Raw genomic sequence first — 121,896 nt, 5'->3', positions numbered from 1 at the left:
TCTATAGATAACATTTTTCAACCATCTAATAGGAAAAGGCCGGTTATACACATATTGACAACTGTTTATATTAATTACATCACCATTAAATGGTACCACTAGCCAGACCGACTAGGCTACCACCGAATATGTTCATGAATCGCTGAAGTCCCTGATAATTACAGACATAACCAACAATTATTTTGAATAAATATATTTTTTTAAAAGATATCGAATACAATGCCAAATTAAATTTAGCCTAAAAATAAGTACTAATAATATATGTTTAAAGTAAACTCTGTTTTTAAATTGAATGTTACATCTTGATGCGATATATATCTTTTTTACAATCGAAGTAATTGTCGCAAAATCTTTTTTTTACTTTTGTTAATATATAATACAGTCAGATAAAATGAAGTAAACGTTTAATATCTTAAAAATAACTCCTTAAAATATTTGACTAAGTTACTTTAATGTGCTTTTTTTTTAATTACTATAAATGCAATGGAATGTAATCGGTCAAATGTATTAAAAAGTTTCCCGCCAAAAAAACATACTATGCATTTTAGAAACATAGTGAAATATAATTAAAAAATTAAAGAAAAAAAATTGTTTTGTTTTAAAAGGCACTTGAAATCACACAATGAAATTAATATCACTTATGCAAAATGTAAATATTATGAAAAAAAAAAAATGTAAAATACTCTTTTATAGTAGTATGAATATAATTGATATTATAAAAAAATAACTATATTTTTCTTTATTACTTCGACCGAAGGAACATATGATACAGCCAAAATTCTTAACCAGTAAAAATCCTATTTAACTGACTTTACGGTCAAAAGTACTTATAACCGTTGACATGAGTTAGGTTAGTTTTTCTTTTATTTCTGTCATAATAATCATTGTGTGTCAAAATATATAATATGTCCACAAATTATTTGATAGCACACTTGCAGAAATAAAAATAAGTCTCTTGTCTTATAGTCGATAGTACTTTTAAGCTAATTCTGTCAGTCCAAAGAATTTTTAACCAAGAGTTATGACAATAACACATATCTGATCAGTTTAACAATAATCGTACATACATGGACCCTAAGACCTGAATATGACGACAAAACAGTCAAAGTAAATAAAGATAATCTTTAAAATCTGCTGTACAGCGGCAAACAAGCAAAAACTAACCAGATTTAATAAGTCCAAATAATCATTTAAGATAAAATATTGTCGTATTTAAGTACATACAAAACATATCAAAGATTATTATAATATTATTTGAACAAATAAAAAATAATTTAGACTAACTTCTAGTTTCAAATCTGCCTCAGTGTTGCCAGTATTCCGAACATTATAAATTAGTTTTTAGAATGATCAATTGCAAAATTAGAAATATTATGTTTAGCACTTTGGCCCACATATAGTCTTAGGCCCCTGATGGGCATAATAAAAATGAATAAATAAATACATATATATCTACCTCAATCTATACTTGTTAATTGGACTGTTTTGTGCAGAAATGTGCGAACCCACAGAAGTACTAAAGTTGAAATAAACAAAAGTATCAAAGAAAAAAAAGCATTACATTTTTAATTAATTACATATATACTCGTAATGTATTGTCACTATAAAAGTATTTTTTCTCTTACAAATCAAATATCTTTTATTATCTGTGGTTTCGGAGGTACCTGCACAATGCGGCCCAATTGTAAAAATTCCATATTACTATGTATTTTTCCCTTTAAACAGTTTCAATTGATACTTATATCATAACAAATCAAGTACCAATAAAAAAAAAATGCAAATTTAAATACAAACGCTGATTTTTTGGAATGTTCAATAGTGACCAACTTATGTCATAGTTTCTATAAATTGTCAAGAAAACAAAAGATGCACGCTTTTAATTGAAAAGTTAAAATTGCGGCGAATATTTAGAATAGATAAATAAACATTATCCTTTCAGAAATAATGGACTTTAAAACAGTAAATGTGAATATAAGAAAATCTATTTTAATAAAAATATAATAACTATTTCTTAAATATACGAATAAAACGTAGAAAATACGAAGGAATCAAGTAACACGACGTAAAAAATTGTGGCAAAATTAGACAAAATACAGAAACTAGTGAAGTTTAAGTTCACTTCTTCCCGCCAAGTGATTCGAAGAAGTTCACGAATTTGTTGACTCCGATGTTCTTGGGTAAATCGTCTTCCGGTGGATCGTTGGCTCTGATAACGTCTTTAGGATTCACGTTATTGCTTGGCACCATTTTAATTTCATTAGACGGCCTCGGTTTCTTTTCTGAATTACCGTTGAATTTGATTTCTTCGACGCCATTCTGTGGCGTTTCGAATTTCTGTTGAATCTCAACGATATTTATGCCGAAGTCTTCTGGTTGTTCAACAACTTGAACTTCAGTGGGTTCAACTTCTTCCTGTACTAGATTGTCGAGTGTGTGTGAATCAACTACATTGTCTGGTACCGCGATTTCTTCAGTAGGAACATCGACTACATTATTTTGATGAACAGCTTCATTATCGTCGATTATTAAACCTTTTATTTCTTCGTTTAATTCAACAGTCTCTTGCACGTTAACTAAAACTTGTGTCTCTGTAGTTTCAACATTGTTAACAACTGTCGATGTCGTTATAATCGTTTCTTCGACGATTACTGGAGCCGTTGAATATTCAATTCTTTCGCTAATTGGAACAATACTTTCATTTGTTGCGGGATGATCCCAGATTTTGTAGTACTTTCCGTATAATTTGTCCCAAAATTCCATTTTCTCTTGGTCTGGATTCGTAGCCAATGACAATTCATTGCCAATATTAAGATAACAAAGATTGTCTTTGGTGACTGGCAACCATGTTACTGGAAGGTAGTGGTTTTCATCTGGTGTGGGGTTACTGAAAATTAAAAAAAATATATTCATTAAGTTTTACGTCTAGATCTATAGCCTACTCAAATCACAGAAGGAGAAGAGACAAATAAAAAACTTCGACACTGAATCAGAGTGGTATAACTGGATGTTGTCTAACTAACTGTTGTGGAACTAGGTTTATGGTATTGAATATTGAAACATATCTTGTAAGAGTAATCAACACGACATAAACGTTCAAGACGTCGCTCAAAACAGTATTTTTTTCACGTGCGTTTTATAATTATAATTGAAAATATTGTTGGATGTTCTGAATTAATAAATAAACTCATAAGCATTTAAGTCTGTGTTTTTCCCGTATCTAAATAAAAAAGTTAAAAAAATTAGCCCGTAAGGCTGTTAATATCCCACTCCTGGGCTTAATCCCCCACTTGTTCTCTACAAGTTTGGTGCTTATTTTACGACGCGCGTTCTAACGCTAATAGTTTTCCTCACAATGTTACTTCACCACCGAGACATGAATTATACTGTCAAATTAAGCCCATTAAAATTGAAAATTGAGTGATGCGTCTATCATGTATTCTAACCACTGGACCTGGCATTATATTTTATCTAAAATTTATAAAATCTGAGATCGTATCAACTCACCCGCCCTTAGCGAAGTTCGTCCACAGCCTCAGCAAGCGTTCCCTCATCTTAACATCCTGTGGCTCAACTTCCTTCTCGAGGTCATTCTTGAATAGATACCCCACTTCATCCACATGTCCTGCGCGTTTCAGGTCCAAACTCTTCAAGAAGTGGTTGCTCCAGTCCAATTCACTATTGTAATCAAATTTGTAGAAATAAATCGGCTTATTTGTGTTATTAAGGAGGTACTTGATATAACGGTGCATATTGATATTGTATAGACAATCAGATAATAAATGAGCTCTATCGTTAAAGCTTTCATCGCTCGAAACATCACCTTTGAAGTATAATGCCTTTATTTTCTCAGCAATAGCTAAAGCTTCATCTGAATTCCTTTCAATGTTCAAGTCCTTTGGAATGTACGATTGTAAATCGTCTGTGTCGTGAACTAAAGCGACTTCTACAGCAGTCGAACCGATCATAACTGGTATATCAGCTACTCGACCAGATGTTAGTACATCTACGAATGGTTCAGTTAGGAAAGCTTCGACACCTGGAAATTCTTTTTCGACGACCGGTGCGAATGGATTCAACGTCTTATCCATTGTACCGACTAAAGGTGACATCCTCTCGTACGCCTCTACAATGTCTTTGACTGGTGTTGTCGATAGAAACTCATAAATTTCATCGATAGCTATCGATTCGCAGCCCAGCTCTTTGGCTAAAGCTGTTGCATTTTCTATTGGACTTCTTTGAATCGCCCAAGTATTCAACGCTGTACCGGATTGAATAATAGCTTTGTTTATTAAATTCTTCGTCAATGGACTCGCTGTGAGGAGCGTGACCAAAGCACTACCACAACTTTTACCGAATACAGTTAGATTGCCGGAGTTACCTCCGAAATTATTTATGTTCTCTTTTACCCATCGAAGAGCCTGTACGATATCTTTAGCGCCTGCATTTCCGGGTACGTCGGGAGTGTTCAGACACAGGAAACCTAGAGGTCCGCATCTATAGTTAATAGTAACAATAACTACATCTTTTTCTACTAAATAATCTGCACCAAATAAGCTAGTACTGCTCGATCCCATACGAAAACCGCCACCGTGAATGAAAACCATAACGGGCAGGAATTCCCCGTCCACACTTGGCGTGTAAACATTTAGGAAGAGACAATTTTCATCCCCCAAGTACTCTTTGTGGAAGAATGGTTCAATTTGAGCGCAGCTGTTTCCTTCTGAAGTGGCCTCGCGTACACCGTCCCATGGTTCTGGTGGCTGTGGGGCCTAGAAGTAAAAAATATTGCAAAATTAAATATCAAATTTAACTACAAGTATAATATAAATAAATGTTACTACTTCTACCAAATTTTAATCATGTTAGAAGGCATTGAAGGTGTAATCCTGAAAATAATTTTATTATTACGTAAAATACATACTAAAACAATAAATAAATCCAAACAGATATAATCAAAATTAGGAACATCACGCCTTCCTAAAGATTTACATGGCTTTGTACCCTGGTAAAAAGCTCGTGCTACTACCTATTTGTACTAAGCCCGAGTTCGTCTACTGGCTGCAAATACATCTTCAAATTCAGTCTTGGGTCCAAACCTCAGCTCAGGCCAATAAAAAGTTATTGGGTTTTCTAAAGAAAATTTCTCGCTAAGCACTCTGAATTTTCGGAAAGCATGCAAAGCCAATCAGGATCAACGGCTTTCCTGAACTTTTCCGGTAGTGTCGGATTCGCCGTCCCATCGGATTATGAGAACGAGGTCCAAAATCAGTCAGAACATCATCATCAACTAATCGCAAGCTCCTAGGTCATTAGAGTGTGAAAATATCCCTGATATTTGTTTAATTATATCGTGTCAAATTCGGAATTATTTTGATATAAGTTATCAAAATATTATCACAGCTCAAATGATAGCGAGATAAATAAGATCGATGACGGAATATACTCTCAAGTGGTGTAAATTTAGTCACTTTAAAAGTCATGAACAAAGGTACTTTAACTGCAAGCTTTGTATATCGTCCATAATATAATTTCATAGTGTATACTATATTTTATTTATAAATTTAATACTTTAATTAATTAATTCAATTCCAGTAATTAATATAAATATTAAATTACCTAATTGAATTAAAGAAACCCGGTGACCGTCTTGACTTCAGAGGAATTAACAATTTTATTAACTTATCGCAGCGTCCCCTACAGAATCTAATCTAAGACACCCATCATATATTACATATAAGAAATTTCGTCGAAATCAGTCCAATCGTTTAAGAAGAGTTCGGTTACATATACACGTCCAAAAGATAATAATATGTATACATAGAAATAAATTCTTACAAATTTACAGACTTTTTACATACGAAAAATTGTATTAGAAATAGAGAATTATTCTTCAAAAACTAGTTGTAATAGGAAAAAATAACAGTCTGTAAATGTTCTACGGATGGGCTAAGAGTTCCTTTTCTTTTGAGGACATATTTGTGAGCCCATTCCACAAAGGCGGGTTACTTTCTCAAGCTACTTCCCTTTAACGCAAATATAAACATGCATTAAGCATACAAAAGTTCAGCGTTGCTTGTTAAAAGAAATACTCTACAAAAAGGAAAAATTAAACAGCATATCTATATATGACTAAGAAGTTATCAAATTTTTTGGGCAATTTTCTAATTTCACAGCGAAACTTATATAAGAGATGAGTTACGTCTTCACGGGAGATTTTATCGCTTATCACCGGCCGCGTTATCTTGTTTGTAGAGATCAATCCATATCTAGCATTTCACACACAGTTCTGCAGTTGTTTTTGAACTCTCTTTCAGATTAACTTTATCAAAATAAAATATATTCTTACGCTATCTCTTGGAGTAACTTTAAATGTTATAAAACTAAACAGCGGAACGTATGTTATCTATGTACAACTGAATCTACATTACGAACCGGTTTACGCTTTACGTTTAATACGGATCTGTAAAATGACGTTTCAAAAATAAAAAGCCTACTTGAATAAAGTACATTTTCCCATCAAATAGTATAATTGAACTATGAAGACATGTTTTACCACAGAAGCATGCCGAACGCACGAGTAGCCTCGAAGACCAATCCGTAAGGGAGATAAGATTATATTTCTTGATAATTCAAGAATCTAAATTGCAGCGTGCTCCTTCAACGTACACTTTCTATCAACCAGCCAAATTCCAAATATTTATTAGTAATTTATCTTATGAACTCACCTTAAACCTCAAAGAACCAATGGGCGGTTTCGCGTATGGAATTCCTTGGAAACTGTAGAAGGCTTTGCCGCTGGGCGAGTTGACGAGCTTCCCTTGCAGTTCTCCCTCTTCCACCCTCACGATCGGTGACTCAGTCATTCTGCCGCCACTGTAATTTGAAATTGTAAAATTAATCAATGTAACAAAACAGCTGACAAAGTCAAAAAATACACAGACTACAGAACTTCCCAATGCCGGCAAAGAACTTCTCTAATATTAAGGAATATATTTTGAGTTTATTCAAGCACCCCAGCTTCTGTGCGTGTTGGTTAGATTAGTTGTCACCGAGCATGGCATGAATTAGGTTTAAACAAATAAGCAAGCAAAACTTTAGCGTTGCCGGAATGTATCCACAGAATATAATATAAACACCATAAGAGTTCAATATTGGGAACATATACATCACACTTCAAACAATATCGCTGTATGAAAAACTGACATTTCCAAAGTTTGAATGAAATGTGAGGCGGTTCGGGAAGTAAATTCTACCGAGAAGAACCAGCAAGAAACTCAGTAGCTAATCTTGTCCACCATTCTAATTACAGAGTACGTCAATAACTGTTTATATATTAGTCTTTACTGCCGAACTGTTTTTATAAAGTCACTTAGTAACGAAAACAATTGAATTTAAAACACACAAATTCATTACACGAACAAATATTTGAGTCCACTCAACCGTTAGATAATAAATTATTTGTTTATCTGTAGAGGCAAACTAACAACTGTCCAGCCAGTAATCTCTGAGGACTATTTAAATATTTATCCAAGCCGAAATTACGGTAGTTAACGACCACGCCATTACTTATTTCTAGCAATACTAATAAAAGAGGATAAACTCTTAGTAATACCAAACTGAATACATTACTAAAATCAAAATGTATTTTATTCAAGTAGAACTTTAAAGCACTTTTTACAAACTATATTAAGAGAAGCTACCACCGGTTCGGAATGTAGATTCTACCAAGAAGAACCGGCAAGAACTCGGTACATAGTTACTCTTTATCAACACTTAAAATACAAAGATATGTTAGTTTAATACAATTATATATGTACATTATAAATCCTGTCTGGAAGTCAAAAAGTATTAGCTCTACGCTTCTTTATCATCTTTTTTAATCTTGTATCTTGTACGTTTTTTTTACGTGATGATTTCTGCTAATACTCTACTTTAAGCCGCGTTAAAAACCTTCGTTCCAATTAGACATCCATGATTATATTGATGATAATACAGCGTGGACAAAGTATGTGATGAATTCATAAAACAATGTAATTGTACATTTCTTGTTGTGATCTCTTAAAAATGTTTTTGGAAAGTTAGGAGATCGGCAGAACACTTTGCTGCGGGCTCTTCCTGTACTTAAGAAGACGCCTCCAAAGTATCTCACATTTAGAGGATGTCTGTACCCAATAGTGGCATATTACCGAGCTCTTGTATAGTGGCTCGTTTATAAAGAATTTACGTGGCATTATGTTTTTATTGATAAAAAAAATTAACGATAATTCGCAACGAGACTTATCTAAAAAATTTAAACATAATTTCGTCTTATCTGTTCGATTAGAAGATATTAAAAATACATTACACTATATTAATTTGGTTTAATTTCATAAATATTGACTTGTATCGTTTGAAATAAAATACTGTCTTTATCTCTGTGCTACTATGTACATTATTATTAACTAATTGTATTAAAATAAACACGTAGGCACGTGATATGTGGCCATCACGATACATGTGGAACATCGAAATTAATACTTAGAATAAGAATAAAACAAAAAATCTTTATTCAAATGGGCTCATAAAAAATTACATAATTGTATTAAACGTTAAGCTACCACCGGTTCAGAGTGTAGATTCTGACGAGACGAACCGGTGTGAAACTCAGCAGTTACTCTTATCCAAAATATTTAATATATCCTGTCTGTAAGTCAACAGGTATTAGCTCCATGCTTTTTTATCGTCTAAGTAGATTAATTTTACTTGGTATGACATCAATTTAGTTTCTTGAGATCATTTTAAGTATTCTATAACTTTGTACAGTATCCCAAAGATTGCCTGGAAGACATATCCTACTGAGATAAGTCTGTGTACATTTTTAATGTTTTCATATTTATTTATTATTTATCTGATCATTTGTACACAATACAGCAATAAACAATAACAACAAACATACGTATACAACAGTTACTATAAACATATCTTTAAATTTCTTTGGTTTATAACATCAACAATTATTAAGTTCGGCTTTCCGCTTGCATACGGTACAGAGAACGATTTTGGACAATGATGGATATATATTAAGATACCAAAAATTTTATTAATAAATATTATTCATGAAAAGAACACTTTTTTGATAGAGGCCTGGGTTATTTGGATCAGGCTCAGGTTTAAAACACAGGACTTATTAAGAGAACAATAATTTTGGATTACCATTGTAAATCCGAAATTATCTTGCCGTGTTTTATTGGTATTTTTGGCTTTCCGAAACGGTGGTAGTGTTGAAATATTGACGATTCAAAAATGCTTCATTGTAAAGTTTACTTGTAATACGTTTGATTTGATTTAAATTACAAAATTAAACTGTTTGAACTTCTAGTGTTTTCGTTATAAAAGCCAAGGGTCAATTCCACTAACGAATTGTCACTTTAGCGAAATCGAATCGAAACGTGTTCATCGCTGTCTAGTCGTTTTCCTATTCTATTGAAACAATGTTCGATTTGCGATTCGGTTGAAGTTTGATCGGATTAGAATCGGGATCGTATTATGAATCAACTGGGTTCACTTTTGTGATGAATTGAATTAGGAATATATCGTGATCGTTACAAATTAGTAGAATTATCCTCAGCCTCGATTCTGTAAGAACAAACTTCGAATCTCAATCAAAAATGTTTTAATTTGACTTACATAGTTGTGATACACTATTTTGATACTTGTATCCGTTAAGTGCTTTAATTATTATAGTCGTGACATACGACAATTTTTTTGACAATTCACAATATGCACAGCGATTCAGTAGCTCACCTCGCATCTCACTCTTAAAATGATGACAACAGAGTAACAGTAATAAATTTTGATATGTGTATTCTTATAATTTTATAGTATATTCGATATCCTCCTTAGAGAATAGCTAACCTAACCTAATAGGTGAGTATCCAGTTTGTTCCTTGAGAAAATCTCTACAGTATTTTCTCTATGGTTAACATTACTTATTATATCTATTGATATAATTATCCGCTTTTCCTTTTACCACCACTTACCATCTATTAAGTTGATCAGACGGTAAAGATAAAATTGCTATTTTTATATAAAAATAATTAAACCAGAATAATTTTATCGATGACCAATCTCAATAAATGGTCTAAAGATTGTCTCGAAAGCCTTTAATAGATCAAGCGATAACCGCATTCAAACAATCAAACAAGCTTTACTTATTAATATAGAACAACTAGTCGTCGCCTGTGGCTTCGACCGCGTTTGAGGGCGTTGGTCGTCAGAAGTTAGGCATAAAAAGCCTATGTACTTCTTTGGAGTTCAAACTTGCTCTGTTACAAATTTCATCAAATTCGGTTCAAAAAAATAGACCGTGAAAAAGCAACAGATACACAGACAGACAGATCCTCCGAGTTTCATCAAAATCGGTTCAGAGCTTTAAGTCTAGAGGTAATGGACTGAGTTACTTTCCCATTTATAATATTAGCATAGAAGTAAAGTTATTGCTACTGTTATAACAGAGCCAAACTATTACCCCTTTAATTCTGTCGATGCCAATAGTAATCCTTGACATTGACACTGCGCCTCGGCCTCTATTGCCAGTGCTCTGCCAACCGTGAAAGCTTTGACGTAACTTGTATCAAGTCTCAATCATCCAATGAGGCGTAACATAACATACTTACATACTAGTTAATGTTATCTATACATACTAGTTAATACACGCTTATCTGATAAGATTTCATACAAAGGTACCCCTCGCCCTTAAGTCGAAATTTTCAAAAAACTATACGGAGTAACGATGCTAAATTACAAAATAAATTGTTCCTATAGTTTCGAAGACCTCGTGACGATTCAGTCAATGACTTTTCGCTTATATTATAAACTATATCTATAAATAAATTATATATTAGATAGATATGAAGTAATATTAGTCGCGTCCGATAATTAATTGTTCAAAGATAATTTGAAGAGAAATTGTTAGAGACATTAAAAAATGCTAAACAAATATACTCTACGGGTTCGATTCCCGGCCGAGTCGATGTAGAAAAAGTTCATTAGTTTTCCATGTTGACTCGGGTCTGGGTGTTTGTGGTGCCGTCGTTACTTCTGATTTTCCATAACACAAGTCCTTTAGCTACTTACGTTGGGATCAGAGTAATGTATGCTATGTTGTCCGATATAAATATTAATTTTAATATACATAAAACTTATATCAGACAATGCAGCGTAATCTGGACATAGTTCAAGTATATAATATATTTATGTAAGTAGCTATATTTCGCGGTTTCACTCGTTTTCAATTGAGACTATTGACGTAAAAATCATACAGTTAATGATCTATATTGCTAACATGTCTCGAAATCGTAATTACTTTAAAAACGATTATTGTTTCGAGATGTAGACTATATTCTAACACGTCTAACAGTTTTAAGGATAAATGTGTTCTAGCATTATTATTGATAAGTTGTCTATTTAATTTTTTCGTTGTTTCATTTGATACGGACATTTGTTATCTAAAATAAATATACATTACTATTGTATATTGACTAAGTATTTTATATCTATATATGTGTATATAAAAGCGAAATTCCACTCACTGACAAATCTCAGAAACTAGTAAACTGTAGATGATATGGTAAAAAGAGATTTTACGAAACTTTACTCTCTTCACGAAACTTGGAAGATTGTGTTTTATAAATTTCGCGCGGATAAAGTCACAGGTTCAGCTAGTATACTTATAAAGTCATATATCCTGACTGACTATCAACGCACAGCTAAACCTATTGAGTGTAGAAATCTGAAATTTGGAATATAGGTTTATTAAACATAAGCATTCAGATATTGGAATCCGTATAATGGAAATATCAACTTTAAAAGTTGGGAAGCCTAACTTTAAAAGCAGCTAGTTTAAGACGAATAGTAACAATTCTGTTTCTTGTCGGTTCTTCTGGGTAGAATCTATATTCTGAACCGGTGCTAGCTTTAAATTTAATTCAACACTGTAACCTAACAATCCTTCTTGGTGAGGAAAATATGTCTCTTTATAACAACGTGCAAAAGTGTACGGTTTGTTACACAATTACGCCGAAACAATGAACCGATTTTGGCAAACGTCTTAAAATAGAACCTTTTCATAATAAAACTCACTTAAGTCGAACGCGAAAGGTTATTTTATATAACAAAAAATTATTCTCCGTGTATTGAAACGTGTCTCGAAAAACAGATTTCAACAAAACTCTACACAATTGTAATTATGAATGAATGAAAAAAAAAATCTTGGGATACTCCCAAGATTTTCGGAAAAACAATATCGATGACAAATTTCTCTTAAATGACTCACCAAATTTTAGGAGATACAACAAACACACAATTCGCAACAAGCACACACTCGACACTGAGTCGAATCACGAGTCGATACAGCGATAAGATTACCAAGTGTATAAAATTTCGTGGCGCAACCTCTCATTGCTATCACATTTAAGTAAATACTTGTATTTTGGAATTGGAATTTATTTGGATTCCATATTTTATTCTTGGACCGAACGTAATCCGTTGAATCATTCATAAAAGGTAAAGATTCAATGCAGATTACATATCAATCCATACTTAAAAAATAACATATCCTGACTGACTGACTGATTCATCATCGCCGAGCGTAATCTATTGAAGTGAGGGTCATGAACATATTCAACTATATTCAACTTCCACGCAAGCAAAGCCGCAGCCAACGGCTAGTTAGGTACAAAATTTGACGGCAAAAATTCTGTCAAAATCAAAATATATTTTATTCGAAAAGACTTTTTAGACTCTTAAATCGTTTTACAGAAATGTATTAAACGTAAGCTAACAGCTTCGGAATGTAGATTGTACCGGAAGAAACGGCAAGAAACTGAGTAATTTTACTTTGAAATACAAAGTAATTTCAATTAAATTATATCAAAAACCTTGCCCTAGTATGGATTTATTTGATTTGACTAGTTACTCTTTACCACCAAAAACTAGACAAAACACATAAACTGTATAACTTGTCGGCTATACTAATATTATAATATTATAAAGGGATAAAATTTCATACAATCGAAAAAAAATCAATTGTAGAAAGTTATATTATTGCTGAATGCCTAAACCCGATAAACTCAAAACCCACCGACTAGGAACAGTGATTCAAGGGGAAGGTTTTGTTGTACAATCTATTAATAAGCTCAGGAAGTCGGATCTTGGGGGTGAGAACACTAGAAACCGTTTTGTAATACTATCTCGATATCTATATTACCTTGCATTAATTCAGTATATTTTAAGACACAAGAGACATAACTTCTTAGTGTCAGGATTGGAAGCGCTTTGGTGATGTAACAAACGGTACCCAATAACCATCAGATGACCCTTTTACTAGTCCGCCCACTTATTTAAAACTACTAAAAAAAAATGTTTCTTTTTTTCTGAATTGGTAAGAGAGTTATATTATACAGCCAAAAAAATATAAAAAAAATATATTTATTCTCACCAATATATCATTGTAAACCTCGCCATCGTGGCTGTAGAATCAGATCTTTGCTTTTATTATATAATAATAAATTTACCGCAATAATTACACAAATGTTTTATTTTCCGTTACATAAAAAAAAACAGTTTTAATTATTTAAAAAGGAAGCTCTTCTTTCTTGTCGCTTGAAAACTATACCTAATCACGTGTCTACATGTAATGTAACTCTTATGTAATTTAAATACAACAACATATTATCCTTAAATCTTAGCTCAGGCCACAAAACTATCGATTAAGAAAAAAAAACGTCAAATCAAAACAGCGCGTACACTGAAATTCCAAAACGAGCTACACTTTTTGAAAATGGAACACAATTCGTAATGGCGTCTTACTTTTACGAGGTAAAAATGACACTGTCAACGTACTGAGATTATATCATGAAGATTCAAGTTTAATTATCACTATAACAACCGTGACAAGATGGATGGTGTAAATTAGTTTTAAAATATTATATAGGCTCAATAAATAACAAACGTTTAATAAATAGACGACCTTATCGCATACAAAATAGAACTCAAATTTGTGCACAAATGTTTGGGATGTATTTTTTTCAGATATTACTTAGTAAGTATTTTTATATAAAATTATATTTAATACTTGAAGTTAAGTAAATAGACGCAATTGATAAGTGACGGCACGTGGTCACTATAACTTGCTTCGATTGTAACGGTTCTGGGGTTTGATGATCACGTACGTCTCGTTTGTTGAAGAATAACCAAATTAGTTTATTATTTTGTTAGAAGTATGGCTACATACTAAATTTATAAAAGTTACGAATATTGTATTTCTTGTAACGACCAATCAAAACGAAGCATTTGCCTCGAACGGGGTCGAGGCGCCATCTGGTTGACAGAGGTGTCAAATCAAACAAAATATCTCCAGTTTTGACAGACACATTTTGTTTGATTAGAAAAAGGGATAGATCGAGTTGGATCTTGAAAAGTATAAAAGACTGCCTATAAAGGTCAGATCGGTGCCCTGAACACGCTGCTCGATTTTGTTACTTGTTAAAGTGTTAATTTGTTGATTTTATTTTAATTAAAATACTGCAAAAACGTGGTAGTCGTGTTATGTGCTTGTTCTTTACCCTACTCACTAAGCCCGTAACCATTGACGACGGTGTCAACAAGAACGATGTTTCTCCGACATAAATATACATTGATTAATAATAATGACGGTTTGTATATTCGTTTCAGATTGATAGACTTCGACTACGTAAAAAGTAGGGGGGGTTCTTGGCGTGGAAGTCGGGGCGTGTTCGCGTTGTTAGTATAATGCTACGTGCTGCACAATTTTCTGCTTGGTGGTAGGGCCTTATGCAAGCCCGTCTGGATAGCTACCACCCACTGATCATATTCTACCGCCAAATAACAGTACTCTGTATTATTGTTACCCGGTTAGAAGGGTGAGTGAGCCAGAGTAATCACAGGCACAAGGGACACGACATCTTAGTTCCCAAGGTTGGTGGCGCATAGGTGATGTAAGGAATGGTTAATATTTGTTACAGCGCCTTTGTCTGGGCGGTGGTGACCACTTACCATCAGGCAGCCCATATGCTCGTCCTCCAACCAATGCCATAAAAAAATCTGTCTAGTTTTACTATATGCTTACGCAATGGTCCATACAATTTAAGGTGACAAATATATTTTTAAAATGATTCACTGTTTTGTCTCGTTTGCGTTGCTGAACCATCATCCGTCAAGTCGAAACTATAAACAGCAGTGTGATTCTGTACGAATTTATTTCGTATCTCACTCGTCAAATGTTGACAAATTACTTTTAGTAATACGCTATTTTGTTACGCGAATCCTATACATTTTATAATAGGCTATTTGACAATGCGAAAAATAAAGTTTCAATTATTGCAATCAGTATATATTATGAATTTAAAAATGGTTATTTATTAACGAAAGTTGAAAATAATAATTAATTTATTCAAATATCCATAAACAAAATGCATTTTTTTAAACGTTTGGCACGTGAAACAAAACGCTCCTGATTGGTCGGGCTTATGATGACGTCACTTGCTTTTTAACCTGGTTTGCCTACTGTATGTGGATTATATGTGCCACAGATTACAATACAGGCAAGTGACGACACCGACCCCATTGCAGCGCCATATTGTCAAAGTAGCGTTTTCGCGCGCTATTTAAATATGGAATTTTTAATTTGATATTTTTCAGCAAATATGTACTAGAATTAAAAAAAAACAACTTTTACTGGGTTCCTGAACCTCTACTAAATAATATAAAATGGATTTTAAAAACCAGTCAAATAGCCTATTATTAAATTCACTGTCGCATATGAAATTCTGATATTTCACGATCGTTTTGGGATGACTTTCGAGTTTCTTGTTAGGTAATAGCCCCCAAACACACTACTCGACACTAGCATTTACGTTTTGCCATAGTACCATAAACGCACAATTAAAAAACAAAAGCCACCGCAAGGCACGTCATTACGTTGTTAAAAAAAAAATAGCGTCCTGAAAGCGAGGTTAGTAAAGTGCATCCAACATTCCAATGTGCAATATTAGTTCAAAATTATTATGGGTTAGATCACTATGTATCCAAACTCACCGTAGGTCGTCTAAGAATTCGTTGACCACGCTTATCATTTTGATATTTCTTACTGAAAATAATAAACAAATTAACAAAAGTTATATAAGAACAATTTATCTTATCATATTTTACGATATGATGTCATTTTGATTTCGCAAACCCGTCTGGGTAGGTACCACCCACTCATCGTAAATTCTACCGTCAAACAGGAATACTTAGTATCACTGTGATCCGGTTTGAAGAATAATTGGACCAGTGCAACCACAGGCACAAGGGATATAACATCTTAGTTCGCAAGGTCGTATTGGTGATGTAAGGAATGATAAATTTTTATGGCGCCAATATCTATGAGCAGTTGTGACTCGTCAGGTGGTCAATTTGCCAGCGCGTAACTACGCTATAAAAATAAATATATACGTAGGTACTGATAAGAAATGAATTATTTTTTTACAGGTATTTCTTAACTATTTTTGACTCAGCAGCTGATCGAGGTAAAGGTGTGAATCATCATTAAAGTATTCCAATTCCATGATCTCATACTTGGCAATCTTTATATGTATTTGCTTGTAAACAATTTAGGTATTGCTGTTTGACGGTGGAATACATGATCAGTGGGTGGTACCTACCCAGGCGGACTTGCACAGCACCAAGTTAACCGTATACGTTATTCTGTCAATATAATTTAGCTCTTCAAATCTTTAACATTACTAGCTGTACTATGCCGTTTCATCTGCGATAAATTTTAATCAAACAAGTTGTAGCCCGTGGCTTCGGTCATTTTAGAGGTCGGTCGACAGAGATAAGTCATTAAAGCTAGTCTATGTCTTTCCTAGGAGTTCAAGTTTTCCATACCAAATTCCAGAAAAAGAATTGTCCTCGTGTGGTTCGGCGGTGGTAAGATCGGGTTCCATCACAGGACACTAATTATTGTAAAACTGTTTATTCGAAAAGAGCAACTATGCGAGTTTCTTGCCGTTTCTTCTCGCTGGAGGCTGCTTTCCGAAATGGTGGTAGTAGTTAAATATTGACGATTCATAAACGCTTCATTGTGATGTTTACTTGAATAAAATTTATTTGATTTGATTTGATTATCGATACTGTCTCAGTGAGAGTCTGTACCCTCCCTAGTCGTATCTGATCGCCGTTCTACTGGATTCAGAGTGTTCATGTATGTACGCACTAGATCAATTCGCACCAAAAAAGATTTCTTGTTTGAAGTAATTTGTAAAATTTAATTGAATATAAATGTTTTAACATCTACGTCTACCTACCTAATTAGTTTTATAAATGCGAAAGTAACTCCGTCTGTCTGTTGATCTTTCACGGACAAACTACTGAACCGAATTCGATGAAATTTGGTGTGAAGAAAGATTGAACTCCAAGGAAGAACATGGTCTACTGTTTTGTACCTTACAACCCTAAAAACCGAGCAAAACCGCGGGCGACAACTAGTACAATAATAAAAAACACTCGCACTAAAATCTATACAAAATAAAACGATCACCAACTCACTGACCTCACTCGACGTCGCTACCGAGATATAAAATATAATTTCTCATTCTCACCATAAACGAAACGGTTAATTATTCCATTTCGTTCTCACTTTTACAGTTTAAACGTCTTCGCGTCACTTCTCATAAACAGTGAAAGTTGAAAATTTCACCAGCATTAATTCTATATCTCGATTTTATTATCGTATAAAGAATATACATACTTATATTAACGGCAATGCTATTTAATAAGACCATTTTTCTTTGTTATACCAACTGAAAAAACGACTAAAGAAACATACACAAAAAATCGTGCGATTCGAAAATGATTATAATATGTATATTAGATGAAAACCTAACTTAAGCTCGGGTAAAATAAATAAAACTAAACAAATATAAACATACTAACTACAGTAACCCTGCACGAAATTATTATCTGGAACGCACTTTCCGAACGCACCCGTAAACGTCAAACATGGCCGCCCGTTGAACTGTCATGTCATTGAATATCAAGGATTTAATATCGAAATATCTTGATTATACGAATTTTGTGGATATATGTTATCGACAAAAAAATTAAGGATGTTTAATTGTGGATAGGTTTCGATCGGGTCTATCGCAGACCTGCACGATATTATTAATACAGATTTTATTATATTAATTAATACATTCTTACTGGACAGAAGGTTGTATTGCTCGCAGCTATTTCATATTTAATCATTGAATTATATAAATAAAGTCTCTATAAATATATATAAAAAAAGGATATCTTTGAAATTTACATTGAATAGGCTATTTGACTGGTTTTTAAAATCCATTTTATATTATTTAGTAGAGGTTCAGGAACCCAGTAAAAGTTGTTTTCTTTTCATTCTAGTACATATTTGCTGAAAAATATCAAATTAAAAATTCCATATTTAAATAGCGCGCGAAAACGCTACTTTGACAATATGGCGCTGCAATGGGGTCGGTGTCGTCACTTGCCTGTATTGTAATCTGTGGCACATATAATCCACATACAGTAGGCAAACCAGGTTAAAAAGCAAGTGACGTAATCATAAGCCCGACCAATCAGGAGCGTTTTGTGTCACGTGACAAACATTTAAAAAAATAATTATTATTTTTAACTTTCGTTACTAAATAACCATTTTTAAACTCATAATATATACTGATTACAATAATTGACACTTCATTTTTCGCATTGTCAAATAGCCTATCGTGAATTATAAAATAAGATGTATTGTAATGTCTGTTGAAATAATTAAAAATAAAAACATTGTGAGCTGGTCTTGTTGAAAATTATTTATTTATCCGTTTACTTGAAGCTGTGTCTTTAATATATATATAAACATACTCTATTCCAAGCACAAGAGGAGAAAAGCCAAAACAACATCTGACAGCCAATTGACGCGATATCATTGGTCGAGAGCTTGATTGATCTATGATATTCACTGTGGATTTGCGAAAAAATTGCGTTTCGAACGTCGACGAAACTGTTATCGGAATTTCGGGAGTAAAATTAAAGTAGAAATAAGTAGTTAAGCGCAATAGTATCGTATTATAAATAAAGATATATTAATCATAAACTCAAGTGCACAATTTATCTGAGTTATTAGCAAATCTCATGAAATACGTAAATCTAAGGTTTGTTTATCTTTATTCCACTCTTTAATAGTTGTTATTAAATACATAACATCATTATAATACGTTACGCAAAATTAGCATTAACAATAACCACTCCCCACTCGTGGATCGTTACACGTCGACCCCCAAAACGGAAACTAGGTCACGATCCTGACCGAGCCCTCCTTTTATCCGTTCACTTATTATTATAATATATCGTGAATTATAAAATTTTGGATATTCACTTAAAATATGCCCAGCAGTGGGAACTTTGTAATTTCAATCATTCATAATGCTTAAGACAGATTTCACTTTGATATAAGTTAATCAGTCTCAATTTGTTGACAATGTTATAACTGTGTAAACAAACACAATAAATATAAATATAACATCAAACCAGACAATGCCTTTGATACATAAAATAACACTCGTTTGAATACGAATTGAATACATACTATAAAATAATAGATCATTGTTCCTTTGCCTAAAAATAAATTAAAAAAAAAAACAAATTATGACTAATCGTTACGTCATTTCAAGCAAAGGAACAAATATGCCGTCAAATGACTAATCACCTTCTCCCATGTGATGTGGTACACCAGTTTGGAACGACGTTGCTTTCGCTATATACATATATTATGTATTAAATAACATACACGATGAAATAAATTAGCAACGTTTGATAACAATAAAATGACAATTAAAAAAATCTTATTAAAAATCCCGCATGAATTGAGCAATAACTAAATATATATATAAATAATTTTATACAAAACGGTATATGACAGAGAGAGACAGAGAGAAAGAGGGAAAAGTAACCTGGAAGGAGAGGGGAGTATAATATTTTTTCCTAACGTGACGATTTCTGCCAGTTCACTCTACTGTAACCAGCGTAAAAGAACTTCGTTCCAAAGAAAACTTAAGGCAAAGTTAATGAAATATGGGAGATCACTCTCTCGTCGATACCAGACACCAGAACTGTAAAAACGACCATCATCCCCCTACCCTTATCCAAATTTTATTTTGGGGCGGCGCAGCATGTCTTCTTTCATACTTGTCGGTCTGACGTCATCTCACAAGTAACATTCTTTCTAGATATATCGTCTTTCACACAATCCATCCATCGTTTCTTTCGTCGTCCCCTACCTCTATATCCATCCTCGTCCATGCTCAAGAGTCTAGACCTTTCTTACAACATGCTCCTCATTCCGTATAATATACGGTGAGAGCCGGTTTCCAGATAGCATTCCGGTTACCGGAGTCACTTTCAAACTTCCTCTTATGTATGTATTCAATCTGTACTCTATCCATTCGCGTGACACCACACAATCTTCTTAACATTCTCATCTCGCTACATACAGTTGTCTCTCAGTCATCCCTTTTATAGCCCAACACTCTGACGCACTGTATAGACGTATCATAAATAATATATTATCTTACTAACAAATCCTCGTGTCTGCATATGCGTTCATATGTTTTTTTTTTCAATGCAAAGGCCAACTAACCATCTGATAGCAAATTATAAACTATAGACACGTATTTTCTTAACCACAGGATCCACGGATGTTATTGTGCTTGAAATTACCATCGAAATGTTTAAAGTGGAATAATTGTCAGCCATACCAGAGTCCATCACTAATGAAGCCTTTGGGGGCACGTGTTGTATTTAACAAATTTTCAAAATCACACGTGTCGTATGGGTTTTTGGGATCTAAAAAATGATTATATATGTGTAGCACCGCCCCAAAAGGGTTAAGCTAACCATAAATAATACAATGAATTAAAAATTCGAATGTTCAGTAATGTAAATTAAAAAATATGTCATCATACAAACAAACAACGCTGGCCATTGTTTTTGTTTATGGTGTGACTACCACCCATTGTGATACACAAACAGATATGTTGAATTTTATATTAGATACTGACTATATATTTCGGGGTTCCGCGAACAAATACGGCACGTATGTAAATTATGTTCCAGACAACGGATTAAATAAATTAAAAATAAAAATACTTTTTTAAAAAAAAGCATTTATATAAATGCTCTAAAAAGAAGATTATAACATTTTCGTTTAAAATGTTAACTATCAATTTATAACCTCATTATACACAATTTCTTTAATCATAAAAGCTTGTCGCGAGGTTTTCGTAAGTACATACATAGAAGTATTTAATTAAATTGAAATTAAAAAAAATGAAACTTAGCAGATTCAATTACTAAATTACATGGTACCTACTAGTTAATTTACGCAAGGTTATTACGCATAATAATATACCAAAATCTTCTCCGAAACCTTCTGCATCTTCTCATATGAATTTCATTTATATTGATTCAGTAGATTTCTCAGTACAAAACAAACCGTCTCCTCGTTTAACAGCACAGATCTGTTGTGTATTTATGTTATATATATGTATGTAGGTACAAAAGTATATGTATTTATAATCTGTGTCTGGCTTTACGCTACAGTCTCCTTGCTTCAGTTCCTTATCATCAGAGCGTGACAAACTCATGCATTAAGAATATGTAACAATTTTCAAGGTCACGCATAATCTCACGTTCTTAGAAGAACAGACACTTATGTCTTCATTTTTATTATATTTTAAGCAATGCAATCAAAAATTACACCCAAAAAGAGACATTACACATACATTTAAAGTATATTATGATTTATGAATTTCTTGTCGAAAATACGCTATAAAAACGGTATTTTGCGGTTCAACTAGAGTGTCCAACCGTTAAATACAACAACCGGACTCGGAATTAAAGTAGTTGCAACATTTTGCCCTTAAAACCGGAAATACGTTTATAGCTTTGGTCATAACTTTTATTATATTCGCTATACAAGCGCTGTATGCGACGTTACAGTCAGTTAATACAAAGGGCCAACAAACGCCGGACAAAACGGATACCCAAATATTTATCCAGACACGATTAATAATAATACCCGTGTCATGTCTGTCCTCATATATTAATTAATAAACAATATTAATATAATGAAGCCGAGATGGCCCAGTGGTTAGAACGCGTGCATCTTAACCGATAATTTCGGGTTGAAACCCACCCAAGCACCACTGAATTTTAATGTGCTTAATTTGTGTTTATAATTCATCTCGTGCTCGGCGATGAAGGAAAACATCGTAAGGAAACCTGCATGTGTCTAATTTCAACGAAATTCTGCCACATGTTATTCCACCAAGACGCATCGGAGCGGCGTGGTGGAATATGCTTCAAACCTTCTCCTCAAAGGGAGAGGAGGCCTTAGACCAGCAGTGGGAAATATACAGGCTGTATGTAAATCAATATAATAATGAGACTAGTATTCGGTATATTTAAATAATCTTCAGCTATTTATGTTATAGTATCTACGATACGGTCAAATAGATATTGGCGATAAGAAATATTAACCATTCTCTACATGAACAATTCCACCAACCTTGGGAGCTAAGGTTTTACGTGCCTTATGCCTGTAGTTACACTACTCACCCTTCAAATCAGAACTCAACAATACTGAGTGTTCCTAATTGGCGATAGAATATCTGATAAGTGGGTAGTACCTACATAGATGGGCTTGAACAAGGCCCTACCGCCAACCTGTTACTATTTATGGTGTTTTATACAGTAATTCCATAGATGTTGGACACACCTATCCAAAATTAACAACGTCGTCAACACGACGCATGAGTTTGTTCTCATATCTTGGACCAACAACCCGGTGGGAATGAAACGATTGCCTCCTGGCTATTTCTAATCATATTCAATATATGTACTTAATTAGATCGACAAAAAAAAGACCCGTTGAGTTTCTTTCGCCGGTTCGTCTCAGGTCACGGTGTTTCCTTTTCCGAACCGGTGGTAGTGTTTAATTTGACTATCAATAAGTAAGTATGTTTAACCCTTGGTGATAGGGCTTTGTGCAAGCCCGTCTGGGTAGGTACCACCCACTCATCAGATATTCTACCGCCAAATAACAGTACACTGTATTGTTGTGTTCCGGTTAGAAGGGTGAGTGAGCCAGTCTAATCACAGGCACAAGGGACATAACATCTTAGTTTCCAAAGTTGGTGGCGCATAGGTGATGTAAGGAATGGTTAATATTTCTTACAGCGCCTTTGTCTATGGGCGGTGGTGACCACTTACCGTAAGGAGGCCCATATGCTCGACCGCCAACCAATGCCAAAAAAAAAAGTATAATGCTTCTATGTTGAATAAAAGAATTTGAGTTTGAGTTTGGTTCCGGTTTACTTGAACCGAACAAGGGTCTAAATAAAACATTTATATTGATAGACGAACGAAGTAAGTAAAATCTTGCATTTTTTTGGACCAGAAATCATTTCAGGTACATTGGAACAACTACCGTATTTTTATTTATTAAACAGACAAGGCTATGCAAGACTAACCTCCTGCTTATTGATCGTAAATAATTCGCTTGGAAAACACTTTAATATAGCCAAGAACCCTCTCAAATCCGTATAAGTGTACGATATTAATGCAACGGACATACGGCTTCTCGTCTAATGTCTTGAATTTGTTAATCAATACTTCTTACGTAGAAAGTGAAGAACCGGCATATCGAACATGACGTCATAGAAATGGCATTCGAAACAGACTTGAACTACACCATTTTGTTTACTTACATAGCACCTACTTTTTGAGTTTATTTCATAGTACTACCAGATTATTTACTTGCTTATCTATATTATATGTAAAATATTGCGTAACGCATAATGCCATTGTACCCCCATTTGAACCCCAACTCGACTAAATTAATGAGTATTTAATTTACTTTTATGTTTTTTGTGTGCAATAAAAACTTTATTTTTTTCTTTCTTGATTTTATCAATGTTTACAGGTGGTATAAAATATATATTGTAAAGTCTTGCTGCTCGTTAGGAACCGTGATATGGCAGTCTGGAGATTTTTGGTACTTGGTGCAAAACTTGCAAAACATCAAGATACATATAGGTTAATGAACACAAATTAATCACGTGAAAATTTCGGTACATGTCCGGCGAACTGAACTCCCAATGTGTAAAAGTAAACAAAAACGAAAGTAAGCATTAACGACACCGGGTCAAAACAATAAAATAAACGAAAAATAAAATTAAAGGCTGGATGATATTAAGTATTATTGTATACATTTTAATATAATTTAGAGCACAAAGTCGAGTCTGAATTAAATGAGTCAACAAGCACCAAAAAAACCTTAAAGCATAAATTCTGTTAAAGACTAGGCCATCTCCCCTCATTGGAGCAGCATGTTCGAAATTCTGAACATTTTCCTCAACAAGTGGTTTGCTCAGCAGTGGACTATTTCACAGCTAGCTATCTACAACTACGAGCTATTCCAAATATGTTTCATCGTCATTCGCAATAATAATAACACATCAATTTCAACATCAAGAAAATTCTAAATTAAAATCATAAAATCTTAGGTACCAATAAAGTTCTCTACATATATCCGTCCGTGTGAGTTAACGAAATGGCGCTGAATATTAAAATTCCAACGAGAATTAGACATCCGTTGCATTCGTGCCTCGAACTTGAGAGCGCTGGAATAAATCTCCATATTTTCACCATCTGTTTGACACTAATACGTAAAGGACGTCCGACACAGACGGTGACTCATAAGAATTTACGCAAGCAATCGGTTAAAAATCATGCGTGTGTAGGGTCACCATTGTTAGGATTATACACGAGGACATAGGGGCCAAAGACATGTTATATGTAAACGGGAAAATTGACCACCTGATGGTAAGTGTTCACCACCACCAATAGACAATGGCCCCGTAAGAAATTTTAATCATTCCTTTCATCTCCAATGCACCACCAATAATGGAAACTAAATGATTATATCTCGTGTACCTGTAGTTATACTGACTCATTCACTGTTCAAACCGGAACACAACAATACAAAGTACTGCTGCTTGGTGGTAGAATACATGAGGAGTGGGTGGTACCTACCACTAAGTAAAAAGATACATATAGGTTCGGATTGTGTATCATTGGATTAATATTCGAGAAAAAGAAGAGGAAGAGGCTTAACGTAAATATATCATATATGCCTATAAAATCAAAGACTCAACATGTATATACCTTAAAAAAAATGGTACCAATTCCAGTCATATTTCTCGCAAATAAAGTTTATAATTATAAAATTCAAGTAACAATAATAATAATAAATAATCCCTCAAAAAGACGGATACCATGCACTCGCACTGATCATGAAGACTTGGTCTATCCTTTTGAGACTAAGATTATACTAGATATTATACTAGATTCAGCTCCTGGTAATGGACAACTTACCGTTCAAGATTTGCCAACAAGACCTCGGACTAGTCCTGTAATCGCAGGTCACCTGGCAACCCTACAAGTCTGAATCATGTTGCGAACAAATTTATTTCGTTGTCATTTCCTTTGTCTACTATAGTTCTTACCCTTGGATCCGTGGCTTGAATTAATTAGTGGTTTTTGATACAGGTCGCGGTTTATTCTTCTGGTCGAGTCAGAAGATTATTTTTATTATAAGAAAGGAATTAGTTACCGTATGGAGGACCTTAATCATCGCTTTGAAAGATACATTAAGCATTCCTTGCAGTGACGCAATTGGCATTGGAATCCAAATTAGTGTGTCTACCGTTGTTGATGTTACCAGTGATTGGAATGGATACTAATTTACATAGTCACCAAGAAAAACACCGTAAGATTTATTAAAGCCTAAAAAAAATTCAAGTTGATTTTTCCAAGCCCGACATCTTGGAAATGGGAATACCATTGGAACCTGTTACGTTCAAATCAATTGACATTATCTTAATAGATTTATATCTCATTCTTTGCCTTATTTTTATATCTCATTCTTTGTTTCTGGTGCTGTGTTTTTGGGTTATCTAACTATCAAGAGTTTGATGTCAAAATATAATTTATTCAATTAGGTTTTTAAAAGCCCTTTTGATTCGCCATTTAACATCAAGCTATCACCGGTTCCGAAACCGGCAAGAAACGCAGTAGTTACTCTTTTAAAACATTTAAAAATACAAAGTAACATAGATTGACGTGCCTGAATATTTCGACTTCCAGACAGCATCACAATTAAAATTATTGGATTCGATTTTTTTTGTATAGATTTCTTTATTTAAAATTGTAGAAAAAGGTTCAATACATAATAATATTTGTTATTAGGCAACATAATCCGGTTCATCAATCTTATGCCCTGTATTCGAAGGTTGTCTGGAGGAGAACGCTTTTATCGACAAGACGGCGTTTTGTACATCATTTTCATTTGTTTTCTATTACATACGTAGGCGTAAATCAACATTGGCACCGTAAAAAAAAAAAAAAAATTATGCCTGCAGTTACACTAGTGAACCTTCAAACCGAAACTCAACAACACCAACTATTTCTGTTGAGCGATAGAATATCTGATGAGTGGGTGGGGCCTGTCCAGACGGGCGTGCACTTTGTGGTCACCAAGTAAAACAGCATAGCATTGCATTATTTAAATCTGAAGGTCTACTATTATAACGATTATTATAAAATCTTGCATACATTGTCATGAGTACAGAGAAGGACATTGGGTACTTAACATCCACCCCCTCCCTTACTCACACGTATGCTCAGTAGCGGACAGACTCTAGTAGAGCATATTCCATTCCATTGTCTATTCATAAACAATAAAAATAGATTAATGTATTTGGCGGTTCTAACAACGTCGCGTCATACCTTCACGCCGACTTAAGATAAAGCACTAAACACGGTCCACTTACGATCGCTAGTAACTACACTGGCATTTGCAGAACACAACTTTACAACATAGATATTTGTTTCGAGTAGAAGACGTGCTTTTCTATGTAAGAACTTTAGCAACTACCAGATTCTAGTACGTTTTTCTTCAAAATATAACAATGAAAATTCCAAGTCTTTTTCCGAGTTTCTCTATTATAAAGTAACATAATCTTAAATAGCCATAAATTAGTATCAAAACTAGCCCAACCAGATAACTCGTTTTCTCTTTTGGGTGTCTTTAATTGTAGTCATCATACACTAAGACAAGCTTCACTCATACTTATGAACGCCGTTAAGTAAACATGGAGGGGCGCGCCTTCGTCAATTAACAGATGTATAACGTTATAAGGAGAGTTAGTGTAACTATCCGAACGTCATTACGTCAATCTGCCAGATTGATTTTCATTCTCACTTTTGGCGGGAAATAGCGCAAAATACGGTCAGGCGTGCAATTATTATACTGTTTTGTAATAATATTCGCAATCCAGAAATTGATAAAAGTATTATCTTATTAATTAAAACATTCTTGTGATAAATTTATTAAAAATAATTTTGTTTTTATTTTTATGACGTCACATATACACTTACGAGCAAAGAAATCAAGGCAATCCTGTTTCTCACGTTGCATTGTAACATTTTTTGATAATATTAATTTTAAAACAAATATTATCATTTAAAAGCTTTTTAAAGGATTAAATAATTTATTTGCCGTAAACTGGTTGTTACGTTGCCATTGCACAAACAAACCGTTTATGTACGATACCGTTTAAACCTGCCTGTGTGGACACAGACAGACAGGCAGACATTAGTGAAGTTTAAAACTAGGTATACCATTAATTAATAATTGGTAGTACTGCCAGTGAAAGTCCCGTCAAAATCGGTCCAGCCGTTCCATAGATTAGTCAGAACAAAGAGACAGTCATACAGACAAAAAATATTTTGGTATATGTACCTTGTATACATACATCTTCATTTAGTAAAAAGCGGTTATTTTAATATTACAAACCGACACACCAATTTTATTATATGTACAGATATTATTTATATATATAGATATATAAACTATGTGTACTTAACCCCTTAAGTCAGAGATATGGGGATGCAACAAAAGGTAAATAAATAATTATTATTCTTTATACTGTACTCTATTCGATTGTACAAGTATTATACCGGATATACCGGCGAGTCACACATAACCCCCTCACCCCCCTAGCGTAATGCGTTTTTACAACGACAAAAAAAAAAGGTTTATACGGGGTTATGCTTATTATTTATCTAATTCTAATGACTGATATTGAGGACGATATGACGATATTGACAATTGTTAAACATGGCCAAAAAACATATGCCCCGGAGCTGCGTCGCGTAAACCACTAGAATCATATACATTACGATACAAACGCTTTACGTAAACCCTTACTCTATCCCTGGGAAACCGGAACGTTTGGCTTTTAATTAAATAATACGCCAGACAGTCAACGAGAGAAAAAAAAAACAGCAAAACAGGTTTCAAAAACAATACTTATCGGTATAAAATAAGTGAGCATAATTATAGTTGCTTTTAATTGTGCCGTGTGATAACTTATCAGAGAAAAGTTGACGCAGAGTTTGCATTTAATTCTCAAGGTTTCACTTTTATTATTCTCATCAACGTATATTTTGTTGAGGATTGTCCATTTCGTCATTTGTGCTTAATTTGATCTGTTCTCATGATGTCACCTTGGCTTTGAACATAGGATTGAAAAAAATAGAATATTTGGTGGTAGGGTTTCGTACCCACCCGTCTGGATAGGTGTAACCCCCTATATATTGTACCACTAAACAGAAATGGCAAGGGGAGTCTAACTATAGGCACAAGGGACAACTAGGTTCCCAAGTTTGGTGTTCTAGATGTCAGGTATGATTAATATTCTTACGGTACCAATGTCTATGGGCAGTGGTGTCCACTTACCATCAGGTGGTAAAATTGCCAGACTACCAACCAAGTTAAAAAAAAATTGTTAAATTTTTCAGAGTGTTATTTATATTTGATGCAAGTTCTTTTGCGTTTTTATTTAATATTACTATTGAAGTATTCACAAAACAAATAACAACGAATTTAGCGAAGAAAGCTTGTGTCATAACTAAAAAAAACTTGTTCTAGATACAAAGATGCCAAGTGGACTCCCCTATGACGCAACATCTAATATGTTCAATTTTACCATTTAAAGTCTAACCTACTTATCTCAAATGACATAATATATTGCGCTTTACCAAACGCTGGCATGTATCCAGGTGCAAGGGTATTACACGTTGATAGTATTAAACTTCGGCCATTCCTTTGCAGGGCAATTTCATTTGTCAAGTTATGCAATGCACTGGTGCAGTGGGAGGAAGCCTACGACCTTGATAGTTGTTTTCGATATTCGCTTGAAGTTTATGTGTAGATCTAGATTTAAACAATAAGATATTATACTGGTTTCTACGTTGTATGTCTAAGACTTATACCGATTGAACTTGGCGAACATGTGGCTTTTGAATATGTATCAGCCCAAACAAGAGTCTCTGGGCAAATGGTATAGAATAGGATTGAAAACCAGAGGACTTTATGCGTAAAATGGGATAAATTAAGAGTTTATTTTGATATACAGAGATTGTCAACGATATAAACAAAATGAGTCGAGATGACCCAGCGTTAACTGAATATTGCTTGTCAAAACCGGAGCCATTTAAGACCCATTTAATTTTCATGCACTTAATTTGGGTTATAATTCATCTCAAATTCAGCGGTGCGAGATCAATATTGCACGCATTGGTGGAATAAGCTCCAAGCCACAAACGGAGAGGAGACCTTAGCCCAGCAATGGGACATTTCAATTTTACGCCCTGGAATATCATTAACATTGAAACAGACCGTAGACTGTTTACTGGAGTTGTTTTCGACTGTCACATTGTGAAATGTCGTATAAAAGTTGATCTTGCTCGATCAAGTATTTAATATATTAACTGAACTTCCAATTACAAGGACGATGGTTTAAAAAAAAGTTGTTTTACTACACTGTGTATTGAATGCAAGTTTTATTGGACGGTTGTTCAACATATTAACATGACCTGGTTTTATGTGGTTCAGTACAGACCAAGTCAAAAACAAATATTGGATGAAGTGTTCTCAAAACCCAAAACGGTGGCAAAACTCGACTGAATGTGGAAACCTCGGCTATTCTAGTAGATAAGTCAGAAGAAATTCAAAAATAGTCAATAGTAATATTAAAAAATTATAATAATACATATTTAAGTCTGTTGAAAGGTTTTAAATTAGTCTTTTGGATAAGTTTGTTTGTTGAAGGATATAAATTATTTTCAGGATTGTAAAATACCTTAAAATTTAAAGAATCGCCAACAGTTCGATTAAAAAACGAACCCATGTAAGCTATACTTTTTGCTACCGTAGTCGACTGATTGTTCCCTTCCTGACAATATTACTGGTCAATAAATTTTACCCTAAAGTCTCTCAGACTGATATCTCTGTTGGGGTACCACAAGGACGCTTTCTATCACCTTCCTTTTTACTTATCTTTGTGAATGAAACACCCAAAACATTTTCTTCTTACTGCACCCTTACCCAGATGCTACCTGCGATTAAGGATCGAACTGATTTATTTAGTATGATAACCTAATTAAACCAATTAAACCCTCGGCTATTTATGACGTCACAGCTATAAAATTACATATAATAAAATTAAACATATTTCTCGAGGGTGATGATCGTACCATGAATATAAATTTGCATCATTATCTACATTTATAAGTTAATTTCGTTTTCTCTTTCATCGAATACTTTGACGAAATGACATTTAGACTAAAATGAAAAAAAAAATTTATAACATCTCTCTTTCTCTCTCTCTCACTCTCCAACTTTTATAGCTATTATAACATATATTTACAAGAGTTACACTTAAAACATATCGATGAAGACATTTATTATAAATATGAAAGTGAGTTTCTTTTATCTTCCCACGCCTCAATGCGTCAATTGATCGTCATGAAATACATGCATACTTAAAAAAACGGAGACGGACATACGCTACTTATAGAACACGATAGAATTATATTATTATAGATTATACACTAGTCATTAATTTGATCATGATCCAATTCTAAACTGCCTAATAAAAAAAATAACTGCTCCCTTGGTTATGCATAAATTTATTTGGTTTTTTTTTTTTAATTAGAGAATTGTATCTACTATCGAACTCGAAGACAAAAGCGTCGTATATATATTTAATTTCATCACAATCCGTCCTGTCGTTTGACATACGACAAACTTTCGCATTTCTTATCAAGTAAGATACCGGGTGAAAGAAATCGTGAGAAATTATTTGAACAAAAGTATTAAATTAAAAAAAAAAAACACAATTTGGATTGAACATATTTGATTCATTTACATCGAAAGTAAAATAAAGTGAAAGTAAAACTCAACTTAAACACGACCGCATTTATAAACATAAAATATTTAATACATTCAATATAATTAAAGATCCGTTACTATCAACTTAACAGACATTCGTATAATACATGTTTTAAACGTTCATATCGTATCATACATGTTTTAAATATTCTTCAAGACATAAACTTAAATAAATACTTTTTATTCAAAAGCATTGTTAAAATCGTAAATGACGTCAGAGAATTACGTCATTATATTTATTAGGATTTGATGTCAACTGTTTTTTTTTTTTAATAATCATAATGTTATATAGCTACTACCTAACTGCATAAAGTTTTTAAGAAACCGTAAAAATAAACTTAAAAGCGAGTATTTTAATCATGACAAAATTACGGTAAACATTCTATACGTACACATATTATTATTTACCATTTTTTTTATTTTTTTTTTCTTCAATATAACACATACGACGAAAATTTAATTTAATAAAAAAAAAAAAAACATACCTTATTATATTGTAATTTAATTTAACCTTATAAATATTAAACGACCGAGATTACAAATTTATTAAAGAATTATAATTAGATGTAGTTAATTACTAAAGATATCTGAATGTGTAATTGTTCCAATAGGAAAATAAGCGGAAATATTTGTTATTATTTGGATATTAATACAATAAATAAGGATAATGAATATCTTTCGTGTCCTGTTAATTATAGCAAAATAGATATTTTCTTAAATATAAAAACAATGACTGCCCAAAGTAATTTTTTTATGTCAAAAAAATACGTAAATACCCGCTTTACTTACTTAAAACATAAATAATATCTAGTTCATATTTATGTTTATATTATTTATCGTGAATTATAATATTAGAAATGAAAAACCATTCCTTTAAATTATTATTGACAGGATCAAAGCTTTTATAAATTACAATTATGCTTTGTCAGCAAGAAATTTCCGATTTATAGTTAAATACTATGAATGCGAAACATGGTGAACTACATTAAAAAGTTAAAAAACAAAAGCCATAGCAAACCTGTTTGCAAAAATCTCACGATTTCGCGGGGCCGGCTCCGGCGAAGCAACTTTTTTATTTTTTTTTCACAACACACAAATAACGACACAAGTAACGCAATTTACGAACTAAAAAATTATTACATTGGCGTAATATAATACTGCACTCACCTGGTTGCTATTCAATGACACAATTAAGCCGTAATTTAATTCACAGAGGTTTGAAAATGCAATTCTGTAGCGCACTCGTGACCCAGCGGGCATTAGCACTCGCAATGCAGCCAACGTGACGTAATGACGTAACCGATTTTATTTATTCTATTGGTACATTGTCCCAGTGTTGCTAAGCTAAAAATATTAGTTAATTTTCAAACGTTAACAAAATTCATTAATTTGCTTTACTATTAAAACAGTATCAAAGAATTATAATTGAAAATGTGTATAAAAATGAGTACTAACAATTTTCTTAAAAAATTAAAATAGATTGTCATTTGTTTTGGAAGTCATGTTTATGAACGCGTCTTAAACAAATTAAACTGTTTAAAATTGAATTAGAGCAGCTTTCAACCGTCAACCGTTTTACTTTTAAATTAAAAAATAAACGAAAGCGTCCTGTCTGTTATTATTGAGTTTAACTAATTGTGTTCATATTTGAATAAGTGTTTTCTTCAGATATTCGTCTTTAATGTAAGTATACTTTATATTTTATGTTAAATTATTGTTTTATCATTTTTTATTATTTATTATCGTTTGAAAACTAAGTAATTTAATCACTTGATGTTTACATTTTACAATTTTTTATATTGTACAGTAGTTTTTAATTAATACAAGTAATTATAATGTAAGCTGTTGGCCGAGGACTAATGATAATAAAAATTATTCTAACTAGATTTATGCAGATTAATTCACAAACACAGTATATCTTAGCCTTATATAATGTGTTTATTAATCTACACATACTTTAGCTTAGCTTAAAAATATACCTTAAAATATTTAATAATCTATTATGTAGACTTATTTCATAATATATTTAATATATACTTGCCTATGAAAATATAATAAAGAAGTATTATTTCAAATTTGTATCTTATAATAATAAAATGTATATTATTATTATGCCGACTCCAAGTAAAATTGGGATAAGGGCAGGGCCGGACCGTAAGTTTAGGGGGCCTTGGACTAACACTACTTAGGGGCCCATCTAAGACATATCTGAACGTAACTTGAATGGGTTTGATTAATTGCAGGGCCCACAGAGCTGCAAACCATACAAACTGCTTAATTTAATAAAGTTATGGATTTCGCATTATCGTCTATTTTTGACTTTGACTTGATTTAGCTGGGGCCCCCTTGAATCCACGGCCTTAGAAGCCTAAATAGCCTTATGGTATATCTGGTCTTGAATAAGGGCAGGAGGATGATATGATATTATGTTATGCACATAGGCTTAACTGAAAATAAATTTTAAAAGTAGTAGTACCAATCATTTTTCATTGATTCATGGACTCAACGGACTCAGTGATTAGAACTGGATGACCAAAAGTTTTAGTAAATTTTTATGCTTGGATGATGAAATCTTTCCCCAGGCTCCAAAGCTTCTTCCGATGAATAGATTTCCGTATATGAAAGTTGAGGCAATTAATACATTTTTCCTTAACATGTTCTAAGACAGATAATTATTACTTAACTAATATGTCTAGTATATTGACTCTGCAAGTCTTGAAGTTCTCTTTAACATACTAGTTGTTTAAGGTGAAGTGTTTCTATAATTCAACTTGATATAAGATTTACTTAACTCACAATTAATTTATTATTTTTCAGGATAAAAATGGCTTCAGTAGAAGAACGTCTCAATAAGCTCAGGGAAGAACGGCTCGCCAGAGAAAAAGCTAGGATTGAAAAGGTATCTTTATTTTATTGTATAGGTAGACGGATGGGCATTTAGGCCACCTGATGGTAAGTGGTTACCATACTATAGACATTGATGCTGTAAGAAATATAAGTAATTTCTTACATTGTAAAGCATCACCAACGTTGGCAACTAAGATGTTATGTTCCTTGAGCCTGAAATTACACTGACTCACTCACTCAACAAACTGGAACACAATTATACTAAGTAAAGCTGTTTGGTGGTAGAATATCTGATGAGTGGCTGATATCTACCCAGATGGGTTTGCGTAAAGCCTAAATATTTATGTAATTTATTATTTACAGCAACATATAACCATCATCAGAATTTTTAGTTCTACCTGAATTGTCAGCACCCAAAATACATTTATATATATTTTTTTGTATAAATGTTAAGGAAAAATCTTTTGTATAAAAATCAAAAAGTAATAACATCATATCTTTGTGAATATCAGCTTACTTTATAATCTCTCCATGCAAGACAATACACTCGGTATTGCATTTGTACTTTTCTATCATAAGTAAAAACTAAAAACTATTAATGTAATTATAATTTATTTTTGTGCATGAAAACTATTTAATGGTTATAAAAGTAAATTAATAAGTCTCTTGAAGATTCTTTGAATATATGGAATTTTGTTAAGATTGCTTGTTGATTTAAAGAATACATATAATTGTGCCAGTATTAAAGCTTTGTGTGAGACTATGGAGGGGTGCAAAGTTCTCATCATTTGGTCTATTGTCAAATAGTATTATTCTGGTTTGAAAGATGAGTCAACTAGTAGAATCAAAATCAAAATATACTTTATTCAAGTAGGGTTTTACAAGCACTTTTGAAACATCATTTAACAAACTATTTAAAGTAAAGCTACCCCTGGTTCGGAATGTAGATACTACTGAGAAGAACTGGCAAGAAACTCAGTTGTTACTCTTTTTCAACATCTAAAATACAGTCATGTTATGTCTATGTTATGTCTCCTGCCTGGAAGCCGAGCATTACCTCCAAGCATTAGCTCCACGCATTTTTATCATCAATTATATTCAAATCATCAAAGAATTACAGGTATAATGGACATAACATCTTACATTCTATGATGTTCTTGGTTCTGACTGTTTAAAAAGTGCTTTATACAACTTCAACCAAAGGCTGAAGGTGTCTTGTCATTAGGTGAACCACATATGTATAACATCAGCATTGTAAAAATAAATTTTAAAAAGTACATTTTAAAATTTATGTACCCCATTATGATACCTTAACTAGGTTTTTTTTACAGCTAATATTGTTGCTTAGGGTGGAATATACTAGGACTAATTTATTTTATTTACTTATTTTGTAAATTTATCAACAGTGTTCATTTACTTTTAATAAATTTCACACAAATTAATACATAATTGTAAATTTGTATTTTTTTTCAGTTGCGGGAACTCAACTTAAAGAAATATGGAAAAAATGATGTCCAACTGCCGAAAAACTCTTCGACTGTTTCTCTTCCCGTCAAGTCTAAATCGGACGCAAGTTGCGTTGCGAAAAATAATGTAAATTATGTTAAAAATAATATACAATCAAGTGGCCTCAAAAGGCCATCTTCAATACCAACTATAAAAAAGATTCCACCAAAAGAATCTAACAATAATGGTAAAAATGTTCAGAGCAACAATACCAAACTATATAATAAAATTTCTAATCAAGTAAATACCAACATTAGAAGAGATAAAATGACAAATGTATCAAAAGTTGATACTAAATGTCCAAAAGCAGTAAACATGAATGGCAAAGATGTAAATGCTGGAAAACCATTGAAGGAAATCACTCCGGAAGTAAATATTAAACGCTTTAACGAAATTTGTGATAAAAACCCAAAAATAACAATAACGGAACCAAAAGACACTAACAAGAGTGTTAACAATAAAGTTAATCTAAAAAACGATTTGAAATCTCGCAAAAGTTTAGCGGCTGTGTCGAAAAACGACAATAAATCTAGAAACTTCGATAAAAGAAAAAGTGTACAGCCAAATCAGATGGCTAATAGCAATGGTAGAAGGGAATCTGTTTTTGATAGACTTTACAAACCAAAAATGGTCGCACCAAAGGAAACTATAGACAATGCTCTCAAGCTGCGTACAGATCCTAATTATTTGAAGAAAGTTATAAATGATTCTAGATTAATCATGAACAAGAGGCATACTGTCTTCGAAGTTAAACCCACTATGCCAGTACGTAGATCGATATCAGCGGTACATTTGAAGAAAATAAGCAGGAAGGAACTGGGCAACTGCTTTCACAAATGGGCATCGATTGGAGAAAAGATAGACAAAGTACACCTCAAGGATGTCAATGAAGACGATTGTATAAAAGGTGAAAAAGTTGTATCGGCCGTTAAAAGTGAACGGAAAAAAGTTAAATTTCAAACGCCTATTCCTTACAACTTTAATACACCAAAAACGGAAGAACTACAGTCTAAACTGCGAAATTGGTTGAAGAAACGAGGGAAAGCCATCGATTCATACCATCATTTGCAATGTTTTGGCTTACATAATCTTTCAAGGGACATTAGACCTTTGAATATAGACGCACCGAGATTTGAAGAATTTGATGACGACGATAAAGAGAATGTCGCGCTGGATCATGACAGTGATAACGAATCGTATTTAGAAAACATGAACAATAAAAATGGTGACCTTAACGAAGAGAAGAGTGAGATTGGATTTCCGACTGAGAACTGGCGTAGAGCGAGCTACGTCAGCGATAGCATTGACTGTAACGAGAGCTATGAAACTACATTGACGTCCGGGGATGTGATGCATCACGTCGATGAACTGCTATTGGGTGCTTTGAATGACTTGACCGAATTATTGAGAGAGGTTAGTTGATTTGAAACAATGTTCATTATGAAATGGCTATCAATGATATAAGTAATTTCACCTGTAAATTCACGGAATATACACCTATATTATTGATACAACCTTTTCTTAGTGAGTTTTTGGGCAACTGTGCATTGCCCAGAAGCGGACACGGTAATTCCGGCATAGTAACTAGTTACGGATGCAATCTATATTAATATTCAAAATCTCTCAAAAATCACTCATAAAATTGGAGATGTGTACACATTTCTGTGTTTCTAGTGGTGTACGATAAAAGTTTTTTTATTTATATGAATACATAATAAGTAATAATGGCGTCCAGGGTTTCGACTGGGAGCAGTGCGCGCGCTGGCTGCGCGCCATCCGCGACCGCTTCCCGTCGGCGCCCGACAGCGCGCCCTACTGGGAGTGCCGCGCCGCGCTGGAGGAGCGCCGCGGGGACCTGCCCGCCTCCGTGCAGTGCTGGGAGCAGGCCATCGCCAAGGGCACCGAGGTGAGGCTCTCGAAGTGGTTACTTCGCATAGTTATGCATAGATTACAATATTTCTTTGTCCACAATGATACCAGATTTTTTAAATAACATAAATATCCCTCCTCTATAAAAAAGCCTCATTAGGGCTGAGGGCATTCTCGAGGTCAAACAGATCAAGAGAAGCAGTCTAGCCATTAGGACGAAGCAGTGATATACTCAAGTGATCTTGTGATGTACTACAATAACTTTGAAATCACCGCTGGGTTTTACTTGGTAGTATGACCTCCACATCACCCCGCCCCCTCCTCAGCTCTATGTGGGTATACACAAATCCATCGGTTATCCATATTCCATAAGATTTTGTATCCCAAACCGAATAATAATTTCCTTAATTCTTTCTTACAGCAATCCGTGGTTGAAGCGAACTTAGACCAGCTGCTGGACAAGTTCATGCAGCTCAAGATAAGTCCGAGTTCAGGGCGACGTCAGGTCGATCCTAAGCTGGTGGACGTGAAGAATATCTTTAAGAGTACGATCATACGTTTCGCTGTTCAGCAGGCTAAGTTGTGAGTATTATTTTTTAATTTAAAATTGAGACAGGAAAATTTAAGTATTGCCAAGTAATAAACAAAAGTTTTCACTTTTGTTTGGTAGAATTTTAAGCATTTTTCCAATTATTACACTCAGTAAGTGCTGTGTGAATTTGTGTTATAATACGATAACCTCTAATGTAAGCTTAATGGGTCTGTATCACTAGAATGCCAAACACGTCCAGCCTGATCATAAACATGGCATTGTAGTTGAGGTTTCCTATCATTTTGAAAGATCTTTCAGTTAATAATGATGTTAATTTTTTCATTTATCTCGTTGTTATTACTCTCATTAATAAATAGTGGTCATCCTTGACGTCGCTCGAGTTGTAAGGGTTGGTTGTGGTAGGTGGTATGGCTTTCTTTGAGTTGAAGGTTGCTTCATACCAAATTTCATCAAGTTCGGTTTAGTAGTTTGACCATGAAAGTCTAACAGGCAGTTATTTTCGCGTTGCGGCGTTTCTAATATCGCACCCCCCTCGTGCGAGATAGTGAATGACACTCACGCCATCTTATGCAAAAAATGTGTTACGGTTATTGCACCAAGTAAAGTGTTGCTTTTTTTTTATGGCATTGGTTGGCGGACGAGCATATGGGCCACCTGGTGGTAAGTGGTCACCACCGCCCATAGACAAAGGCGCCGTAAGTAATATTAACCATTCCTTACATCACCTATGCGCCACCAACCTTGGGACCTAAGATGTAATGTCCCTTGTGCCTGTGATTACACTGGCTCACTCACCCTTCCAACCGGAACACAACAATACAGAGTACTGTTATTTGGCGGTAGAATATCTGATGAGTGGGTGGTACCTACCCAGACGGGCTCGCACAAAGCCCTACCACCAAGTTCAGGACACTTATTACGCATTGAACTTATTTTTCCGATTTATGCAAGTGACGGTCTCCGGGGGTGCGATATTAATATTGAGTATACTCTTCTCTAATAAAACAAAAAATAAATATGATATAATTAAAAAAAAAATTAAATTACCCGCCGTGAAAGAAATCGGTCAAGATGATATCAACAAACATTGTCATTAAATTATTTTTTTTCTAAGATTTCGTATATTTATTGAACAAATCTATTTCAGATGTGTAAAAATATTATATATAATAATTCAGTGCCTCGGAGAGAAATTTTGCAAACTCATCTGTGCATGTGAGAGTATCATATTTAATAATTAGTTTTATTTATTTAAAAGTATTTGGTTAGTTTTAATTATTTGAAAGTATTCGGTTTGTTATTATGGTAGTTAGTACATTTTTCGACTTAAAATTGGGGGGATACGTTTTTAAATTCAATTTAGTTATTGCGTGATTATTGTTAGGCAGTATGTGATGTATGTATCTGAGTATGTCAGACATTAAAAATGAATCACATGCATACATATTCTAAGGGATGTTGTTGCGTCTATATATGTTGTGGAACAGAATGAGAACTATATATTTTTCAAGATGCCTCTTCACGCCTCGTTTGAAGGCACCCAGGTTATAAGAGGAGGGGAAACACGTGTGCTGGTAAAGAGTTCCATTTTTTGGCGGTGCGACAAAGAAAACAGTTGCCAAATTTCTTTGACATCGCGAGCCAGCGCGCGTCTATGAAGGGGAAGCAAGAATTAGAAAGAATAATTATAATAATATTAATATATTTTTAATATATTCTTATATTAATTATGGAGCGCAGAAGAATAATAAAAAAGCTAAGCGTAGTGTGTGATGTAAGGAATGCGATAATATTCGATTAATTAGATAGAGAAAGAAGGATGTATTTTTAAATTATTGTATACCACTAGTATTGCACTTTATTTGACTCTTTACTTCATACGTTTCGGTACTTTCGCCATTTCTTCGGATATAGAACTCTATGACATAATTATCCAGAACGGTTCTGGTTACATGTCACTTATACCTGTCAGTCATTTTTAACCCAAGCCTTATCTTAATGCAATGTGATCCTACTAGGATTGAGGATTGATTGAGGAATACATTAAAAACATATATACTATCATAGTATTGTAATATGCACTGCTTTCTATTATACTATCCGACAAACAGATCTTTTATTTAAATATTGTGCTGCTAACCGATCGAATGATTATATATTATAGATACTTCAAAATAGGCAATTCCAACGACGGGACGAGTGAAAATAAATAACCATTGAAAATCTCGACCAGAGACATCGACATCGCGTTAATTAAATGTCGAAGTTGTTTATTTAGGCTAACTAATTTGCTTGGAATGGACTATAGATGGATGTATATTTATTTGTGACACAATTACCATTTCTCCCGATATTCAAAACGTCATTTCCTCACGAATTCAACCAATGATGTCATGTCAATTCAAGGTCACTGTAGTTTATTTGTATATACAGTTTACTCTTCTTGCCATTGGAATAAGCTATACGTATAAGTGCGGTTGATTGGTTCTCTTTTGAGAATTAATTTAGTGATTTTAAAACTAAATTAATTATCTAAAGTTCACGAAGATTTTAATGCTAATATTATTTTTCCAGGCGCCAATCTAATGAGCCGCCGAAATACACCGTGACGCCGGTACGACGTAGTTCCAGGCTAAGTTCGCATTGGCGCCAGACACCGTTACGAGTGTGTACGACGATACACCAAGCTTCAGAACTTGGAGCCGACTTCAAACCGAATAAGGCTTTGACGAAGACCCCTTAGTAGATTACTCAAGGTACACCGGACGGTCGATGGTTCTAACCTGGCTCCTAGGGCTCTTGTTGTCTCAACGCCAAATACAAGTTTATAGGATAATAGAAAAATTGTTGTTTGTTCGCCTGACTGCCAAAAAAAGTAGTGTAATATTTTCAAGGTTCATCTATATACATTTGTGAGTTAAATTATTTCACAATAACTTTTATAACTGCCTATAAGATTTGGCTGCTTGGACTAGCGTTGAATATCGAAAGTCGATAGACTATCGATAGTTACGGTGTTAGATACAGTATCGATAGTCGATCAATAGTATTGTCACGTGTCAGTACTATCGATAGTATTGCAAAAACCATTAAATTGAACCCAGAATATCGATATTTCAAAACTATCGATACTCTCGATAGTATCAATAGTATTGCTAACGGAGAGCTAACGATAGTATCGACAGTATTTTTGATATCCTGAATAGTTTTCGAGGTCAACTATCGATAGTTCTGCAACGCTGGCTTGGACTTCCTAATTCATTGGCTATAAAATCATTCACACATTTTGGAAGTTTAAATTTCTTAAATATAAATTGTATTATTTATTTAAAAAAATAAATAAATAATGTAATAGAAAGAGCAACTCGTTCTTAAGTTGTATTTTTTTCGAATTATACTCTTTTAATGGTCTTCTTTTCTCAGCACTGTCTCTATTGGTTTATCGTATCTTTCTGTCGAGGCTTGTATTGAAACATTTTGTTTTAATAAAATCATGTATTAATATCGATATATGTACATATTATGTATAATCGTAACGTTTATATAATAGTATTACAAAGCATTGTATTTTCTTGTTAACGTGTTCACTGACCACGTGGTTCTATTTGACCTCTTTTGACCCCCTCTTGGAATAATTGAACTAGGTTTTATTTGTCATCTGCCACCTCTAGGTTAGAAAGTATTTTTTTTCCATTAAATTCAGAAGACTTTTGTCCTCTTGCACTAGTACTAGTTCACACGAAAAGAGTATGTGTGTTCATTGTATGTTCTGAATACTTCTTTGTTATTAAAAATCATTCCAGATTAACTCGAAGTTTGGTTGTCGTGTCTTTAAGACTTTAATTTTATGTGACGAAATTAAATGATACCATTTTTGTAAAAAAATAACTACCATCTACTATTACTTTTTCATGGTTTAAATATTTTATAGATGACGGCTTATTTATTTTATAATCTATTTAAACCATAATCAAAGTTCCTGTTTTATGTTTTAAATGGTGAAGAAAACACATGTAAATAAAAATTTTAATGTTATTTTATTATTAGTTGGTAATATTTGGCTGGGACAATTTTTACGACTGGTATTATTCGTAATACCAAATTGTACATCTATTATTAGTGTATGGTTGACTTTTATTATACTGATAATGTTAAATGTAAAAATCTAATGATATTTCTTTATATTGTAATTCTTAATATATGCTTTGTAAAAATATTGTGTGTTTTTATTGAAGTTTATCTTCCTTTAATTTTTTTTTTGTAAATTATAGTAGTGATACTGTGCCTGATCTTAGTTACAAAATAACAATATGCATTTGACTTGAACGGAATCAAGATAGTTTCTATACCGTTGTTAAGATAATTTAATGAATTTAACAAATAATGCCCTATAAAAAACATCAAAATTAGTAAATAAACTTTTCACACAGCCTAATGGCGTTTGGAACACATAATAAATATATTTTTTATGTATATTTTATTACTTCTATAATAGTACCGTGTTTGTTCTGGCAACACTGAGATCAAATCGTAGAGACGTTCATTCATGAATGACAGCTATTATTTTAGGTTCCAGTTTAAAAAAATATCAATCGACGGAGGTGCTGTCGCCTGTCATTGTTCAAATAATTCGGATTTTTTACGATTATTTCGTAAAACATTTTCGAGTGTTTTTACGCGAGTTATAAAACAAAAGTGATTGTTGAGTGTTTGTTTTTAAGTGGTTTTAAACTTATATTCTCCTGCAAACACCTGATATTATAATTACACTCAATGGTGAGTCTGTATTTGTTAAATTTAGTTGAATACTTTCACTATAAAAATATATATCGTGTTGAATGCAAAATATATTTAAATATTTAAAAAGTAAAAAAATACACTTTGGTTTAAAAAATAGCAACCTTATAGAGAAAAAACTAAACTTTAAAAGAAATAACCAACTTTTAGTAGTAAGGTCGTTTTATTTAATTAAAAAATCAACAGGTTTTAAGTTTGCGGTATGCACTTTTGATATGTATTACAACATTGTGCAATATCGTAAGTTTGAAACTATTTAAATAAAGTGGGCTTTCGTTTTATAATATTTATGATTAAAAATATATAAATACAATGTATTTGTTATTTGTGTTTCTAACGTCTAGATTTCTGAGAGGAAACGAATGACTGACTCATGACTATTTTTCCATGCAGGAAAAAACTTTTAATAACTGTAAGCAAAGTATAAAAAATGCAACCTTATCAATTAAAAACGATGATAAATAATTTGTTGTTTATTTTTGCATTACGATACAAGATTTTAAGACATTATTATTCGGAATATATTAAATTAGTTTGTCGTAATAAATACGTTAAAATTGCATCGTTATCTTTACATAACAATTAAAAAAAAAGGTGATTCCTATAAAAACAGTTTAATTGTATTTTAAATAAAGTATCCAACAGTTAATCAACTGCTGGTCTAAGGTCTTTTAAGAAGGTTTGGAGCCTACCCCACCATTTTTATATATAAACAATGAAACTACTATGAATCTATCGTTATTTAAACTTTAAATAAGTGATCGAATAGATCCTTCATGTCACCTTCCTATTGTTTGTTTAATAATGTACTCTAAACGCACGCAAAAAATAGAATGGAGTAATTGTATTTCATTGTAACGATGTGTTGAAAAAAACCAGGTAAACCGATCTGATGGCCACAGTTTTTTCTCTGTAACGTGATATATTGAAATTCGATTGATTTAGTTGAGTCTCACGTATTATACTAGCTCGCGGCTTCGTTCGGGTAAAATAAGGGTCTACATTAAAGTTACTATTTTATCGTAATTAATCTATTACCATGTTTTTTAACGTTGTGATAATCTATGAGAAATATTAATCAACCTATTATAGTCTATTTCAATCGAAAATAAATAAACCTTAAATTTACGTTTTCCACTTTGATAATAGTAAAAAAGTTCTCAACTAATATATCTTCATTTATTATAATACAGTACTTTTCCACTTAACATTACTTACATATATCCACTTTCATTTTACCAAAGTTCCGATAACAGTTTAATAACCGCGTTTTACTAAATGCATATGTATGTATACACGGTACATATACCTAAATAACATTATTTACAATTTTTGTGTGTCTGTTTGTTCCGGCTAATCTGTAGAACGGCTGAACCAATTTCGACGGGACTTTCACTGGCAGATAGCGGATGTAATAAGGAGTAACTTAGGCTACTTTTATTTTAGAATTATATATAGAATAAAATCACGCTACAATATCCAAATAACTTAAATTCAAACATGTCACGAAGTCGTGGGTACAGCTAGTACTGTATATATTAATAGCGTAAGCCAAATTTTGTCCCGGTGATTATGGGACGATAGCTGCCCATAAAAAAATCGGTTATGGACTCATTTTAAAGAGCTCCAGCCGTAGATGTGCAGAAAAATAAAGAGGATTCTTGATTGCAATTCACTAAATTGTTATTATTAAACTATGAATTAATTTTAGGAGGAGGAAAAAGGTACGAAAGACACACTAGATCATAATGAATGTCATAGATCATGACGTTTATTTCGCTTTTGTCCTCTTGCGGTTGGAATGGACTAGTGCCACTGTCCCAGTCATCCTTCAAACCGAAACCCATCATTACTAAGTATAGTAGAATTTGTTACAAGTGTATGTTACCTAAGACTACAAATCCCTACCACCAAGTTAAACCGGTAAATGTGTAGACCCTAACCTAAAGGTTTTTTTTTTAAATCGGACTGATGAATCTAATTGAGAGATAATAGCGTTTAAACAAACGTTTCAGTGTTATATATTATTATATAGATAAGCGGTCGTGACTAACGCTATCGTAGTGATTTTTCGTGTCACTTCTAACGCAAATCAATTGAAGTGTGTTTTATTCGAGTAGATTTTTATAATATTTCAACTCCACTCAATAAAACCTCCATGGAGTCAACGGTAAGAAACCTCCATAGCTGATCTTCGTTAAATAGTATAGAACAAAGTAGATTACCGCTGTGTGTCCTTGTATGTGCTTTGATATTTAAAATTACATAACGGATTTTGATGCGGTTTTTTTTATAGCTAGATTTTGAATGTATAATACATGCACAATATATTCTAACAAAATAAATACTGATTATTTTAGAAGTTTCTAAAGTGATGTCGTAAATAAACACATTATTATGCGCTTACATTGCAAACGCTGGCTGAACCCTACGAGATAGATAAAAATAATGTACTACAGTATTGTACACCTTAAAAAGGTCTTCAAAAAAGTCCGCGCTAGTATATGTCTATCCCTTAGAGTTAACCATTTTTTATCCTTTATTTTTTACGAGAAATAATGTCTTATTTTCGAAGCGATTTTAAGCATTAATCCTTATCCAATTAAGTACCTCAAATACATTATAGATCAATATGGTTACAGCATGTAACTTAAATGAATATTTTCGAAGATATTACAGATTTAAAATGGGGTACGGTTTGTATTGTCTCATGACAAAACAGACGTTTTTATATTTAGATATCATTCATATATTTATTATCAGCATTGCACCCGTGCGAAGCCGGGTCCGGTCGCTAGTTTCAAATAAAAACGATATACAATGATATTAGTATTCACAATCCGAGTATATTTATAGATTTGTTGATTAATTTTGTCTATATATATATATATATATATTTTAATTTGTTATGTCATCTTAAATTGTTTATATTTTCCGGTATCTTATTATATGTCCGTGTATCATTGCCCGAAAAGTGAAAACGTTCTCTAATTGGGGGTTACAAGTTTGTTTTTATTTCTAGTATTAATAATATGTTGATAAAGAAATTACTAATATCCCTATTAACCTCTCCTTGTAAGCGTATCACTTGTGTTAGGAGTGAGGGTGACAATAGCCCAAGAGGTCAGGATCGATCCTGCGACCTTTTTACATCGCTGGGCGCATAAACCATTGCGCTATAGAGGCTTCTTTATATATCCTTCCATATAATATATACACGAACTTATTTAAATTTTTCACGTTATAATGTCCTTTAAATATTGTATTGTTCGCGTTGACATTTGTCACGGTAGGTAACGAAGTAATCGTTTATCTTTTTAAAATTGGTAATGAACGTACTGGACAAAGGCGTTAACATATCTGCCCAAGGCGTTGTTTTCAAATTACACTTACTGTCCATGTTATGAGGTCTTTATTAAACTTGTATTCGATTTAATTTAAACTTGGTTCTTTTTTCGTATCTTAACATTGTATAATCTGTTATAGTTCTGGCAAAAGCCGTGTGTTTTACCTACTAATTATGAACATCGAGTACGCAAATTATACCCTTCCTCTTCTAATCACTGTGAATTATCGGTTCTCTCTGTCTCAAATATAAAAAAAAATAATGTAATTATAATAATAACCAACTTCGAAATGCTTTTGATATTAATAATAATAATAAAGCCTTTTTATTTCATTAATATACATTATCAGATGTTCTACCGCTAAACAATAGTACTCAGTATTGTCGTGTTCCGGCTTGAAGAATGAGTCGGTGTAACTACAGGCACAAGGGAGATAACATCTTAGTTCCCGAGGTTGGTGACGCATTGGCCATGTAAGGAATGGTTAATCCTATTCAAACCTGAAAACCTATACCATAAAAAAAGATTAAACAAACCTTAATCTCCCATTTAACCTCCTTAGGAAATGAAGTTTAAATTCATTTTGTTAGACCCACTTCTTAATGCAGTGTGTGATATTCGGTTATTTTAAATTTGTTATCAAGTAGAAATTTGGGAATATTTGTTAAAAGGCGAGCGACAAAAGCAGGTACCTACTAAGTTGTTTTTTATTTGCACGTTCGTGCAATGTCAACGACCGGTAGGGTGACAATACTCGGGGATAATTATAGGACAGTACGTAACAGGTCATTGTCCAAAAATTAGACACAGTTGTTAAACTGTAACCATGAATCACATGATGTACAGACAACAGGACAAAATTAACAAAACTGATAACGTTTAGATATAGCTACTCCTAACACAACATGAAGTTGACAATTTTGGAAGAGCTCGATAAATATCAAGACTTATAAAACTGAAGCGTCAGTGGCGTGCAGACTGTACCATCTGTATTGTTCTCATAGTCATGTCATTGACTGGGGTCGTACCTAAAAAGCTACAATGCAGCCTTGGTATATTAAAGCTCATCACTGTTCATTTACTCCAAAAGGCAATCATCCTCAACACGTGCTGCGTCACCTGCAAGATTCTAATGACTTCTTCCATCTCATCTGAATGGCCTGTGTTTAGGATTTAGGTATCTCATGAGAGAGAAAATAAAAAGACAGTATAATAATAATCGAGCCGAGTCGAGATGGCCCAGTGGTTAGAACGCGTGCATCTTAACCGATGATTTCGGGTTCAAACCCAGGCAGGCACCACTGAATTTTCATGTGCTTAATTTGTGTTTATAATTCATCTCGTGCTCGATGAAGAAAAACATTACGAGGAAACCTGTATGTGCCTGCATTCAATTTCAAGAAAATTCTGTCACATGTGAATCCACCAACCCGCTTTGGAGCAGCGTGGTAGAATATGCTCCAAAAACCCTCACTTCAAAAGGAGAGGAGGCCTTTAGCCCAGCAGTGGGAAAATTTACAGGCTGCTAATGCTAAAATAATAATAATCTATTCATTTGCCAATTTGTAGGTAACAAGATTACACTATGAATCTTTTGCGTCCCTTACATAAGTGATTATCACGGTGTGCAATTGTAGTATGTATTTTTAATATTAATGTCATGCCTTATCAAATAAGCAATCAAATATAACGTAAAATTGTGTAGTGGTTTCAAAATGTGAACTTAACGCCTGAAGGAATTCTGACTGGAAGAATTAGGAATAGTCTTATCACCAGTAGAATATTCAAACAAGGGTTTATAACTTTTTTTAGATCTGACTTGACTGTGGTTTCCGCAATAACCCTACTCATTAGGCAACGCACCTGTAAGCCTGTGTTGCAATCCATTAGGTGAGCCTTCTGCTCGTTTACTCCAAACTCCATAAAAAATAAATAAAGTCCCGTCCCTAATTCTCTTATTAACTCATGATATACTACATACAGTATTTGTCAATGATCCACCATTTTTTGAGTCGGTTGATCTGAAAAGAATAACCTCAAATACATCATATCAGACCCACCTCATGGCGGTAACAAATCGAATATAAAAGCGAAAGTTTGTATCTATGGATGTGTTACTATTTCACGCAAAAACTACTGAATGGATTTTAATGAAACTTTACAATAATATAGTTCATACATCAGAATAGTACATGGGCTATCATTTGTAATGAAATTGTGTGAATAATACCCCTAAATCGCGAGTGAAGCAGCTCGCGAAAACTAGTAATATATTAATGCAATTATAATCAGAGCTCATGGTTTCCAGCGCGCCGTGTGGTGACACTAATAACGTCATCGCAACCGGTACTCGAAGTAAATTAATGTCTCCATTAATTTTATCCGCTTTGAATAATCAATTGTCAAGCGAAATAGCACTAAATGTACCATAATCAATTGAAATGGCGTTGATATACAAAAAACTTAATTATACAAAAACTAGACAGACGGTTATTAAATAATAAATTTAGTTTTAATTGTTTGAGTTAATTATGAGATAGAGAATGGTAGGTTCAGCGAGGGTCACGTGAGGTGAAAGGTCGTTGGAATATGAATATAATTTTAGTAATATCTTTATTTAAGTACTTATATTATAAAGATGTATAATTTGTTTGTTTTAATGGTGGGGAAGAGGGGGATGTGTTATATGTAGGTATGTCCAGAACTAATGATCAAATTCCAAAAATGTTTTCATTGGTCAGCTATTAGCATTATCCCTGAGTGCTATAGCACCCTATCTTTGCATCACATTAATAGCCTGTATATATATTTCCTACAGCTGGGCTAAGGCCTCCTGCTCTTTTGAGCAGAAGGTTTGGAGCATATTCCACCACGCTGCTCCAAAGCGGGTAGGTGGATTCACATGTGGCAGAATTTCGTTGAAATTAGACAAATGAAGTTTTTCTCGTGATGTTTTTCTTCATCGAGCATGAGATGAATTATAAACACAAATTAAGCGCATGAAAATTCAATGGTGCTTGCCTTGGCTTGAACCCGAAATCATCCGTTAAGAGTCTTCTAACCATTGGGCCATCTCGGCACTTTATCTTTATCTTTGCATATATTTAATTAATTAAAGGAACCGTTTCGATATCTCTGGAGATCAGCTAGATTCTAAATACACTTGATCATTAAGATTCTCAAGTAATTAAAAAATAAAAAATCTGCAATAAAATAGGTACAAACAGCTTAAATATTCATAAAAACGACTAAAGGATATACTTTAATTAAGTCAAGATATACATTCTCGAGGTCTTAAGTCCAGAAAAAATGCTATCAGATCTGAATAACTGTTAATCACAGAACAATGACACAGTATATAATAATTGCAAAGTATACATATTTTAACTCACAAAGGCGTATTCATGAATAGATCTCTAAACTGTACTAATATTATAAATGCGGAAGTAACTTTGTCTGCCTGTCTGTTGCTCTTTCTCTGACCACTGGACCGAGTTGATGGCATTTGGTATGAAGTAAATTTGAACTCCAAGAATGTACATACTTTTAGATACTTTTTATGCCTAACACTTTAATAATAAATACACTATAATTGTTATGTTTTGTTAATAGTCGCCATTAAAACATTGAAATAATTTTGGATAAAGACTTAACATGGCCAGTTCTTGTGATGGCATCACATCAAAAATCGAAATAATTTCTATTAGTTTCCGACTGCGATCTCGCCTGCTTGTATGGAGGGGTGGAAGTGTTTATTGAATCCCATGAAATATGAAAAACTAATATATGTTTATTCGTGTGTCTGTTTCGATTGTAATATGCTGTACAAAAATTTGACCTTGAAAATATTAATTACTTTTATTGAACGAGACGTTTCAGGTAACTCGATTGTTAAAGCAATGATTCGTACCAAGGTCATAGCTAAGTATAATTTCGAGGTTGACCTCTATTTCACCTTTTTTTGACATTAATAAAATGTATAACGAATTTCATTGGACGTTCCTAAAATGTTAATTTTTGTGGATACCCTATGTGGTTATTACGTTTTGGCGCTTGTTTTATGCTATAAATAAAAACAAACATAACCAGACTGACGTCTGTGTTTTTTGTATGATTTTCGTACGGAAGGGTAAATGGGTCACTTGATGGTGACCTCTGGTATACATTGGCGCCGTAAGTTATATTAACCGTCCCTTATAACAGTAGAGATGACCCAGTGGTTAGAACGCGTATATAATCAATGAAGTATCACCGAATTTCCAAGTGCTTAATCTGTTTATAATTCATCTCGCGAGGAAACCTGCACGTGTTTAATTTCAATTAAATTCTTCAACATGTGTTTCTATCATTGGAGCAGCGTGGTGGAATTTTCTCCGAACCTTCTCCACAATAGAAGACACCTTAACATCAATTCACTGCTGACCTTGGGAACTAAGATGTTATATCCCTCGTGCATTTTTACACTGACTCACTCATCCTTCAAATCGGAACACAACTTAAACTTCAGCTTTCCTAACTTATAAAATGAAATCATTTGTTAAAATAACATTAATAAATTAAGAATATTACTCAATATAAGATTATATATATAATGAAAAAGCGGCGGTAGCCCTACGTTTAATACAATTCTATAAAATGACACGAAAAGTGCTCGTAAAACTCTACTCGAATAAATTATATTTATATCAATCCTACGACCATAAAGAGTAAGTTCTCGTAAAAGCAACTTGATAGTATAGTTAAGACAAAATATCTTGAACGTTTTCTAGGTCGATCGTTACGGGCTTGGTATTCGATTTTTACGCGCGTGACCTTTTTTTGGGATTCTACGAACTTTTATTTATATAATATAGGTGTGTCTGTGTTGGGTTATATTTATGTTAACTTGGTGGTAGGGCTTTGTGAGCCAAGCAGCGCTACTTGGTACTGTTGGGATATAACATCTTAGTTCCCATTGATGTAAGGAATGTTTGAAATTTCTTACGTTGCTAATTAAATGGTGACCCCTTACCATCAAGTGGGCAATTAGCCCGCCCTACATATGTTATAAATATTTTTTTTACTATATGTGATTATCCATGAGGAACACTATATAGAAACCCCAACTAGGTTGCCTAGAGAAAAATTTCTGTATTTGGAATATCATGGCTAACGTCTCTACACATTTTCAATCCTAATAATAGTCCTTGAGCGTCCATCAGACTGACTGTATCAAGCGAAAGATCATCCTTATATAAAAAATTTATGACCTAATTTGCTTGCTGCAATTTGAACTAGAAATTATTTTGGACACCAACAATTTTGATGTTTAAATCCGCCGGTCGTCCAGTTACGGCTACGTTCTTTTTAACAAGTTCTAAAGGTCCAATTTAAGAAAATTACTTTCAGTGGAATAAAGGCTTAGTTGTGCTTTCATTTCGTTTACAAAGATGACGTCACCGACGCATCCAACATCCAATTGACTGGGGATTCAAGTATCTGTTTATTCACATGTATTTTGATTGACTTTAATCAATGTTAATTTAAAACTTAACAAGTTTAACGAGCGATGTTGACAATGACGAATATTTGTCGTGGAATTTTTCGTACTATACATGTTTTTATATAATCTCAGAAAGAAAATCATCGTAATTATTCGGTGTGTGTACAAGAATATGAAATTCACGCTTGTCACTTAAATAGTCTAAATTTAAAGCGTTCCTAATTATATATTAATATTATATGCCAAAACCATCTTTGGGTATAAGATTTATGTATATTCGTTCAGTTATGCTTTTAGTTAGGCATTCCAATAAAATTTAACAATAATTTGTTAGTACAGAAGATTAATCATGTATTTATGGTCTTTGTATGTCTGGGTAAAAATATCCTGTCCTCTCTAAGAAGAGTAAAAGTGCATATTGGTGAATATTAAATACCCATATAATAGAGTTTCATCTAAATCAGGAGGTTACCTAAATGAAATAAATTAATATCCTATCGATCACGGCCACTGTTCAGAACGCGTACATCATTACTGATGACTGCGGGCTTAAACCCAAGCAACACTGAATTGTCACGTGCATAATTTGGTTATGACTAATTTCGTGGTAAAAGGTTATCATCGTGAACTGCAGTTCAATGAAATTCTGTCACACGTGTCTCCAGTACCCAGTATTGGAGCAGTTCCAAAATGTATCCTCCAAAGGAAGACCAGCAGTGCTACAGTTACAGGTTGTTTATTTCAGGTTAAAGAACTTTATTACTCATAAAGAACCTTACAGTTCACTTTACAATGAGCAATACATATAACTTATAAATAAAATTTGTTTTAGTGGTAGAATCTGTGGCAGTATTCACATTGACCCAAAAAAGAAAATAAAAAACAAAATTAAAAAAAAAAAAAAAAAAACAAAAAAAGAATGTAAAAATTTTAAATTTCAACAATATTAAATTTGTGTTTTTAATATATGAAAGATATTTACTAATTTTATTAATATATATTTTCCTTTATAATTTTTTTTTATTTTTTCACTTTCATCTACGGACGATTTCGCCTCGAACGGTTCTAGTCCTATACCATGACCGATATGTTCAGTAGTGCCCACACGATTGACGCATACGCAAAAAATGACGCATAAAGAACAAAATGCAATTATTAGATAAACAGAGAAATATACATACAACCATAATTTTTTCTACTCGTCTAATCCAAACTGACAATAATGTCCAAAAGTTTTTGCATTATTGTCCTTGTCGTGTGTTTTCACGACGTTACATAGAAAACGTTTTTTTTTTATTATGTAATGCGTTTATTTATGACTAATCCGATCTGTCACGTCGGCCGTCTGTTTCCACGTTCGGATATAGTCGCCACGTGGCCGATAAGAGGCGATGAGAGTCAAAGATACAAAGTATTGCGCAAGACTAATTTTTATCTAACGTGATTTGTTGTATGTATGTAACTTATATTTCAATTAGAATGTTTTGTAGAAAGTATTGATACAATAAAAAAGTTAATTTGGTGGTAGATACCACCCACTCATCAGATATTCTACCGCCAAACTTACTTAGTAATATTATTGTGTGGGGTGAGTGAGCAAGTGTAACTACAGACACAGCATCTTAGTTTCCAAGGTTAATGGCGCATTGGCGATATAAGGAATTGTGACTATTTCTTATAAAAAGTAAATTAAAAGCGTCAATATCACACTGCTTGCCTCAAGTCTCCTTTCTTGAACATGAATTTAAGAGATATTCCTGCCACGAGTTGGTAGAGACCTATGTGACAGAGTTTCAAATGTTACATGCGGGATTCCTGACGATGTTTTACTTCACCGCCGAGCACGAGATGAATTTAAAACATACATTACAAATATTTAATCTCAGATGACTCAGGTTTTATCTATTGCACCATGTCGTATTTACAGCTAGCAAAGTCTCACTGTTGGGAAAATATCTCGTTGAGGAAAATGCTTAGAGCTGATTGTGGATATAGACACCTGTTGTAGTATTTCATTCAAACATAAAATAAAAATAATTTACGTGTCAATCCAGAACTTGAACCAGTTATAACCGGTTTTTATAAAGTTAAATCACCATGTTCGTATATAAATACTAGCAATTATAGATTTACTAGTAGAAGATAAACGCTAAATCATAAATATATTAGTGAATTAAGATGACCTGACATAATTAGATAGACATAATTTTTTCTTATTTTACAAATCTTTTGATAGCTGGCAGAATTAAATACAATAACAATGGCACAGATGCAGCAGATGGCTGTTGACCTGGTTGATATAACAGCTTCATAGCAACTAGTCCAAGCCTCAGAGGTCAGGTGTTAGATACACTGTGTTCCTTAAACGTAGCACTGACGATTACGTATGAAACAAACTAAATTTCATTCATAATATCAGTTAAGATTCATAGATTAATCGGTAATAAAAAAAAAAACAATTCTAACATATTTTTTTTTGTATTGTGTTTCATTATTTTGCTTCTTCAAACCCAATTGATAGGTGTTTTGTATTCTCAGAATTGCATGTTATGAGATGCAATTCTGAGAATACAAAACACCTATGTCTTGTTATGGAAACGCTTCCTTCGACCGCTTAAGTTTCACAAATAAAGTTCAGTCACACGTTACGACATTATACATGTGTTCAGAAATAATGAAATTTGAAAAAAAAAAATCGGAGAATAATGATCATTATTGTTCAAGAATTGATTTGCATAAATGTTATATGAGTTTCTTTGTAATATTTTAATTTATTCTTAAAAGACGAATGATTAAATGGGTCATCATGTTAATGGTGTTCTTGTACAGATCTTGATACAAAAATATGTATTAACTGCACCTCACACCGTCGCGCAATAAACCTTTACGTCTACGATGTTCTATCTCGTGTGAGACGTGTCTTAATTAGTAAGACATAAATATACCAAGTATTGATTTTTATAAATATTTATAACTATAACATTCAAACAGTAATTAAGTACTAATTAGACAAAAATAAAAGAAGGTCATTTATATATACTAAAAATTAAATTGTACTTAAAATTGAACCTTTAGGAACACTATGTATTTTAAAGACTATAAATGAAGTTTAAGTTCTTTAACTCGAGTATAAAGCAAAGAGATCAAGAACTTAAACTTAACCTTTAACAGCATATTTTTTAGCTTATGTGAAAGCGTGTTAATGAGCGAATAATCCACTACTAACGATTAAAATATGAAATTCGTAAAAAGCGAAGAATATTGATTTGAATCGGCATTGATCTACGCGTCCAAGGCTTTCAGTTTAAACTATGTATCGAATTTAATTTCATTACAAAATCCCAAGCTTACAAACGATAGTTCGACAATTTCCGAGATCTAATTTTATTATTTTCATACTGGTAATCTTCAGATAGTATCCAGCTTCAGATCCCCTCCGGAACTTGGGAATTATTTGCGTAAGAAAACCAGCGTTTAATTTATGATGTATTTTTGAAACGTCAAGGGTTCGTGATATTTTGTTGTTTTAAGATTTTCTCATAAATTCCAATGCGTTTGGTAGAAATATACAGCTAGATGAACTTTTTACTCATTTTCATGTTCATGAGCCTATATTGGTTCGGATAACAATTCAAATAATATAAAAATAATGTTTTTGTTTACCTTTTGCTGGTCATACTTTCAAACCTCCCATATCTTTTAGCGCCTTTGTACCTTACAAACGATTCTATATGAGGTACAATCCTGTATAAACCTAGTACAATCGAAAGGAAGTCATTAAAATTAATTATTGTGTATCTAGTGTTCAACTTCACACAGTTCGTAATTTGTGTCTAAAATCTCGTGTTGGGCTATGAAGGAATATTGCAAGGAAACTTCCTCAAGTGTATCTAACAAACCCCATTGGAGGAACGTTACCAAAAATAAGCTTCATTGCTCCTCAAAAGCAGACCCTAACTCTGCATTGTCCATATGATAGCAAATCGTCGCCAACTTTTAAATAATCTTTCCATCGCCGATACGCCATCAAGCAAAATGATATGTCTCAGGATACACACACACTTGGCGCTGGAATATTTTGTGCTGGTACCTGCCAAGACGGGCTTGGTGATACGTAGACACTTTGATTAGTTTTGCCTCCATTGTCAGTAAATTGTGTAAGATCTATGTAATGTTTATTCGATAATAAAACAACGAGATTAATCTCTCGTGTGTAAATAATAATTTTAGTCAATATGACGTTATAAAAACCTTATCAATATGGGACGTTGTGAAATATTGTGTAATAATATCGTATTTGTTTATTGGTTGTATTTAAAATATAATTTAATCGTTATAATTATATGTATTTATGATCTTTCTTGGTGGCTTTGTGCAAGCCCAGGGTAGGTACCACCATCAGATATTCTACCGCCAAACAGCGATACTTAGTACTGTTGAGTTCCGGTTTGAAGGGTATAATCAAATATTACAATCTTTTTGAGTCTAACATTATAGTGTAACAGCCATGTTCTTTTACGCGGTTTACAGTAGAATGAACTGGGTGATATCGTCACGTAAGGAAAGCGTTATGACTCCTTCCCCTGTCTTTCTTTTTCTGTCTCTTTCTATTGGTTACGGTTTTATGTGGCATTATTTTTTTATTGTCAAAATGAATTATTCGTGATAACAATTTTATTTATTGTCATTTTAATATTATCAAACATTGTTAATTTATTTTATTGTGTCTTTTATTTAATACATAATAAATTGTGAAAGTAACTTTGTTTCAATCGGATGTCCCACGACCCTTTTTTTTTTTAATAATACGTCGAATGGTTGTGGTAATTTGATGATCGGTCATTCGCACAATAAATAAATAAAATAATGTTAATGTACCCGCGCTAGAGGTTCTACTTAATTAAAAAATAGTTTTATTTAATTTGCAAGCAAATAAATATTTCTACAAGTATTTAAAACGTGAATAAGACATTCGTGGATAATGTCGAAATATCGAGCTCCGCCAAATAAAAAATATGGTAAATATCCCGTTTTGAATACTTGTAGTTATAAAAATAACCGTGTTAATTTTAAATTTTATATAAATAAATATTTGTAAGATAATAATTATTATGAACAATGTATTTTCTTTACACCTGTCACACTCAGTAACAAATTTAAACTTTCACAATGTGTATTTGTAATAAAATAAACATTGTAAAATTAGATAAGGCGTGAAGTTATCTGTGTCGAGCGCATGACACTTAATTATATGTAATATTCGATGAAAAACCGGCTTCGCTCAAAAAAATAATAAAAACTAAACAAATATAAATATACTACCTATCGTATTACGAAATTATTATTTGGAAGAAACTTTCCGAACGCACCCGAAAACGTCAAACATGGCCGCATGACGCAATGACATGAATTGTCATTGAATTTCATGGATTTAATATAGAAATATCTCGATTATACGGATTTTGTGGATATATGTTATCGACTAAAAATCATTATTTTTTAACGATATATAATCGTGGATAGGTTTCGATCGGGTCTATCGTAGATCTGCACGATATTATTAATATAGATATATATTAAGCCGAGATGGCCCGTGGTTAGAAAGCGTACATCTTAACCGTTGGTTGCGGGTACAAACCTAAGCCAACACAGATTAAATAAAAGGAACTACAGGAAAAGACATAGGTTACTTTTTTTTAATTCATCCCTCGATTTGGTAAAATGGAGGTGATGTTTTGTGTGCTATAGGTAAGGTTTTATAAAATGTATTGCATGCGATTTGCTAATAACTCAGCCATATTGTGCACTAAGAGTTTATGATTAATATATCTTTATTTATAATACAACACTATTGCACTTAACTTCTTATTTCCACTTCAATTTTACTCCCAAAGTTCCGATGACAGTTTTGTCGACGTTCAAAACGCCATTTTCGCAAATCCATAGTGAATATCATAGATTAATCGAGCTCTCGACCAATGATATCGCGTCAATTTGCTGTCAAATGTTGTTTATTTGGCTTTTCTTCTATTTTGGTTGGAATATAATATATATAAATATGAGTATTACAAACATGTACTACAGTATTATTATTATTAATAATTTGCGCACAGCACGCCAAATTACATTTATAAGAAATTTTTTGACACCTTGTCTAACAGTATTGATATTTATGTAGGAATTTCAAGTGTTTATTTATAATAAACTATTCCTTATAGTACCACGAAATAATGTAGCTTTCAATCGTTGAAAGAATTTTTGTTTATCCATTTCAAACAATCAAATCTGTTGAAACACTTGGACCTTGGAGTAGTAGCAAAAAGCTTCATTAAAAGTATAACGCCTCGCCTTATTGCCTCCACTGGTGACAGGAAGGCTGGTTCGTTTTTTGCCCAGAGGATCGGAATTGCGATTAAACAGGGAAACGCTACTAGGAATCTTGCCACCATTCCACGCAGTCATGATTTGTTCAGTTTTTAATTCATATTTGTATATATTTAAGAACTTTTTCAATGATACCTTATAAGTGTAGGTTTTCGTAGGTATTTCAATTTTTATTTTTTAAATAAGCTTCACCTCCTGTTACTTCGAACGATTGTAGCTTTTGATCGCTGAAATATTTTTTGAAATCGGTTCAGTTTTGAGTTTATCCATAACAAACAAATTTGACTGAGTCTGTATTTTCCAATAGGTACAACGTTGGTTTTCAAATCTAGAGCTGACAGGTATCTTCTTCTTTGACGACCTCCGTGATCGAGTAGTGTGTACACCGGTTTTCATGGGTACGCTACTTCAAGGTCCCGGGTTCAATTCCCGGCCGAGTCGATGTAGAAAAAGTTCAATAGTTTTTTATGTTGTCTTGGGTCTGGATGTTTTGTTGTACCGTCGTTACTTCTGATTTTCCATAACAAAAGTGCTTTAGCTACTTTCAATGGGATCAGAGTAATGTATGTGATGTTATCCAATATTTATTTATTTATTATTTATTATCTTCTAGGCAAGCGTGCTACATCGTAGACCGAATCGATGTTTAACATCAGGCAAGACAGCAAATCAAATCTGTTTGTAATATAAGTGTTCTCTATCATCTAACAGGCGTCTCGTGCTGTCCTCTTTTACATCAAGGTGAATTCAGTGCAATCCTGACTCCACCTTATCGTTTCTTATCAAAAGCACACATCGTGATTACAAATAGAAGAGGTAAATATTTAATTTTCAGAAGTCACAACAGTGATAATACCTGTGGCTTTGTTTTGACGATTCGCGCTACTTAACTTGTTCAACGGAACAGTAGGTAAATATATTTTAATTAGGTCGTATATGCTGTTTGGAAATCCCCCCGATTACCCTCGACCGATTTTATTATCCAAAGAAATAAATATTACCTTTAGTTATTATGTTTGTTACATTACATTTTATACATAACCAGCCTGTAAATTTCCCGCTGCTGGGCTAAGGCCTCCTCTTCATTGGGGAGAAGGTTAGGAGCATATTCCACGATGCTGCTCCAATGCAGGGTGGTGGAATACACATGTGTACATTACTTTGGAAATCTCTAAAATTATCAGTGCATGTGCATGTATTATACATATAAACCTTGGTATTAATTTCACCTATCTATTAAACAAAACCGCATCAAAATCCGTTGTGTACTTTTAAAGATCTAAGCATACATAGGGACAGACAGCGGTAAGCGACTTTGTTTTATACTATGTAATGATGATATGGATAAAAACAAAACACTTCAGTTCCTTTGTTTTTTCGTTTGTTTGTTTCATGGTAATGAAACGATCGCCTCCAGGCCAATCAAATTGTTGGAAAAAAAATCCAGTAAAGTATTCATTCAAAGTTTGAACTTTTCAAAACGGTGCTAGGTTTTATACAGTCAATATAAAAAGCTAGTATATTAAATAAAGATTTTATCTTTTGATTAACTTAGTATTATAGATCCATGAGCAAGGTCGATGGCAGCCGTTTTCTGATATATAACCGTCTTTCGCAACTGGCTGCGAACAATAGTTGCCATGGCGGCCGAAAGGTATATACTGAACATCATCTAAAACTTGCTCAGTATTTTTTAAATTAAACCAACTATTGCCAACCGCATTTGCTGCTTTGGTATATGGGGGGCTATTTCAAAATACTTTTTCGAGGACGGCTCCTCTTAAAGTCTCGGCAAAATCAATAAATCGACTTTTAACGACCATTCAAAAGTGCTTGTAAAAGCCTACTTGAATAAATAATAATTTGATTTGATAAATGTCATCCGTTTTTTTTTGCATTGGGGCCCAAAAAAGCTTGATGTGCCACGCCACAGATAACATATAAGTGTTTTGGGAAATCATTTTTACTTTTTCATAAAGGTAGGTGGACGAGCACCTGATTATAAGTGGTCACCCGTTGACATTAGCGCTGTTTAATATATTAACCATTCCTTACATCACCAATGCTCCACCAACCTTGCGAGCTACTGGCTCACCCCACCCAAAACCGGAACTCAACAATAATAAGTTATGTTACTTGCTTACTAAACTAACAAAGAAAACAAAACTAGAAACTTGACAAATGAATTCATATTGAACTATTCCAGAGGTCCAGTATGCAAGTCGATTGGCCGAGATGCCTTGTCAACGAAGGCGCCCCCTTCCCCTTAAGAATTTTAGTTAAACTGTTTTTTTAATTTGGCATGTATTTATCTGTACTATTATTGCCATTCAAAATTGATCTTTATGTATATGACAGTAAGTATGCTTTTGACTATTCGGTTCAATATTCAATCTTTACGAACGAACTGACCTTGGATAATGTTAGACAGTTTTACACATTGTTACTAAGATGAATGCGGTAGACCGACGAATCAATTTATCAATAGGGGGGGTTTTCCGTGACGCACTCTTTTGATGCTAATTAGGTGTATTCCAAAGACTTCTAATAGCTATTGTTAAATTATTTCCTATTATATACATTACATTGACAACATGTAATTTTCCCACTGCTGGGCCAAGGCTAAGGTTTGGAGCAAGTTCCACGAATATGGAGCATACTCCAATGCGGTTTGTTGGATGCATATGTGGCAGAATTTCTTTGATATTAGACACATGCAGGTTTCCTCGCGATGTTTTCCTTCACCGCCGAGAACGAGATGAATTATAAACACAAATTAAGCACATGAAAATTCAGTTGTGCTTGCCTGGATTTGAACCCGCAATCATCGGCCACTTTTAATGGATATATTATATATGTAAATTGTATTTAACTAATATAACTTTGTATTTTAAATGTTGGAAAAGAGTAACTATGTACTGTGTTTCTTGCCAATTCTTCTCGATAGAATCTACATTCCGAACCGGTGGTAGCTTTACTCAATATAGTTGTGTGATATGAAAATTCAAAAGTGCTTCTAGATTAATGGCCTACTTGAATAAAGTATATTTTGATTCTGGCAAATACAAATGCTGTCTGTTGGTTACGCTTTTACGTTACGGCTTTACAGGTTAACTAGTCGTCGCCCGCGGTTATACGTGCTTATTGATTGTCAATATTTAGAACTAAACTAAACCAATGTATGGATTACAAAAAAAATAAAATAAAGACCCGCTGAGTTTCTTTCGCCGGTTCTTCTCAGGTCAGGGTGTTTCCTTTTCCGAACCGGTGGTAGTGTTTAATTTGACTATCAATAAGTAAGTGTAATGCTTCTATATTTAATAAAGGAATTTGAGTTGAGTTTGAGTTGGCAATGAAAAAAAAATTGGAGTGTCTGTTTGTAATATTAAAATAACCGCTTTTTACTAAATAATATGTACACGGTACATACATGTATTAAATAAATGAACTTAAATAAATTAATTAAAATAGGACACGGGGGTAAGGCTTGTGAGAATATGAAATAGTTGTTAGCGTGTATGTGTACAGCTGTCTGACGGTCGGCCGGTGCATCGGCGCACGCGCCGATCGGCGACGCGGACGTAGCTACGAATGAACAATGGATACTGCGGATGGATGGGCTGCGGCCGATCTATCAATTCACTACTAACGATCGATGTTTGCGTGTCCGCTTTACATATAAGTTAAATCGTATATATTGTTATATTTATTACAATATGTATTTTTTTTATTAATATAATTATGTAACATTATATACCAAATATGTTTTTTTTATTTAATTTTGTCTGTCTGTCTGTTTGTTCCGGCTAATCTCTGTAGCGGTTAGCCCGAGTTTGAAGGGACTTTCACTAGCAGATAGCTGATGTTATAAGGAGTAACTTAGGCTACATATAAAATAAGAATAAAGTCACGTTGCAATGTCCAAATACTGTCCAGTACAGCGCGCAACCCTCGGCGTGTCACCACTCCGCCGTCACGTCGGGTGCCTGTCACCATAATATCACAAAAGCTGCCTAATACAGAATTAATAAGTTGATAGCTTGCCGAGTGCTACCAATTTGTACCGGGAGATGTTCCCAAATCGTTGAGTAGCTACTGCCAGCATAATCTTAAACGCTAAGCAAATACTACGAGACTTCGGACAGTTCCATATTTTAACAGATGCCCAACTTGGTGGTAGGGCTTTGTGCAAGCCCGTCTGGGTAGGTACCACCCACTCATCAGATAATCTACCGCCAAATAACAGTACTCTGTATCGTTGTGTTCCGGTTAGAAGGGTGACTGAGCCAGTGTAATCACAGGCACAAGGGACATAACATATTAGTTACCAAGGTTGGTGGCACATTGGTGATGTAAGGAATGGTTAATATTTCTTACAGTGCCATTGTCTATGGGCGGTGGTGACCTCTTACGATCGGGTGGCCCATATGCTCATCCGCTAACCAATGCCATAAAAAAGAACCTCGTGTATGAGAGAATATGCAAACGGAGAAGAGTTGAAATTAAAAATCACCAGTACCTTCGGAACTTATAAAAGTGACCCATTCGTGCTAAATCGCGTGAAAGACAATATCCGTAAACGTACCGAACTGCGTATCACACGAGAAGGAGCTCACTTTGAACGTTCGTTTAAGTTAGTGTAGTTATGTAGGTAAATAGGTAGTTTAAAGTTTGTCAGTCGTTGTAAATAAGTATGATTCCATTTTTAAATACGCCGGAAATACCATGATAGTTAAAAAAGTTCTTATTATTTTTTGTCCCAAATTCACATAATTTACCTAGTCAACAAATTTGTTGCCCAGATGAGGGAAATATCTTGGTATTTTTGCCTGTTATTTATCCTAAGCGAGGATTAAAGGATAACTAAATGTACCTAGGTAGGTATGCCTTGCCTTTTTTGTATCGACAGCGCAGTTATTTCAGTTATTTCCACAGTATAATGTTGTATGGCATCCTACTCTGGGGTAATGAAGCTGACATTTATACCATTTTTGTACTGCAGAAGAGGGCTATTCGTGCAATTTATAACCTGGGCCCAAAAGATTCGTTAAGAGGTAAATTTAAAGAAATTAAAATAATGACGATTTTCCCAGAAATTGTGACGTACATTCTATTAACACTAGGAACAAGAATAAACTTGTTACTCCAAGTACCCGATTACACAGGGTAAGTAATTCTTTTTTGGGGCAATGTATACGTTTTTACAACAGGATCCCAGAAAACGTTCAAAATTATTCAATTATAAAATTCAAAAGAATCGTTAAAGAGCGTTTGTGTGCTGAAGGATATTACAACACTATTTACTTTTTAGTTGACTGCACACCTTGGGAATGAAATGATCGCCTCCAGGCTGTTTCAAATAACTAAAATATAATTATTATTGTACATGCAAAATGGTTCTTTCGCCGGTTCTTCTCAGGTCCGAGGTGCTAAATTCCGAATCGGTGGTAGATTTTTGACAATCAATAAGCAAGTGTTAACACTTCTATATTGAATAAAGATTTTTGACTTTGACTAGGGTGTCCACACGACGCGTAATTTATTACATAGATTTTGGTTAACTTTACTTACAAGTTTATTAATATTTATGTTATATGTATTTTCGTTTTGTCATATATGATAGTCAAATACCACGTCCTTAAATATTGATAGTATTCAAACAGTCATTCTGTATATCTCCGTAAAACAAAGGCTAAATATAATATTGTATTGTGAATCGTGAACGACATACATATTTACTGTATATTTTGAAAGACAAAAATATGTCAGCTGTTCAAATAAGTCTTTTACTCATAGTGTGTATAGCGAATGTTATTTGTATATATGTTGTAGACTGTAAAAGATGGGAACGCGTCGAAGAATATAGTGACCACTAAGTCAACGCACTAGTAAAGTTATATTAGTTTTGGTTAGGGTATCAAGCGTGTGTTACGCACACCGAGATAATAAAGGCTCGGCCTTTTATAACAAACTTCGTTGGGGGAACTATTCACTCAATATAACGCCTATTTATGGACGCTAAAATATTTCAGACTAGCTTAACATCTCAGAATTCACTATTATTAATTTAATAATCAAACAGTTATTAATCATTAAAATAATTGAGGCGAGATGACCCAGTCAGCCGAGATGGCCCAGTGGTTAGAACGTGTTCATTTCAATAGATGATTTCGGGTTCAAACCCAGGCTGGCACCACTGAATTTTCATGTGCTCAATTTGTGTTTATAATTCATCTCGTGCTCTAGTTAGTATCGTACGGTTATGCAATGGCAGCGTTGCCTTTGTAATCGTCAGAATGACTGGCCGTTTTGTAATTTATGAAGAGATTCGGTACCAAGATAAAAAAGTTAAACTTTCCTCGATATGTCTTCGCATGTTTATATATAGATACTAGCTACCGGCCCTGACCTTTGTTTAGTTATATGTCTAGACTTTAGATAGACTATCAAAGAACGCGTCGAAAAAACACGCACACTTGTGACGTGACGTTCGGCGAGACACGCACACAGAGATAATAAAGCTGGCACATTAATTTTAGTTCATTTGTAGTTCAACTCTTATCAAGATGTTTAAATTATCTAAGGTCCTGACTTCTTACGTTTAAATAAAATAACGACGAATATCTTACGTGTATATCACGGTGAATTCACAGATTGATAAAATATGACCAAAAGATTTACTTAGAAGTATTTTTTATAATCTGTCGGGCCAAGTATTCCGGGTTTTGCTAATCTCCTATATATATAAAAGTTAAATGCCATTCAATGATTGATCACGAAATCTCAGAAAGCTCCACCCCTAAGGGAGTAAAACGGTGGTTGAAAGTTTGTGTTGTATAAATTTCGCGCGGATAAAGCCGCGGGTTCAACTAGTATATTATTTATATAATAATTTTCAAATTCATACGTTTTATTTTACTAATTTTGCGTACATTTCAGGTTCGCAACAACAACTTTACATGTAATATTTATTTCTAATTGAATCTAATGAGTTCTTGACGATGATTAAACTTGACACAGTTACGTGTCTTTATGAGACAAATGTTCTTATTCAACCTCTAAAAATATTTTGAAAATATCGTCCAAATAAGAAGAAGTCCATATGCTCATAATCCGGTGAGGCAGCAAACCATCACGACCGGGATGACTCCAGCCGCAGAACCAACATTATGTGCTTTCGGAGGCACGGGACTGAAAACACTTCCAATTTCGAGACTGCGCTGCTACTGAAAATTTTTCGACAGAAAAACTCTAGAATTTTTTATATACACGATCAGCAGTTTTCCGAGTTCCAAACGGTCCGACATATGTGTTTTCTAAAACTAAATTATATGAATTATCTGAGGACCGCGTGAGAAAATCAGTAGTTAGTGTTACCTACACATTTATTATTTTATACAAGAGAAATCTCTTTCGATACGAAGTTTCATAATGTTGAAGTCAATGACCTGGCACTTAATTGGGAGTTTAGCGCGCAACTTCATCGTTTTCATGACACCCTTTGCGCGCCAAATACGAAAGTAAGAGTTACGCTTTCACGGGAAACTATTGTACCGATTTTGATGGCATTTGGTATGAAGTTAGGTTAGGTAGTACCTTAACGACCAACACCGAAAATGCGTGCGAAGCGACGACCGACTCCTACAATTTTCATAACTATAATTTCAATAGACATACGTTTCATATAAGAGGAGTCCCCCGCGATTGTTACTTTTTATGTCACGACGGATAAACAGATTTATGATTAATTTTTTTGTTCAAGAGATTTTCAATTAATTAATATTAATGAAGTAAGACCACGATTCTTCACTCATATACGGTCTGTTAGTATCTATGCATAACCGTTATCAGCTGCAAATAAAAGGTCATTCATATTTGTCTAGATAGAGAAAATATATAATTATCTCATTCTGAACCTTCAAACTAATAATAGAGTCATATTTGCTTTCTTCGGAACATTTAATTTAATCATCGTCACGGAAATTTACAATTGCCATTAACCAGGGCCGGACCGTGAGTTTAGGGAGCCCTGGGCTAACACTACTTCGGTGCCCCACTTAAGACACACCTGTACGTAGACTTGAATTAAATTAATTGAATGGGTTTGATTAATTGCAGGATTCGCAGGGCTGCAAACCATACGATCTGTTTAATTTAATAGAATGATGGATTCTTTCGCATAATCGACTATTTTTTACATTAACTTGTCTTAGCTGGCCGCCCCTTGAATCCACGGGGCCCTGGGCTGAAGCCCAAAAAGCCATACGGTAGATCCGGCCCTGCCATTAACTGTGTAATGGCTTGTAAGGTCGCTTGAACATCAATGTAAGAGATATCGAAGATCAAGACACGAATCTGGTCAATAGAAATATATGGGGTTTTCCTGTCGAGAAAATCTGAGTAGCAGTTCTGAGTCTGGTACTTGAAAGGGTGTAAACTCCATTGCCTCGGAAATCACGTAGAGACATTGCTCCGACGCCTGAACTTTCCTGTTGTGGCGGATTTGCCGTCCCATCTCTTTATGAGATGGAGTTTCTCTTGAATTGTCACCGTGACTAAATTCGGTCACGAGGTTATCGTCGTCGTCATCATTAATTTATGCATCGGTATAGAATACTGGTATAGAATACTGAATATCGGTATAGAATTCTCGGTGCTCTAGGCCATCACTGATCATATCAGTTGTAATGGCTGATAGCTTATCATGACAGGGAAGGTTTATCGATAGAATATGGCATTAGGATGATATTAATGAGTTTCTTGAATAGATATAAAGATACGGAGCGAACATTAGATCGGAATACGGGTCATCTTTTGAGCTCTCAAATCACAATTATGACAGGAGAGGAATCTGTAGTATAGTAAGAGACTCAGAGGACTTTTTAAAGTATATTTTATTTTTCAACAATATTGTATTTAAAATGTAATTTTTCATATTTCTATTTGAAACGGCCTGGAGGCGTTCGTTTTATTCCCAAGTTTTTTTTTTTCATTCTAATTCTGCATCCTTTAACACACAAGCGTTTCTTAATATATTTTTTTGAATTTTGCGTTTGAATAATTTCGAGCGGTTTCTGGTTTATTTTTGTAAAAGCGTTTGCCCAACAAAATACTTGGTGGTGGGTGTGATGCGAGTTCGTCTGGGTGGTTTCCAATCTCATATATTCTCGCGCTAGACAGCAATATTCAGTGCTGTTAAGTTCCGGTTAGAACGGCGAGTGATCCAGTGTAACTACAGGCATAGTGTAACAACTTAGTACCTTACGTCGGTGGCGCATTGGCGACGTAAGGAATGGTTCATATTTGTTGTAGTCCCAATGTCTATGAGCAGTGGTGATCACTTACCATCAGATGGCCTATTAGCAGGTTCGCCATAATTATTAACCCTGTGTCGTCAAGCAATATTAGGATAAAGCCATTTTTGGTTTAAGTGTATGTATGTTTTTGGTGACCTTCGTTTTGTTTTTTCAAATCAGATAACACTGATAACATATAAATATATATATGTTGTTAAATTTCCTGTTTCACGATTCCTTGAATATCTCTTGAATGTCATGCAAATCATGATTACGTATAATTATTTATTTACGGATCGTCTTTTTGTACTTTGTTTTGTATGGTATTAAAAGTTTTGTTTTTGTTTTTTTTTTTTAAACGAGCAGCAGGCTCACCTTATGGAAAGTGATTACCACCGCCCATGGATCTGCAACACCAGGGGGGTTACAGGTGCGTTGCCAGCCTTTAAGAAATAAGTACGCTCTTTTCTTGTTCTTCTGTACTTTAGTTATATTATTTTGTAGTGATATATTTTTAGCAAGAAGATATAACGAGATGACGTCTATTTCTTAACCGAACTCAGATATGGACTATATATGGATATAGTCTACATTTATATTTTATGATTGTTTGGGAATAACTTCGTCATAGAAGGATTTGATAGAAAGGTGATTATTCCAAAATGATCCCATTTAAATTTCGTAAATCTGATGATGAGTTTGGAGAGGCAATGGAACTCTTCAATATGCCTGAAAATCAATCGGGACTGCTGCTATATTCCTGTTATATTATGTCTATTTTTTTGTTGTGATTTTTTTTTTATGACAAATCAGTTACAATTGACGATGATGTAATTTTTTTTCCATTATCATCTTTCTCACGTAGATTTGTCAGCGTTATATGAACGCCATTTTTTTCCTATGTTGATAAAATATTACAAATATACTGTTACCTACTGAGTGGTCCGGTTTCGTACGGATAAAATTCACCTTATTAAAGTTGATATTTCTAATGGTATTTTCGTTAGTGAACGTTTATGTCGCTAAAGGAGGTTGCTAGAAGGAGATGGTTGGTTTCAACTGAATTAGATCTATACTGTTGTGTAATATTACAAACATGAGAGTTTGTTATTTTTAGTGTCTATCTCACGATCTGTAAATCCGATTTATCTATGAATTAAGGCTAAAGACTATATCATAACATAGTATAAAACAAACTCCTTACCGCTGCCTGTCTGTTCTTGTGTATGCTTAGATCTTTAAAACTACACAACGGATTATGATGCAGTTTTTTTTTAATAGATTCAGTGATTATAGAGGAAGGTTTATATGTATAATAAATGTACAATATAGTATAGAAACACTGATAATTTTAGAAGTTTCTAATGTGACTTCGTAAATAAACACCTTTTTTGGCGCTAAAATCAAACTGTGGCTGAATCCTACCAGATAGATCAAAATAATGTACTACAGAATTGGACATCTTAAAAAGATCTACAAAAATAATACCCATTTTGTATCCTTTACTTTTTACGAGAAATAATGGCTTATTTTCGAAACGATTTTAAGCAAAAAGCATTAATCCTTATACAATTAAGTACCTTAAACACATTGTGAATTTAATACAAATCAATATGGCCATTTACAGCATGTAATTTAAATGAATATTTTCGAAGATTTAAAACGTAGGGACATATCGATTTGTATTATCTATGACTTTAAAACTATTAACGCTGTATATAAAGACATTCTTTAGTATATTTAGTATCAGCATTGCACCCGTGCGAAACCGGGGCGTGTCGCTATAAAATATATGGTATTGTTTGTTTTCCGCCAACCCGCATTGGAGCAGCGTGGTGGAATATGCTCCAAACCTTCTCCTGAAAGGGAGAGGAGGCCTTTAGCCCAGCAGTGGGAAAATTTACAGGCTGCAAATGCTAAAAAAAATGCTAATGTTTGTTTTCTCGCGTTATCCTCATATCGTCTTCTTTCTTATATAGTAAAGTACTTTTGGTTTTATATGACTTACGAAACTGTATGTTTAGTTTATTTTATTTATGTGTATTGTTATCTATCAACGTCGGTGGCACATCTAAACGACGTATCGCGACGGCAACAGTTCGTTTCGTCTTGGCTTTATGTCAGAAACATTCATCTTCACTTCACGTCGAATCATTCAAATCAAAATATACTTTGTTCAGGTAGGCTTTTACGAGCACTTTTGAATCGTCATTTAACAAACTATTTAAAGTAAAGCTACCACCGGTTTGGAATGTAGATTCTACCGAGAAGAACCGGCAAGAAACTCAGTAGTTACTCTTTTTCAACATATAAAAATACAGTCATGTTAGTTAAATACAATTATATTATGTTATGTCTCCTGCCTGGAAGTCAACAAGCATTAACTCCACGCTTTTTTATCATCATTATAATCTTGTATCGAATAATATGCCTTCTTTACCAATGTACTTTTTACAATTGACTTGAATCTATAAAACGGCAAAGTTACAAATGTCTGCAGAATTTTATTATAGAAGCGGATACCTTGCCCCAAGAATGATTTATTGACTTCGCGGAGTCGAAAACTTGGCGTTCTAAACTTACCCTTACTTCTTGTGCACTTACAATGATTATCACTGATTTTATCACAGTGATCAATGCCACTGTGAATGTACATAATATTGTTGTAAATATATTGTGACGCAACAGAGTATTCCTACTTTGTTAAAAACAGCCCGAAGAGAGTCTCTAACTCCAAGATTATAAATAGACCGGATTGCTCTCTTTTGGTAAAATAAAAACAAATTCAATATCTGCAGCGTTAGTAATATGCCATATGTCATAATACTGTGAAAATAACCAACATTTATTGTGTTGATGTTCTAATACTCTGGTCATCTATGTCAGAAATTCATGGTTCGTAATCAAATCGAATCAAAATATACTTTATTCAAGTAAGCTCTCAAAACTAATTGAATTTTAATATTAGAGTTTGTTAATTCGTTTGGTTTCGATATTCGATGTCGGAAAACTTCAAAGGAATCTTTCGTGCAATCAGATTTCCGCTCTAAATTTGTCTTATTAAGAAAATACGATACCGCGACGCTCCCACTTTAGATCAAGGACGGTCTCTGACGGCCGAATTTTGGAGACATTATGATATGACATTAATCCGTGATCTTCCAGGATAATGCAACGATATATCGCACGTTGATAAGAAATACTAACATATATATAATTAATTGAATATATGAGTCTCATTTTTAAATCAGAATATTCTATATACAAGTAGGCTCAAAAGCTCTTTTGAATCGTAATGTTACAGAGTTGGATTAAGAGCGCTTCTTTTTTTTTTTTTTTTTTAATATACAACATTCACGGGCTCACAGTTGCCCGTGCCTTTTTTTTACATTTTATTTTTATAAATTGTGGCGTTATTTTATATTTTTACTAAACACCAGCAGATCTACGCTGGACTTCGCGAGCTTGTCGTCTTCTTGGAAGACGTGGCCCACACTGACTTTTTTTTTTTAAGAGCGCTTCTCCCTGTTGCTTCTTCTCAGCTTCTGACATTTGTAAGCTTGTCTGTGTAACTGCAATACGTGTATATGCACAACAATTATAGTCAAGCCAATCGATATGAAGTGTCGTGATACTATTGCAAGGTTTATTTTCAATTATATAGAAAATAAAATTACATACGAATCATAATAAGTTACTGAAATATTTGTAATATTGGATATTAGCGATTCGCCCCGGCTTCGCACGGGTGCAATACTGATACTAAGTATACTACAGAATGTGTTACAAGATTCTGTTAGACAATACAAGCCGCTATGTTATATTACTAGAACTTGGCTGACACGCTACCGCGTGTCTAGATTGCTAAAATCGCTTCGAAAATAAGCCATTATTTGTCGTAAAAAGTAAAGGATAAAAAATGGTTAATCAAATGAAAAACTATCGCGGACTGTTTTGAAAACCTTTTTAAGGTGTGTTTTTATAATACTGTAGTACATTATTTTGATCTATCACGTAGGGTTCAGTCAGCGTTTGCAATGTAAGCGCAAAAATGTGTTTATTTACGACATCACTTCAGAAGCCTCTAAAATTATCAGTGTTTCTCTACTATATTGTGTATGTATTATACATATAAACCTTTCTATTGATTCAATCTATCTTTGAAAAAGAAAGTATTTTTTTAATTTTTAAGATCTGAGCATACATAGGGACAAACAGAGGTAAACGACTGTTATATACTATGTAATGATGATGATACACAGTTCATATATCAAAACGAAAACTTTGTGTAAAACATCAATTCCCATTGTCACTCATAGTAACCGTAAATTTTATTGTTCTTACGTTTTCTTGAGTAATTTTATTATAAACACTTGCCGCCATAACTTGTAGTCTATCTGTTGTATGATAAGACCACTGGTAGTCTAGTTGTAAAAGGCAAATAAATGATGACTTCATAAATGAATACAATAAAGTAAAGACAATAATGTTTGTTTTTATTTAAAGTACGTGGTAAGTTAGTAAGTAGTAAAGTACCTAATAAATGCGTGGTTTTGAACAAATCATAATACAAAATACAATTGAATTGAGAACCTTCTTCTTTGAAGCTAAAATTTATTGTCATAAAAAAAAAAAACTTGTTGAATAAGTTTAACTGACGTGTATGCGTGAGTGTTCCACGGCAGTCGAGACGTCCTCCCTCTGTGAGCGCTCGGCGCGGTATGTCAATTTGCGCAATGCGTTTCGATGTTGATACTTAATATTGAAAAAAAAATAAATAATGTATCGTAATTTAAAATAAAAAAAATTCTTCATCAACATTCATAGACTTAATCTTTCTAATTGCATAAGTATTTATTCGTTTATCAAAGTAGTTTTGTAGAAATAACATGAAGTTTGAAGCTTAATACAGGCAATCTGCTCGTTTATTTACTGTTTATAGAAACAACTTACAACTCATTTTTATAGGTGAAACAGCGTTCAATTTATACTGAAATGTAGACATTTTTGAAAAAATATATTTTTAACAAATAACTAATTATATAAATAAAAAAAAAAAAAACTTCTATTATAAGTATTTTTGTTTAAGCAACTGACAAATATTTGGCTCACAATAATTTTAAAAAATGTCATGAAAATGGTTAATCTAATGTCATAAGCGCTCTTAATATAAAGCTAACACCGATTCGATTCAAGAACTGGCAAGAATCTTTAAGTGTTATTATTTTATTTTTACGCGAGGAAGGTAATCAGTAAAAAGAGGGGTATTTTTTTTTTAAAGAGCTTGGTCACACAAATTACTATTACGCTCTATAAGTCTTCCTTAACCAGTAAACTGGGTTTGAAACATGATGATCTGGATCAACTTAACCATTCTTAAGAGAAAAAACAAACGGATTTTATTCTCTCAAAAACCGACATAACGGCTAATATTATTACTGAGCCTCGGCGAGAGATCCAGACCAGTAATAAGCTTAATAGTCTTATAAAATTGAACTGTCATTTGCGTTGAATTAAATTACTATATACTTAAATTATATTAATATATACTGGTTCGGAAAGTAGATTATACCGAGATTATTAATTCAAAATGTCCCTTTTCAGGTAGTCGAATTATGTGAACAATAAAGAGGGAAATCAAGAGCATTAGTAACGATGGATCCCGGCTATTTCGACACGGAGAGGAAGCAGAACCCGCGCGAGAGGGCTAACATATTATCGAAAATATGTTTTTGGTAAGCTACGTAGACATTTTATCGTTTTTATTGTTGTGTCTTGTGTAGAAATTAATAGCGTTACTTTGTCGGTAAGGCTTTGTGCCCGCCTAGGTGGTACCTTTAATCACATACCCCAAACACATACAGAAATATTTAGTACTGTTGTGTTCCGGTTTGATGGGTGAGCAAGGCACAAGGGACTTAACATCTATGTTAATATTTCTTCCAACTTCAATGTCTATGGACAATGATGATCTTAGCATCAGGTGGCTCATTTGTCCGTCCTCCATACAGTAATATCAATGAATATATGAATGTATGTATGTTTTCTCAGATGAACTATATCTTTGTACGTTTGTCCTTCAATATTAACGTTTTATGAACAAGCTTTCTATCCGTGAGTTGGAACGCATAACTGACACAATATGTGTCGAGACGTCCCAGTGGTAAGAACACGTGATCCAATATTGTAGGTTCAGACAGAGCAAGCACCATAGAATTGTCATGTGTAATGTGTTTCTAATCTAATGCTCGGTTGTCAAGTGAAACGTGATCGTGTAGGATGTCAGTCTTTTGCACGTGTATGTGCCCAACTGTCTTCTTAAGGTACTCGACAGGCTAGAGTCGTCGTTGGTGTAGTGGCCATTTAATGCGCGCAACTTCGGCTTAAGACCATAGCACCAAGGAAACCATGTGAATGTTTTGCACTTGGCCGCTAAGACCAATCGTGCTGGTCTTGGTTTCTTTACTAGTTGCGAAGTTCCTTTAGAGACGAATTGGATTTTTATTAATCTGGACATTTACAGGCTATCATTAACATATTTTTGTTTCCAGGTACACTCGTCCAATTTTCATGAAAGGACGAAAAGGTCAGCTCAGCATATCAGACATGTACAGGTGAGGATGACGTACATACTGAAAAATTACTATTACTGAAATAAAATATGGCCTGCGTTAATATTGACAATACCGACAATTCAACATTTTACAATTTTGGCACCGCATCTGCAAGCTCCCCGGTGTTGCAGATGTCCATGGGCGGTGGTAGTCACTTTCCATCAGGTGAGCCTCCTGCTCGTTTGCCACCGATCATATAAAAAAGAAACTGAGTATTGATGTGTTTCGTTTTGAAGTGTAATTGAGCATAATATCTTGGTTCCCAAGGTGGGTGTAGCATTGGTGTTGTAAGGAATGGTTATATTTCTTATGGTGCCAATGTGCGGCGACCACTTACCGTCAGGTGGGCCAGTTGTTCGATCACTAACACATTTGATAAATAATGACGGAATAAGGTGAATCGTTGCGCTTGTCAATAAGGACACAGGTACATTTTATGACCAGTATTATACGAATTAAATGTATAATTGCAGATGTACGCCCGGCCATCGGGCAGCACCTCGGGGCGACGTTATGGGTGAGCAATGGAAGCAGGAATTAGGGAAACAAAGTGAGTATAACTATTCAACTAATTTACTTATAATCTGCAGGTGACAATTATTTATGGGGCAAATAGTTGACATACTCTGATATCTCTTTGTAATCTTGGAGGTCGAGACTCTTAGGGACGTTTTTAATATATTGGGTGTAAGTACCTAGATTTGCTTTACAATATGTTTGCAACAATATTATGTATATTTACGTAAATATCGATCTTTTTGAAAGAAACGGTGACATGAGGATTAAAGGCTTTTATTAGCCTACTTGAATACATTTTTTTTTTCAATTTATCGAAAAAATTGAATCAACGGTACGAAAAAATTGTACCCGGTTTAAAATTCGAATGTACTTAAGACATTTTTTATTTTTGATATGGTAGTGAGTGGTTACATGTATTATCAACCCTTATTCACAAATTTCATGTCAACTCCAAAAAAATATGTCGATTGAGCCTGTAGTTACACTAGCTCACTCACCCTTCAAACCGTAACGCAAAACTGTCAAGTATTTCTATTTGGCGTTTATTTGATGAGTGGTCGCTACGTACCCACAAAGCACAAAGCACGACCAAGTAAATGTAAAAACTATAACAAATTCTGAATGAAGATTGTAACCATTTGGAATCGACAAGAAACTTACTAATTACTCTTTTTGAAGCTCGTATATTAATGAACTTTTGCCGCCTTTTTCTCGTAACTTCTAATGATTTTTTTTTTCAGGTAAAGGAGAAGTGCCTTCACTACTTACTGCCATATACAAGATATACGGACTTAAGTTCGTCGTGTTTAATTTAATATTCGCTGTTATTGATTGTTGTATAAGGTAAGATAGGTCCGGAAAAATGGCGTTTTGATAACGTTCTGTATATATGGGTATAAGTCGCCTTATATTGTTTATAATATAAGATTTAGATGGCAAATGGTCTGTCTGATTAAGATGACTGTATTAAGATGAGTAAAAAGGGGGAGTTACCTCAAAATCTGGATTCTTACTTTCGAAAACACTTTCTTCTTGGGATCGCTCCCTTGGTTTTCACACACTTGAAGAACACAAGCCAAGGGATGGATGATGTTATTTGCAGGATAGGAGGAGTGTAATAGTTCGTTACACTGCCTACGTCATACGTCAAAATCATACCATGGACAATTATCAACGTTTCAATTTATGCATTGTTCCTAAATACGCTAAATATAACAATGTACCTACGTCTGTCTATTTCAGATTATCGATACCGATGTGCCTTGAGGGTTTGATCAATTATTTTTCTCCCTCACACTCTGGAGTTAAGGATTACGAGGCTTATTTATACGCTGTGGGTCTGGTCGGGTGAGTATTTTTTTCTTCCAGAGTTTTTATATAAAAAAAGTCACGCCTACGATTTTTATCATTGAGGAGTTCTTTGGTGTGGAGTCAGTTCCAGTGTAGAATTAGGTCATGTTAACTATAAATAATTGATAAATTTTGCTGCTCCGAAATGTGGACTCTAAGTGTGGAACTAGTCCACAAATTTAAGGTCACTCGCGGAGCAAGCTATGCTCTCAGGATCTTTTGATTCCTGAAAATCAGGAATGACGTTATCCGTAAAAATCCAGTTACCAACATAGTTTGAATGATTAGGCGACTGAAGTGGTTATATGCTGGTCACGTACGTCGAACTGATGACCGTTGGAGCAGACGAGCCGAGACGAGCGAGACGTTGGAGCCTTGGTGATTTGAGAAATGATTAACATTTCTTTTAGTACCAATGTCTATGGGCGGCGGTGACCTCTCATCACAAAGTGGTTCATTTGTCAGTCCGCTCACTTATATGTTCTTGGCAAACAAGCTTGTAATTGTATAGTGCTAGTTGGGGGATATTTTTGTAAGTTATGGAAACTGTTCCCACTTTGACGTCATTGTATTCCAAGAGTATATATTTGTATTTCGTTTCAGCTTCATGGCAATAAATGCGAGTATGATGCATCCGATGTTATTGTTGCTACTGGACATGGCTATGAAGATCAGGGTGGCGTGTTGCTCGCTCATATACAGAAAGGTATGACTTGATATAATTGACCAATACATGCTGACCAAGTTTTTGTCGTGATCCTTAATTTGGTTTACGAATTATCATGAACACCTGATTGATCGTTTTGGTTATAAAACAACTAATCAACTAGGCTTCAGGTGAAAAATATTCGGTAGCTCAAGCGCAAGGGACATAACATCTTAGTTCCCAAAATTGGTGACGCATGGGCAATAGGGATGTTTAATTTTGTACGGTGCCGTATTCAATGGGTAATTGCAACCACTTATCATCATTGGTCCGCTTTTGCGTTCGTATATTAATAAAAAAAACCGACCAAGTGCGAGTCGGACTCGCGCACGAAGAATTCCATACCCATTGAATAGGTAAAAGTAGGTTTAATGATATCGAGCAAAAATAGGCAAATAATGGCGTTTTTTATACCCTTAAATATTTATTTTATTTTGTTTTTAGTATTTGTTGTTGTAGCGACAACAGAAATACATAATTGATGAAAATTTCAACTGTAGCTATTGTGGTTCTTGATATATAGCCTGGTGACGGACGAACGGACAGCGAAGTCTTATTAATAATGTCCCGTTTTATCCTTTGGCTACTTGTTTGATTGTTGGTATTACCCACATATCCTTATTGATTATTATTTTGTCTTATCCTGAAGGGTGAGCTAGACAGACATTATATATATAACATTTTAGATTTGATTCTTGGTGGTGAATCTTTTAATATTCATTATACTAATGTCTAAATCCAATTCCAAGTGAAGAAGGAAAGATAAACAAACCGTAGATATGTATATTATGGAATATGTATATCTATTCCTAATAGCTCAGCTATATTGTGCACTACTAACAGTTCTTGATTGATATATCTTTATTTAAATTATGAGCCGAGATGGCCCAGCGGTTAGAACGCGTGCATCTTAACTGATGATTTCGGGTTCAAACCCCGGCAACACCATTGAATATTCATGTGCTTAATTTGTGTTTATAATTCATCTCGTGCTCGGCGGTGAAGGAAAACATCGTGAGGAAACCTGCATGTGTCTAATTTCAACGAAATTCTGCCACATGTGTATTCCACTAACCCGCATTGGAGCAGCGTGGTGGAATATGCTCTAAACCTTCTCTTTAAAGGGAGAGGAGGCCTTAAGCCCAGCAGTGGGAAAATTTACAGGCTGCTAATGCTAAAAAAAATATAAAATAACATTACTTCACTTAACTACTTTTATCCACTTTAATTTTACTTAAAAAGTTCAGATAACAACTTCGCCGACATTCGTAACGTCATTATTATATGTATCCATAAATAGTACCATAGATTATTCAAGATTTTGACCAATGATATCGCGTCAAAGTTGTTAATTTGTGGGGCAAGACTTGCATATATATCCATCTCTGTCAGTTTATTATTAACAGATAAATAATTAAAATTCCAGCTCCTTCGTCTAGATCTGTCCTCAGGAGGTAAAGCCACTGAGGGTCTGGCTGGTCACGTTATCAACTTACTAACTACGGACGCGCAGAGGTTCGACATGGCGAGCTTGTTCATGGTCGACCTGGTCCGGACTCCGATCGAGAGTGTTATTATCGTATACCTGATGTACAGACAGATAGGGGTAGCTACTCTAATTGGAGTAGCTTTCCTTCTGATGTTCATACCTCTACAGGGTGAGTTGTTGTATTTTTTTAAATGATTTATTTATTGGTTGACTGCCTTGTTGGTTTGGTGGTCATAATAAAATTCCGCAGATATTTTTAACTTTGCCGATTCATAAATTCGAATCATTTGTTAAAACACATTAATAAATAAGGTATATTATTCAACAAAAGAATATATAGATGATAACAAAACGCGTAGGTACATGTTGTTTTTTAAATGTCGGAAAAGAGGTTGAGAAACTGAGTTTTCTGTCGGTTCTTCTCGGTAGAATCTGCATTACAAATCGGTGGTACCTTAACTTAATAAAGTTCTGTAAAATAAAAATTCAAAAGTGCTCGTAAAGGTCTACTTGGATAAAGTGTATTTTGATTTTGTAAAAAAAATTCTTCAGTTTTACTAATATGATATGCTCCATTGTAACCTGAGGAGGGTTGGAAGTTCGTCCCTTGGAAATCGCGTAAAACCACTGTGCAGATAGTCTCTCTATCTCATGACTCGTCGAATTTGGAGACTTTCTTTTAAAAATAGCTACCATTAACATCACTATCATAAACAATAATTAACATTCGAAAATAATTTCTTCACCAGGTTATCTCGGCAAAGTTTCGTCAAGATTCCGTCATCAGACCGCGATCAGGACGGACAACCGCATCAGGTTGATGAACGAAGTTATCCAAAGCATAGAAGCCATCAAAATGTCCGCGTGGGAGAACGCCTTCGCTGGAATCATTGGCGAAGCGAGGAGGTGAGAATACTTCACTTTTGGCTTATAATTACAAAAGAGGATTTGTTTTGTAGTTGGAACACGTTAATCTAAATTGCTGATCAAACCCGGGAAAGTACCCCAGAATTTTCATATTGTTTTAATTTCTGGGGCTTGGCTGAAAGGGCCAGTAGTTACCAATACTTTTGGTTAGTCAGAATAGGATCAGTCTCGTTGGTATTAGTAATGTTAAGCTTATGCAGATTTGGAAGAAATTGTTTATATTTTTCAATGGTAATGGTTTGGTAAATGGTAAACTATGACCTTTTGTGGCCAGACCTCAGAATTCCTCTCGTACACGGCGGTCAAGGAAGATATCTTGGGGACACCTTCGAAATCCTAGTTATATCACAAATTCTATTACACGGAGATATTTCTCTACCAAGAAAATCTTCTAATCGTTGTATTTTACGGAAATGATTTAATTTAATATAAGTATGTCTGAAGAGAAAGGAAGAGATGTACTCTTTGATGTCACTCGAGTGAATTGTCAAATACAGAATAACACTTATTGGTTTCTCTGATATAAAACCGCGATCGTATAAGATCAAGTTAGTTAAGTCACATTATAAACATTGACCTTCCTGGATTAGATTGCAATTTATTATGAGACCATAAGTTAAGGATTATTATAAACATAGTTATAAGTAAAAGGTGAATAACAGCCACAAAAAATGCCCCCCAAAATGTTCCACATGGACAAAGGTCCCTTATTTTTACGACAAGAAGCTACCCACGCTGATCTCGCACAGATTGCTGAATATATTAATAATACTTTTATTTATTTAAAATAAGGATGTTTGAAATGAGCAATTTTATAGCGCAGTTTGGTCTTATCCTTGTTAGATAATAATAATAACGTGTGTTTAAGATAGCCAATCATCCTTCCCAAGTGCGAATATTTAGTTCATAGCACAAGTAACTTGTATTATTTATAATAAGCAATACGACAATGTTTACAACGAATACACGTATATGTGTTAGTGTGCGTGCGTGTGCATAAGCGTGTTCGCATATATGTGCGTGGGTGTGTAAGGGAGATAGAAAGAAAGAGAGAAGAATCTTCGAATAACAAAAATAAAACACAGTATTATTTTTCCTTTTTTCAGGAAAGAAATGAATGTTATAAAGAAAATGTCGTGGCTGCGAGCCGTAATGATATCGTGCGTCAAATTGAACACAAAAGTTGCCATATTTCTGAGTATAATATCATTCATATCGTTTAAAAACGACCTCACAGCCGCCAAAGTGTTCGTTATATTTTCGTACTACGATATACTAAAGTATTCGCTCGTGGACTTCCTCCCCCTCGCGATAACCTTCACGCTGGAGGCGTACGTCAGCGTCAAGAGGATACAAGAGTTCCTGTTGCTGCCGGAAGTGAATAACCAAGATGGCGTCGATTTGGTGAAAATCGATGAGAAGAGTCAACCCGTGAACGGGGTGTTCGAGAAAATCGGTAACGGGTATGTTGCTTTGTTATATTGATTGGTCTTTGGGTCCAGTGGGGGGGGGGCTAACGGGTAGAGAATAGCAACTGTGGCTAACGAATATTTGTTGCGGTAGACCGAACAAAACTAAAAATGCATTTTTATATAAAAATAATAGACTGATAACTATCAGACTTTATAATAACAATTACGTAAATTAATTTAAATGCATAATAATTGATAACAAAGAACAACTGAAACTATAAATTTTCTATGACTCGGAAATAAAACCAAGCCAATAAACCAAAAATTTAACCCACACCTCTGTGACAGGCAAACGCGCGCTCTTTTTATTTAAGTACGCTTCAAGGTATTGACGCATGAGGCTGTACAAATATATTACTAACTTTTTATTTGTTATTCATCAGCCAACAAACGTATATAAAATCAGACTCGAACCTGGATCAAACGAAGCCAGCCGTTCTGATCAGCCTGAAGAACTACTCGGCCCATTGGAAGAACAGTGAAAAGGAAGGCGACATGGCCCTTGCCCTGGGCGATATCAACTTAAATGTAAGTATACAGTACATAGTACATTGCAAACGGTATTGGATTATATATGGAAAACATCGTGAGGAAACCTGCATGTGTCTAATTTCAAAGAAATTCTGCCACATGTGTATTCCGCCAACCCGCATTGGAGCAGCGTGGTGGAATATGCTCCAAACCTTCTCCTCAAAGGGAGAGGAGGCCTTTAGCCCAGCAGTGGGAAAATTTACAGGCTGCTAATGCTAATGCTAATGATGATAGCGGCGTGGAGCTGATACTTGTTGACGTCCAGACAGGATATATTATATACATATATTGTAACATGACTTTGTATTTTAAATGTTGAAAAAGAGTGACTACTGATTTTCATGCCGGTTATCATAATAATTGTCTTTTTTAAGTTAACATAACCGCTTACAATTTCCCAAAACCAAAGATTAGTTAGAAATGAAAATGGCAATAATTGGATTATTATTCGGAGTATACAAACTAAACGCGGGTAAAACCGTACGGCAGAACTAGTAATGTTAATATACATACATTTTTTTCTATGAGATATTGATATAATATTCGTATTTTATTTTTATATGCAGATAAAACCAGAATCTCTGACGACGGTAGTCGGAACTGTAGGTTCGGGGAAGAGCACATTGCTTTCAGCGATACTCCGTGAAATCACCCCCACCAGTGGTCACCTGTCCATTAACGGCGTGGTTGCGTACGCGGCACAGGATCCATGGCTCTTCGAAGCATCGGTGAGTTTCTCTCAGTAAGACTACAGTAGATATATCCTGATCAGGGGCAGACTGATTGAATACCATCCAGGCTAGTCCAGGAATCCAAGAACAACCCCTCAGACCATAACATTATTTTTATATATCTGCTCTCTACGTGTGCATGTCACTGAATACTTTCTAAGCGGCTAGGCCGATTTTGATGTTTTTTTGAGTTAATCCAAGATTCAGATCAGACCCGTTAGGAGGCGCTACGATAAGATAAAAATATATCTCACGAATGTCGAATGTGGGCGATCTTCGTCTCTCAACTCTTTGTCCATCGTATTTTCAGGAAATAAGACTCGGAATACAATCGATAGGTTTTAATCAAAATGTGCACGTGCGCTTATATTAACATTAACGACATTGACCACCGTCAGCTGTCAACTCCAGTGTTGCCCACCACCGTATCCGAATACGCCCAAATCGATAAGGATTCGACGTTCCGCTTTCCAATCTCCGACATATCGATAAAACTAAAGTTCCAATTTTACTAGGCCTCCCTACTCCCTAAGCCTGGACTGGCTGTTAGTGTATGCGTATGAATATTAAAGGCTGCGTTTGATATGTAGTTCTTATGTAGTTAATTGGGGTTGAAAAATGTGATGACGTCAAAGATGAGTCCAAGAAAAGTATTTCGTTTACTGATTACAGGTTCGGCAAAACATACTCTTCGGTCAAGAGCTGGATCTTCGAAGGTACAAGCAAGTTATCAAATGCTGCCAGCTGAAGAGCGATCTGGATATTCTACCGCACGGGGACAAGACCGTCGTCGGGGAGAGGGGTGAGTTATATATATATATTTATATTTAAAATAGATGAGCTTGTCTGTTAAGTGGTATCTTACAGGTCTTAACTGTCTCTTGTTAGACTATGCGTCTTCTTTATTAACACGACCCTCAATAAGGAGTGTAATGATGGTAAGTGTAATCATTCCTCATATCATCAATGCACCATCAATCTCGCGAATTAAGGAGTCAATCACCCTTCAAATCGAAACACAATACACAGTACACAGTACAGTATTGCTGTTTGGTGGTAGAATATGTGATAGGTGGTACTTACCACCAAAGGCTTGCTCAAAGTTCTGCCACCAAGTAATGAATGTAAGTTTCTTTGTTGATAGAGTAATTTTCTTCACCGCTGAGAGGAGATGGTCACAGATTAAGCATAAGAAAACTCAGAGATGCTCTGGTTAGCACCGCTTAACATAACATAATACATCAAAAAGGCGTGCAGTTAATATTTGGTAGTAGGAGGAACTTGAATTTTATTTTCTTAACATATATATATGTTATGTATATGAACACGATCCAGTAGTAACTACTAAGTTTCGTGTCAGTTTTCGGTAGAATCTACATTCGAAACTGTAGGTAGCTTGATATTTAATATAATCTTGTAAAATTAAGTACTGAGTCTATCTGAGTAAAGTTTATTTTGTTTTTAAAATGAGGGTATGATTTCAGGAGCGTCTCTGTCTGGTGGGCAACGTGCCAGGATATCACTGGCGCGCTGCGTGTACCAGCAGGCTGATGTGTATCTGCTGGATGATCCTCTAGCTGCTGTCGATGCCAAGGTAAACTCCCATCCAGGAGACTGTTAGAAACTGAAGTCTGAAGTCTGATTCCTGGGTCAGGTCAATGGATAATCATCGGGGTTTTTCTGATAAGGAATTCTTAATAGATCTTGATGAAAGAAATGGTGACAATCATTGTAAAGTCACGAGGAGGAAAGGTAAACGAATAACACCTAGTTGCCATCGCAAAATTAACACATCCTTCCTGGGGTACGGTATTAGTTTCGATAAGAAGGTTCTAGAGGAATCTAGAGCTCATTACAATAAAACATTACAAGATACAAGATTATATTAAAGATAGAAAAGCGTGGACTTGAAAATATATAAAAATGTCATCGTAGTTACAGACTCTGTAATTGAAATGGTGGACCGTGGTAGGTTTACATTTAATTCAACACTGAACATGACGATTCAAAAGTGATTTTACGACTCTACCTGAACCTGAGAAGGCATACGCTGAACTGGGGCGTATGTTATTTCCTACAGGTTCTCTTACTTGGGACGAATACTTGTCGTAGTACATTTAAAACTTTGTATTTCATATTTGACTTGTCTGCATTTTATTTCAAATAATTTAGAGTCGAACATGAATGACCATTACAGATGTCGCAGGTTCGAAGTCTGTCATGTAGCATTAGCATTAGCAGCCTGTAAATATCCCACTGCTGGGGTAAGGCCTCCTCTTCCTTTGAAGAGGTTTGGAGCGTATTCCATCACGCTGCCCCAATGCGGGTTGGTGGAATACACATGTAGTAGAATTTCGTTGAAATTAGACACATGCATGTTTCCTCGCGATGTTTTCCTTCACCGCCGAGCACGAGGTGAATTATCGTCGCGTGCGTGCAGGTGGCGCAGGCGATCTACGAGGACTGCATCCGCGGCTTCCTGCGCGAGAAGGGCACGCTGCTCGTGACGCACCACGTGCAGTACGCGCAGCGCGCCGACAACGTGTGCGTCATGCGCGCCGGACGGGTACGGACCTGCCCAGCCGCTGACCCGCTTGACTTTCATCCTTTTCTGTTAGACAGCCTAGTTAATGACAAAAGTTATTGCCTCCCTTAAAATTACAATTTACAGAAAGCCTTTCTTAGCCTATGCTATAAAATTAAATGTTAATAGTCGGTCATGATAAGTAAAGAGATTACGTCACGTTGTGACCCTCGGCGGTCTGACTGCATTGTTGCTCTAGCGCCTTGATATAAGGCCGGAGATCCCGAAGTCCTGGGATTCGAATACCAGGTCGTCGGGCCCTTACAAAGTTATTGGGCTTATTACCAATAGACCATTTTCTTAAAAACAATCAAATATTTTTTCCTCCCATTTAAGAATTTCTTAGGGGTCAATTGACTCAACTAAACACAACTCGACTCAACATTTTAATATATGCTTGATTCACAACAGATAGTCGCTCAAGGGACGTACCACGAGCTGAAGAACGGAGTCGCGGAGTTTGAAAAGCTGATTGAGATGACGGAGAAGGTCGAGGAAGAAAAGCAGAAGAAGAAATATGAGAAGCAGGAGAGTTTGGTACGTAATTCACGTCCACAATCTAAATTTAAAGCACGTGACTCTACTTATATAATAATAATATTAAGGACGACCTCCCTGGTCGAGTAGTGTGTACACCGGTTTTCATGGGTACGCCACTCCGAGGGTTCGATTCCCTTTCCCGAAAAAGTTCAATAGTTTTCTATGTTGTCTTGGGTTTGGGTGTTTGTGGTGCCGTCGTCACTTCTGATTTTCCATAACACAAGTGCTTTAGCTACTTACATTGGATCAGAGCAATGTATGTGATGTTGTCCAATATTTATTTATTTAATATTATATACTAAAACCTGCGCCCTGCATCGATTTGATATCGATTTCTTAATAAGTCAGCTAATCAACATTAAAGTTCAACATTAGATTATATGCACTCACTTGGTGGCAGGGCCAGTGTAACAGGCACAAGGGACTTAACATCTTAGTTCCCAAGATTGGTGGCGCTTTGGCGACGTAAGAAATGGTTAATATTTCTTACAGTGCCAATGTCTGTGCGCGATGGCGACCACTTACCACCAGCTACTTAAAATGAAAAAAAAAACTTATTTTTAACTGGCTTCGTACAAGCTTGGCTTCCTCATTTCTGTAGCTCAATCGGGTAGGCGAAAAGCAAATATTATGGAGAATTATTAACTATTAAAATAATCTATTCAAGGTATACAATATGACGGCGATGGCGGATTTAAAAGCTGTCGAAAAGCGAAGCGTTAGTTAACTTTACCAACGTACTCAGTATTGGGCAGTAGTTGTTTGTGATCTGGTATCGTAGCAATACGCGTTAAAGTGTAAAGGATTAAGTCGTAGTCATGATTATCGTCATCATTACTTTCATTGTCATTAACGCCACCATCACCATCGTCTAGAATATTTTCGTTGTTTTATAGTCATTAGTATCGTAACCTATTATTTATGACTATTTGGTTAGTCTTAGATTAGTATATTTTTGAAGCCTCCGACCGCAACCCCCGCCCCCCCCCCCCTCGGGCAACATATGAAAAAAATTAAAGATACTATCTGTTCATATAAATAGCATTAATAGTCAGCTGTAGAAAAGTATTTATAAGGTATAGACTTTTGATAAGTGTTTATCTTTATTAAATAAAGGAATTTGAATGTTGAATAAAATATTAGTAGTTTTGATTATAAAGAAATGTCCCTTCTGAGTCTGACATTGGTCAAATCTGAAGTCAATCATTTTTATGATAATGCCTCTCACCACGCCCACGAGATTGTTCGGGGGGGGGGGTTGTATTGGTCGTTCGTAGGTTTTAGGTATAAAATAATAACCTTTCTTGAGGTTCAAGCTTGCTTTATACAAAATTTTATCAAATTCGGTTCATTGTTTTAGCCATAACAGACAGACTGACTGACAGATCGAGTTACTTTCGCATTTGTAATATTAGTACAGATAATCTTAATAAATCTATCACTGTCTTTTATTCTCTCCATCTCTTTCTATCTCCTATCTCTTTCTATTTACTATTGTAATTTTAGTCATATTATCTTGTTAGTAGTAGTAAGGCTTATTAAAATATCTTATACTATTTATTGTAATGATGCAGTTTATTTCGAGAATATATCAAATTAATTTCTTGCTCATACTTATAAAAGTTTCATCAATTTTGTTACAGGAAAACAACCAGAAGCTACGTTCGCAACGATCAATGTCGGAGGCCTCCCAATTGTCATTCAATATGGATCTCGATAACAATTTGGACCCAAAATACGAAGGTACAAAATACGTCAAAAATATTTGTAATATACGATTTGATGTATTTTAAGAGAAAGAGATAGAGAGAAGGAGGGGGAGATCTTAAGTATACTTCATACACCCCTGAAACTACGAACATAATCATTTCCGCGTTTGTTGTTGTTTGTGAATGCATGTTGTTTAGAAAAAATTATATTTGTTAGGGAGTTTGTTATAAAAATTTAATTGCAATTGATTCACACAATCTGTAATTGAAATGTTGGAAAAGAGTAACTACTTTATACACATGTGGCAGAATGTCATTCATTTGACACGGGCAGGTTTCCTCACGATGTTTTCCTTCATCGCTGCGTACGTGTTTAATTTTAAATAAAAATTAAGCACATGAAAATCATCATCGGTTAAGATGCGCGCCTTCTAACCGCTGGGCCATCTCGCCTCTCGTTATGTGATAATTTAACTGATAATTATATTCGTTCAAGGTGAAAGTCAAAAGAAGGGTTCCGTGGACTTCAGCGTGTATTTGGGATACATAAAGAGCGGTCACGGCTCTCTGACGCTGTTCCTGCTCTGTGCGCTCTTTATCCTGGCGCAAGTGTTCTATTCTTCCACGGATATATGGCTCAAGGAGTGGTGAGTGTTTTGAGTGACCAATAGATGGCGTTAGTTGTAGATTAAATCGCGCTATCGCTTGTAATATTTTTATACGGTTTATTTTGGCTGCTCATTGATGATGTGCAGACCGATTTCGGTCTTGTCCAGCCAACTCGGCAAAGAAATGCAAGACATAGATGTACTCGCACAATCCAACGGGACGGCAATCTCTCGCGACTGAAAAGAGTTCAGGCGCCGGATCAACGGTTTTACGTACTTATCGATGCATGGAAGTCATAAGTTTGCCTAACTAATTTATTTGATTGAATCGAGGACTTGGAATTCTGAAGCCATACTGGCTAGAACACACCAGCGGGGCAAATAAGTGGCCACCGGATGGCAATGAGCCGAGATGGCCCAGTGGTTAGAACGCGTGCATCTTAACCGATGATTTCGGGTTCAAACCCAGGCAGGCACCACTGAATTTTCATGTGCTTAATTTGTGCTTATAATTCATCTCGTGCTCGGCGGTGAAGGAAAACATCGTGAGGAAACCTGCATGTGTTTAATTTCAACGAAATTCTGCCACATGTGTATTCCGCCAACCCGCATTGGAGCAGCGTGGTGGTATGCTCCAAACCTTCTCCTCAAAGGAAGATTAGGCCTTCAGCCCAGCAATGGGAACTTACAGGCTGCTAATGCTAAATGCTAATCCTAATGGATGGCAATGTTAATTGTAATTTGCCGCTCTTTAGTCGGCTTATTTTTTATCTGTGTAAAGATATTTGGGATTGGAAAATATCCCGTTGAGTTCCGTACGCCGATTCTTCTCAGATCTGAGTCATTTCAAAGACGATCAATAAGCATATGTAACGCTTCTATATTGAAAAAATATTTTTATTGAATCGTTACCCGACACAGACTATTCTTATGTCTTGATATTATTTCAGGGTGAATATGGAGGAAGCGAACAGCGCTTACAACATCGCCAGGCGGAACGCGACGACGAACGAGACCGCTCCACCTTGTGAGTTACATATTCATCACTTCGTCTATCAGAAACAGTTAAATAATAATGATTAAACAAATCACACTGATCAATTGTTTAGGATAAATTACATGCATTTGTAGTCTAATTATCTGATGAGACGTCAATCTGCGCGACCCACAAGAATTGATGCATTTTCCGCTGTTACTCGAGCTCTGAGCTGATACTAGAGCATCTAGAGAACCTCAGAGACAGTATCCTTGTAATCTAGCCACATAACCAACGAGGCAGTCAATATTATAAATATACTTTAGTTTTTGGTGAGATTACAATTTCAAGGTCACCGGTAACTTTTGTATAAATTCTTTTCCGTGTACAGTGTTTTTTTTTTTATTTACAATATATAATTGGACTGGCAAATGAGCCATATGCAGTGGTCACCTCCGCCCTTATATTTCACTCGCTATAAGGAATATTAAACATTACTCACATCCCCAAATTGCCTCCAGGTGAGAACTAAGATGTTAAGTCTCTTGTGCCTGCAGTCACACTGGCTCAACGACCAAAGGTGTGTTTCAATAGTTATTAACTTTGTGTTCTCTTGTTTCAGTGAACTTCGAAGACCTGCCCTCGAACCAGTTCCACCTGACGCGTGCCCAGTGCGTGTACATATACGCTGGGTTGATTGGGATATGTATGTTCTTCACCTGGAACAAACTGCTGGTCTTCTACAACACGTGCATAAAAGCGTCCGTGGCGCTGCACGACAATATGTTCAGGTACAAATTCTGCCGTTCAAAATATGAAGTCTACTCGTAAAATGTAAGTAAAAATATCGCATCGTTTTAATAAATTTCTTTTTCTGATATACAGGGGTGTAACAAACGCGCCGATGTGGTTCTTCCACCACAACCCTTCCGGTCGTATCCTGAACCGTTTCTCGAAGGACATGGGTCAGGTCGACACCTTGTTGCCCGTGGCTTTAGTCGACTGCGTCGGAGTAAGTATAAAGAAAAAATATAAAATACCATAAATACCTCATTGCTGGGCAAAGAGCGTGTTTCCTTTTAAAGGGGATTAAGAAGAACTGATAACTTCTGCTTACCACTGCTTATTAATGGATATTTATGATAAATTTACTTGGTACCACCCACTCATCAGATATTCTACCGCCAAACAGCAGTACTCAGTATTGTTGTGTTCTGGTTTGAAGGGTAATTGAGCCAGTCTGCAGGCACAAGGGACGTAACATCTTAGTTCCCAAGGTTGGTGGCGCATTGTGATGTAATATTTCTTTCAACGCCATTGTCTATGGGCCATGGTGACCACTTACCATCAGGTGGCCCACTTGCTCGACCGCCTACCGATATCATAAAAAAAAATATTTACGCGACACCCTTTTTCCCGCACCGTACTATTTTCTTTATTGTCGACTACAAGATAAATTATCAACACAATTTTAAATGGTCATGTAAACCTTAATGATAATTACATTTTTTCCTGAAAGTAACTTAATCCAATTTTCCAGTTCTTCCTAGAAGTGATCGCGATCCTGGTAGTCGTTTGCCTCGTCAACTGGTGGCTGCTGCTGCCAACTGCCGTGGTCGCGGTGCTTCTGCATCTTCTACGTCTGCTGTTCCTCAAAACCAGTCGCGAGTTGAAGAGAATCGAAGCTATTGGTGAGTTTCACGATTGCTCAGGATATTTTATTTCATCTGCACATTCTACATGTAGCAGAATGCCATCCGCCATATATAAGGTTTCTTACGAAGTTCTCCTCTACCGCTGGGCATAAATTGAACAATAAACAGACATTGAAGCAAGAGAGATTGTTCTTCGGTTAATATCTACGTCTCCTTCATTGTGTGCCACCGTGCCTGCATCACACGTACATGGAATAGTCCCAACGACTGCTCCCTCCCCCCAGCGCGCAGCCAGAGCCTGAACCACGCGGCGGCGACGGTGACGGGGCTGCCCACCATCCGCTCCACGCGCGAGCAGCAGCGCACGCTGGCGCAGGAGTTCGACAAGCTGCAGGACCTGCACAGCTCGTCCTGGGCGCTCGTGCTGAGCACCAACCGCGCCTTCGGCTTCTGGATGGACATGGTCTGCTGCTTGTACCTCGCCACCGTTACGTTCAGCTTCTTCCTCTTCGTCGGCGAAGGTGAGAAATTAAATTATTATTTGCTGGAATGCATTAACTTCTTTGGTTATTAACAAATATATCAAATTGTTTCGTCATCTTACCCGGCTTAGATAAAAACGTTTTTGAAGTTATTTGTCAAGACATTTCCAGCCGCAGCCGGAAGTTCAAACTTTAGTACAAAACAACACTAAAACACTAATGTTCCTACACGTGTGTTCCGGTTTGAAGCGTGAGTGAGCCAGTGTAAATACAGGCACAAAGGACTTAACATCTTAATTCCCAAAGACGGTGGATGCGGAATGGTTAATATTTCTTACAGGGCAGTGGTAACAACTTCCGATCAGGAGGCCCATTCGCCGGTCCGACTACCTATATGCTTTAATAAAAAACCGGCTATATTAAATACACTTTGTTTAATATGTGTATGTTTTTTAGAAACTTTGGGTGGGAACGTCGGTCTGGCGATCACTCAAGTGATCGGTCTGGTCGGCATGTGTCAGTACGGGATGAGGCAGACTGCTGAAGTCGAGAACCAGATGACGTCAGTGAGTATCCCTTAGTGACGTTTGGGTTTTGAAGTTTCTATTAACGTAACGTTAAATATCGTATCGTGACGATGCATGTAGATGAGTTCCCGCCGTAGACGTGCAGAAAATTTAAATTTAACTGGAACTTTTTTTAGAGAGCGGAAAAAAGTTATTCGTCGAGAGGGTGGCGCTGTAGCCGTATACGAAAAAAAAAAACACAAATTTTAAACGTGCGAACAGACGTTGTCAGTTTACAATGAAATTAAATCAAACCAGAGCCTTGTAAAAAATATTTTGGACAAAACGCGAATAAGTAAAGCGGTACTATAATGTAGTGATATTCTTTACTTATATTTAAAAACAATTACAAAGTATGTAATCAATGAATATTTAAGAAACGATTCGTTTTGCTTACGGTTACTTGGTAGTGAAATCTCCGTTCATCAGAAAGTACCATTGGTTTGTTACTTATGCATCAGAACGTTACGAATAACGGATAGTTTTGTTAGAAAAATGTTAGCGTTTAACTTACTTACTTACGTACTGCGAGATGACTCTGTAATTGTCCTTTAGGTGGAAAGAATATTGGAATACACGAACCTACCACCAGAGAAGCCAGTGGAACCGGACATGAAGGCGTTGAAGACGGAACACCCGAACTTGGACTTCGATACTTGGCCAAACACAGGTAATTCAATTAGATTAAGTAAAATAATCTTATTTGTTATTTAATTGTACGATCTATTTTTTACTAACAAAGTAGGAATACTCACTGTTGCTTCACAGTATATTTACAACAATTTTATGTATATTCACAGTGGCATTGATCACTTTGATAAAATCAGTGATAATCATTGTATGTGCACAAGAAGTAAGGGTAAGCTTAGGACGCCAAGTTTCCGACTCCGCAAAGTCAATAAATCATTCTTGGGGCAAGGTATCCGCTTCTATAATACAATTCCGCAGACATTTTTAACTTTGCCGTTTCATAGATTCAAGTCAATTGTAAAAAATACATTGGACAAGAAGGCATATTATTCCATACAAGAGTATATTGATGATAAAAAAGCGTGACGTTAATGCTCGTTGACTTCCAGGCAGGAGACATAACATACATATATAATTGTATTTAACTAACGTGACTGTATTTTTAGATGTTGAAAAAGTATTCGGTTCGGAATGTAGATTCTACATTCCGAACCGGTGGTAGCTTTACTTTAAATAGTTTGTTAAATGACGATTCAAAAGTACTCGTAAAAGCCAACTTGAATAAAGTATATTTTGATTATGAATACTAGTTGTACGTATCGAATATACGGATAAAGTTATTTCTTTATTGGATAAGTTAAGCAATTAATGTAAAAATATTCAGTTATTTGAGATAGAGTTATAACAATGCTCCCTGTTCCAACGTATCCAGAAGAGAGACTTAATTTTCCCGCCAATATATATTTTTTTATAATGTTGCCCGCTTCAAAAATCGCAGCTACAACATCTGGATCGGAATAATTTAGTTGCGTATATTCCAATGGCAGGTTGAGTGTAGAAAAACAAAAACAAATCTTAGAAAACTAAGATTAATATTGTATGTAATTTGCTAATAGTTCTGCTGTAATATGACAAACAAGTGGTTCTTGATAAACAAATCGTTATTTATAATACAAAATAACTTTACTTAACTAAGTATATCCACTTTAAATTTACTTCCAAAGTTCTGATGACAACTTCGTCAACGCTAATTTGATAATGAGTGAAATTAACCTTAAAATAAAATTTGTATTATGTTTCCTGAGACGATCGACGTCCATTGTATTAATTCAATACAATATATTTTCATGACGGTACAGTGAACCCCACAGATTCTTCGATCTCGTCAATTCACCGTCATTATCGGTTCGCAGGCGAAATAATCTTCGAAAATGTGTCGTTGGAATACGAAAAAACGCCCAAGAAGGAGCAGCCGCTAGAATTCGGGGTGAAGCTCGAGGAGCCGGCGTATGCGATACGTGATGTCAGCTTCCGCATTCGTCCCGGGGAGAAGGTGGCGGTGGTGGGGAGGACGGGAGCAGGAAAGAGCTCGCTCATCGCCGCTCTGTTCAGGTGCTCGATACGATACGTTTACAGGTTCAGATGGAAGGTGGCAATTGGAAAAAATCACTCAATAGCAGCTCCCCCCTCTAGACTGAGCAAGACATCGGGCCGCGTGCTGGTGGACGGCGTGAGCGCCCAGCAGGCGGGGCTGCGCCACTGGCGCTCCCGGCTGTGCGCGCTGCCGCAGAGACCCGCGCTGTTCGCGGCCTCGCTGCGGGACAACCTGGACCCCGAGCGCCTGCACCCCGACGCGCAGCTGCACGCCGCGCTGGACGAGGTACGCCACGGGCCGACCGGGCCTCCGGGGCGCCGGCAGTCCCTCAGTGTGCATTGCGCAGGTGGAGCTGCGCGCGTGGTGCGGCGCGCAGGCGGGCGGGCTGGCGGCGCGGCTGGGCGACGGCGGCGGCGCGCTGTCGGCGGGGCAGCGCCAGCTGCTGTGCCTGGCGCGCGCGCTGCTGGCGCGCCGCGCCGTGCTCGTGCTGGACGAGGCCACCGCCAACGTCGACGCCGAGTGAGTGCGACCCACCCAGGTGGAATACCATCCCCTTACCGTTGTGTTCAACGAAAGCAAATTATCGATTGTCCTCCTTTTAAAAAACGGCAGCGCTGACTCCATTCACGTCACGCTCGCTTAAGTTTAAAAAATGTTTAAATAACTATTTAAAACTAATAATAAACTGGGACGGCTTGTGTATTTATTGATAAAATTTCCTCTGCAATGAACTCACGCGAACATGTCGACGTCACGCATACAGACTTCAGTGAGGCATTTGACAGAGTGCCTCACAATATACATAAAAAAATATCTCATAATGACATCTTTGTTTGATCGCAAGAATAATTTTCATTTTACCTTAAACACGAAGTCAGTGGTAGTCGTCAATGTGTATGAGCCTCCCCCATTAAAATCTTTGTCGGGTGTTCCACAAGGGTCACATCTGGCGCCTATTCTATTTAACTTTTTTATAAATGACATTAGCCAATGCTTTCTGTGTTCTAACTTTTATTTATCTACTGACGATTTAAAATTATTACTTTGTATCACAACTATTAATGTTATAACCTCGCTTCAAATCAATTCGTATGCAAATGCAATATGCAAATTATACAATTTATATAAAACCTCGGAATAAATAGTACGTAATAAAAAAAATAACATGTTATCACAGGACAGACAAACACATCCAGACGACGATCAGGACGAAGTTCGCGGACTCGACCGTGCTCACGATCGCGCACAGACTGAACACCGTGATGGACTACGATCGAGTCATCGTTATGGACAAGTTAATATTTGTATTATTGCCTTTGAACACAGTTAATTCCAAATAAACAAACGTACCGCAATATTTGTGTTGTGTGATGTTTATGACTTGGTGGTAGAACTTTGTGAAAGCCCATCTGGGTAGGGTAGGTTCTTTGAAATTAGACACATGCAGGTTTCCTCGCGATGTTTTCCTTCACCGCCGAGCACGAGATGAATTATAAACACAAATTAAGCACGTGAAAATTCAGTGGTGTCTGCCTGGGTTTGAACTTGAAATCATCGGTTAAGTTGCACGCGTTCTAACCACTGGGCTATCTGGGCTCCTTAACTAAATATTGGTACTTAGTATTGTTGTATTCCGATTTGAAGCGTTTGTGAGCCAGTGCAACTACAGGCACACGGGGCATAACATCTTAGCTCTCAAGTTTGGTGACGCATTGACGAAAGGCTAATATTTCTTACAGCGTATAATGTCCAATCAGGTCGCCCATTCGCCTTCGATAGAAACAAATGAACTCTCTGTTTTTATTTTCCCTTACTTCTCAGTTTTATTATATTTACTCTTACAACCCGGTTATAGTTTTTACTTTAAGTATTAGTGAGTATGTTTAATTGTTTTACATCGACCAAATTAAGTCGAGTTTGTAATTGAATGTTTCGTTACAGAGGCCGAATCGTTGAATCCGGTCATCCCTTCGAGTTGTTGACTCAGTCGAGTCAGCAAGCGAAGCCGGAGGCGCAGCCGAGACGAGCCATACTCACCAAGAGTCAGGTATTGACAATAGTCTTAACTTACTACCCCCTCTTAATGAGATTACTCGTTGACCTTGCTCTTTACCAACAAATATCTTCACCCCGCTATGTCCTGTTATTGCGCAAGAAATTGTCACAGGTCAGCACAGTTCTGTCCCGCACTGGTTTATGAATTATGAATTTATGAATGTTTCATATATGCGTGCGTCGATTACGTAAAAAAATTGGTATAAGATTTTAAAAAAAGATATTCTGCAAGGTTCTCCATGAAATTTATATAACACGCAAACTGTCCCTAATTTTACCCACTCGAGGGGTGAATTTAAAAAAAGTAATCGATGGCCTTCTCCGATATTTAAACTATCTGCATACACAATTTTTATATAAATCGGTTCAGCGATTTAAGCGTGTAGAAGTAACTGACAGACTTTCCCATTTATAATATTAGTATTGATGATTTGGTTTTGTTCCTTTAAAGTAAGAATGTAACGACCTCCGTGGTCGAGTAGGTCGATCTTCCCGGCCGAGTCGATGTAGAAAAAGTTCATTAGTTTTCTATGTTGTCTCGGGTCTGGGTGGATGTGGTACCGTCGTTACTTCTGATTTTCCATAACACAAGTGCTTTAGCTACTTACATTGGGATCAGAGTAATGTATGTGATGTTGTCCGATATTGAAGAATGTGCTTCAGTTGATAAGTGTCTTAAGGAATCTATATTTTAATATTAATAACCGTCGATAACCCGTTCAGGCTCCGCTCGCGATACCGGAGAACTTCCGGCACGACGAGACCGACTCGCTGGCGCTCGGCAGGGACCGCGTGCGCACGTACTCCAACAGGTGACTCACAGCACCTCCATAAGACATTATTATTTTTTGAATATACACGTACTTCTTGTTGCGCGTAATAATAACACATTTATAAACTAAAATATTATATTTGAATTGTAACACGTGACACTTTTTTAGTCAATCACGTGTGTAAGGTAATTTGAATCGTGATTTATTGATTTATGAATGTCCAGGTCTGAGATGAGCGAGCAGGACGGCGCTGGAGGTGTATTCAAGTCGCTCGTGGAGCAAACGGGACAGGAGACCGCCGCCATGTTGTACAAAATGGCGGAAGAGGTAAGTCATAGAGTTGACTTTTAATATTGAACTCCATGGTCCAACAGCTAAAACAAATTAGATATACTTTTTCAAAAGCACGTTCAAATCCCGATAAAAAGTATCTCTGATGGGGATAGGGCTCCTCTCCCTTTTGAGGGGACTGTTTGAAGCTTACTCCACCACGCTGCTCCAATACTCGTTGGTGGATGTTTCCTCGTGAAGGTTCATCGACACGTGAAGGTTTCCTCACGACGGTTTCCTTCAGCGCCGAGCACAAAATGATGTTTTGACAAATAAATGATTGTATTTATATTTTGCTGACCGTACTTATACATGTACTATATGTACGCAATCACTATCGGCAAGATGTATAATTGCTGTTATATTAAATTATATATGTTCACCTCAATCTTTACTAATACTATAAAGAGGTAAGATTTGTTTGTTTGTATGTAGGGATTAACCTCCGGAACTCATGTTGATTCATTTATAATTTTTTTTCACTCATAGAAAGTTACATTCTTACTGAGTGCATAGCATTTTTTTTATTGATAAAGTTCACCAGTGCGAAGCCGGGGCGGTTCACTAGCTCCAAATAATACTTTAAAAAAAGTTATTTCAAAGATATATTTTATTTATTTATTGCATTTTTCAAAAAAGCAATTAAATCTACATCATATGTATATATCTTTCTATATATCTTTAACATAAACCCACAAAATAATTATGTATTTGTTTCCATTTCAGAGCTACAATGAATTCCTAAAGAAGAAACAGTCATAGAACACTATCGAAATATGTCCAGGCGGTCGGCAGCTACGATTGGATATATATACATATAGTACCAAATGGTAATTCAACATAATCTTTGATTATGCATTTATATTGTTTTAATGTTATAGATATATATTGTCTATTTCAACGGCAGGACGACTAACGATAAATAAACTTTGACCTTGAATTGAAGTTATATCATTGGTCGAGATGGAAATAATGGCGTTTTCAGTCTGTGAATTTGGTGTCGAAACTTTGTCAGTAAAATTAAAATGGATATAAGTAGTTAAGTGCAATAGTGTTGTATTATAAATAGAGATATATTAATCATAAACTCTCAGTAGTGTACAATATAGCTGAGTTATTAGGGAATGACTTGGAATATGTAAATGTAATGTTTATTTATTCCAACTCCTCCTGCCATTGGAATGTACTTAAGAAACATTTGTGTTTGAAAACAAATATAAACTTAATCGTACTTAAATAAATAAATATTCTCCTGAATTTTAAAACGAAAATGAGCGGAATTTGCACGAACAAACTTAAATTGTCATAAAATGGCGTTAATATCTGCCATATTGCTTAGGAAGATGTATTAAAACTAACATATATAGTTAGTATATGTTCAACTACCTCATAGTTGGATGAAATACTTTATATATTAGTATGAATCCAAATTTTTTATAAAATGATACGTACTAACGGGTTCGGTCCCACGTGATGTACTTGCCTTAATATAGCAATTATTACTATTATTGCAATTATGTCAATTTTGCCTTAACTATAAAACATATATTTATATACAGCATTTATAATATACATATATAATATTTAAAGGGATTGTATTATAATCTGTGCAAAGTGTAAACAAATTCATGTTATGTAATGATGGAATTATTTATCCAATATTATATTGGATCGTTGTAATGTGTGCAGTGGGGGGGGGCACCTAATCCAGTGATGTCATCTTACCCCGGCTAACTGTTACTAGGCTATTAGTATATATTACCGTGATAAAATATGTCAAGTTAGTTTAACCTTACCACTTATAAAGCCAGCGTAGAGTGAGCCAGTGTAATCACAGGCACAAGGGACATAACATCTTAGTTCCCGAAGTTGGTGGCGCATAGGTGATGTAAGGAATGGTTAATATTTCTTAAAGCTCCATTGTCTATGTGCGGTAGTGATCACTTACCACCAGGTGGCCCATATGCTGCCAACCAATGCCATAAAAAAAAATATTTTCGTTCCTTCCGTCCCGTGCGGTCCCGGTGAGCGCTCACGGCTTGGTTCTGTGTTTCGCAATCAGTATAAACGATATGTTAAAATGTATACAATAATATTATATATGCCTGAACTTTAGAAGTGTTTTTAAAAGTGACTCGTATAATCGTCGTAATCGTTTGTTGACATTTTGTACGAATTGTCAAGAATTAGGTACTAATTTATACCAATTATGCCTTTTGATGTAAGAATTTTGATTACAATAAACTGTTCTTAGCGATACAAGGTGCTATGATATATGTATATTCGTCATTGAAAATATTGCGATTACTACCAGGGTCGGATCTACCATATGGCTTTTTGGGCTTCAGCACAGAGCCCCGTGCTAAGTCGAGTCAAAGTGAAAACTAGACGATAATGCGAAAGAATCCATAACTTTATTAAATTAAACAGAACGTATGGTTTGTAGTTCTACGAGTTCTGCAATTAATCAAACCAATTTAATTAAGTCTACGTTAGATATATCTTAGGTGGGCCCCTAAGTAGTATTATCAGCCCCCTAAACTTACGGTCCGGCCCTGATTACTAGTAAAGTCGAGCCGAGATTATTCAGGAAAAATGTTAATCTTATTCAAAGATTTCTGTATCGCACAAACGACCACCTCTGAAGAGTTTATAATAAATACATCTCGTGCTCAGAATCTGCTGCTGGTGGAATATTCTCCTAGCACTTTCTTCATAGAGGGTCGGTAATTAACCCAACAGTGGGATATTTACTTTACTAAGTCCACTTGCGAGTAAATAGTTTGTCTGAAATTCCATAAACACTAGACTTTACAAAATACCGGTGCTCTGCTAGCTTTAAAATTAATAACATGAGTGTTTTTAAGACAATTTTAAAGAAAAATTAGTAAACGGGACAAAATTGAAACCATTTTCCTTCAATATTGTTACGTAAATAAACATTGTAGTTGAATTTTATATATTAAAATATTGGAAATTTATTTCCAAGCTGTTTTTGATAAAAAGAAACAATTTTTTTTTTTCATGTAATTGAAGAAGTAATATTATTTATAATATGTTGAATAATACTATATATATATATATATATATATAATAGCTCTAGTTGCCGCACACCTCCCTTTGTAAGAGAGGAGTTCTCAGAGGAGGAATTACGAATACTACGGATCGTCTTCAAACAATGTCAATTTAATTCAAGCCACAACCGGGTTTTTTGTGGCGCATAGCGATGTAAGGAACTGTTAATATTTCTTACATCTTAATATCTATGTGAGGTCCGTCCTAGGCGGTGATATAAAAATAAAAATTTACATAAGCGTGTTCGTGATTCGCCTCGCGACTCGAGCGAATGCTTAAACGCGGTATTTATAAAGTAGGATCGTTAAGTGAGCACGCGAAACCAAGTGAAGTGTCCTAATGAGAAGACAAATGCAGGTAGCTAAGGGTCTTACCAATGTATTAATATAATAGGACGAATTCAAGATTAGGGACAGCCTTATTCGTTTTAGCTTTTGCTCTGACGCCTTTCGATAAACTTTTACAAATTTTGAAAATATCAAAATACGTTTGTTTATGACAGTTTTGCCCTTGAAAGTCCTATCAAAACTGGTTTAGTCAATTATAATGTTACGTAGATGCACAAAATCAATTGTTTCCTTATAAAATTGGCAACATTTAACCATTTTAGATTTCTAGTAGGTATATACGAGTAGCATTGCCCATTAGTAGACGTCAAATATATTATATAGGCTTCAACTATTTGGCTACAGCAAATCTAGGTACTCCGCCTCGAGGTCCCTTAACTCGGGCGCCGTCGTAAAGTTAACAATTGAGACGGTATCCAATAATAATGGATCAGCGCCATCTATCGGACGATACCGATACCCAGTGGGAAAACACAAAATTGTATTGATAAAAACATTCTAGGGTGCTTATTTAGATGTTATATACAAACTTATAGGAAGGTATTCACTACGTATTTGAAATTAAAGGATCTGTGATTATTTTCAATTTATGAAATCCGGCCGCTAAGGGAATGAGGGAATGAACTATTAATGTCCGTCAGTTGGTCACAAGTCACGCCTGACACACATAAACAGATAACATAAATATTTTTATGCGTTTATTTCAAATTTAATTTAGCGTAAATTCATAACATTTATTGTAACATGACATCATTTGACCATAGTAAATTCTTCGCCGTGTAAAGTCGACTCCTCCGTTGGGTCACGGATCTGACAGGACACGTTCTCTCAGTGACCGAAAATACCGAACATCCATTTCCACTGTTAAATAAAGTAAATAGTTAATTATTATTTTCGATTATAATTTTAATATATATTAAATTAAACTTACTATAATTATGTAATTAAGTAATATTTTGTATTTAAAACAGTATTTTTCCAATCGGATGTTTTAGCGAATTTATTATTAAAATACATAATTTACGAATTTGTTAGATAAACAATGCAGATATATTTGTTAGGGATACGAATTTTATTGATGTTTTGTAAAGATATCCTATGTTTCTAATTATTAAACTTTATGAATAATTGATTTTATCCACAACTGCCGGAATAATATTTTAATTTTAATCTTCATGTAAACTTTAATTAATATTATGTAAGTAATAATGATAAACAGTACTTAAATATAAATATTTGGTGCCATTTTATACTCCATAGCTTTTCTGTTCTTGCTCAGTGACGTAACAAGGCTTACAGTTCATAACGTAGATTATGTAAACTAAATTTAAAGAATAGAATCGAATCAGAGGAGTATGCACAATATGACTTCGGTTTTTTGATCCAACTTCGTCTTGAAATTATGTTACATATAGTTGGTATTAAATATACCCCCTTAAGGGAGTCGATTGTTTGGCGCTGTGCCATTTTGGTAACAATTGTTACGTCACTGCTCTTGAAACACCATTTACATTTATTTCTCACAGATAACAAATTCTCTCAATTCTTCTTACAGATAAATAATTCGAAAAAAAAAACGAAAACAATTTTTCTAGTAAATTTTACTGTATTTTTCATGTATTCCATTGTTATTGTACTAAGTAATGCCAATTTTGTAGAAATAATTATATAACATGTGCCGAAGGAACTTGAACAAAAAATAATTTGGGATTTTATATTCATTTCGAATATCCGAACGCTTGTACCGTCAGGTGCTTAAATTTTTACAAAAAATATATTTTTATTATTTCAAGAATTACGTATGTATTTTTTTGTTCTGTGGCATTTCTGGGCTGTACTTATTTTAAAAACTTAAATGTAGCACATTGTGATACGTTACAGGTAATGATAGTAGGTTAATAAATATTTATGTTTTAATCAAGTTTTTTATTTCCAATAAACACCTTTCTTGAATTACAAGACATAACGAAGCTTCGTTTTGTTTTCGCATCAGTATGGTCTGTTGTAAAAACTGCAGTGGCGACTTTCGTACCCGCATATTCGGTCAAAATTCCTGAACACCAAATTAGTCATTTTAATAAAGTATAATCTAGCAGGAATTGTTGCTATTGAGTAGACGAGAACTAGTCAAAACTTGTTACATAGTTTGAGTAAGTCATAGAACTTTTTTTATATCTGACTTGTTTGGCAAAGTAGCAACAGACCCGATGGAATGTAACCATGTAATAAATGTAACGCTTGCAGGTGCGTTGCCAGCCTTTATTTTTTACTATAAATGCAAGTTTCATCTTTCTTTCAGTAGACAGTAAAAAACGGCCGATCTATCGAGGGTTCATTTGCATCTAGAAGACCTTGGAAGACAAGATTGTAAATTCAATACATCATGTAATTGCAACTTCTCTCGTAATTAATAATACTTATATTATTAAATAATTGTATTCTCAGCTCTGCAGTGTATAAATGGTAAAAAAATCTCCCGGAGCTTGGGTAAAATGTTTTTTTTCTGTTTTATGATGATTTGATGGCAATGGAACATTAAAATCCATCAGTAGAATATTTATTTTATGTAAAAAAAAAAACTTAAAAATGTCATTGAATTTATGAAAAATAAAAAAGTATTCTGTGTATTATTGTATATAAATATATATATATCCAATGGAGAAATACTTTTTTTAAAGTCAGTTAAAAACAGGAACATTTTATAAAAGCAAACAATTTTAACAGAAATCGAGAACATCGTACACACGCAGATGGCGTACTTCCTAAAATATGAGCTAAAAATAATAACGCTTTCTGTAATATCCAAATAAATAAAAATCAATTTTCTTATAAAATCAAAATACTCGTTACATCGAGTATTTTGATTTTGACAAGGGTTTGGCTAAATGGTTCCCTCCCCGTATTGCAAGATGGTGGTTATTAATCCAGGAACACGATATCAGCGCAGAATACATATACCCGGCGAACGCTTTTCTGCCTAAGGCGTGTATATGTATACACGCCTTAAGCAGAAATCCAATTGAAGCTGTAGATATTAATCCAGGTCCAATACCGTTCAATATCAGGATGAGAAATTGATGTGATTATCTTATTGGTTAATTCTATTTTAAGTTTTTGTGTATATACTGACACATTTATAAATGCATTCATTTCGATGCGACAAGTAAGCGTTATTTTATTATCAAGAAGAACTACAAGTAAGCTAGGGACCAATACATCTACATTTTTTCTAGCAGATATTGTTACTGCCAAACAATTTAAGTTGGACAAGTTAAACGCACTAATCGCGTGATACTGAATACCCTACGCGTCACTGACCCTAGTGGAACAGCTAATAACTGGTGTAACTGACGTAATTTGGGATATAAATGATACTTTAAATGACATTACTGGTTTTAAGCCGTATGTAAACTTTCCGTTTGCATACGGTACAGAGAACGTTTTTGGGCAATGGTATACGCATATATAATAAGATACCGGGAAATGTAACCAATTTACCATTTACGAAATTTAAAAGTTTATTAAGACTAAATTAATAAATAAGTCTTATTATTCATTAAAAGAGTACTTTTTAGAAAAGAAATGCCTGGACTTAGGCTCGGTTTCCATCACAAGACACTAATTATTGTAAAATAACAGCATTGTAAATCTGTTTATTTGAAAAGAGCAACTATGCGAGTTTCTTCTCGATGGAGGCTGCTTTCCGAAATGGTGGTAGTATTTTAAAATTGACGATTCAAAAACGCTTCGTTGTGAAGTTTACTTGAATAAACTTGATTTGATTTGATGTTTGCACGTAATGGAAGGTCAGTATGCTATGTTATCACCATGAACCACGTAACGGAACCAACAGACCCTAAACGTAATAAGGCCTTTCAAAGAAGTCGATAGCAAGATGAAAACTAATTTTGATAAATGTCGCAAAAATTGTCATATTTATAAAAAGGGAGATTTAGTTAGTTATGTGGAGGCAGGCTAAGCTTAACACAAAACTAGATGACTTATATTCGGGGCCCTATCTATATAATTAAGCAATTGGCAATGTCGCTTTTCCTTACATAGAGAATCTTATATGACTTGCATTATTTATTGACGTCGAATAGTGTGTACACCGGTTTTCATGGTTTTTTTTTTTATGGCATTGATTGGCGGACGAGCATATGGGCCACCTGATGGTAAGTGGTCACCACCGCCCATAGACAGGCGCTGTAAGAAATATTAACCATTCCTTATAAATAAATAAAAATACTTATCGATGTAGAAAAAGTTCAGTAATTTTCTGTTGTCTTGCCTCTGGGTATTTGTGGTAGCGTCGTTACTTCTGCTTTTCCATTACACAAGTGCTTTAGCTACTTACATTGGGATCAGAGTAATCATTGTCCAATATTTATTATTATTTCTCTGGGTATGTGTATGTGCTAAGGACACCCCTACTAATTCATAATGGTCAAGCGTTAAGAAATATAAACGACAACAGTAATTTTATTGTTTCAAAAATCTTCTTTTCTTGATAATCGAATCTTGCTTATTCTTCTTGATGTCTATAAAATACATGCAATTCAGTATAACATAGATATTTAAAATTAGCCAATTATGTTGAATTTTAGAAACTCACTGTTTTTATTTTTATTACGAGTGGCAACATTTGATTCAAGATTCCTTGTGAGATCTTGTTCAAGCTTCCTTCGTGGCAAATTCAGTCAAAACCGTTTCAGCGGTTTGGCCGAGAAAGAGCCACAGAGAGACGGACAGAGTTACTTACGCATATATATTATTAGATTTGAATCAAGATTTCTTAGCAATTTCAATAACTGTCTATCATTTGATGTGGGAACCAAGGGAAGATGAAAACTTTAGGGCAATGTATTTTATAGACATGGCGAATTCTTCCAGAACAATCTTCAATCTCTTCCAGAACCCTCGAAACCTGTAAAAACAGCCGAAGCTGCGAGTGACGTCTCATCGAGAAACTTGGGAAACAATTTATTTTGGCGGTCACGTTTTTTTTTTAAACGGCCATTTTTTTACAAAAGAAAACAAACTAAACCACAAGCCTCTCTTTTCTTGTGTTACAACATCTTTCAAACGAGCAACCGCCTTCAAAAACATATGCACTGACTTTATCGAAAAATATTTTTTTTAACCGCCGTCAATCATTTTTTTTACGGTCAATGGTATATTTTTTTCTCAGCAATAGTCTTTACAAATGATACCTAAGTCAGTAACACGTGGAGCTAATACATTCTACTTGTTACAATATACAAATTCTATAACTAGAAAAAAAAAAATTAAAAACAACAAACTTTGTACAAATGAGACATAGCGACTGCGACCGTCTCTTTCTTTTCAAGCGACTCTATATAATTGCGTAGACACGACGATTGTCGTCTTTTAATACAACTGGCGACGCAGTCAATATGTACTCATCGTTTACATAAAAATATTTCATTTACAAATATATTTATAAAAGGAAATTAATCTAATTACTAGCTTAAAGATCACACGAATTTAACGAACGTTTAAAAATTATATAATTTTAATCAACAGACATACTAAAATTACACAAACACGACATACGTGGGGAAATGAAAAACAAAAAAGAGAACCTTTTTATGTAACGTAAGCTGGAGTATATAAGTTTAATTTGTCTGTTATTTGATATAAATATATTACAAACTATATAAAGACTCGTACAGTTGTACGAGCGAACCTACCGCCCATTCGACGATGCGATATCGCTGACGTGATCATAAATCTACAATTCTTGCATTATTTTCAGCCATATTTACTTTTAAGACATATGGCATGTTAGTGTTAGAATCATTTTATAATTACGCCGACGATATGGCAGACTGCTATATTTCGTTTTCGTCCTCGATACAAGCAAACAAAGCAAAAGCTCTTATTTTAGTACAAAACAGTACATTCCCCTTAACTTTTAAACTTTAAACATTATTCCAAGTAAACAATCCACTAATCGAAAAAAATAAACTCAAAATTTAATTTCGAGTTAAAATTTTACGGTCACAGAAGATTGGTTTTCGTCAACAACATAAAAAAAGAAGTATTTTTTTATCGTCTTAAAATTATTCATCCGTTTCAGATAGTCAACGGAATTAAGGTCAAACATTTTTTATAAGTTTCAATTAAATCTTTTCTCTAAATTTACTCTACTCTATGGTATAATTTTATTAAAAAAATCAACAGATTAAAAATAATCAACGAAACTAATAAAAAAATATATAATCAAATGCACAAAATAATAATCGTTACCTAGATCTTAGAGACTATTTGAATCAACTTTTAATAATATTAATAGCCCAAGTATAGTCGCCATTTTGTTTGATAGTGTAAACTTCGATAGATAAATTTATTCATAGATGTTTTGTGTGTGTTAGAATAATGATTTTTCAAAGACTTTCATAGAGACTAGGTTTATCGGGATCCGTATTTAGGGTACCGTGAAACGATGGTGACACTCGAGTGAACCGACATGACATCATTTGGACAGAATTACAGATTATATTCCACTCTTATATTAATTACGATATTAATTTAAAGCGATTTTTAAGTAATCAATTACGATTAATTTATTATGATGATTTATCACTGTAAAAATTTTATATAATTTTTATATAGGTTATTTAGTAGCAGTACGTGTTGAATAGCACTTCCGTTAGACTAGGCAGGCAGGCTGACTGTTCGTTAGTTACGCATTTCAGACGTCACCTTCTGATACGAAAGAGCTCTGGGTACAATATTTTACAGCCTAGATCAATGACAGGAGGATGTAATGATCTGTGATATTCACTTTGAAAAAAAAAAGCCATTTTTTGTTGACTAACAGGAAATTCGGAAGCAAATAGTTGCTGTATTATAAATAAAGATATCATCAAGAACTGTCTGTCGTGTACAAAATAGCAGAGCTATTAGCAAACGGCACGGAATTTTTAACTAAGGTTTGTTTATCTCCACCCCTTCTGCCATTGGAACAAAGTTAAACATATATGTGTACTGACAATGAATGTTAAATATTCAAACTTTAATAGAATTTTTGAGGAATTTAAATCTACTCAACAAACTTTACGTGTTCAGCATATAATCAGTTATTCATCAATGAATTGATCGATACCAACTTGTTACCAGACCGGGGTCGAATAAACTGGGGCATCCAGCTCGCAGTTCGTCTCCACGTAACTAACAAACGTCCGCTGCCTTCGATCTCTACATCTTATCAAAGAGCGATACATCTAAACTCGATAATATAACTTTGTAAGTAATCTTAACGATATATTTAAAAAAAATCTTAAAGATTTAAGATTCGACACGAACGCTAGTTAGTATAGCACGACATACAATACATTAAATCACTATTTATTCACCTTATGAAACGGAAATCAATTCGTAAACGCTAAATCTAGCTGGCTACAAATAACGAAACGAATAATGCTAATTCCTACGTCCGTCCGTCCGTCCGTCTCGTAGCTTATATAAATTTACGATATCATTTCTTGTAGTACTAGTATTGCTTTAATGAGGTATTAGGTAGTATTATATCGACACCTGCATGGAAAACGAATATTAACAGTTAATTACGAGAGCCCTTATGTTTGGTGACTTTCGAGACGACACCGCCCCCCTCCATGTTTAGAGAATAATAAAAATTCATTAATTCCTTTTTCAGATACATTTAAAGTTAAGACCACTTCTATCAGAAGGCCTCGCTCCTCCGCGGCCAAATAATAAACTGTTTGCTATTGCGCACCCCGAACAGCAAGAGTGAAAGTGCTTTAATATCAGCACAGATTAAAAATCGCGATGTTTTTTAATTTCAAAAATAATATAATTACTTATAAATTCAATCCCAGAACAGTCGATTAATTTGTTAAAACTTATAACAGATGTATCTAGTTTTGTCATTTTAAAGAGAATTATATAGACAATCCTCTTTCTTTATCAGAAACAGTGAAACCAACATCAGTTCACGCAATACTAAAGCACTCTTTAAACATCTTCGGGTTTCACAGGAGAAAATTATAATTTTGATGATTTCCACTAGCTCACTTTTCATTACTACTAATTAAATGGACACTTATGAATCAATTCCTTTCGATTGACGACTGACAGATTGATCAATCAGCTTTCGTCGAGCAACGAACATGATATGTATGTCAAATAGCCGACAGTAATATTAATTTGTACCTAATTTAATGCCACAAGTTTAAGTTTGAGATAAATGTTTCCGATGCTAACATTAAATGCTATGTATTAATGAGCGCCTACTTTACAAGCTTTCATCTATCTTTAGTGCGTGTGATTTACACATAAATTTAAATAAAAGTTCGATATTTTGTACACGTTTTTTTGCTGACGGTACAATCTAGTATGCAATGCGAGTATATATTATTTCAAATATATTGTCTTACAAATGACATAGAAGCTTACTTTTAAACTCGATTATTATTGTGATTTATTTTAACTGTAATATTAATTTACTTCATGATTTATAATGAAATTTTATGTAACTATTTTGATGACAGTACAAGTACAACTAAGATCGAATCGAAGTGGATAATAAATTGCTGCTATTATTCTTGCACCGTTCCCTTTCTCTGTTATCAGTACTCAGTGCAGTAATTACGTGCACACGTTTGCGTGGATCTAAATTCGTCACGTATTAAACGATCGTTACATTTTATAAGTTAGTTATTAGAGTAAGTCCTTAAGTCCCACTTCAACTCACTAAACTCACTATGACGTCAAACACGCTTCAATCGATCCGTACATATCTGGACTAAATAAAGACGTTTCATTACAAATTCTAAAAATGAGTCAAAGATCGTAATTTCTGTAAGTTCAAGTGATAAGTAATAAGTTTGTTAACAGAATGATTTAAACAATAAGTAATAATGTCTCATGCAAGTGTCGAATTTCGATCATTTAGCCTAATTAGTGAAAAAATATTATTATAATTGTTTAATATTTTAGAATTATTTAAGCTACGTCCATTGATACGAATGTTTACACGTGCTAATCTATATATAATTATACATAAACCAGCAGATGCCAGGTGTGCGTTGCGATGCCTGTAAAAATGTTCTGTAAGCCATCGTCTGGTACAACGTGCACGAACGCTAAAAATAGCTATTTAAGGTTTTTAATACATGCAGACACGTCATGTACACGGACTACTGGCTGGCACGCGACACACAGTGCTTGAGTGCGCAGACGTGACGTATCACAATACGAATGGGATGGCGAATCCGATACAAGCGGATAGAGTTCACTGTGAACTTAGACTCCGAGCCGTTACTGAGATTTTTTCCACCAACGGGAAAGGGCGAGTTGTATCGGATTAATCGCACAGGCATTACTCAGTTGTGAACATACAGACAGACCGGTTGTCGTCCGCCATATTGGACTTCGTGTGACGTCAGCTCTGAACGCGTCATCGAATCTAATGCCATTTACGATTTCAACAATATATTGGCCACCGCTCTTGTAAAACAAAAGGACGATGGCGTGCGCGAAACCATTCCCGGAACGAAACGACGTACGAAACGTCTCGTCTTTTTGTTAATTCGTCAAAAGTACTGACACCTTCTGTTCATATTCGCTTTTCTCGCTTCACTATAACGTTCCGAGCGCTCCCGACCTTTTGTTTCACAATCTGAAAGCAAACGTAAGCCATCCCCGATTGTGACGTCACGGTCTCCGTTATTCTGAACGCTTGTACGAGTTTAATAATATTACAGCTTCTTACTAATTTACTTTTACACGCCATATTGTATTGTTATGACGTCACAGCCTACATATTTACGACATTCGCATCGATTGTAGAAAAATTAAAAAATGTACGATAAGGCGAGCTACAACAGTATCGGTAGTTAATGGCGCTGTGGTCGGTGTGTCCGTAAGGACCGGTGTACGAATCTAACGTGCTACCGTTGCAGGCGTTTCGGTGGTTACGATACTACGCGGGTTGTAAACCAATTTGACAGGATCAAAGCTCGGTTACAGTATTCTTAACGATTCGTTTAGGTTACGGATAGTACGGAACCTCAGAATAGACATTGCGCATCGGCTATCATCGTATTTACGAGCATGACCGATCGCATCGAGACGGTAACAATATGGAGTCCCCCTAACCAAATTCTACATACAGATACATCCGACAATAAAAATCTTTCTCTTAAGACACAAAATACGATGAGGGGTTCTGATTGAAATAGGAGCCAGTTTTATAAATAAAGGTCTGTATGTCTGATCATGTATACTGTCACCTCTAATATTTCTTTCTGTGCCAGGGTGATTTACACTTATTATTATTTTGTTAATACTATGGATAATTTAATTTATACATACAATTTTATCTGTTACTAGTTGACGCCCGCGGCTGCACTCGCGTTTTAAGGATTGGCCTATGTCATTCCTTGGAGTTCAAGCTTGCCTCATACCGAATATCATTAAAAACGGTTCAGTGGTTTGCCCGAGAGAGAACGTCAGACAGAAACACACATAAACACATTGTTTGTGTAATCAACCAAAACCGGTGATGTTCCGAGTCAGCTACAATGAGCTGGCTCCTTTAGTCTAAAACAGTATCTTTCTATCCGGTAATCCCCGTACGTAACATCAACGGTAACTTCAGATAACGCCACGTCCACCCACCATCCTTAAACAAAACGAATCATCTAAAGTACCCGTCACGAGAAGCTATAAATTATGTAAACAAACATCTTTTACTAAGTAAACATTTTATACTGTACCGGAAGGCGTCCGTCGCAGGGATTGTAAACTATCGGGACGCCATTTTGAAATAAACGCGTCATTCGAGTTTCGAATGCGTACGAGTTTGTTTCATTGCTTTGCATATATCGCGGATCTGGTTGTTATTGTTAATTTTACTTATGAATCTGACGAATTTATTGTTCTTAAATAATATATGTTAATTAATATTTGTTACTTAATAATTTATTAAATCTTAAACAAATTCATTTTTTTTGTTGATCCAAATGTTGTGAACTCCTGAACACTTGTTTACAAAATTTATAGCTTCTCATGACGGTTACTTTACGAACGCAACCGAGGACGATTTGCCGTCTCTTTCTCACGCCAAAAAGTCAGCAACATCACCAATCCTGTCGAATCGGCTCCGATCGTGGACGCACAGCATAGAGACACATCGGCAAATATAATAAGAACATAGTCGAGGAGCTACCAACGTACACATTGAAACGTAAAACGCGTTACGGTAAACATCAAACGGGTCCTTACAGTACAAAATACGAATCTGTGTATACAATCGTCAAATATTCATTACATATAGCTATACTACGCGTGTCCTGGTGCTAGAAGGTCCTATGTCGAACGAGCTCATGTCGCCTCATATAACTCTAGTTGTGACCCGCGCCTTCGCTCGCGTTTTATGGTCTGGTGAGGTGTTGGCAAATTTCATTAAATTCGACTCAGTGATTCGGTGAAAACCCAACAGATAGAAATAGACAGACGTGCCTTTATGCGTTATATGTTGGTATACGATTAAAGCTTATGACGTTTGAGCACTATTGAGTTTATTGTTTTTGGAAATGTGTTTTTCGTCTCACTTCAAATGCACTTTGGCCCTTCTAGCACCAGACCACAGATAACGTCGGCTTGATTTCTTTCCGACTCGAGTTTGTTAAATCTACGTAAATATATTACTCGAATTTGGTGTTACACTTTAGAACGAATCTATCGAATATAATTATTGTTTAATAAAGCAATTATTTAATATCAAACGTATTTTATGTATAAAATTCGGAAGCGACTTTTCTGTTAAATGACAACTTTTTTATTTTATCATACGACATGTGGCTGAGATCACGACGAACGGGAATATAGTTAATGTTCGTTTAAACTTTTGAAGTTCATTCGTTTTGTAAGATCAGGGCACCGAGTTACATCGAGAGTAATACGTCGAACGTCGAGGCTACGAGCAGTACGAGGAGGGGGATCCGGAGGGGCGAGAGGCCGGCGACGAGGCCAGCGCCGGTCGGAGGTCAACGCCTCCACGAGCGGTCCTCCTCGTCCTCTTCGTCCTCGTCGAAGCGCAGCAGCGGGTCCGACGATGGCTCCTTCTGATTCTGGAAACGATTACAGATTTAAGGGTACATGTTGGTATCGTCGAAGGAGTAAGACAGACTCAATTTATTGGCTCGAACAATATTAAGAGAATATTGTAACGAAATTTGCTCGAAATACTCTCAGATTTATTATGTTTTTCCGTCTAGGACGGACAATGGCGCTCTGAGACGTATTAACCATTACATCCCCACTAATCATGGTTACACTGGCTCATAACGGCGCTAGATGGCGCTGCGGTACAACAAATCATTATATCGTCTCTTTATATATGAAAAGACGTCTATATAATTTTTGCTTTCGTCTCTCACTTGACCGAGAAGGTTGTGTGACCACAGAACGCTACATTAGTGGTTGCGATGGCTCCGAATATACACACACAGACAAACGCGAACGCCAGGGCGTCGCACGCGCATACCTGCACCTCCTTGTGGTCGGCGGCGGAGTCCCCGTTGTGCGCGGCGGCGGCGCCCAGCGCCTTGCCGTTGGTCACCCACGTGATCTGCGGAGAGGCCAGAGTCAGTCCACGTCAGCCTCAGCCGGCGGATACGAGTCGGGAGTGCCGAGAGCGCGGCTCACCGAGAGCGTCCGGTCGTTGTAGTGTCGCGCGCGCAGCAGCGCCTGCTCGGCGTGCGCCCTGGCGCGGTACTGCACCACCAGCTCCGGCACCGACAGGTTCACCTCCTTGCCCGTTATCTCGCCGAATTGCTGCGGACACGCGGCGCGTTATGGCGATGCGTTACGTTACGTGACGGTACGATACGAGCGGGCCGAGGCCGGCAGAGGCTACCGACCGCGAAGTGCGCCTGCAGCGCCTCCAGCTCGTCGGGCTCGAAGCCGGACACCAGCAGCGCGCGCGGCCGGTGGTCCACCGACTGGTTGACGCTGAAGGCCTTCGCCGCCGCGCCGCCGCGCGAGTAGCGCATCGCCGCGTTGAAGCGCCCGCCTCTGCGCAGGGGAGGGTTAGCCGATGCGGCCGTACAAATACTCATTGAGATAGTACCATTATAATATATAATATGAAACTCTATATAGAGTGTCTTACCTAAGTTTTCTCTTCACGATACGATAGCTTGAAAGAATAAAATATAAGTTCTAACGTTACAAGAGTTAACACGATCATTGTCAAAACCCGTGCGCACGCGCACGCCTCCTAACGCGACATCTCTTATCCTGTACTGATCTATCCTAAGCATAGGTTTGGCCGTTCACACGCATTTCGACCTTCGAACAGCCATGAGCTTATTATTTTTGTTTATAATTCTAGACTGTGGCAGTGAACATGGTAATCATCGAGATCAATAAATATAAAAATTAAACATCCAGACAGTCATTGAAGTCTCACTAATAGTTTAAGTAGCTTATTCATTTAAACAACATTGTCAAATTTGACTTTTAAAGCAACGAATTGTAATATTGATGAAATTCTATTAAAATTAGTTTAACACAGTGTGTAAACCAACGCGGAATTCTTGAAAAAATACCCTTTATACAATAGTTACGTATAAATTTTACTTATTTCTTGTATTTCATTACAATGACTGACATACATAAAAATATATATACATAAATAATGATACACAATATAGAAAATATTATAACAACCGATACTCAATGAAAGGATGAAAAGGATGAAGCAAAGGATGAAAAAAAATTGAATATAAATAATGTTCCAATTTTTAAGAACAAGCATGTAATTATGGCAACGTTAATCATTTATTAAATTATGTATTTTTTTTTATTTCAATATAATATTTTGTTATTGAGCATCAATTAATTACAATGGCGAAACTAAGCACACATTTTTTTGCTGTCTGTACTTAAATGTTGATAACATTAAAGTACAGACGGCAAAATAAAAATTTCCCTACATATTTGGGAATTTTAGGTGTGAGAGTGAGAAGTGCAATGTAAGAGTGAGTGTTATAGTGTAGCGATGACGGAGACAGCGTTAGAGAGAATAATGAAAGTGTCAGCGAGATGGCGGTACGACGTATTTAAGTGTAACGTAATCTTTTGTAAAATCGAAGGAAATAATACAAATTGTGAATATTTCGTGGTTTCTTTCAACCCTATATGGTATGTATGCTACATAGACATTATATCATTTGGCTTAAAATATAAAAAAGTACATAAATATATACGCAGTTGCTCACTAACCTCGAGTGCGTTCTTAGTCTTCCGGAAAACGTCGGGAACTGCAGCGCCATCTGACGTCTCATCTCTGCTATATTCTTCGCTAACTCCGACACATCTTGACCCTCCTGTTATGCGACAAGAACGAATTACAAGTTTTCATTTGTAATATTTAAACAAAGACTCTTTACTATAGAATTAAGAATGAAAAAAAATTATAAACACAAATTAAGCACATGAAAATTCAGTGGTGCCTGCCTGGGTTTGAACCCGAAATCATCGGTTAAGATGCACGCGTGCTAACCCCTAGGCCATCTCGGCTCTGTTAGCATGTTAGCTGTACTTAAGTCTACTTGAATAAAGTATATCTTTTTATTAATACTAGTTACCTGTTGTTTTGTTATAATATCTAATTCAGCATCCAAAATATCCTTTTGTACTTCCTGTAACGTTTTCGGTTTCTTTGCGTTCATCTGAAAAAACAAAACGCATATTTTTTACATATAGTCATAAACTATAGTTATGTGCAGTTTAGTTACAGCGCTTTATACAAAAAAAAACATACATATAGACAACACGCATACAAACTCAATCAGCCAACAGAACAAAGACAGTATATATTAGTACAATTTGAAAAGGAATAAAATCGATTTTAAAATCGATTTTATTTAGCATACTATAAGTTATTTTAATCTGTGCTTTTAAATAAGTTACTTGAAAATCAAAAAAGGAGAACTCTGCTATAATCGTAATTTAACATGAAACAAAATTAGATAAATACTTAAAACAAAATCGAAACGATTGTACATCGCTCTATCGTAAAGTAGTAAAATATGATATTAATTTCCAAAAAATCATCAACGCAATACGTCGCTTATGTCACTTAAGTCATTGTTCTTTTGGATGTGTATAGAGAAACCAAAACCGCATTAATCGTTATATTCCACACCGGATGGTAGAAATTGTTACCATTGATTAGTGGCGACTTACAAGTTTTTTTTTTATTCACAAACATAATATTAATTTATTTTTATTTGACAATATGTACAGTACCAGTCCGACAGACCGATGTTGTCGTGTTTGGGTAAACATAAAAATTGTTGGATAGGAAGTTGATTGCGCAGCGCCATCTAGTGACGAGTTACGACAGAGTAAAACTTTTCTATGAAAAATTACATACATATACACACCAATTTCATGGTAACGGTTAAACAATTTTAAAGTTTATAAATACATTTTTATAAACATGATTTAATATATTAAAACTAATGTCCAAACTAACTGTATAAACTTAGCCTGAGCTGTATTTTTAAAGGGAACATTTTGTAACGGAAATTTTTAACATATTAACTCTCGATTACCCCCCAAATCCTTGCCTTGATGCCGTATCGATTCATTGGTTTGCCGTGTCATTCTTACCCATGTTGAAAGTTGTAAACAATAACAATTATTAAACAATAAGATAACAAAAACCCCTCAGAGTTGATCTTGGTTCATTTTCTTCTCGGAAACGATATGAGAATTTATTTTAATAGCAATCAGTGTAGTCTTCTTCATATGATAAATGATTTATAATCAAACAAAAATTTGGGAATCAAATGTGTTAAATCCAAAGCAAATATTTACGTAAATATATAGTTATGTGACACTCCCTTTTTTATAATATAGTTGGACAGACTGGCAAAGGGGCCATCTCATGGTAAGTGGTCACCGCCAATAGACATTAGCATTGTAAGTAATATTAACCATTCCTTACATGACCAATGCGTCAGAAAGTTTGGAACTACTATGACTATGGACTAAAAATATTATACTACACACGTATTTAACCAAGTTTTAACGACAAATCTAAGGTTAAGCTAGATGACTACGCTTCCTAATTAAACTAACTAATTAATCAATCTGTTACAATCGTAGAACAAATACTCGAGTATAACTCACTTAACGATACAGCATTTCAAAATACTAAATCTATATAAATGTATTTATGTGTGTGTGATGTATTATGCTCCGGAACAACAACAAACCGGAACATATCAATAATTATTATTATGTCCTAGTTGTCGCCCGCAGCATGGCTTACATTTTAGGGGTTGGTTGTCACTTGGTTGTGTTAGGCAAAAAAAGTAGCCGATGTCCTTCCTTGGAGTTCATCTTTGCTTCATACCAAATTTCATCAAATTCGGTTCATTGGTTTGGCAGTGAAAGAGCGACAGACAGACAGAGATACTTTCACATTTATAATATTAGTATAGATTAAGATCAGAACACTATAACTGTGTATATCGTCTGATATATTTTTAAATATTTAAAATGCGTCACTCTAATGGTGTCAAAAATTATTATATATATATAAAGAACAAAATATAACGAAATAAATGATGTGTATTTATGTACATATATGTTTAGATTAGTTATAACACGAATAAACCAATATATTGAAGCTGCCTATTCGCCGACATACAAATTAATTAACTATGTTAAATGTATATAAGTAGAAGATATTACATTACATGATAATGAAACTTTTAGAAGCGAGTGCGTTTTATATTGATAAAAACGATCGTAACGATCTGCGCATGCGCCGAATTCCTCCTACCTGCGTCTCTCACACTTATTTAAACTGTCCCTATTCGTTAAGTCTATCCAATGTCAAAATGAAAAACATTTAATTAATAAGCTTATTCTTAATTTTAAGTTTCCAATTTGTTATTGCCATGTATTTTTATTTTGTATTTAAATGTTTTTTTGCTTTATAGTGCACGCTGTTGTCTCCTATAATTGAAGGAGCAAACAACTTGTAACCCTTATAATGTTTTATTTTAAGAATATTTATTTAGTGTGTACCTTTTGTTAAAGGCTCATAAATTAATTAATTAAACTGATCGGCTGTCGTAATGGGCCTGTAGTTGGAAGATGTTTGTGTTTTATTGTTGAATATAAATTCAATTTGGAGTCCACGGCCAGACTATTGACGTTTGAATAATAATAGTCCAAAGGATCATAGCCGAATCTACGACTTTCGCGAAGTTTAAAACTATTATGTCTTCTTATTGGTGGAATAAATATAATATATACTCTATTATCAATCACAAGAAGAGAAAAGCCGAAACAACAACATTTGACAGCAAAATTGACGCGATATCATTGGTCGAGAGCTTGATTAATCTATGATATTCACTATGGATTTGCGAAAAAATGGCGTTTTGAACGTCGACGAAACTTTTATCGGAATTTTGGAAGTAAAATTATATTAGTTAAGTGCATTAGTGTTGTATTATAAGTAAAGATATATTAATCATAAACTCATAGTAGGGCACAACATAGCTGAGTTATTGGCAAATCTCAAAACGTAAATCTAAGGTTTGTTTGTCTTTATTCCTACTTCGATTGGAATTAGCTATAAATATTAATACAAGTTATGAAAGAAAAAAAAAACTCAAAAAACATACGAAACAAGACAAGCGGTAAAGTTTAAAGCAAACAGAAAAATCAGGCCGAACGAAACATTATTTAATTATATGTGCCGAACAAATTCTTCAAATTAAAATTAACAGTATTATAAATCAACCCTTACTGTCAACGTTTTATTGACATTGTATCCTTTGGATAACTTTATTTGGTTACGATTTACATTTATATTATAGAATCGAGAACTTTATAGTCTAAAGTACCGATGTCAGTAACCACCTCTACCTCTTAAAATCTATTTGAAATTTGCATAATTCTATTTAGACGTTGAAGGCTATATATTTTCATGTTACCCTTAATAGCGGTTCGTAGGAACGCATTATATTTTAAACTATTGTGAAACCGAAAATATAAACCGCAATGTGGAACCACAGTAATGCCCAAATATCCGAGAATATCTTGGTTCGCTTTTTAATATAATAAACTACGCTTCTTCTTTGACAGAAGCTTCATTTCCTTTTGAGATTTAGAGTTCTGGATTTCTACCAGATTTATAGTCAATCCACAATCATGTTGTTTCGCATGTAAATCTCTCTCGTGTATATCCCAACCAATCCAAATTGAAGCAAGGTGGAATAAACTCCAAACCTTGATCAAACGAAAAGAGGCTTTAGTCCAGCAGCGGAAGATTCACAAGCTGTTACTGTACGTCTACTTTTTCATCAACATAAATGACGACATGATCATGGTACCCCACTAATGTACCCCCCCAAAATCTCATAAAATGGCAGATGGTACCCAAAATTTATAACTAAAAAAACTAAGTGAGAAAAATGATTGATATATTTTTCAGTGCAATGTAATAATCCCGATGTTTTAGAGGATAGTTCGTACGCATGGGATGCATGTTTAGCGTAATAACTTAAAAATACTTATAAAATTTAATGATATATATTCGTACTAAACTACAGGCCCATGTGACGTCACATCTTGGTTCTCACGCTCAGGGGCGCATTGGGGATGTAAGGAATGGTTCCAATATCTTACCGGACCATTATCTACAGGCAGGTGGCTGACCGATTAGCAACGCTATAAAAAATATTATATGTTCTTACCTAAATCGATATATGTATTTTAAAGGCGCCGTTAAAATATTTATCTATTTGTACGACTTATATCTCGAAAATGACCTTCTCAAGCAAAACGTTAGCAAAGAAAATATTTCGAACTATAATAACTATCCAACTCTGGGAAACCGAAAAGTATTTATGATTTAAGCAATTACGTCTATGTAGGTATCGATGTGAGTGAAGTGGTCACCACCGCTCATAGACAATGGCGCTATAAGAAATATTAACCATTCCTTAGCTCGCATACCGAGTGCTATTGCTTGGCGGTAGAATATGTGATGAGTGGGTGGTACCTACCCAGACGGTCGTGCACAAAGCCCTACCGTGTTCGCGTGTGTCCGTATCAACAGATCGGATACAACTCTATTCGACCGACTATACCTATAAACGTTAGATGACTACTAGCATTCCTTCTATATCTTATTAACACGCATACGTTTAACGTATCAGTATATTTTTCATCGAAAATGACATGTTAAAGAACATTGTATATACAAATGTGTAACATACACTGACGTGCACGTTGCCGTGTTTCATGCAACGACATCGATCCGTCGAAAGTCAACTCTATCTCAAAATGCAATGCATAGACATGTACACGCGAAACGAGACGTCAAGTCTGGCAAGTGAGTCGGATATGAGGGTGCGTGCGAGTACAGAGTATGAGTCGAGTGCAAGGCGCATGCGCGGCCCGCCGGTACCTGCTCGAGTTGCAGCCGAGACATCGATCTTGACACGGACTCGTCCTGTGTTGTTATAAGAGTAGCTATTTTATTACATTTATTATTTCTTTAAAAATAACCAAAAGTTTAACAGAAAAAAAATAAAACATTGAAATCAATATTTGTTATTTTGTTTAAGACCAGCAACGGAGGCTCTGTATATATTTTTACACAATCTATGCTACGCTGGGCTCGGACTCAGTGACTCCCCCCCCCACTGACCTGCATCTGCTTCAATATCCCCTGGTTGGCGACGAGCTCCTTCCGCAGCTTCTCGATGCCCTCCTGCATCGTGTTGATCGTCTTCATCAGGACAGCTTTGTGTTGTTCCGTTACGTTTCCTGAAATACATCAGTACGTTGAATTAGATACCATTACTATACATACAATACGTCTCAGTGCCGTCTACATTAGTTAGGTGTTTTTTATTTCAAAAATGGTGTCTGTTAGTTCTATTAAACACCCTTTACAACGTTATCGCACCACCAACTTTGGGATCTGAGATGTTTTGTCTCTTGTGCCCGTGGTTACACTGAATCCCTCACCTTTAAAACCGGCACACAACAATACCAAGTATTGTGTGATTAGTGGGTTGTTCTCACCCAGACGGGCTTGCACAAAGGCCTGCACTAAGTGAAATCTTATCGTTGATTCGATAGCAAGATTCAGTAAAGGGATACAAAAAAGTTCAAAGAATCAATAAGAATAAGTTCTGAGATGAATAAAATACAAATATTTGTGTTGTTAGTGAGAATATTTTGGTATTAAAAACAGTTTGAAATTAGTCCACGTATAAATCAATCGTCACAAGCAGCCGGTGCGTTCTCGCACGATACTTAGCTACGAAACAACTAGAAATTGGTGTGGTCTGTGTATTGTATTAGGACCGGCCGCTGGTCCGCACTCACCGGACTCCAGGCTCTGTATGAGCAGCTGCTGGTGCTGCAGCTGCGTCTGCAGCAGCTTGTGTCCGCGGCGATGCGCCTCCACCATCTGCAGGCCGCCGGCGCCCGCCTTGCCCAGCGGCTTGCCGACCACCGCCGTCGTACCGTTGCCCGTCTCCTTCGCCTGGGAGGAAACGATTGGTGTAGTGCAACTTATTTTTAATAATAACGGCTCCCGTAAATATATAAAATCTATTTCATTCCAATGATAAGAGGGTAACGATATTTTGGTGAATCTTGGGACAAAATTAAGTGTTGAAAAAAATAAAAATATTTTATGGTCCCTTAGAATTATATTGTAGAACCAGTACGACTCAAGAAGCGACGAAGAGCAAATCTGCTAGTGGGAAGGTTGAATGTTGTATCGTAGACCAGACAAATCTCACCTTCTCAGCCTGTTTGACGTCGGCGGTCGCTTTGATGTTGTCTCTGTTAATTAACACCTTATTGTGGGACATGAGATGATTCTGTCGATCCGCTTGTTTGTTCGCCTTTTGACCGCCGGGCGCCGTATTCTCTTGTTTGTTCTGTTAAAAATTTTTTTTTTTTTTTAGCTTTAGCAGCCCCTAAATGTCCCACTGCTGGGGTAAAGGCCTCCTCTCCCTTTGAGGAGAAGGTGTGGAGCATATTCCACCACGCTGCTCCAATGCGGGTTGGCGGAATACACATGTGGCAGAATTTCGTTGAAATTAGACACATGCATGTTTCCTCACGATGTTTTCCTTCACCGCCGAGCACGAGATGAATTATAAACACAAATTAAGCACATGAAATTTCAGTGGTGCCTGCCTGGGTTTGAACCCGAAATCACCGGTTAAGATGCACGCGTTCTAGCCACTGGGCCATCTCGGCTCTTAAAAAAAATATATATTATATTTAAATGGCATTGAAATGTTCCAATGCTAAACAAAGGACTATTCACCTGAAGAAAAAACTTCAGCAGCTGATTCTACCACATTGATTTATTATGGGTTCGTTTTAAATTATCGGCGTGTATTAGTGCGTTGCGCTCGTTCTTACGAGATACCTAAAAGACGTCACTCACCTCAGGGTTGTGCCAAAAGACTTTAATGAATCTATTATTGAGCACCGCTTCAGTGCTCTTGTAGGCAACGTTCGCTTCCGTTGGAGTTGAAAATGTGATGAGAGCTGCTTCGTGATCTCCCTCGTAACAGACCTGTGAATCAAATTATCAGGAAATTAATTTATCTATTACATATAATAAAATTGGAGTGTCTGTTTGTAATATTAAAATAACCCATTTTTACTAAATGCATATGTATGTATACACGGTACATATACCAAAATAACATTTTTTTCATATCTTGTCTGTCTTGTGTGTTTGTTCCGGCTAATCTCTGGAACGGCTGAACCGATTTTGACGGGACTTTCACTGGCAGATAGCGGATGTAATAAGGAGTAACTTAGGCTACTTTTATTTTAGAATTATTTATATGATAAAAATAAAATCACGCTACAATATGCAATTAACTTAAATTCAAACAACGCGCACGAAGTCACGGGCGCAGCTAGTTTAAAAATATCTTTCAGACAGATTACAACTTTAGCGAAATTCCTTTAGAGAGACACAGTTGACTGGCAACTGTGCAGACAATATTATAATTGTGGTGTGTAACCTTATATTGATTTAATGATGTCAGTCATGTTTAACTGTCAAATTTGACAGTTTATCTTGGAGGACGAGGAGGAATCTCCTCTTGCCATTGAAATGGACTATAAGGTCGAATATTTAATACAATTTAAACATTATTTTTAGTAACATTTTACTGTAGATAAATAATTTACCCGAGGGCTATTATAGTGCTAT

At 35.1% G+C, this 121,896-nt stretch overlaps 4 protein-coding genes across 11 annotated transcripts in view; 2 read left to right on the top strand and 2 right to left on the bottom strand.

The window, feature by feature from the left end:
• Positions 1–674: 674 nt before the first annotated feature.
• On the bottom strand, positions 675–32,688 carry LOC125074983 (esterase E4-like). 4 transcript variants are annotated; one of them, XM_047686491.1, is made up of 5 exons: positions 32,585–32,688; positions 16,096–16,147; positions 6,726–6,873; positions 3,505–4,769; positions 675–2,884 (listed from the first exon to the last, which is right to left on the bottom strand). In XM_047686491.1, exons 2-5 carry the CDS (start codon positions 16,131–16,133, stop codon positions 2,116–2,118), a joined length of 2,220 nt encoding a protein of 739 aa, XP_047542447.1. In that variant the 5' UTR covers positions 16,134–16,147; positions 32,585–32,688; the 3' UTR covers positions 675–2,115. The 4 variants fall into 4 exon arrangements, with proteins under 4 accessions (XP_047542447.1, XP_047542448.1, XP_047542450.1 ...); XM_047686492.1 differs by lacking the exon at positions 32,585–32,688 and adding an exon at positions 32,436–32,549; XM_047686494.1 differs by lacking the exon at positions 16,096–16,147 and having other exon boundaries at positions 32,585–32,687.
• A 286-nt stretch (positions 32,689–32,974) lies between these two features.
• LOC125075058 lies at positions 32,975–42,061 on the top strand. The gene is made up of 6 exons (XM_047686626.1): positions 32,975–33,100; positions 34,235–34,316; positions 35,738–37,183; positions 37,506–37,676; positions 38,061–38,221; positions 40,767–42,061. Coding segments are annotated over exons 1-6 (2,031 nt in total). The 5' UTR covers positions 32,975–33,098; the 3' UTR covers positions 40,936–42,061.
• Positions 42,062–42,784: 723 nt separating this feature from the next.
• Positions 42,785–98,111, top strand: LOC125075034 (probable multidrug resistance-associated protein lethal(2)03659). Its single transcript, XM_047686581.1, has 33 exons — positions 42,785–42,968; positions 73,103–73,233; positions 74,050–74,112; positions 74,586–74,662; positions 75,372–75,474; positions 75,874–75,978; positions 76,585–76,687; positions 78,114–78,345; positions 78,926–79,082; positions 80,210–80,566; positions 80,959–81,103; positions 81,673–81,834; positions 82,510–82,639; positions 83,322–83,431; positions 84,278–84,403; positions 84,833–84,958; positions 86,605–86,704; positions 87,167–87,317; positions 88,229–88,305; positions 88,877–89,045; positions 89,140–89,266; positions 89,795–89,945; positions 90,194–90,430; positions 90,848–90,957; positions 91,513–91,627; positions 92,841–93,039; positions 93,121–93,307; positions 93,369–93,541; positions 94,200–94,316; positions 94,964–95,069; positions 95,801–95,889; positions 96,075–96,177; positions 96,907–98,111. Exons 2-33 carry the CDS (start codon positions 73,154–73,156, stop codon positions 96,940–96,942), a joined length of 4,323 nt encoding a protein of 1,440 aa, XP_047542537.1. The 5' UTR covers positions 42,785–42,968; positions 73,103–73,153; the 3' UTR covers positions 96,943–98,111.
• A 13,401-nt stretch (positions 98,112–111,512) lies between these two features.
• The window catches only part of LOC125075035 (RNA-binding protein 26), a 20,482-nt gene continuing 10,098 nt past the window's right edge, over positions 111,513–121,896 (bottom strand). For 4 of the 5 annotated variants that reach the window (XM_047686582.1, XM_047686584.1, XM_047686585.1 and 1 more), the window contains exons 13-23: positions 121,114–121,245; positions 120,455–120,595; positions 120,033–120,192; positions 119,347–119,465; positions 119,104–119,148; positions 114,251–114,334; positions 113,886–113,989; positions 112,520–112,673; positions 112,305–112,433; positions 112,144–112,227; positions 111,513–111,727 (exon numbers count right to left, since the gene is read on the bottom strand). In XM_047686582.1, coding sequence (XP_047542538.1) covers positions 111,644–111,727; positions 112,144–112,227; positions 112,305–112,433; positions 112,520–112,673; positions 113,886–113,989; positions 114,251–114,334; positions 119,104–119,148; positions 119,347–119,465; positions 120,033–120,192; positions 120,455–120,595; positions 121,114–121,245 — 1,236 coding nt within the window. In that variant the 3' untranslated portion in view covers positions 111,513–111,643. The remainder of the gene's footprint in view (positions 111,728–112,143; positions 112,228–112,304; positions 112,434–112,519; positions 112,674–113,885; positions 113,990–114,250; positions 114,335–119,103; positions 119,149–119,346; positions 119,466–120,032; positions 120,193–120,454; positions 120,596–121,113; positions 121,246–121,896) is intronic. The other variant, XM_047686587.1, reaches the window with a different exon arrangement.

Source organism: Vanessa atalanta, chromosome 29 (assembly GCF_905147765.1).
Source record: "Vanessa atalanta chromosome 29, ilVanAtal1.2, whole genome shotgun sequence".
In the NCBI taxonomy this organism is placed as follows: Eukaryota; Metazoa; Arthropoda; class Insecta; order Lepidoptera; family Nymphalidae; genus Vanessa; species Vanessa atalanta.
Note: the sequence above shows the minus strand (reverse complement) of the source record. Positions and strands in the feature narration are given on the sequence as shown.

Bases quoted from the DNA above. Each gene is read 5' to 3' on its own strand.
- LOC125075034 (XM_047686581.1), top strand. From the start codon at position 73,154: ATGGATCCCGGCTATTTCGACACGGAGAGGAAGCAGAACCCGCGCGAG. The intron at 86,705-87,166 runs GTACAAAATACG...TATTCGTTCAAG, and splicing joins TTTGGACCCAAAATACGAAG to GTGAAAGTCAAAAGAAGGGT. The intron at 93,542-94,199 runs GTGAGTGCGACC...ATGTTATCACAG, and splicing joins ACCGCCAACGTCGACGCCGA to GACAGACAAACACATCCAGA.
- LOC125074983 (XM_047686491.1), bottom strand. From the start codon at position 16,133: ATGATAAGCGTGGTCAACGAATTCTTAGACGACCTACG. The intron at 6,874-16,095 runs GTGAGTTTGGAT...TTCAAATTACAG, and splicing joins GAATTCTTAGACGACCTACG to TGGCGGCAGAATGACTGAGT. The intron at 2,885-3,504 runs GTGAGTTGATAC...TTTAATTTTCAG, and splicing joins ACGAACTTCGCTAAGGGCGG to TAACCCCACACCAGATGAAA.
- LOC125075058 (XM_047686626.1), top strand. The intron at 37,184-37,505 runs GTTAGTTGATTT...AATGGCGTCCAG, and splicing joins TGACCGAATTATTGAGAGAG to GGTTTCGACTGGGAGCAGTG. The intron at 37,677-38,060 runs GTGAGGCTCTCG...TCTTTCTTACAG, and splicing joins CCATCGCCAAGGGCACCGAG to CAATCCGTGGTTGAAGCGAA.